At 44.3% G+C, this 125,424-nt stretch overlaps 2 protein-coding genes across 6 annotated transcripts in view; one reads left to right on the top strand and one right to left on the bottom strand.

Annotated features, from left to right (window-relative positions):
* Positions 1-24,648: 24,648 nt before the first annotated feature.
* On the bottom strand, positions 24,649-91,187 carry MIGA2 (mitoguardin 2). Its single transcript, XM_082263111.1, has 16 exons — positions 91,018-91,187; positions 82,510-82,736; positions 73,448-73,658; positions 54,587-54,696; positions 52,797-52,914; positions 49,932-50,065; positions 46,286-46,391; positions 42,256-42,356; positions 41,946-42,061; positions 38,031-38,103; positions 36,181-36,267; positions 31,097-31,195; positions 29,132-29,266; positions 28,131-28,184; positions 26,971-27,087; positions 24,649-24,854 (listed from the first exon to the last, which is right to left on the bottom strand). The coding sequence occupies exons 2-16, from the start codon at positions 82,603-82,605 to the stop codon at positions 24,654-24,656; spliced, it is 1,758 nt and encodes a 585-aa protein (XP_082119237.1). The 5' UTR covers positions 82,606-82,736; positions 91,018-91,187; the 3' UTR covers positions 24,649-24,653.
* A 24,499-nt stretch (positions 91,188-115,686) lies between these two features.
* Positions 115,687-125,424, top strand: part of SH3GLB2 (SH3 domain containing GRB2 like, endophilin B2) — a 143,431-nt gene continuing 133,693 nt past the window's right edge. For all 5 annotated transcript variants that reach the window (XM_082263088.1, XM_082263087.1, XM_082263086.1 and 2 more), the window contains exon 1: positions 115,687-115,844. In XM_082263088.1, the coding sequence (XP_082119214.1) occupies positions 115,782-115,844 (63 nt within the window). In that variant the 5' untranslated portion in view covers positions 115,687-115,781. The remainder of the gene's footprint in view (positions 115,845-125,424) is intronic.

Here is a 125,424-nt window from a genome sequence, read left to right as displayed (position 1 = left end):
GAACGATCGTTACGACCGCATGTTCGGTGGCCATTTTGGCGGAGCCTTCCATGCAATCCTATGGGGCAGCCATTTTTCCTGGGTCATGCAGCCTATATGTTCAGCCTACTCTAGCAGCAAGGACATCGGTGGCAACACTCTGCGGGGCTCTGCAGGTTATTGCTCTCAATATTTTTTTCTGTATTGTCATTTCTTGCTCAGTTTTGTCTTCTCCTGTTTGGGGGGTCTTTGTCACTGTAGCTGTAGCGGTGGGCTGCGCACTCCGCAGCGATCTTAAAGGGGAAGTACAAACCTTTTTTTTTGCACTGTTTGTCATTTGAGCGATGGATTCTCAGGACAGAAAATCCCCCCCCACCTCTGGTGGGGGGTTCCCAGTTCTCCTGTGGCCCCTCTGAGATCTGATTTGGCCACTGTAGTGGCGTCCTTGGTGTCAATCATGGAAATGCTGATGGCTGAACATGCTGCTAAAAAAGAGGCTCAGATTGTCTCTCTCCTCTGATTCAGATGGTGATATGGCTGCTGCGAGCATGCCCTTTTCAGGTTCTCGCTCATCCTTGGACCCGCTGGGGTCTGAGGGGGAGGCAGAGGTGGAAGGGGTTGATACCTCTTCCCCGGGGTCGCCTGAAGAGCGGGCGACCATGGATGAAATAATTGTTTTCTTTTAAGGAAACACTGCATTTGGAGGATGAGCCCAGTCCTCCGGGCGTTGTGTCCTCATTTGGGATGCACAGGACCCGCAAGTCGGCGCAGGTTTTTCCCTGCCCCGCTGAGTTTCATCACGCGGTTAATGAAATATGGCGCACGTTAAAACGTCCATTCCTGGTGCCTAGTCGGTTCAAATTGCTTTATCCCTTTGCTCCGGCTACGGAATCACGATGGTGTGTGCCTCCACAGGTAGATCACACTGTGGCCGTGTTCAACAAGGCTACATTGGTTCCTTCTGCGGATACCCCGGTTTTCCGGGATCCCACAGACCGGCGGTTGGAGTCTCTAGCCCGCCATTCCTATACGGGGGCGGGCTCGTTGCTCAGACCCATTTTCGTGTCCGTTTTGGTGGCTCAGGCAGTGGCTGAATGGACTAGGGTGCTTAGGAGCAACCTCGTGTCTGATGATGTTCCGCCTGCCCGGCTGGAAATGGTGGATCATATTCACCAAGGAATCATGTATTTGTGTGATGCGCCCTTAAATGAGGCCCCTTTAGTGGCACGGCTCTCTAGTGTCTCGGTGCTTAACCGGTGACTGATATGGCGGAAGAGCTGGTCGGCTGACCAGTCCTCGCGGGAAACAGTTGCTGATTTTCCCTATGCTGGCTCTCGCCTTTTTGGCGAGGCAATGGCTACCCTGGTGAAAGGCGTCACAGGGGGCAAGAGCACTTTGCTGCCCCAGAACCCGAAGAACAAGTCCTTTCGAGGCAAGCGGGGTTCTGCGTCTAGATCCACTCAGGGGTCCTTTCGTGCCTTTCGGAACCAATCCAAGGGCAAGCGCTTCAAGGCTCAGGGCAGTCAGAAGAAGCCCTGGGCGGGTAAGCAGAAGTCAGGCAATGCCGGCTCGGCGGGCCAGTCCGCCTCTGTCTGAAGGGGCGCCCTCACCCATTTATGGGGTGGGGGGACATTTGCGCGGTTTCCTCCGACCTTGGCTGCTCCGGATATCAGACAGGTGGGTTCTGGAAATCGTTCGATCGGGTTACAGGATCGAACTCCTTTCTCAGCCGGCGAACGGATTCTTTCCCTCAAATCTTAATTTGCCTCTGGGGCGTCTGCAGGACCTGCACCAAGCGGTGCAGGACCTTACTTGCTCAGGGGGTGATTGTCCCGGTGCCTCATCGGGACAGGTTTCGGGGGTTTTTTCTTCATATCTGTTCGCTGTGCCCAGAAAGGGGGGCAAAGTGTGTCCTATTCTGGACCTGAAAGTACTGAACCGCTTCATGCGTGTTCGAAAGTTCCGTATGGAGTCTCTCCATTCGGTGGTGGCCTCCTTGAGTCCAGGAGCATTCCTGGCCTCGATAGATCTGAAAGATGCGTACCTGCACATCCCCATATTCGAGGGTCATAAGCGGTACCTTCGATTTGCTATCGCAGAGGACCACTACCAGTTTGGGGCGTTACCTTTCGGTCTCGCTTCGGCACCAAGGGTTTTTACCAAAGTGTTGGTGCCGGTTCTGAGCCTGCTGAGGGCACAGGGCATTGCGGTCTTGGGTTTCCTGGACGATCTACTTCTGGGATCACGTGCCAGCCAGGACCTAGTGCGCCTTCTGTCCACCACGGTACAGACGCTCCAGGAGTTCGGATGGACCATCAACGTTCAGAAATCGACGTTGTCTCCATCGGTTCGTCTTCCCTATCTGGGAATGATTCTGGACTCTGCTCAGGCAAAGGTGTTCTTGCCGGAGGACAAGCAGGACGAGCTCAGGTCCCTCAGGGACAACCCGTCCTCGTCACTCAGGACTTGTATGCGGGGCCTGGGGTTGATGGTGTCGGCCTTCGAGGCGATACCCTTTGCTCAGTTTCACACATGGGCTCTCCAAGCGGAGATCCTGGACAGGTGGGACAGACTGCCTCAGTCCCTGGATCTGAGTGTCTCCTTGAGGAGTCAGACCAGATTGGTTCTTCTGTGGTGGCTCCAGTCCCTGTCGGTGGCGGAAGGCAAGTCCTTCCGTCCGTAGGTGTGGACGGTGATTACCACCGATGCCAGCCTGTCGGGCTGGGGTGGAGTCCTGGGCAACCTGTTTGCCCAGGGCACTTGGTCGGAGGAGGAGTCCTCCCTCCCGATAAATGTGCTGGAATTGCGAGCGATAAAACTCTGTCTCTTCCAGTGGTCGGACCGTTTTTGGGGCCGTCCTGTCCGGGTACAGATGGACAATGCTACCGCGGTGGCTTACATCAACCACCAAGGGGGCACCAGGAGTGCTCGGGCGGCCCGGGAGGTGACCGACATTTTGTCTTGGGCCGAGACTCATGTCCCGGCGGTCTCAGCAGTTCACTTCCAAATGCTGTGTGCGAAGTGGGGATCCCCGGACGTGGCTCTGTTCGCATCTCGGCTAAACCGACAGGTGGAAAGGTTCGTGGCATGAACGTGCGATCCGCTGGCGGACACCTCGGATGCGTTAGTGGCCCCTTGGCATCAGTATCGTCTGATGTATGCCTTTACTCCGATTCAGTTGCTATCCAGGTTCCTCCGCAGGTTAGCCTCGGAACCGCACCTGGTGATTCTGGTGGCGCCGGACTGGACACGCCGGTCCTGGTGCGCCGACGTTGTTCACCTGGCAGTGGCGCCTCCATGGCGACGACCTCTGCGGGAAGATCTCCTGTCTCAGGGTCCGATCTTCCATCCTGCTTTACAGTCGCTGGCTTTAACGGCCTGGCTGTTGAGACCCAGGTCCTGAGGGACAGGGGTCTCTCTTCTGAAGTCATTCCTACCTCCTCTGGTAAGATCTATTACCGTACTTGGAAGGCTTCTTTCGCCTGGTGTGAGTCCAGGGGGTTCTCCCCTCGCTCGTACGCGGTGTCTAGAGTGTTGGATTTCCTCCAGTCTGGGGTGGACCAGCGCCTGGCGCTGGCCACGATCAAGGGCCAGGTGTTCGCACTGGCTATTCTTTTCCAACGCCCTGTGGCATCTCATTCTCTGGTTCGCACCTTCATTCAAGGTGTGCGACATTTGGCTCCTCCCAGGAAGGAGCCCTTACCTCCGTGGGACTTGAACTTGGTTCTGTCCGTGTTACAGCGTGTTCCCTTTGAAAACATTTGGGATATATCGTTGTCTCTGCTGTCTAAGAAGGTTGCCTTTTTGGTGGCAATCACTTCGGCTCGCAGGGTGTCGGAACTGGCAGCGTTATCTTGCCGTTCTCCATACTTGGTGATTCACCGGGATAAGGTGGTCTTGCGTCCGCATCCCTCCTTTCTTCCTAAGGTGGTCTCTGAGTTCCACATTAATGAGGACATTGCCCCGTCTTCGCTTTGTACAAAGCCTAAGCATCCTAAGGAGGTTGCTCTGCACTTCTTGGATGTTGTCAGGGCGATAAGGGTTTACCTGTCATCTACGGAATCCTTTCGGAAGACAGATTCCCTCTTTGTCCTTCCTGAGGGACCTCGGAAGGGCATGGCTACATCTGCAGCGACTATTGCCAAATGGATCAGACAGACCATTGCACAGCCTTACGCCTTGAAGGAACAGGTTCCTCCCTTCCCTGTTAAGGCGCACTCTACCAGATCTGTGAGTGCGTCCTGGACCTATTGGCATCGGGCCTTGGTGGCCCAGGTGTGCAAGACTGCGACTTGGTCGTCGGTGCACACTTTTTTCCAAGTTCTACAAAGTAGATGTTCTGGCATCAGCTGATGCTTCCTTTGGCCCCAAGGTTCTCAGTGCGACTGTGCCATGAAGGACCCTTATTTTTTTGTGGGTCCCTGGCTGTTGGTATTTGCTTTCCTGGGCTGTTGCTCCTATTGAGCATTGTTTTTCTGTTGCCCAGCAGGTTCTCTTACTGTTATGTAAGGTTCCTTTCTCTGATGTGGGTACTGCGTTGCCTTTTTCTATGGTTGCGTCTCCCTCCCCTCATGTCTATACTGCTTTGGGACATCCCAACAGTGATGACTTAGAGGCGGCGGCGACTGTCGGAGGACGTAAGAGAAAACTGAATTTTTGTAAAATCTTACCTGTAAAATTCCTTTCTCTGAGTCCTCCGACAGTCGCCACCCGCACCCCTCTTTTGGGGTTCTTATTACCTACTGCTATGCTACCAAACTGAGTTGGGAGTGGTCACTGCAGGGGGGTATTGACTAGATGGGACAGCCCCCATGGGTGTGTATATGCAAATGCCTTTGTTCTTTTGACTAAGTCTTTATGCCTAGCTACTCCTGCGGAGCGGAAGTCAATACCCAACAGTGATGACTTAGAGGCGGCGGCGACTGTCGGAGGACTCAGAGAAAGGAATTTTACAGGTAAGATTTTACAAAAATTCATTTTTTTTTCATCTTTCCAGTATGTGCTTTTTGTTTACAACTTACATTAAATAAAATCATGTTAAAGTCACTGCCACCCAGATGTTCTGTATGAACAATAGTAATAAACTGCCTGGTTTGATAATATAAGGTCAAGCAGAGCATCATTTCTAGTCAGCGCTTCTCATCACTTCTTCACCCAGAGTCAGAGGGGGGAACGGCTGCAGCTGCCATCAGTATTGCAGCCATCTAGCTGAGTATGATTTTTTTTTTCTCTAATCGTCTTCCATGGCAGCATCTGAAAGATAGGCTCCTCCCACCTAAAAAAGAAAACACTATAGTCCACCATTATAAAAATGTCAGTCATAGCTGCATGCCTCAGTTTGATTGTGTTTCCTCTGGATCCACAGGAGCTGCAGACGTTTATTTTTTCTAGTCTCTGTGCTATTTGCAGGGGACTCCCTGGCCAGCCTCCCATCCAGCTCAGCAGGCTTTCGGTAGTGCAGGTCAGGTGCAGCAATTCAGAGCAAGCTGCCCCCTACCTGAGGTTTCAGCCCTACTGAGGGGTATGCAACCATCCCCCCAGCTGCACAGAATATTGATGGCATTCCCCCCAAAAGACCTCTGCACCTGGAGTCAAGCCAGCTGTTCAGTCATCCCATCTTCATGGCACCAGCTGACCTCGAGCTGCCCCTCTGGCCTACACCCTGCCCACACAGAACAGCTGATCCACGCTGCTGGGGGAGCAAGAAGGCGGTGGTTGGCGACAGTACTGGAGCCCAGCGGCACTTCTGGTGACGCATTTCCAATCTGCAGCCAGCTTGGTGAAGGCGGAACCCTCAGAGATGGACGACAGGGATGCACTTCCGCTGATGTCACTTCCCGGTGGCGGAACGATTTTTAAAAAAGAAAACAAAAGCAAAAGAGAAAGACAAACAGGGAAAAAGGCACAGATGGACTCTCTTCCGTAAAGAAACAGCAGGCTGAAAGGATACCAGGAGAGCAGATGGCAGTGCAGGTATGTCCGCCAATTTGCATGAGGTCAGCTGGGGGCAGGGCTGGAGCTGTAGCAGGAAGCTTCCCCACCCTGCCCTGTAGATCCTGCTGGTCAGGACAGCTCCAAGGTAACCAGAGTGTTTCCTCTGTCTTTGCCTCACTACAAACTGTTACTTATGTTTGTGTATGGCAACTGCCTGTCTTCCTGGGTTCTTTGTGCTTATTTACAAAGAACCCAGAAGAGAAAAGGGCAAAGACCAGCGGCAAGGCATGCGCCTCTTGCAGTCACAGGTTTCCTCCGGAATGGAAAAAAAACATTATGCCAAAAATGTATCAACAAAATGGTGGCCAAAGAATTACAGGTGTTTCTTAACCACTTACCGCAAACTGACGTATATATACGTCAGCAGACTTTGCGGGGTTATACCGGGATGATGCCTCTAGCAGAGGCATCATCCCGGTACCTTGGTTTACAGCCAACAGTCGGCTTTCCGTCCGTAACGACCGATGTGGCTCCGAAGCCGTTCGATCGTTACCCGGGTGAGCGGGAGGGGACGTCCCCTCCCCTCCCGCCACCTTTCGTGACTTCGCTCGGGCCTCCCGTCCCATCGGGAGACCTGAGCACCCAGCTGGCACGTCTACCGGCTGAATGGGGTCCCGATCAAAGCTGGAAGCGGCTTTGATCGGGTCTCAGATGATGTCACTTCCGGGTTACTGTGCTGCAAAAGGCGGCAAATTTAAAAAACGGCTGTATGCAAAAGCACTGTTTTTGGCGTTTTGCATACATGGAAGTGTAGTGGAGGGGTCTTTTAGACCCTCGATCCCTCCATAAAGAGTACCTGTCACTGCATATTGGTGTCACAAGGGATGTTTACATTGCTTGCGACAGCAATAAAAGTGATCAGATTTTTATTTTTTTTTTAAAAAACCTGTAATAAAGTTAAAAAAAATAACTCGCGCACAAGAAAAAACGTATACGGAAGTCAAGCCGCAAATGAAATCGCTGTTCAAACCACACATGTGAGGTATCGCCGCGATCGCCAGAGCGTGAGCAATAATTAAAAAAAAAGAGCTACACTCTAACTCTAAACTAGTAACCGTTAAAAACATTTAAAGAGTCGCCTATTGAGATTTCTATTGACCGTAGTTTGTCGCCATTCCACGGGTGCGCGCAATTTTAAACCACAACATGTTGGGTATCTATTTACTCACCGTGATATCATATTTCACAATATACAAAAAAAATGGGCTAACTTTACTGTTTAGTATTTTTTAAATGCAGTGAAATGTGATTTTTCGTAATTTTTCCAAAAAAATTGTGTTTTAAAGACCGCTGCGCAAATACCGCGTGACAAAAAATATTGCAATGACCGCCATTTGATTCTCCAGAGTCTTTGCTAAAATAATATATATAATGTTTGGGGGTTCTAAGTAGTTTTCTAGGAAAAAATACTGATTTTAACTTGTGAACAAAAAGTGTCCGAAATAGGGCTGGGGCTTAAGTGGTTAAAGACATTCTCAACACTTTTAAAAAGGAAATAAAAAGGCCGATTGGCCAACTACGTTTGGCTATAGAAAAGCTGGAGCTTCCAGCAAGTTCCAGCCAGACCAGTACCCCATCTACCAGTAAGCCATCCATTCCCCAATGTAGCGGGAAGAGGTGGACCTAGCGAAGCTAGAAACCGAATCCAATGGCCCAGAATCAGAATCCAAAGACGGCCTATGCTTGGACTCAGATGATGATGACCCAGCGTCAGAAGGCACCCTTTTTCCTTGGGAAGGCAGAGGCACTTTGCTGAGAGCCATAGCAGATACATTTGGCATCAAAGAGCAAAAAGTCACAGAGCTTTCCTTACACAATAAGATGTACAAAGGCTTATAACCAAAAAAAACAAGAACATTCCCGGTACATGAGACCATGGAAGAGCTGCGATTAAGTGCAGATATCCTTTCACAGAGGAGGATATGAAATCCTGGACAAAATGCCCTAAAGTAGATGCCTCCCTCGTCAGAGTCTCAAACAAGTCCGACATAGCCTTTGATGATTCCAGGACCCTCCGTGATCCCATGGATATAAAGATGGAGGCATTGCTAAAGAGAGCTTGGGAAGCTGGAGCAGCAAATCTAAATCCAGCCATAGCTTCCACCTGGACGGCTAGGACCTTGCTAATTTGGCTGACTCAGCTGCAAGAGCTGCTAGGAGATACCCCAAGAGAAGAGTTAGTAAGTACCATACCCACACTAAACGAAGCAGCAGTATTCCTCGCAGATGCTTCGGCTGAAGCTGTGAGGGTATCGGCCAGGACCACTGGCCTAAAATAATTCAGCCACGGTAGCCCTGTGGCTGAAGTGGTGGGGAGAGGACATTGCTTCCAAAAATTGTGTGGAATCCCCTTCACAGGCGATTTACTGTTTGGACCGGACTTGGAAATGGTTCTGTACAGTATATGCAAGGTGCGTCCAGTCCTGGACCTGAAGGCACTAAATTGCTTAGTGCGAGTTCAAAAATTCAAGATGGAATCTGTTAGGAGTATGGGTGGATTCTGAACCTTCAGAAGTTGCCCCTGGTCCCTTCCATGAGACTGGACTATATGGGCCTGACTTTGGACTCGTCCTCAGCCAGGGTGTTTCTTCCTCCGGCAAAACTCCAGACTGCGATTCACCTGTTGCTGTCCAGCAAATGGTCCTCCCTTCGGACCTGTATGAGAGTTCTGGGACTGATGGTGTTGTCCTTCGAGGTGTTCCCCTTCGCTCAATTCCACACGAGAATCCTCCAGAAGGAAATCCTTCTCAAATGGAACAAGAATCCAAATTCCCTGGACAATCAGATCCAGGTGACCAGGGAGTCCCTTATATGGTGGCTTCGGTCCTCGGCGCTCAAACAAGGAAAATCCTTCCTTCCTATATATTGGACAATTGTCACTACGGATGCCAGTCTGTCCAGGAGGGGAGGGGTTCTCGGCAGGTTTTCTGCTTGATGAGTCTGGTCCCTGGAAGAATCCAGGTTACCGATAAATGTACTGGAGCTGAGAGAGATCAGGCTTTGCCTAGTCCACTGGACCAAGTACCTTCAGGGTTGTCCAGTGCGTATTCAATCAGACAATGCCAAGGCCGTGGCTTATGTCAATCACCAAGGGGGCACCAAAAGTGTTCTTGCGGCCTTGGAAGTGGCCGGCGTTCTCCGATGGGCGGAACGCTTTGTTCCAGCTCTCCCAGGGGAATGGTCTCTCCATCCGGAGGTGTTCCAGCAGTTGTGCCTTCATTGGGGCACTCCAGATGTAGATCTGTTGGCGTCTCAGATCAACAGAAAAGTGAAAAGGTTTGTGGCCCGCTCCCGGGACCCTCTGGCAGATGATACGGACGCGCTGGTGGCCCCTTGGGGTCAGTATCAGCTGATATATGCCTTTCCTCTTCTCAAGTTGCTGCAAAGACTTCTTCGCAGGATCGAAGCGGAAGGGATTCCAGTCATTCTTGTGGCTCCGGACTGGACTGGCTTTGTTGAGCTTGGTACACCGACCTGGTCAGGCTAGTTGCAGACACTCCTTTGAGACATCCTCTCAGGGAGGATCTACTGTCTCAAGGGCCAATCTTCCATCCTTCTTTACAGTCGCTGGCTTTGACATATTGGCTGTTGAAAGCCAGGTGCTGAAGGACAGGGGGTTGTCTGCTTCAGGGATTCCTACTGTTCTTAAAGCGAGTAAAGTGACTTCTAGGCAGATCTATCATCGTACATGGAAGTCGTATATTGCGTGGTGTGGGTCTCTTGGGGTTCCCCCTCGCTCTTACTCAGTGGCTCGGATCTTGGCTTTCCCTCAACGGGGAGTTGATCAAAAGTTAGCCTTAAATACTAACAAGGGTCTGGTTTCGGCCTTGGCAATTTTCTTCCGAAGGCCAGTAGCCACCCTTTCCCTGGTGCGTAACTTTATCCAGGGGGTGCGACACTTGGCACCTCCGGTTCGTCCTCCGTTGCCACCTTGGGACCTTAATTTGGTGCTGTTGGTTCTCCAGAAACCTTCTTTTGAAAGTATTCGGGAGATTACTCTGCTTACCTTATCCCAGAAGGTGGCCTTCTTGGTGGCTATTACTTCTGCGCGCACGGTGTCGGAACTGGCGGCGTTAGCCTGTCGTTCTCCCTATCTGGTGGCTCATAGGGATAAAGTGGTACTTCGTCCGGATCCGTCCTTCCTTCCTAAGGCGGTTTCCAGTTTTCACTTAAATGAGGACATCGTGTTACCCTCTCTGTCTGAAGCCTAAACATCCTAAGGAAATTGCATTACATACTTTTGGATGTGGTTCGGGCAATCAGGGTGTACTTGGCTACTACCGAGTCTTTTCAGAAGTCAGATTCGCTGCCTATGTCTGTTGCGACTATTTCCAGATGGATCAGACAGACAGTGGTGCAGGCTTATTCTATTAAGGGCCAGGTTCCACCTTTCCCTGTTTGGGCGCATTCTACTGTGGCACTTACTGCTTCCTGGGCTTTTCGCCATCAGGCATCTGTGCTTCCTGTTTGCAAGGCGGCTACCTGGTAGTCTGTTCACACTTTCACAAAGTTTTACAAGGTGGATGTGCTTGCCTCTGCAGATGCTTCTTTTGGCCGAAAAGTTTTGCAGACTGCCGTTTAAGGGTGTTTTAGTCTCCCTTGAGGGTGTTTTATGTTTTTCAGTTGGGTCTCATCTTGTTGTTCTGATGAGTCCTATGTTGCCTGGTTGGCTATGGTTTAGCCTTGGGAAATTATTTTTCTGCTGTTCCCACCCCCTCATTTTTATGGCACTGCTTTGGGACGTCCCTACTGATATAAAGATCATGGGTGGGTACTGCGTCCATCAATGAACGATAGAGAAAATTGGATTTTCATCTTACCGTAAAATCCTTTTCTCTGATGTTCATTGACAGACGCAGTACCCACCCCTCTATTTGAGTTGGGTTGGTATTATTTCTCTGACCCTGCTACAAAACTGACATCCTATAGCAGGAAGAGAGGGTATACCCCCTTGGACTGCCCAGAACTTTTTTCTGCCTAGTGTCCTAGTCCTGTAGGGGGCAGTATAACCCTGCTGATATGAAGATCAGAGACTGCGTCCGTCAATGAACATCAGAGAAAAGTATTTTATGGTAAGACAAAAATCCAATTTTTCCACTCGTCCCCCAACCAAGTACTTGGTGATGACACTCCCGAAAGGTGCAGAGGCCTTTTTATCCGCACTAGAAAACCTACTAAAACAAAAAGGGATTTGTCACATACCGCCATAAGAAGAAAAAACAAGAGTTTATTCGCACATATTTGCGAAGAAAAGCCATCAGGCAAGCTAAGGCTCATACTGCACCTCAAACCACTCAACAAAAAGGTACAAGAGATTCAGGATGGAGCACATCGACTGTCAGGAATATCCTTCCGGCGGGAGTATTCCTGGCTACAGTAGATCTGCAAGATGCATATTTACATGTACCAATAAAAATGAGCCATCAAATATCCTTAAGATTTGCGGTCCAAGGCCTGGCTACCACTCTACATTTTCAGTACACAGCTCTACCTTTCAGAATCACCTCTGTACCCAGGATTTTCTCAAAAATAGCAGCAGAAGCCCTGAAAAAACCTAAGCCAGCAAGGCATAGGCATGGTGCCATATGTAGACGATCTACTGTTCTTTTTTGAATCAGTAGACAGCCTGGGAGGCAATCTGCACAAAAGCATCTCTTACTTACAAAGCCTGGGATGGATTGTGAATGAAGAAAAATCTCAATTAAACTCAAGCCAGAGAGTACTTGGGCTACATACTAGATGGCAAAATAACCAAGAACGAAGGAAAAGGTCGAGAAAATCATAGAGGTGATCGTATCTCTAATAGGGGCCAAATTCATAGCCATCAAACGGGGCATGGCAGTGTTGGGACTAATGACGTCCTCAATTCCAGCCATCACCTGGGCACAGCTCCATATGAGGCCTCTGCAAAAACACATCCTGGCCCGATGGGATGGTAACCCATCATCCGTAGAGACGAATATTTTGGTTCCTCGTTCAATCAAAAGAATGCTCCAGTGGTGGCTCTACCCACTTATTTACTTCAATGGATGCAGACCGATCTAGTGTGAATCACTGCGGACGCCAGCACTCTGGGTTGGGAAACTCACATGGTGGATCGCTGCATAGAAGGAAAATGGAACCCTTATTGAATGCCGAGCATCTTCAAACATGAGTAAATTAAAAGCTGTAGAGGAGGAGCCAAGAGCATTCCAACCGGGCCATTCAGGACAAAGATTGTCGGATTCAGTCAGACAACACCACAACTGTGGCATACCTCAACAGACAGGGGGGAATAAAATCGACTCGTCTAATGAGTCTGACAGAAACTACACTGCCATTGGCCAAGAGAAACATCAGATCCATCTCCGCCATCTATCTGAAGGGAACAGGCAACACGCTGGCAGACTTAAGTCGAAAAACCATAAAACAGACAGAGTGGTCCCTAAATAGAGCTTGTGGATCACCCAAAACTGGGGGTACCCGAGGTGGATCTGTTCACGTCAAAAATAAATCCGAAACTTCCAAAATTCTTCTCCCTGAACCCCACAGATTGAAACATCGGTGTAGACGCATTGAACCAAAATTGGGCATACCAGCTGTGTTATGCATTTTCTCCAACTGCCCTAATACCAAAGGTAGTACAAAAGATCGGGGAAGAAAGGGCAATAGTGATACTTATTGCACTCCATTGGCCCCAGAGACACTAGAAAAACCTCAGTGTTCAACCACATCTAACGCTTCCAGACATGCCAGACCTCCTAGCGCAGGTGCCAGTAAACCACCTGAACCACAAGGTCATGAAGCTCTCAGCCTGGTTCCTGAAAGGGTGAGGCTACAGAGAAAGGGTCTTGTCGAACAAGGTGATAGAAACCATTTTAGCCAGGAGAAAACCAGTAACCAGAGCCATCTACAAGCGAGGAAAAAGTTTGTTTTCTGGTACAGGAGCAAAAGAGACCCCGACAAGAGAACTATTCCAGCAATCTTAGATTTCTTACAGGGAGTAGCGGATAAGAGCATTTTCCATAACACTTTGAAGGTCCAAGTGGCGACCCTGTCTTCCTGCCTAGATATCAGGCTGGCAGAAGACCCCCCTCATAAGAAGATTCCTTCTCTCATTAAAAAACACCAGACCCACGAAGTTCAGCAAAACCCCGACATGGGACCTCGCCACGGTACTTAAAGGATTCCTCTCTGTACCCTTTGAACCATTGGAAGAATGCTCAGATAAATACCTTACATTAAAAACAGTTCTCCTAGTAGCGCTTGTGTCAGCGAGGAGAGTCAGCGAAATACAGGCTCTATCTGTGATAGAACCCTATTGTCTGATTTAGACAGATAATAAAATCCGCACCCCAGACCCAGCTTTTCTACAAAAAGTTTCCTATGTGGTTATCCTCTCCCTTCCAGGTTCGATGGATAGGAAGAAAAGAGATACATACAACAAGCTAGATGTAAGGAAAATTCTAATAGCTTACCTTGAGAGGACTAAAGATTGGCAAAAAACGACGACACTATTCATCCTCCATGTAGGAGACAACAAGGGGAAGCAGGCCTCAAAAAGTACAATAGCCAGGTGGATAAAGCTTGCTATTCAGACAGCTTACCAAGCACAAAACCTTCCCCCACCAAGCAGAATCAAAGCCCAATCGACCAGAGCTTGGGCATCCTCAAGCGCAGAAAGGGCTGGGGCAACACTGGAGCAGATCTGCAGGGCAGTGACATGGTCGAGCTTCAATACCTTCGCAAGGTATTTCTGCATCGACCAGCTGTCCAGTCAGAACCAGACATTTGGTTGCAAGGTGCTCCAGACTTTATCCCCTCCCTAGTAAGTATTACTTGATACATCTTCTCAGATGCTGCCCTAGAAGCCGATTAGAGAAAACAGAGTTAGGTACCTGGTAACTCTTTTTCTAAGAAGTCTTCCAGGGCAGCACTTGTTCCCGCCTTAAACAACAATACAAAAGGGGTTTGCAGATTCATAAGCTTACTGAGGGTACCTTCGGGGCTTTACTATTACTTAAGCATGCAGGTATGACTGACATTTTTTATAATAGTGGACTATTGTGTTTCCTGTTTCAGGTGGGAGGAGCCTATCTCTCAGATGCTTCCCTGGAAGACTTGTTAGAAAAAGAGTTACCAGGTACCTGTTTTTTTTTTCTATTGCTAAACTTCTCAATGCAGCAGTATCATAGACGACCATCTACTCAGCTGAAAGCTGTATGAATCACAAGAAATACTATTGGGGCCCATTTACACTGATACACTGCAAATGCATGCACGTCGGTGTGAAGCGTTGCCATTCAATTTTAACAGAACATGATTGCACTTGCCCTGCATACTTGCGTTGCAGTGCAACTACACAATACCGTGTATTGTGTTGTGTTGCTGAAAATGCTGCATGCATTGTTTTTGGTCCGCCGTGGTGCAAGAAAGCGAAATTTAAAGAAATGAGCTGCCTTAAGGCACTGCAGCAGACCAGGCTCGTGTGAATAGGCCCCTAGTCCAGTGAAACATGTAAATATAAGTAATATCTGTAAGATAGAAGCATTGTGCCGCTGGATATGTTCTTCAGGTGAGAGAAGGTGGGTGGCAGGATAGAAGGAAAATTTGGAGTTCCTGGGAAACTTTAAATTAAACCTGTTGTGAGATTTCCATTGCAATGGCACCTGCCCTACGGTTGTCATTGCTGACCTCTGCTGTGGCATTCGTAAACTGCATACTTGTTCTGATTCCGAGTCAGAGATTCAGACACTACTGAAGCTAAAGGATCAGAATAATACTCGGGTAACTAGCATTTCCATAAGGTGGTTAGAAATGGCAGCCTCTATATGGGCAACCCCTTTGGAACAATTAATGACAGCTTGTGACCATCTAATTTCACTAAAATCTGATAATTAGCACAAGGAGAAAGTCCATGTATGGAACAATTAATGACAGCTTGTGACCATCTAATTTCATTTAAAATGGCACACTAGACATACTTGAGGGGCTAACTATCTTAGCTAGGCTAAGGCACTTTGGTACCTCGACTGGAGCTACATGCAGGAGATGTGCATCACAATAGTCTCCTAATGCCTCTAAAGTTATTGTCTTAAGATGAGAAAAACAGGAACCGGCCATGCTTTGGTTTTGGTCAATTATGCTATATCACTATATAAGGGGACATATGAAAACAGAGGCTGCTCACCAAATGTCTGCAAAATTTGGACAACCTGGTTACATTTGTTTTAGAGTTGCCCTGCCATCATATCCCTTTATTTCACTGATGGTTGCAGGACTTTGATTATGTGGACAACACATGGCCAACTTGCTATAGGTTTGTGGGATTACATCTCCCTTCTTTGTTATATTGTGAAGGTGTCCGAGAGATGCACGCACCTACCTTTAATTTGACTTCCCCTCCATTTGACAAGACACCTAGGATAGGAGTTCTGCAACTTCCCCAGTTTATTTGGGTGAAGACCTCCTCCTTTTACATTAACGTATTCTGCATAGAACCTTATTTTTCTTTTGATGTGAGATTTAAACTGTATATTTGGTTATAGATTGTGCACCGATTTGTTGGATTTAAACTCTGTTTAAACTTTTGAAACTTCAATAAAAAAAAAAGTGACACCCCTATACAGTTTTCAGAACACCTCTCCTTTTATTTGCAGATTCAGACTTGGACCTATCTCCCTTTTTGTCCTTTCACTGTGAAGGACAGCCACATCAACCAGTATGTAGGTGGAAGAAGGAACATACCAGCAATCAACTTTATCATGAGATGTCAGATTTTGCGCCCTCTGTGTCATTATTGATGTCATATAGATGTTTCAGGTAAGGTGCCTTTTAAGATCTACAAGTGTTTCATGTCTCCAGTTAAGTGGTTTATGTATTATTGTCAGCTGTACTATATATTACTGACTAAGAAATACAGATTGTGCTTCCCTAGAAATATACTAACTGCCATAATTTATTAGGTACAACATCAGTTTACTATAAGGAGAATGCTTTAAATTGATCAAAGCTATGGAAATGAGCTTGATGTGTGGGTGAAAGGTTATAGGGAAAAAAAAGCAGGTGTGAAGTGTGCCAAAGATATGTGTTAGTAAGCCTATGATGCACATGTGGCAGACAATAAGAAGAAATGCAGAGCACCAGAAAGTTTCATCTGAGGGCCCACAGCCTGGGGGAAGTACAGTTGTAATCATACAAAAAAAAAAAAAAAAACAATCTTCTGCAGAAATAAAGTGAAACTACCTAGAATTAGAACTTCTGTCAAGCTTCATATGCTGGTAATGTGACTGTAATCAGACATTCGGGGACCATATGAGGTATGCAGCAAAAACAACTGGTTAGACTTTTTGGAACCTTCCTAACTATATTAATACCAGGGATTTTAACTAGCCTGAAAATTCCATATCTTTGTGTACAGAACATGACACAAGCATAGTATTCAAAGACACTGGGTTATAGGCTGATACCTTCAAATGATTGGACACTGGCAAAGCTTTCACTTAAACCCCCCAGACCTCCCTCAGAAAGGGTGTCCTGTACTGTAATCAAAGATATAACCTTTTTACAGGCAAGTCAAAATTCTTCTCATCTTAATCCTACAGCATAGGACACAGGCACGATATTCATAGATCCTAGGATGTCCCCAACCAACGAATGAGAAAGGTGGGCAGCAACAGGCAAAACAGTATTGTTCCAACAGACCCATCCCACACAAGGGCCAACAACCCTATCAGTGTGCCGCTGCAAGAGTTTTTCCACCAAAAGCTGCATCTGCAAAGGGTTGGAGATATGTGGGTGGGAGTAGGGGGGAATGCTTTGGTGAACCATCAGGAGTCTAATTAGTCCCCTTATGTCTATTTTTGAGACCGAAAGGAACGGAGGACATATAATCCTCATTCCCTTGCTCTGCAGCGATGAATGAACTCACAGAAGCGATCAGTAATCCCCTACCCTGCTCTCTATTCCAACACCAATTTTCCACCCAAACAGCAGCTGCAGATGGCGGAAAGGGAAGAAGGGGAAGCCAGCCAGCAATATGCAGAGGGGGGGAGGCAGGGGATCATTGAGGGGACAGTCTGTTTGCAGAGTTAAATCCCCCTGTGGCTCCCCTTCAGCATCCAAAGCCAGTGGGAGGGGAGAGGAAGAGAAGATGGAAGTGGCAGGGGAGCCACAGGGGAATGGTTGGATTATTCCTGGTGCACAGTGTGTGACAGGGCACAGTGAGCCCCTCCTTTTGCTGGTAAGCATGTGAGGTGTATTTTGCCGACCATGATTTGAGACAAAAAATTCTATGCATGTGACAGAAAATTCTATGCAGGTGAATGGAAATCAGTCATTCTAGGAATTTGTGCTATGACTCATTCTAGTGCATTCACAAAATGGAGCCGCGCAGGGGACAATTGCTGCTCCTTTGAAAGTAGGGTCCTGGAAAACAGGACAGTAGGACATAGAGTTGGGCAATGGTTTTTGGAGGAGTGAAAAATCCTTCCCCTCTTATTTGTTCCTGAATGGAGAGTGTGGACTTGACAAGTCTCTTAGGACCCAGAGGGGTATACGCGTTGGAAAAGGATCAAATGTGACAATGATAAGGCCTTCACACACCGGAGAAGTGATCCAACCAATATTGGCAAGCATACTGTGTCAGTGCCCATGCAGGATCAAGTGTCCAAAACAATTTAAAGGACTGTCCCCACAAAGTAAGGTCCAGCTCCAAAGGTTTTACCGATGTTGCATTGATAAACATGCACTGCTTCTACAGTATTGTTGTATTAGAAGACCATAAACTAGTTGACTGAGGAAGAACGAATAATTAATAAACGAGTTAAGCAAAGAGTGATCTCTCTGTATTAGACAATAGGTCCATCACCACAGAACACTAGCAAAAACTGAGGACTCATTAAGTGTGGCAAAATTAGAGGGAAGGTGCCCTGGGGACTTTGCCAGTGTCCTATCATCTGAAGGTACAAGCATATAAGCCAGGGGTGTCAAACTCAATTTCATTGCAGGCCGCATCAGCATTATGGTTGCCCCCAAGGGCCGGTTATATCTGTAGGATTAGATGTCCAGAGCACCCCACCACACCCCCTTACATGAGATGTCAAGAGCCCCCCTACCATCAGAAGTCAAGAGTCACCCACCCTTCCTTACATCACAATGCACACCCTTACCTTGTGCTTCTGCCAGGAAGAAGATGCGGTTGATCTGGGAAGAAGTACAGGGTCTGGAGGAGAACCAGAGGAGGGCTGGAGTCAGCTTCCAGATTCTGCTGAATGCTGAGACAAGGGGAGGCCGAGGCAAGGTGGTGTTGTGGCTGCACAGAGAGGTGCAGGATCTGTAGGAGGATATCTGCCCTCCTCTCTGCTGCAGACTGCTGAGAAAAAAAGGGGGGGTGGGCAAAGACGAGCCTTTCTGCAGCTGCACAGAAGAGTGCAGGATCTGGCAAAGAAGTTCTGTCCTCTCTTCTGCTGGCTACAGAGACAAGGTGGGGGCAGAGACAAGGGGGGTGCCGCAGCTGCAGGAGAGGTGCGAGGGCCACATGAAATGGCCTGGGGGGCCACATTCGGCCCGCGGGCCTTGTGTTTGACACCTGTGATATAAGCCATGGTCTATGAATACTATGCCTGTTTCTAGTGCTGTACGTTTTAGATAAAGTGTTTTTGTTGTTGTCCCTGTCCACGTTGAAGAGAATTTCCTCTTACCGGAGCTGGCCAGATGCTATTCAGCCAGCGGGCTGAACAGGAGAAAAAAAAGGTATGCAATCTTCTAACTACAAAAGAAGGTGGATGGAGGAATCCCCCTCCCTCTACCGATACATTGTATTCTGACAATGGCATACGTCGGTATAAGAATATGCTGCTCATTTGCCAAGGACATTTACAATTTCTGTATACTTTGTTCTTCTTGGCCCGGTGGGTGTTATCAGAATCACCAGACTGCCTCCACCTTGTCCAGCGCAACAGGCGAGGAAGGAGCTGTGGTGATGCTTAGGCATAAATCAGGGAAAGCTAATCGCAAAGTGTCACCAGGGTATCTACCGCAAGATCCTTGGTGTGGGACACGAGTCTAGAGAGTTTGTTGTTGAATCTGGTCACTAAAAAGGTCTACATCCATCACCCCCTATGGCAGACAAATCTTTGCAAACACTCCCGGTTCAAGAACCCAATCTACTACACTCAGCTGCTGCCAGCTAAGAAAATCCACCTGCCAATTTTTCACATACGTGAGCTCTGCTTTTTGCTTAAAGGTGCAGCAAAGTCATTCTACTCCACTATTTCACACACCCATAGCACCCTGAACTGATTTAGCAAACATTGATTTTTTAAAAGTCAGAAGACAGGCATGTCTCTATTCTGTCTCCCACAATGCAATGTCTATGAAAAACCTACGGAGACACCAAGGCATTGCCACCAAGGATGCAAGGGCGGCCTGCTTACACTCTAACCGTGTTGGTATTTGCACAGGAATATCAGGCGGACACCCAGTGTGAGTCTGAGCTGCATTTTGAGAAACCAGCAGCACACGTTGATAACTGCTATAAGAATTATTTATTACGTTTTTACAGTTTTACTTTAGAATAAATATAACAATAATTATTCAAAATCTGTGCTCACTAGAAATATACTTTAGTCAGTTTATTTCTTTTGAAATGTTGTAGTTTCAGTCTTCACTCCACTTACAGTCTTTTTGTTCTAGTAGCCATTTCAATAATGGACCTACAATTTTTTTTATCCCAATGGCTACAGTACAGACTACAACATATTGTATGACAAGAAAGACAAGGCAAATAGAACAAGACTTATTCTGTGCTTCATGATACCTCTATACCTACTTTTAGAAAAGGAAAAGGATTAAAGCTGAACTCAATGCAGATATTAAAAACATAATTTAATTCAACAGTGTATTCAATATAAAACATTAAAATGTATTTTTAAAAGCAGTTAGTTGAAATAACTGAATTAAACTCTGTTTTAACCTCTTATAATCAAGAGCTTTGATTGGGAAAGGGGAAGGCCAGCACTAATAGCCTAGCCAATCGGGTGTACTGCTGTGCTCATGTTCTGACAACAAACATGTTGACAGAGTAAGTGAGAGGAATGAGGAGTTCAGCCTACTGCTACTCAATGTCCAATCACAGTCTGGGGGCAAGGGAAATGACCTAGCTGAACTGTAGTAGAGAAAACTGGTCACCAACCTGGCTGTACAGGCTGGGTAATGGATGAACAGAAATAAAAATGCTTTGGCAGTCAAAAAAAAAATTCCTACACATGCAATCCAGCCTTGTATTTAGTTGTAATCATCTAAAAAGCTATAGCTGGATTTGTAACCAAATTCATAGAAACCTATGAGCTCATGCGCCTAAAATACACAGAGGACAATTGCACTGTGCTAAGAGGTCTTTCAGTCCAGCTTCAAAATTAAACAAAAATGCTTGGACCGACAGATGGCATGGCTATGGAGCGGAAAGGAAAGGAAAGGAGGCATGTACAGTTAAAGTGGTAGAAAAGTTGAAGTTGTACCTACAGGTAAGCCTATATTAAGGCCTACCTGTAGGTGCAGTGAATAACTCCTAAGCTTGCGGTGTTTAGGAGATATTCACACTGGATGCAGCCGGTTACGTCACCGGCACTTGGGCACTGACGGTCCGACATACTGTGCGGGGAGAGTGACGTCATTGCAGCCCCAGCCACTCATACAGCCGATGCCCACAAACCCGGAAAGAAGACCTGTCAGTAATGACAGCGCGCTGCTGGAGGGCTTTGTTCTAAGGGAAGTATTACATAATACGCTAGTATGTGATGCATACTAGCACATTATGCCAGTGCCCTACATTGGATTTTTTTTTTTATGCTGCGGTTTACTACTGCTTTAACCTGGCCCCAGCTTATTTTGAGAGAGAATAATAGTAATGAAAATGTTTTCTAATCCAACTGCTAGTGATGCACCGAAATTTCATGCACCGAAAATAGGGTTTTTAGCCTTGTGCCGAAAGCAAAAATGGTGCTGTAAATCGCTGCAGAAAATGCTTGCTTATGATGCGTTTTTCATAGGTCATGTGACTCAAATGCATCAAAAACACAATATGGATGTATTTTTGATGTGTTCTTGCTTAGTTTTCAATGGGGAGGTGCTGACCAAATATGCACCAAAAGTGCAGCAAGCAGGATTTTTTAACACCGCTTCAAAAGGTGCCGATAATGGCCGCAATAAACTCCTATTCATTTAAACCCATGATATTAATTAAAAAGTCGAATATAAAACAATTTATAAAAATATTTAATTTTTAAAAACCGTCAATTTCGTTTGCATCCTGAATTTTCGGTACCGGAATTTTAATTTCGGTGCACCACTACCAATTGCTATATGCCCAGAGCATTATCCGCCGACAGTTTCTGCTTGTACCCATATACGAAGGTTTTGTCCGATCCACCCTAACTGCCGGTTCACACTGATCCGACTTGTCAGGCGACTTGGTCGCCTGACAAGTAGCTTCCAATGCTGTGCAATGGAACCGTTCTAATCAGAGCGACTCAAGTCGCTCCGACTTAGAAAAAGGTTCCTGCACTATTTTTTTGCAAAGTCGGAGCGACTTGCATTGACTTCTATTATGAGAAGTCGTTGCAAGCCGCACTGAAGTCGCCCTGCACGGGCGACTTCATTAGTCGCCCGAAGTCGTGCCGACTTCGAGTCGGATCAGTGTGAACTGACTCTTAATCTTCTAGACAATCCCCTTTTGCCTACAGCCAGCAATAAAGTGCCCATAGACATAGGAGGGCAGCCAGCCATACAGACATGAATAAACTAGCTTTTGGCACTTATGACAACTGGCTTTACCAAAAAATGTGAACTCTTGGCTCTGCTGAGCATTCACACATTTATTACTAAGGAGAGGGGAAAGAAGAAAAATAAGACAAGCATCTCTGCCTTTACAGAAAGGGAACTGCTACCACAATAGATTTGTAACTCTGATGGATATTCCTCCCCATTTTCACCAACAGCGTTTGGTTGGCGAATGTCTAACTTACCTTTTAAAACATGATACATATACCTGATTCAGCAAAATGTAACACCTCTAACTATAGGCAGCTTTGTGGAGAAATAAACAAATTGACTGGTTGCCTTGGGCAACAATCCTATAAAAATTTCCTTCATTGTCCTGACTGCACGGTAATAACAGTTACTCTTGCGTAAAAATATTACACATTTACATATAAATATTATAGTTGATATGATCAAACAAAAAGGACGGCTTACACATTAAGATACATTAGATAACAGTGCAATGTCTTATTTAAAGGACCAGTAAACCTAAACCATTCAAGTTGCTGAAGAAGTTACTCATAACAATCACAAAAATCTATGTAATTATCCTCTTAACAATGAAAATAAGATCTTTGTCATTCATGCATGTTTTCTGTCATTCTATGTCATATACCATTTTGGTACAAACAAGATTTAAACCCCCCCCCCCCCCCAAAAAAAAAAAAAAAAACAGATGTCTGTATTCATAAGTCTACAGGACAGGAAGCCAGCTGAGTGTATAAGCTGAAAAGTTGGCAACTCCTCCTCTTGATAAAAGTACCTTGTTGATCAAGGGTACAGTGTGCAAGTTACAGTAATTAGGTAACGTGTTTCAGTAAAAAAAAAAAAAATTCATAGCCATGGCTACAAGGTTTTTTGTACCAAAACGCGTAAAGCTGCTGTAACTTGCACATTGTAACCTTTATCAACAGGACTTTTATCTGGAGGACGAGTTGCTGGCTCTTCACTTTATACTCTCATGCAGTTTTAAGTGCCGGGAAGACACCGTGAGCTTTGGAGCACCTTTGGTGTACCTCCTGGGGTAATTAAGCTGGGCATATTTCTTTGTTTGAGGAAGCCAGCTGGACCTTAGAAATTTTAACTTCACATGGAAGCGTATCTCCTGGCAGTTGTTAAATCCTAAAAACTGCATCCCCCTCCCTACAGCTAATAAAGGATTTAATTCTAGTTTTGTCAAAGTATTAATCTAGCAGTGTAAAACGTACTTTACTGCTTGGTCCCATGGCAGCTGGTGCTCCTTCTCCCCTGCCCTGAAATAAGGGCGAGCACTGCTACGTCATCACATACAGTGCAGGACCAGAGGTGAATGCTGGTTCTGCTCTGAACGCGAGTAGGTCGATGAGAAGGGTGGTGACAAGACTGGTCAAAGAACAGCAAGAAGAGAAGACTTTGGGGGACCAGTCATCCCAACCAGAACAGACATGTAGAACCATGGAAATAGAGTTTTATTCTGTAATAAATCATCACCTTGACAAAACAAGCAACAAACCCTTCTTTAGCTGGGGAGCACAATTTTTAGGACTTAACAACTGCCCTGATTTGAGCTTTAAGGGTCCTTTCACACCTGTCCGTTCCACCGCCGGACTCCATTCTGCTCAGCAGGGGATCGATACGCCGATCCCCGCTTAGCAGGCGGCTGACAGCTCTGTCTCCGCTCTGTGTGCGGAGATTGCGCTGTCAGATCTTCCGCTCTCCTCTATGTGGGAATCGGATGAGAACGGACTGCCTGTCCGTTCTCATCCGATCCGATCCACCAGACGGATGGAAAATAGGGTTTCCATCCGTCCGGATTTGACGGACAGGATCTGATCAGATGGCAGCTGGTTTCAGCGGAGATGTCTCCACTGACATCTGCTGCCCCATAGGGATGCATTGGGCATCCGATCAAATATGCCTGAAAAACTGGCAGGCGGATCTGATCGGGACCGTATGTGTAAAAGGGGCCTAAATCTTGAATTCTTGATAAAAAAAATATCCGACTTGAATGTTTACATATTTTTTCATGAATGTTATTCAAAATTCTTTTCATGCAACAAAACTTGTAGCTTATATTTAATGGCCCTTTAACATTATCTATTCAGTCCATTCACATTTAGGTGCATTTGCAACCAAAAAGAAAAAAAAAAGGATATACTGTGCACAAGACAAGCACATGTTAGTAAACAAAAATGATAAAATCAAAAATGAATGTTTTTTGCTTCCATTTTCTTGTTTAAAACTGTTAAAGAAACAGAGGGTTTAAAATACAGATAGAAGATATCCATCAATGTCCAAAAAGTGTCCAAAGTTGATGATTAATGATAGTGCAAGGCGTCGCATTAAAGTGATACTTTACCCAGTCAAAAAAAAAAAAGAAGTAGTAAATTCCAAATGACTAGTTACTACCATTTCCACGAAAACTCCCACGACAACACTTCATACTTCCTCATAGTCTCCACCCACCCAGCTAGGACAAGGGTTGGGGATTACCACATCTTTTTTAGTGTTCCAAGGTTTGTAAATTTTCCTCTGGCATCCTGATAAAGGCTTGGCACTAGATCGATCCCCTGGTTAGTCATGTCACATAGTTGCCATAATAGTGCTCTGTGAACGGGCCTTAAAAGAGGTTGCCCTAGATGTAAGCTGCATGGAAATATCATGATGTGGCATTTTCATTCTGCCCAACCCAACGAAGCAGATGCCAGTTTCCATGGCATGAAATAATGAAACTATAGAGTGCTGGCAACTGGGTTGCGTATTCCTGAGTTACAGTGATTTGCCAGAGATGTCAGCAACTAGCCAAAGTGATGCAGGCTCCTGGTTTTCTGTAAAGTGTCCTTAAAAAATATGAGGGAAATAGGAACTGATGTCTACATTCTGGTAGCCAGTAGTTTCTGTCATCAGAGGTGAAGCTCTGATGGTCCGTTTGGTGCTGGCAGGTCTCCATTCATTGCCCGTAGGTTGTCTACACCAAGATATCCCAGCAGGATCTCACTCCGTCTGCGGGAAAGGTGCAAGATGTCCTCTGCCAGTGATTGGATTGTAGTGTACCTCACTTTATCCAAGTCAAACATGTCCTTTAAATACTGCACAATTTGATGCTGTTTTGTGAAACAAAGACAGATATGTTATCATTGCTGGCAAATTCAATGCAAGTAAAAGTAAGAAAAGCCTCAATTTGGGACTGGGGGATACAGATCAGTCCCAGTCCTCCCCCCTGATATAGGAAACCCCTTCTGAATGCAATATAAAGGCTGAGCTTCTTCTGATAATGTCTGGCTGTCATACTGATTCTTTGGTTCCAATACTTTAGGAGTCACTGCAGAGACAGCACACTTGTGATCTGCATAACTGTTTTAGGTCAGGGACCCAGAATTTATTGAGACTATTTATCAGGGGAGAGATATAGACAAAATTGAGAGAAAGGTAAACAAAGCTGGCTTTACATCAGCTAAATACTTTCATAAGCTCCTAGTGGAGTACTGAAATTTTCATCATTGTCCTCGCCAGGCCTTAAAGTGGTTCTAAAGGCTGAAGGGATTTTTACCTTTATGCATTATGTTTCTGTGTGCAGCGGCCCTCCCAATCCTTACCTAAGCTCACTCCGATCCAGCAATGTTCATGATAGCCACGGCTGTATGGAGACTCTATCTTCTCATTGGCTGAGACAGCAGAGGGAACCCAGTGGCTCCCACTGCTGTCAATCACAGCCAGTGAGGAGAGAGTGGGGAGGGCCAACCTAAGGCTCTGCATGTCTTATGGATGCATAGAGCAGCGGCTCGGGAGAGAGCACGCAGCAATGCCCCCAAGGCAAGCAGCTTTCTCTAGGGGCACTGCTCGGGAGGGGGGAGGCCAGGAGCAGCGACAGGGGACCCAAAAAGAAGAGGATCGGAGAAGCTCTGTGATCCTGTCAGCCCTCTCCTGCCCAGGCAGGAATTTCTGGGTGAACAGCGGCTGCAGACAAATTTATTTTTGTTAGGTCCGCAGGCATGATCAGCAGTATGCACTATTAAAGCATTTCTTAAGGCAATTTTTTTAAAACTGAAATCGCAAACATCTTATACTGATCTGCTCTGTGCAATGGTTTTGCACAGAGTGGCTCTGAATCTTCTTTTCTGGGGTCCCTGGCTGGCACTTTCTGCTTCTCTTTTTGTGTGTCTGCCCTTATAGCAAACTGCTTGATATGCGGGCAGATGTGTGGGCTCCATCCCGAGCCAGGATGTGTGCGGACATAGATACACACAGCGTTGCTCAGCCCTGTTCCCACCTCAGTGTTTGATTGACAACAGCCAATGGCTCCCGCTGTTGCCTTAGTCCCTGTGAGTAGAGGGAGAGGGGAGAGAAGAGATACAGCCAGGGCTGCTGTTAGAAATCACGGGGCTCTATACAACCTTCCTGACAGGGCCCCCTTCCCCCGGCTGAAAGTGACTGAGGACATTGATAAATGTCACCTCAGCTGCAGAAATGAATGAATAGGAAGTGCTCCGAGGCTTCCTGCTCATTCACAAACTGAATGCTTCAGTGATGAATGGACACAGAATTGACTGGTACCAATCGCTTACTGTGTTCATTCAAGAATGTAGGGGACCAGTAAATGACATTTACTGGCCCCACCCCCCACTCTCCATCCTGAAAGATCTCCCCTATGTGCCTGCAGCAGCTGCCAGCAGGAGAGGAGGGAAGCCGGAAGCTGCACACAGGGGGCACCGGAGAGCAGATGGAAGGGGTGCATGTGCTAGAACCAATCCCATCCCCCTGCAGTGTGGAGAAAGAAGAGGGGAGGCTGGCAGGGCTACAAAGGGAAGGGCAGAAGAGGATTGGTGTCTACAATAAGACCGTACAGCCAGTCCCCCTGCTCAGCAGGTGATTGGGCCCCCCTTTTGAACTGATGGGGTCCAGGCCCAGTACTGGAGGGTCGGCTGTACAGCCTTATAAGCAGCCCTGGGCACAGCACTGGATTGTTTAAGGACTCAGGTAAGTATTTAGGTGGGGAGCATAGCAAGTTGTAAAACATTTTTTCCTTAATGCAGGGAATGCATTAAGGTAAAAACAAAATGTTTTAGCTTTAGAACCACCTTAATGTGTACCTGAAATCTATAATTAGTACAGTAAGCTATTGTGTTCTCTAAATTAATTTAGTTTGAATTCTCCAGAATACTGAATATGTACATTTGTCCATGTATATCATAGAAGAAGGAAATACAGGTAATAAATTACCTTAAAGAAAGTACATATTTCTGTTAAATTCTCTTTTGGACCAAGAAATCCATATGCCAATATGGGGCTGACATGCTCCGATACGGAGTAGAAGTGAGATATGAAGCCATCTGGAACCTTAAAAAAAAAAAAAAAAAAAAAAACATAATCAACATGTTATACACTACCATTAAAAATCTGGGGGTCACTTAGAAACGTCCTTATTTTTTAAAGAAAAGCACTTTTTTTTTTCAATGAAGAGAACATTAAATTAATCAGAAATATAGTCTAGACATTGTTAATGTGGTAACTGACTATTCTAGCTGGAAACGGCTGATTTGTAATGGAATATCTACATAGGTGTACAGAGGCCCATTTCCAGCAATCATCACTCCTGTGTTCTAATGGTACACTTCAATCTGCACTTCAATCTTGCACATGTAGCCCATCATCATACTCTCTGTTCTCTTCTTCTCCTGCATATACTGTCTGCCATCATACCCTCTGTTCTCTTCTTCTCCTGCATATACTGTCTGCCATCATGTCCTCTGTACTCCCCTCTTGCACATACTGCCCGCCATCATGTCCTCTGTACTCCCCTCTTGCACATACTGCCCGCCATCATGTCCTCTGCACTCCCCTCTTGCACATACTCCCCACCATACTATCCTCTGCACTCCCCACCATCATATCCTCTGAACTCCCATCTCGCACATACTGCCCACCATCATATCCTCTGCACTACCATTGTGCACATACTGCCCACCATTATGTCCTCTGCACTCCTCACCATCATATCCTCTGCACTCCCATTGTGCACATACTGCCCACCATCATGTCCTCTGCATTACTCACAAATCATATCCTCTGCACTCCCATTGTGCATATACTGCCCACCATCATATCCTCTGCACTACTCACAAATCATATCCTCTGCACTCCCATTGTGCATATACTGCCCACCATCATATCCTCTGCACTACTCACAAATCATATCCTCTGCACTCCCATCTCGCACATACTGCCCACCATCAAATCCTCTGCAATTCTATCCTGCATATTCAGTCAGCAAAATCAGTTATTCAAGGTAGTCTGAAAAATTCCCAACCTCGCCTGTTCTGAAACAGGTAAATTTTTGCTAGTCAATAGGATTTTGATTTTCAATGGAGGACAACATTTACCATGAGAAGTCTTCGTTTAGCTTTTAAAACTGACCAGCATGCAGTTGCCAAGGCCTGTAACATTGAAAGAGTTTTTGAATTAGGAACATAAACATTTAGACAAAACAAGATAGAGGCTTAATACCCAATATAAAGCTAGGCTGAAAACTGGCAGCCTAAAATAGTTGAAATACATAAATATTACATTTTCTAGCAGTTTTTAAATAGACCTGTAATGAGAAAAATATGGAGGCCGCCATTGCCGACTTTCTTCTGGAAATACTAGTTGCCTGGCTGTCTTTCTCCTATAATCAAGTCACTGATTTGGGAAAAGCATGCAGATCTGGTAAGCTAAAGAGAAGTCAGAACTCCTGGTCTGTATACACGTTTCTATTGATGATTTAGAAAGCACTAAAGCTTCTAGAACATCTACTACTCTACCATCATCATCATGATCTACTAGATAAATCAGTCGGGGTTCCCACATTACTGACAAAGGGGGGGGGGGGTACTGGTACTTACAGCCACGCCTGAAAAAAAAAAAAAATGAAGCTTTAAAACGATAAGCAGATGTTTCTCTCTATATTTTTCAAACTTTTGAATGTAATTTTTATTTTTTTGCCATCCCAACATTTGGGGAAACTTCCCTTAATTTACTGTCCTTCAGACAGAGCAGGAAAAGAGTCAACACTGGAACTATTGTTCCCCACTGGAAGAGCTACACTCTATTCCTGTTCTGGTGACTAATCAAAGTGTTGTTTTTTTTTTCCCCTAATTTTAATTTCAGTGACAATAGTCAGCAAGACAAATAGAGAATAAAAAAAATGGACAGCAATACAAACTAGCAGGTCTAATCCTTTAACAACCAAAAAAAAAAATAGAAAAATGTAAAATTGTGGCTGTAGATGCGCATTTATATCGGACACAGATAACTGTGATAGGGGTGTATGTTTTCCAATACACAAACTCAGCTAAATTGTTTATCCAATGTAAGCAACAGAAGAGCATGCATATTTACTCACAGTTTCCTTGAAGCTATCAGACAGCCAGCGGTTCCGTAAAACGGCAATTACTGAGGTCGGTGGATTTTCCAAGTCCTCAAAGGCATCCATTAATATAAAATCCAGTGCTATGTCAAAGAAATTCATGCAGACCACCTAAAAAATAAAAAAATAATTTCATACAGGGAAAAGAAACAAGGCGAAATGGAGTATTACCGTTGGGAGGAGGGGACAAAGTAACTGGCATTAAGGAAAAGAAACAAAGCGACCGAACATATAAAACCTGGGGTATCGGAGAACGGAGATCTGGCGCTGTACAGATTATCACCCCTCTAAAGGGATTACATGGATTTATGCACTCGTAAAACCTCAGTGATACGATTAGTTGTAATCCTATTTTCTAAAGTCTGTCCCCAGGTCACCTGTAACTTTGGCAACATTGTTCCTACATATTTATCATGCTTGCCTTTCAGCACTGGATTCTTGAGTTCAGTTTCCAGCTAAGACATAGGCAGCATGGAGTTTTTAGGTGTCGGTTTCTTCCCACAACCGAAAACATCATAGCAGCCTAATGCCAGACTTTCATCCAGACTTTCCCTTTTCTGAGTTGTGGCAGATATAATATTTGTCATCTGTTTGCTATAAGGGACTATTGGGAACAGGTAGTGCATGCAGACCATAAGGGTCCTTTCACATGAAGCGCTGTCCGGCGCGGTCCGTTCTCTGCTCAGCGGGGGATCGATTCGCCGATCCCCGCTGAGCAGGCGGATGACAGCTCCGTCTCCGCTCTGTGTGCAGAGATGGAGCTGTCAGATCCTCGCTGCTCTCTATGGGGAAATCGGATGAGGATGGACCGCCTGTCTGCTCTCATCCAATCCCATTCAATCTGATCTGCTGGATGGATGGAAAATAGGGTTTCCATCTGTCCGGATTTCACGGACACTATTGGAAACGGATAGCAGCATTGAGCATCCGATCAGGTCCACCTGAAAAACTGACAGGTGGATCTGATCGGATCGTTCGTGTGAAAGGGCCATACACACTATAAGATTTTCTGAAGACTTTTTCCTTCAGACTTACCAAAACCATATAATATGAGGTCAAACCTAAACACTTTCAATTTGTATGCAATCTGGCAGGCCCTTGCACTACATAGAAAAGGTAAATCTGAAGGAAAAAGTCTTCAGAAAATCTTATAGTGTGTATGGCCCTTTAGTCTTGCACTGATCAAACTCAGAATATCCACACAGCTAGAATGCTAAACACGTAGCAATTTTTCTCCCCAATAGTCACATTAAAGCAGAGCTCCAGTCTCCTTGTCAGTATTTACACAATATAAACAGGATACTGGTATAAGTGTATTTCTTCTTCCTACTTACAATTATGATGTTTATCACAGGATCCTGGCAGACAGGCAGCGGTCATTATAAGTATGGGCATCTGAAGCCCACTTGCTTCCGGGACTCCGTGCAGCTGGCTACCCAGCATGCATGTTTCGCACTCGTGCCTGCGCAGTTAGGATACAGCACGGCGCACAGTGTTTACAGGTTGCCATAACAATGGCGGCGGAGGCGGAAGTTCCCGCCCTGTTGTTATGACAACCTGTCAATCAAGACAAACCTGGAAGGAAGTCAAGTGCCGTTCAAAGACTCCAGGGATAGATGACGCAGACATCCTAGGAGTCCTAGCAAATCTAATGACGAAACTGCCTAGGTGGCCGGGGCAGAAAGTGCAGATTACATAAAGAAAAATATTTATAAATAAATAAATAATTGACATTACAGACTGGTCTATGGGTGGGCATTGTGTTTTAAGGAACTTGAATAAATGGGTGGAACTCTGCTTTAACCCGCATCAGATTCTGCTCAGTAGAGCGAGAATATACAATATACATGTGACAATTATATGTAGAATTAGACCCAACAGAGCCTATTGTGTCATAAGAATTTAATACATGAACCCCTTTACAGCAAATCTTCTCCTTACCCCGCGTCCTTCTAGTTCTCTCTCAGTAGTGGGCCATGTATCTTCCTTCAGTGAATACTGCACCATTTCTTCGTAGTTCTCTATGAAACCCTTAGGATTCTGAAACGATTATATATAGCAGAAATAAAAATGAGGTCAGTCAATACAAGAGTCTCAGATGACCCCTATTATCCCATCTAACAGTGCCTATGCAGACAGGCGGTTGTAAGCTCTTATTTGCTCCCTCTGTGCTGACACAGCTCTCTAGCAATCTTTAGATAGCAGCTGTGAAACTCTGTGTGAAACTGACTCTTATAGCATAGCACAGGGAGATGTCAGCCAATAGAAAAAAAAAAAAGTATAATTTCACAATCTAGGAAAGTAGTGATAGACTTCTTATAGCTAAACTACACAGCTTCTGAGCACCACAAACCAAAAATGCTATACAATACATTTATAATATGTAATGCAAAATTCACCAACCCATCCAGGTCCCTGTATTTTGCTGGGAAATTACTTTGAAAAACATTTCCCCCCACTTATGCATTTCTGGATGTGGTCATCTTGAGTAAGAACAGATGATTCATGTAGCGTTTACTGCCTGGAATCCATCTGCCTTTAGCTCAGGCAGGCATGCAGGCAGGAGGGTGTGCGTAGCTGAATAAAAACCTCTTTCCCCTCCAGAAGATGGGGTGTATGACAATTTGCCTAGAGAGAATGTGACTGGTACAACATAGAGCTGCACGATTAATTGTTAAAAAATCGCAATCTCGATTCATCCCCCCTCACGATCTTAATTCGGCATTTCCTCTATTCATGCAGTGCAGAGCTGTTCTCTGTGCACTCACAGCTGTCAAAAAAAAAAATAAAAATAGAGCCTCTGGCAAATGTTGATTAACATTGCTAAGCGCTGGGAGATCACTATAAAAACATTTTACAATGTATCATTTCATTCCTTTAGATCAAACGAATGAACTTTCGTCTGTAAATAAAGGCAGTTTAACCACTTAAAGTGATTGTAAAGTCTATTTTTTTTATTTTTTTAAATAAACCTGTTATACTTTCCTCCTCTGTAAGTTGGTTTTACAAAAGGGCAGCCTGGATCCTCATTACTGCTCCTAGCCCCCCCCCCTCCTATCCAGTGCCCCCCACAGCAAACAGCTTTCGTAAGGGGCACCCGAGCCGAGCCCCAGCTCCATGTCTCCATTCAGACACGGAGCTGCCGTTCGGTCCCGCCCCCTCTCTCTCCTGATTGGCAGCCGCGGGAGCCAATGGCGCTGCGGCTGGGTTTCAGCCAATCTGGAGGGAAAGTCCCAGATGGCCGCGGGACTCGTGGACATTGCTGGACAGAGATGGGGCACAGGTGCTGGCGAGGCTGCTGCACACAGGTTTTTTTATCCTAATGCATAGAATGCATTAAGATACAAAAAACTTTCTGCCTTTTACAACTCCTTTAACCACTTCTGGACGAGCCCATTTCTGACGCTTATTGTTTACAAGTTATAATCTGTATTTTTAGCTAGAAAATTACTTAGAACCCCCCCACACACATATATATATATATATATATATATATATATATATATATATATATATATATATATATATATTAGCAAAGACTCTGGAAAATAAAATGACGGTCGTTGTAATATTTTTTGTCACGCGGAATTTGCGCAGCGGTCTTTCAAACACCATTTTTTTTTTTTTTTTTTCAAAAAATACATGTCACTGCATTTAAAAAAAAAAGCTATAAACAGTAAAGTTAGCCCATTATTTTGTATATTGCGAAAGATGATGTCACGCCAAGTATATAGATACCCAACATGTTACAGTTTAAAATTGCACACACCTGTGGAATGGTGACAAATTACGGTACATAAAAATCTCCATAGGAGACGCTTTAACATTTTTTAAAGGTTACCAGTTTAGAGTTACAGAGTACTGTATTTTCTGGCGTATAAGACTACTTTTGAACCTCAAAAAAATCTCCCAAAAATGGGGGGTCGTCTTATACGCCGAGTATAATATCTCCAAGGTAACCTAAGTATAAGTATTACCAGTAGATGAAAATTAGGGGGGTCGTCTTATACGCCCAGTCGTCTTATACGCCGGAAAATACGGTAGCTCTTTTTTTACAATTATTACTCCCGCTCTGGCGATCACGTGATACCTCACATGTGTGGTTTGAACACTGCTTTCATTTGCGGGCACAACTTGCGTATGAGTTTTCTTTCGTGCACAAGCTCTTGGCGATGGGGGCGCTTTAATTTTTTATTTTTTTTCATATTTATTTGATTTAATTTTAGCACAGTTTAAAAAAATAAATAAAAATCTGATCACTTATATTGCTGTCACAAGCAATGTAAACATCCCTTGTGACAGTAATAGGCAGTGACAGGTACTCTTTATGGAAGGATCTGGGGTCTAAAAGACCCCACACCACTCCACTGCACTTTAATTTATTCAAAATGCCAAAATTGGCATTTTTGAATATTGACAATTTTTTTTAATTCATCATGTCGCTTACTACATCGGAGACCCGATCAAAGCCGAATTCGGCTTTGATCGGGACTCCAACCAGCCGGCGGACATGCCGGCTGGTTGTTCGGGAGACCCGGGCAGAGACGTGGAAGGTGGGGGCCATCGGGGGGCATCCCCTCCCGAGCCGCATCGGCTGTTATCACCTGAAAGTCGACTACCGTCTCTAAAAAACAGTACCGGGATGATGCCTCTAGCTGCACCCATCATCCCGGTACAACTACTTCTCTGAGCCGACGTAGGGCTACGTCGATTTGCGGGAAGTGGTTAAAGACTAAGCCTTTTCTGACATATGTTGCTTACAAGTTAAAATCAGTATTTTTTTGCTAGAAAGTTACTTAGAACCCCCAAACATTATATATCATTCAAACGCAATTAATTGGAAAAAAAAATACACTTTGAAGTAATTTAAAAAGTTAGCCCAATTTTATTGTTTATTGTGAAAGATGATGTTATGCCGAGAATCGTGATCTTTATACTAAGCAAAAAAAATTGTGATTCTCACTTTATCCAGAATCATGCAGCTTTAGCACAACACAAAGCTTGTAACAGCCTCTATGCACAGGAACAGTCAAGATCAACTACTGTTACATGAACAAATCTCAAGACAGGGCAAGGGTCAAATTAAGCACCAATGTATTAAGCGGGGTACACACTAGTAGAAAATCTGCCGGAAATTCCCGTCCGAGGTAAAATCGTACGATTTTCGGCTAGTGTATACACAACTTTCAGCAGCCGATGCCAACATTTTCAATGGAAAAAAAAAAAACGGAGGGACAAACACCAACAGGGCCGGACTGGCCATAGGGCAGACCGGGCATATGCCCGGTGGGCCGAGGCCTCCCCTCTCAGTCAGTCAGACAGTGTCACTGTCTGTGTCCCGATGCCGGCGGTTGCCGGCCGCTGCTGGCCTCTCCGCGGCCGATTCCGTGGAGACTGAGGGCCGCCCGCTGCTGTCCCCGACTCTCCGTCAGTGGCCGCCACTCACTCCGAGTCCTAGCACTGCCTGGGCTCAGCTGGCAGCCGACTGATGCTGAGCCCAGCGCCGCTCACTGCGGCCGCCGGCCGGTGTCACGTCGGATTGCAGCGACATCCAGCGTAGGCGCTCAGGAGGGGTGGACCGGCGTCAGGTGACTGAAGGCGAAGGGGTGGAGCTAGAGGCCGGGGACCGTCACCCCCTGCTTGATTCAGGAAGAAGCGGGAATGAAGTCGCTGGCGCCGCACCGCAGACAGCTGAGCCAGAGTGAGAGACAGAACAGAAGTTGAACACCAGGATGACGAGTCAAGGCCTGGCTGCTGCAACAAGGTAAGAAAGGGCAGCCGCAGGCAGCACAAAAACAGACACAACAGCTGGGATTTGTGGTTCTGGGCTGGCCTCCACCGTCAGAGCAGTGTTCTGGTCAGATTGGTCTGGAACTGTCACTGCTAGAAAACATGTGCCATCATGCCAGCTTGCTTGTTACATGTGATGTGACAGCCAGGTGCACATTTTCAACTTGAAAATGTGCATCTGGCTGTCACATCACATGTATCAAGCAAACTGGCATGGCACAGGTTTTCTAGAAGTGACAGTGTGTAGCTGTTTTCTGTTTTTTATGCCTGCGGCCTGCCTGCCTGCCGCTAAGCCAGAAGTGAACAATGCTCAGCCGGAGGCCAGAACCACAAATCCCAGCAGTGTTGTGTTTGTTTTTGTGCCCTGGTGCAGGAGTTGGGGTGATCCGAGGTGTGAAGGTGCAGGAATTGGGGTGATCTGAGGTGTGTTGCAGGAATTGGGGTGATCTGATTTTTGAAGGTGCAAAGCTCACTTGATTTCTTACTATTATTCAAGCGGTTTACAGCAGTTACTTTATATGAAGCTGACAGTTGTTTTTTATGTATCTGGCACTCCCAATTTCTTTGAAAACATTTTTCGGCACACTGTGCCCAAAAAGGTTATCTACCCCTTGATTAGAGTAACCCTCATCTTGTGCTGCTTCATAATATTTTTAGGACTCAACCATCAATACAGGATTTAAAGTAAGACAAAAAACAGCATCACATGGCAGCTCTGATCTATATTGGACCCAGTCTGTCAGATTAAACTAAAAAAGGTACCGTAATCGAATCCAAACATCCTGGAACATTAAATCTTGTCATCAACCATCCCGACGAACGTCACGCCCCCTCCTGGGCTGCTCAGTCCAAAATGCCCAGGCCTATTTTTTGTCCCAGTCCGGGCCTGAACACCAAACATTTTTATCGTCCGTCCCCAGACGACCAATTTTCGTTTAATGTGTATGCAGTACGTCCGTGAAAAATCGAATACGAAAGACCGCGCATGATCTGAAGTTGCTGACGACCCGGAAGTCTAGGAACAAATGTCCCAAAAAAAATAAAAAAATTGGACGAGAAATTTTGTGAATATTATGCACGGTCAACTAAAAACGGTTATGACCGCTGAGCATCAGAGAGAAAAATCAGAGGATATTTCGTCCGATTTTCGTCAAGTGTGTACTTCTCTTTCGGAATAAATGATAAAACATTGCAGCTGGGAAACTTTCTAGAACCACCGTATCTTTATACAATACCTTATCAGCTCTAACAATCAGTCCCGTCACCATTTGTTTCCCAACTTCACCAAAGAACAACTGGTTGCCTTCATCCTGAAGTAATTGCTGCAATCAGAGAAAAAAAACAAAAAGTATTTTTTTGCTGCTAAATCTGACCAAAATGGGATATGTATCCAAAATCTGAATGCTCTCAAGCATCTGTGCTGACCAGCACTTTCCTCCACACACAATCACTCATTTACATTTAAAGCCAAGGTCTGGGCTTGGCACCACCTCACCTTCCATACAGGTCACCCAAGCTGTATTTAATGCAATTTTGTGTATACTTATCTATTCTGATGTCTTAAAGTATAACTAAAGGCAAAACTTATTTTTGTTTTGGATAGAATGGAAAGGGATTAGAAAACCTAGGTTTTTATTTCGGGCTGTGCCCCTGTTAGCTAGAGGCACCCTCTTTATTTGTCCTGTTTACCATTATTATCAAACGTGAAAGTAAAAGAAAATCTCAAATTTTGGGCTGTGCCAAGAAAAGTGATAGAGGACAAATCGTCCAATGGGGACACAAGTTCTGCTGACCTGGGGGGGGGGGGGGGGGGGCGCCCAATGGATTCCCTTAATTTGTAGGGATATCCTCTCACTTACTGGTTTTGGCTATACAAGAGGATGTGAAGGTAAATCTCTCCAAAGGGTGTGTCCCTTTTGGAGAGATTTAGCTTCACAACCTGTTGCATAGCCAAAACTGTAAGTGAGAGAATATTCCTACAAATAAAGAGAATCCATGTGATGAATAAAGAGAATCTGTGTGATGCCAAAAAACTGACAACCGTCCCTTACTCTATCCAAAACAAAAAAAAAAAAAAAAAGAAGTTTTGCCTAAAGTTCTATTTTAAGGTTGGTCATGTGATACCACAGGGTCCTCCTCTTCACCTGGGTTGTTCTCAGTTACTCAGGGAGCACCATGCATTTACAGTATTGTCCTTAGTCTGCTGGGCTGAATGACGCTGGGCACCATTCAACCAAAAGACAGAGTACATTTTGTGACAAAGAAAGTACTGTGGGGGACCTCTCGTGAGCTGCCTACCTACCTACAGTAGCCTATTTGCCTTATCTGTGCACAATCAATGCATTATTACAGGAAATACAAGCAGAAAGGACTGTGGGGGACAGCTCCATATTGAAGCGGGGTATTGCAACCCAAGCATTTTTTTATACAGTTTGAGGCCCCAGTTTAAAGTAAAATAGCTCAGAGTTGGGCTTTAAGCCTATGGAGCGGGGCAGGAAAGACAAGCTACAGACACCTTCTGTACTGGGTTATTGGGAGGAAGAATAGCATTATATTATTACTTTGTCACCAAATTCAGCAAATACAGCTGAATCGAAAGACAGAACGGCAATGCCTATGGGCACCTATTAAGTATACAGGCCTGTAAAATAAAGAATGTCTAGAATCTAGACTACACTCTAGATCAGCCTTTCTTTAACATTTCAACACAACATTTGAAATAAAATTTCTGGTCTCGGGGAACCTCTGCTAAAAATTTAAAATCTTCAACTCATGACACATCAGTGTGACAGTCAGTGGGAAGAATGCTCCTTACTCTTATCATCATTGGGAAGAATTACCCCCTTACAGATAGCTAAAAGGAACAATGGTGTCATTGGGAACTTATCTGAGAGGCAGAAATTGCTCATTGCTCAAGGAACCCCTAGCAACCTCAGGAGGAACCCTGGTTGAGAAACCCTGCTCTAGATCCTTAAAAATTGTAAATCTTCATTTAAAGAGTCATACAGTATCGGCATTGTTTCATTCTGCACTACAACACTGTGATCTTGAAAGAATAAACAAGAAAACATTTTGTTTCAGTTACCTGAAAAGCCTGACGGATACAGTGTAATTTTGCCAAAAAGTCCTGGTCATTATAACACCCCAGCAGCTCCGTTCTTTAAGGAATAAAAACAAACATACATGAAGGCTTTAAATACTGAAACATCTCAGTACCATTTTTAAATCAGGCTTGATATGTGGGAAAGGCAGCAAGAAGGGTGTTTCTGCATCACCAGCAAGTGTGTACAAACATCTCCAGATTACTAACAAAAGAACGCTGCAACGACAAACTACGGGATGAAAAGCTGAAATGCTCTGCAGGTAAATTCTGCATTCTGGATGCAACTGAAGGTTTATTTTGACTAGAGTGTACCTTTAAAGTGTTCAGGCCGTTACTGATGGGTATACTTCAGGGAGGGCAGGGTCTATTCCTGATTTGCCACTATTTATTGTAAGCCAACCCAACACAGACCCAGCTCCCCCATGCTGCTCTGGCAGATGTTGCTCACCCTACTGTCAACATACACAATAATACCAATAGTATTGGGACGCCTGCCTTTACACGCACATTAACTTTTTTTTTTTAAAATCAGATCATTTTTATTGACAACATTAATGAATGATACAATAAGTGTAGACACCAGACATACAATGGTCAATGGCGTATCCATCATGCATAATACAACTTTTGTAACTATATAGGTTTGTCATTCTCCATTTCGATCTAGATCAACTGTGATAGTATGCATGTACAAGTCATATACGATCCAGAAGTAAATAGAAAGCTATATCATTTATTCTAGGACATTACTTATTGCGTCTCTACATTTATTTAGCTCAACCTATATTTTCTATCTCTTGTCTTTGCTTTTTCTCTACCGCTTCGTACTATTGCTAGCTTATCCAAAAGGTATATATCAGAAGTGGTAAGATTCCGGTTTTAAGTTAAGGAGAGTCACCTTATTTTAGATGTGATAACAAATAATCTTCATTTTTTCTTTGAAAAAACAAAACAAACTACAATCGCCTTCGCCTCTGCTTTTTGAGCCACCTCATGTACGTACTATATCCCTTGTGCTCATTGGGGTGAGTCAGTAGCATTAGTCTATATTTATTAATCAATCCAAAAACTTTGATTTTGAAACTCTTCCATTATCTAGGTGGAAGAAGTTTTCCTTCCAAGAATTCTATTCGGAACCAACTGTACCGGGGCTAATCCAGGAACATCTAACTAGCTGTCCCCGGAACACTCAAACTTCTTAGGGCTTCCCCTATGTTTATAAGTGAGATTCTCCCTTAGAAGAGCCTTGTTCACTTCCTTAACCCATTCTGAGTGTGTAGGAGGCGTACGAGAGAGCCATTTCCATGCTATAAGTTTTCTGGCAATAAACAACACCCTAAGAACAGCAACATGTGTATGTGGTGCATAAAGTTCGTCATCCAAACATCCTAGTAAACACAGTTTAGGTTCTAAATGGAGAGTGATGTTCTAAATTGTATTCATTGAGGTTAGTATTGTTGTCCAATACCGTGTTAACTTTGGACATTTCCATAACATGTGTAGAAGTGTTCCATTATTTATTTTACAGCTTGGGCACAGTGGGGAGTCTCTCCTACGCCATTTATGTAATTTGTATGGGGGTATGATAAGTGCAATGTATGATGAACAACATGGGAAAGTCTTTGTGTTAATGAGAGTCACACTTTAAGGACATTATCCAACGCACTAGACCAGTCTTCATTCAATATTTGACCTATATCTTCCGCCCAACCATTTCTTCAGGTAAATAGCATAGCTTTAGAAATTTGAGTCATAAAGGAGTGGTATAAAGAGGAGATAATTTTTTACTGTTGATGTAAGGAGTCTTGTTAGTATTACCAAATCAGTTATTTCTCACTGAGAAATCTTAGATTGAGCAGAAATGGCACGTCTCAATTGTAAGTATTGGAAAAAGATGTTATTTGGTAAGCCATATTCTTCTCTAAGCCAATGGTCCTCAACTCCGGTCCTCGGGGCCCACTAACAGGCCAGGTTTGCAAGATAACCAAATTACATCACAGGTGATCTCATTTGCTGTTCAGTGATTGCAGTATTCTAGGATGCATCTCCCCAAGGTAATACTTAAAATCTGGCCTGTTAGTGGGCCCGAGGACCGGAGTTGAGGACCACTGCTCTAAGCGATTGGAAATCTTTTAACAGATTACCCATTTAGAAGTGTGATATATAAATCAGCCCATATCTATCCGGATGAGACAACTGATGGACAACAAATGAGACAACGAATGAAACACAAATGGACAACGAATGAAACACAAATGGACAACGGATGAAACACAAATGGACAACGGATGAAACACAAATGGACAACGGATGAAACACAAATGGACAACGGATGAAACACAAATGGACAACGGATGAAACACAAATGGACAACGAATGAAACACAAATGGACAACGAATGCAACACAAATGGACAACGAATGAAACACAAATGGACAACGAATGAAACACAAATGGACAACGAATGAAACACAAATGGACAACGAAAGAAACACAAATGGAAAACGAAAGAAACACAAATGGACAAACGGATGAAACACAAATGGACAACGGATGAAACACAAATGGACAACGGATGAAACACAAATGGACAACGGATGAAACACAAATGGACAACGGATGAAACACAAATGGACAACGGATGAAACACAAATGGACAACGGATGAAACACAAATGGACAACAGATGAAACACAAATGGACAACAGATGAAACACAAATGGACAACAGATGAAACACAAATGGACAACGAAAGAAACACAAAAATGGACAACGAATGAAACACAAATGGACAACGAATGAAACAGAAATGGACAACGGATGAAACACAAGTGGACAACAAATGAAACCCAAATGGACAACGGATGAAACACAAATGGACAACGGATGAAACACAAATGGACAACGGATGAAACACAAGTGGACAACGGATGAAACACAAATGGACAACGGATGAAACACAAATGGACAACGGATGAAACACAAATGGACAACGGATGAAACACAAATGGACAACGGATGAAACACAAATGGACAACGGATGAAACACAAATGGACAACGGATGAAACACAAATGGACAACGGATGAAACACAAATGGACAACGAATGAAACACAAATGGACAACGAATGAAACAGAAATGGACAACGGATGAAACACAAATGGACAACGGATGAAACACAAATGGACAACGAATTAAACACAAATGGACAACGGATGAAACACGGATGTGAAACTGATGTTGACTGAAAAAATGGATGACAAAAAAAAACGTGACTGAAGTGACGACCTCTTTCACACATACATCAGTTCAGTCACATTTTTTTTGTCTTCGGTTTTTTTTTCAGTCAACATCAGTTTCACATCCGTTGCCATCAGTTTCACATCCGTTGCCATCAGGTGTTTGTACGATCCGTTTTTTTTAACAGATTAAAAAAAGAGCTTTCATCCGTTCTTAAAAAACGAATTTTGACAGAAGTGGATGAAACGGATGTAAATGATCATCCATAGGAATGCATTAATGTCAGTTTTTCATCTGTCAACAGATGGATGAAAAAACGGACGTACAGTCCGCATGTGTGAAAGGGGCCTTTCTATTACATCAAGAACGGAGACACATTAAGACAGAAGATGCGTTACTGACTGGATTGCAAGGTTAAAATAAAGGGGATAAAATAAAGGGGAAAAATACAACTAAGGAATAAAATGAATGCAGCCACCACATTTAAGGTTTTGTAAGCTGCAATATAGAATATGTTTGTTATTGGGTTTAATACCACATTACAGCATGTTCCAATTTACTCATGAAAATCCAGATTAGACATAACAGAACTGGTGGCTCTGTAACATCTGTATTATGGTCAATTAGTATTTGCAGCTGGCAGAGAAATGTCCTTACCTACTTGTCCTGCAAGCCACTTCTCCTGCATGCACCAACTTCAAGGCCTCTTCATATGCTGCAGCAGGCTTTTGAGGAATAAAGGGGCCCTCATTCAGTTGTAAAGCGTCAAACAGCTGAAAGACAAATCACATGCATGAATACCAGCTCAAGGAGCTAAAGAGAGTTGCAAGGTTGAGGTTTTGGATTAAGGACGTGGGTTTTTGTCCAGCACAGTTCATGTGGAAAACTAGACAGAACTTTCTAAAGGCCAGCAGGTTTAGGCAGCAGAGTATTCTTCATGGTCAATATTACTGAACAATGGTCTCACCTCAGCAGCTGAGAAAAAGGACTCGTCGGATATGGTGCTGATCTCATCATCCCTCTTCAACAGTTTCTTGCCTTCCAGATGAGGAAACATCAATGCTCCTTCTATACAAAGAAATGGAAGGATGTAAAGTAATGTAAAGTGCATCAGGTGACCTAAGGGGAATAATTCATCTTTGAGGCTTGCTCAACACCAATGCAATGCGATTTTGACATGATTTTCAGGGCCATTATGTAGTGCAACGTTCATGCAACTTGGTTATGATTTTGCATATTCTATGGGAACAAGTCGCATTAAAGTAACACAGGAACCTTTTCCAAAATCTCACCATACCAAGTCGTATTGATATAAACAGGCACCACTGATAAAAATGTGACTTCCCTTGTCATGCAATTCTGTGTGACTCAAGTAACATCAGAAAACGCATTAGTGTTCTTATGTTCCTTCCTAAAGAGGAAGCTGTACCCGAGGACCTGCAGTGCAAGGATATCCGTGCTTTTGCTTCATTAACCCATCAGTCATCACATCCAACTTTCATTAAGGGGGCATCTCTGAGTTGAAGGAGCAAAACCCTGCTTCTCTACAAAGTTGGCCACCCCACCCCACACACACAGTCTAGATCCTCATTTAATTATGTACTATTTCCCGATTTACTACCAGAAAGTACAGGTGCCCAGTGTAGCATGCAGTTGCCCTGAGTGCAAAATTTAGAAGGGTGCAGACAGGGCTGACGCCACCATAAGGTGTCGCCACCATAACTTGGCAGCATGGGGGGGGGGTGCAACATTTAGAAGGGTGCAGACAGGGCTGATGCCACCATAAGGTGACGCCACCATAACTTGGCAGCATGGCGGGGGGTGCAACATTTAGAAGGGTGCAGACAGGGCTGACGCCACCATAACTTGGCAGCATGGGGGGGGGGGGGGGTGCAACATTTAGAAGGGTGCAGACAGGGCTGACGCCACCATAACTTGGCAGCATAGTGGGGGCAAAATCCAAATCCTGGACCACTTGCTGGGGATTTGTATTTTTTAAATACTTGTCTTCCCAACAGGCAAACTTAAACCTAAACCCCCACTGGAAATCCTGCTGCAGATATTCTCCTGCCTGCGGGGGACAGCTAATCCTGTCACTGATGCTGAAGGACTAGTGAGATATGGGAGGAGTGTGTGTGTGTGTGTGTGTGTGTGTGTGTGTGTGTGTGTGTGTGTGTGTGTATCTAAAAGTACACAGGTTGGGCTATGCCACTGCAGGTGCCACAACTATATACGGCAAGTTGACATAAACATAGTTTTTATAAAGAAAAAAAAAGAATTTTCCAAATTTTATTTTTCTTTCTTTTTACTTTTTGAAAGAAAGCCCTAAATTCTCAATCTCACTCCTCTGACTCACTCAGCTGTTTGTCTTACCAGCTTTTAAGATCTATAGATACTTTTTTTCAGCGAAGCAGGTATCATTAGCCTGGTGACCATGTAGGTCAAAGCCTAAAACTTCACTTACTTAAAATAATTTGAATATAGTCATATAGTGTGTGTGTGTATATATATATATATATATATATATATATATATATATATATATATATATATATACACACACACACACACACACACACACACACACACACACACACACACACACACACACACACACACACACACTAGATATAAAAAGTCTACACAACCCTGTTAAAATGTCAGGTTAACGTGATGTAAAAAAAAATGAGACAAAGATAAATAATTTCAGAACTTTTTCCACCAGTTTGTTGAACAACAAACTGAAACCTTTTAGGTGGAGGGAAGTAAAAATATAAACCTAAAAGAATATAATATAAGTATGCACACCCTTAAACTAATACTTTGTTGAAGCACCATTTGATTTTATTACAGAACTCAGTCTTTTTGGGTATGAGTCTATCAGCATGGGGCACATTTTAACTTGGCAATAATTGCCCACTCTTCTTTGCAAAAACACCCAAAATCTATCGGATTACGAGGGTATCTCCTGTGCACAGCCCTCTTCAGATCAACCCACAGATTTTCAATCGGATTCAGGTCTGGGCTCTGGCTAAGCCATTCCAAAACTTTAATCTTCTTCTGGTGAAGCCATTTCTTTGTTGATTTGGATGAATGCTTTGGGTTGTTGTCATGCTGAAAGAATGAATTTTCGCTCCTTTCCTTCACGTTCATCTTTCTAGCAGAAGCCTGAAGGTTTTGTGCCAATATTGAAAAGTATTTGGAACTGTTCATAATTCCCTTTACCTTGACTAAGGCCCCTTTTCCAGCTGAAGAAAAAACACCACCATGCTTCACTGTGGGTATGCTGTGTGCTTTTGGTGATGTGCAGTGTTGTTTTTGCGCCACATATCTTTTGGAATTATGGCCAGAAAGTTCAACCTGGGTTTCATCAGATCAAAACACATTTTCCCACATGCTTTTGGGAGACTTCAGATGTGTTTTTGCAAAATTTAGCCGGGCTTGGATGGACCCCATAGACCAGACATATAAAGAATACGGGAGAGCGTTGTCACATGTACCACACAGCCAGTACTTGCCAGACATTCCTGCAGCTCCTTTAATGTTGCTGTAGGCCTCTTGGCAGCCTCCCTGACCAGTTTTCTTCTTGTCTTTTCATTAATTTTAGGGTGACTTCCAGTTCTTGGTCATGTCACTGTCGTAGTGTGTCGCTCCAGGGAGGACGCGTTGCTAGGGTCTTTGCTGTTGCTAAGGTGAGCGCGGCCTAGTTTCCTTCTGCAGCCCGGTCTCACCTCCGCTGTCATGTTCAAGAGCGGGCACTAACTTGTTAACCATAACTGGTGGAGAGTTTACAGGCTGATTATGATCTCTGTCGTGGGGGTCATATCATTATAGTAAGAGGCCAATTTATCTAGTGGTGGCGGTTCTCTTCACACATGGTGATCTGAGTTTGAAGTAACCATAGGAGCACCCTGTCCTTTCCTGCTTGGATTCTACAGTACACAGATTTGGATTGTCTGTTGTTTACATGGACTATGTGGTTCTTCACTTCATTTTTAGCGCTACACCTGCTTTGCTTTTAACTGTTTTTAAAGATCTATATTTCTGATTTATGGATCAATGTGTTGGCAGCTCATTCATTTATTTATGTGATTTGTGATTTATCCCCAAAAAATTTTATATATGCGCAGCATATTCCTTACAATATGTCACTGTTGTGCCATATTCTCACCACTTGAGGACTGTCTTCCTTGTGTTCCATGGTATATCTAATGCCTTCAAAATTCTTTAGTTCCCCTCTGTTGACTGATACCTTTTCAATGAGATCCCTCTGATGCTTTGAAAGCTCTCTGCGGACCATGGCTTTTGCTGTAGGAGGTGACTAAGAAAATATCAGGAAAGACCGACTAGAACAGTGGAACATTATTTGGGGTTAATCAGAGGCAATTTAAATAATGGCAGGCGTGTACTGACTCCTACTTTAACATGAGTTTGAATGTGATTGCTTAATTCTGAACACAGCTGCATCCCCAGTATAAGAGGGTGTGCACTCTTATGCAACCACATTATTTTATAGTTTTTTATTTTTACTTCCCCTCCCCCCCAAAAGATTTCAGTTTGTTATTCAACTATATATACACACACACACACATGTATATGTATATGTGTGTATATATATATATATCTCCGGTTAATTTATTTATTTATTTTTTTCAGTCCTGAATATAATAAATGTGGATGCGCCATACATTCCTGTTGGAGCCCTGTGAATTATTCAGAAAATCCAGGTAAGACCTTCTCTCCTTCTTCCCATGATGCAGTGCACGGAGCCCAAGTGGCAAAATGTTTAGGCCCAAGCTTTGTCACCTTCAACCTGGCAGGTTGAAGGTAATTAACCCTGCATAAGCCATGACACAGACCAGTACTGATATTACACACAGTAAAGCATCAGCAGGTGAAAAGGGCATTGCAGCAGAATTTTAAATCTTTAATTGCTGAGAAAACAACACTGATGGTTTGAAGAGGGACATAACACATTCAGATCACTCATTAGTTACCCAGATCCATCAACATGGTATCTTGGGGCATGCTGGGGCCAAACTCTTCCTGAAGATTATAAGCACGGCTCAACAAGGCTTCTAATCTGCCGGACAACTCTTTGCTCTGCGAAACATAAAACAAGAACATTAAAATATCCTTATAATAACATTTAAGATGATAATGTTTATTGAAACGAATATTGCGATCAGCTGTGTATGCTGTGCTGCCGGTTTTATAACTAGAGAGCCAAAACTTATCAGACAATGGGATACTACTATGTTCCTTGCAAGCGGTGTAGTTGTTTGTGAGATTACAGCCTACGTTTTTAGCTTTGACTTTTGACTTTCGGGTCCAATGAGTTTGAGTCGCAAAATTATGGGCAGAATTCTCAGAGTTGTAACTTGCTCATTGTGACATAGTTTGCTCACGTCTTTTTATGTGTTACTTCTAAGCTAACCTCTTCATACTGACCATGCTCTTCATCTGCCACAATTCTTGAAATATTATAATAGTAATAAATATTTTAAACATATATTGAGGTTGACGAGGAGGAGGGGAGGAGGCTGCGGTCTCATATCGCTGTGTCACGACACCTTCGATGGGCTGTTGGAGGAGGAGTGACGGGGACATGGGCAGAAGGGACTGGGAGCCGGGCTAGCAATGAGCGGCAGTGCTTTAAATTGGAGGAGGAGATAGGACGAGGCCAGTTAAGTGTCCTAGCAGTGTGTGTCAGCGCCTGCTGTGTGCCCGGCAAACATTGAGCTACAGTGACTACTAGAGAAAAGGGCAGGAGGGGAGTAAGCCTATCTAGAGGATTCCACTAACGTTTTGTTTATCAGCCCTTGTGCCCAACCATGTGTGTGTATGGGGGGGCATAAATATTTGGTAAATGTCCATCTGATGGGAGTGGAAGTGAATGTCACACAGCGGTGGTGGTTTGCGGTGACTTATGTTGTTAGCTTTCATTTACGGGACTCATATCTACTTTTGGACGCTTTGAATCAACAATATTCCTTTTAAATATAGTTTTTGGACTGTGCACTGATCACGATTAATGTTTGGACTTATATATATACTTTTTTGGATTATGGTAGAGTACTCCTAATTTAACATATACAAAGAAATCCTGGCGCTGGAAACTGAAAGATCAGAGAACCCAAAATCTGTGGTGTCAAGCTAAATGGGATGGACGACCAGATGTAGAGTGCCTAATTTAAGATTACCCTCTTCACACTTTATTAAATATTCATTAATTATTTATTCGCTATCAATTCATTGTTTGCGCTGCTGGTGTTTTTCACTTTATTAGGTGTTAGTTTCACTGTATATTTATATATTGAGAGAATATTATGTTCTGTAGCACACCTACATATTGGAACAACAAGCCTCCATCCCTATTTGTATATACAAAATCCGTTTCATAGGTTTGCGGGACTTTAAATGAGACAAATTGATCCTTGATTATATGAAATAAACATTTTAATATTTTAATAAAAATAGACCATTATTGGCCATCCATTGTAAAAACAGTAGATTATAAACCAGTAGAAAAGGTCTACTTCAATTCATAATAAATATACAAAAAAATAGAAAATAATAATGATTATACATTACAAGGAATACAATATAATTTAAGTAGGTCAAATTACAATTAAAACAATTGACCTACTTAAATTATGTTGTGTTCCTTGTAATGTATAATCATTATTATTTTCAATTTTTTTGTATATTTCTTATGAATTGAAGTAGACCTTTTCTACTGGTTTATAATCTACTGTTGTTACAATGGATGGCCAATAATAAGGCTCTGTTCACATCTAGGCGTTTTTGGGGAGTTTTTCTGCTCTAGGATCAGCTCTCAAAACGCCCAACAAGACAAATCCTATTCATTTCAATGGCCCCTGTTCACATCTGAGCGTTTTGACGCTGTTTACAAAACGCCCAACGCTCAAGTACATGAGCTTCTTTTTGGGCAGATTACAGGCGTTTTCCATTGGTATCTATTCAATCAAAAAACACCTGCACAAAAAAACGCCTGTAAATCGCGGTAAAAATCGCGGTAGAATTGCGGTAAAAAACGCTATGCTCAGGTGTGAATGTAGCCTAAGTCTATTTTTATTAAAATGTTTATTTCAAATAATCAAGGATCAATTTGCCTCATTTAAAGTCCCGCAAATCTATGAAAAATATTTTTGTATTTATATATTGATGTTGATTTACTAAAAGGTAAATAGTCTGTGCACTTCAAGTGCAGTTGCTCTAGATCACTTGCAGTACACTTCTAGTGCACAGCAAATTTGCCTTTTGTAAATCAACCTCAATGTTCTTAAGTCACTGACCCTATAACTTTTTATTTTTCTGGACTTGGAATTAGCTCATGGTCATTAGTCAAGATTTCTTAATTCACATTTTTTTTTTTTCAAATATCTGCATTGCCAAAGTTACCACCACCTTATAAGAGAAGTATGGGGTTTCCTTATTTATATTGACCTAGGTGGATGCAGCATCGGTACCGGTGCCTCTACCATGAGAATCGATAGCTCGGTTCTGACAGCTCCCTGAGCAGAGAGCTGCTGACTGTCAGTCACAGCTCTCTGCTCTGCCCTCTCCTCGCTCATTGGAGCGCTGAGCTGTGGAGGGGGCGGGGGAGCGGCCAGCTCAGACTCTCAGCGGCTCGCTGAGAGGCTATGCCGGGTGTCGGTCCCGCTTCCGTAGTCGTGATGACGCGGTGCCTGGACCGACATCTGTGACATCAGCAGAGAGTGGACTACAGCCGCTCTCTGCTTAAAACAGGTCACGGGAGTGCAGAACGAACTGTACTCCTGTGATCCATAGGAGACGTACAGCCAAACAAGCTTTGGCTGTACATCTCCTTTGACTGGTTTGCATATATCCAATAGGTACAGTGTTATATACTCACACTGTAAGGTGGGCTAAAAGGAATTTTACTGCTCAAGGAGACCGAGTTCAGAGAAGCCATTGTTTCTCTACAATGTATGGATCCTGGCCGAAAAAAGCTGCATGCAGTACAGAGTATATAGTTCTAAAATATTAGGCTGTATCTATGCACATACCAGTGGTTATGGCTACACAACGCAAAGAGGCAAAAAAAAAAAAAGTTTTGCCTTTAGTTATACTTTAGGAATAAAGTTCTAGTGTGCTTCAACCTATTAGATAAATCGTTTGGGTATCCCAACCACCATCACCCAAAAGGGGGAGCTCCAAAATACATTTGCGGTCAATAGCATCTTAGTGAATATGAATCTAGTGGCAGTATCTCTATATGGCCAGCACCCTTCATCTTCTCCTGTGACTGACTCAACGTGTTTAGAACAGTTCCCTATGATGCTGGCCTAGATAGGGTGGAATGATGTCCATCTGTTGTTGGTGACACCATGATATGAACCAGTGCAAAACAAAGTCATTTAAGCCACGTACAGGGAAAAATATGGGGCTGCAGTTGCAGTCTCCTAAAAGACAACTACCATTTTTCAAAGCTTTATTATTACCGTACCCCTCCCCCATTTATTTGTGGACAGTTGTCAAGATAGTGAAATTTAGTGTAGATAGACAATTGGCCCACATATGTCCAGCCTTCAACAAAAATGGTTACACTTGATGTGAATTCATTTTAGCAAAGCGTATTATCTTCTGGGAACTCACCTCCTGCAAGCTCTCCGAGATGCTGCCTCCATGGGGCTCAGTGCATTGAGCTGTAGGGGTACTGGAGCTGCATCGCTGGCCTATGTTCAGAGCCTGCTCCCACTTATGTAGAGCCTCTTCGAATAGCTCCATTCCTAGCCACCAACACAACAAACAGGAACATCCATTTATAAATATATAAATGAGTCACTATAAACCTCAGAATATTATACAAACAAAAGGATAATAAAGGGCAAGTAAACTTTCACACAAAACATACCCACCGGCCTTGGCGGTCGGAGCAGAAGTGTAAGCGGTACCTGCTCTTAGCCCTCCCCTAGAAGCAGGGGAGGCCGCCCTAAAGTGTAAAATCCCCTTTTGGGTGAAACTTCGCTTTAACAAACCCACTTGCCACCGTCGCAGATGCATGCTTACCGGTTTACTGGAGCATCATTATGTTTACCTTCTGCCAGCCTAAATATTCTTCCTGCTGTCCACATCTGTGCAGTCAATCCCAAAGATATTTATAGGACATTTTCTTCAAAAGCAGGAGACCCTTGGATAATGGAAATAAGATTCAAACCCAGCAGGAGGTAAAACTGCACTGGGCCGCAGCAGTAAGAACCTGGTAAGTATGCAGCTCTGGTGGCAGAGGGCAAGTTGGAGGGTGTGGAGGAATATTCCCCTAGGGCAGGAAAAACTAAACCAGGAACCAAAACCTGGCTGGAAGAAGCTGATTCAGGTTCTGTACTTGGAGATGCTTAAGGTCCCTTTCTTAGTCAGTCATTCTGATCAGGTCTGCCTGTCAATTTTTCAGCCGGACCTGATCGGAAGGTCCATGCAGCCGTATGGACAGGTGGATGTAAATGGACTTTTTTTTTTTTTTTGCCTTCTTCTGGATCAGCTGTAATAGAAGGACTGTGTACTTGGAGGTTTTCTATTTGTTCATTATTTTTTTGTTTCTACTGGTTGAATTAGATGGACTTAGTTTTTCAACCTATGTAACTATTTCATGGGCAACAGAATCACTTTAGTTCCCTAATCTGACATTATATGGGAGTAATTTTTTTTTATTTTTTTCAAATAGATTTTTATTAATGGTTTTAAACATACAATGAAGATCCTAGTAAATGGGAATATAACATATAAGAAATAAGTTATAAAAGTGCGCTACTAGGTGTACAAATTAACAAAGGTGTGACAATAAACATAAATGAAATGACAAATGCAAAACTGTGCATAAAATTATTATGATGCGAGAGTCTCTTTCATCTGAAAAAGGTGACCATAGCCCAAAATGATGCGTGAAACCGCTGAAATGACACTAATGTGTATAAACCGGCTGGATTGGCCTCTTACCAAATGGCAATCCTGAAAACGTGATGTTAAAACAAAAGTGCAATAGTGATGGTGACATCCGGTGATGTGAGTGGACTCTTACCACAGGTGAGGGAGACTGAAGCCGACTCTTCAGTGGAAACGCGTCGGGGGGAGCCAGCCGTTCTGCTATATGTCACGGATCGCACTGCAGGCGACCGTGATTATTATTTGAGTACTTGCGGTTTACACCACGGATGTTTGTAAGTCCCCGTTCACACTAAGGCGACCTGTGAGGCGACCTGTTCGCCTCACAGGTCGCCGTAGGTTGCCTTCCATAGGGAAGCTGCGGACCCGTTCTAATAGGAGCGACACAAGTCGCTCCGACTTAGAAAAAGGGTCCGGAGCTTCTTTGGGGCGACCCGGAGGCGACCGCCATAGACTTCAATGTTATGAAGTCCGTGGCGGCCGCTTCGAGGTCGCGGCGCGCTGCTCGCACCGCGACCTCGGAGGTCGCCCCCCCAAGTCGGATCACCCCTGTGTGAACGGGGCCTAAGTGTTCACCTTTTTTTATGATTCAATAAATTGTGGGTAACGCACTATCAGTCCCTTCCTTCTTTCTCTGGTGGTTTTTCCTGTTAGAACTTTCACTTCTGGAAGTTTCCGGACCCGTGCAGTTAAGAAGTGGCTCTGGTCCATCCATCCCACTGGACATCTCACCATCTCTGGCTGATCCAAACATTGGATTCCTTGGCACCACAGCATATGCTCATTTCTCCCTCACCTGTGGTAAGAGTCCACTCACATCACCGGGTGTCACCATCACTATTGCACTTTTGTTTTAACATCACGTTTTCAGGATTGCCATTTGGTAAGAGGCCAATCCAGCCGGTTTATACACATTAGTGTAATTTCAGCGGTTGGACTTTGTTCACGCATCATTTTGGGCTATGGTCACCTTTTTCAGATGAAAGAGGCTCTCGCATCATAATAATTTTATGCACAGTTTTGCATTTGTCATTTCATTTATGTTTATTGTCACATCGGATGTTACACCTTTGTTAATTTGTACACCTAGTAGAGCACTTTTATAACTTATTTCTTATATGTTATATTCCCATTTACTTCCTATTTATCACAGTGCTGCTTCTACACTTAATCACGTTGGTTCGCGCACCTTTTTCATTTCAACAATGAAGATCAAAAGGACATCATCAAACAATGAGAGGATAAAGGGAAGTCCTAAAATGAGAAGGCAAATTTACACAGTGCGCATTATTGATGTAGAAGTACTATGAAATGCATGAAATTAGAACCGGGAATAGAACCATGGTATCGGGAGTAGACCCGGCGAACCGCCTCGACCAAGGCACCCCGTCCGGGAACAACCTGTGCCAGGGGGGAGAGGCGAGCCAGTCCATCGTCCCATTAGGTTCAACAGAACTGGTTAACAAGATTGTATTGCAAGAAGAAGATACATTTTGAGATCAACCTTCAAGGCATATTAAAATATGGGAGTCATTTTAAATACCCCAAAAACACAGCAGACAAAAAAAAAAAAAAAAATACCTTGAGCATACAGGTTTTCTGCATTAGAGTCATCCACGGGTAAATGTTCATCCATCTCTCGGGACTCCCATGGTTCCAGGGATGGCGCATTTGCACTGGAGGAGTTGACTGCTACTACCTACCAGAGAAAACAAGAAAAAAAATACAAATAAGAAAAAGAAACAAAATACACAGATGAAATATATTTTTCAGAACAATTTTACCTGCCAAAGGATTTTTATCCCTGTCCAACCAGTCCTGAGAATTACACAGCTCTGACAACCAAAACAGCCAGTTCTGAAAAGAGCCTGGTCATCTCCCTGCCCCAACCTGGACAGTGAATGAACAGCAGAGCAATGATAAGTTATTACCTCTGCTTTCACCTCCTGTTAGATAGATCCTTGTTATCACATGCACTGCAGCACATGACTGGCCCCAGGTACTGCCCCTCCCTCTCCCAGCGCGAGTTCTGTTGTAACTGTTGTATCTAGGGGAAAACAGGAGGCTTATATCAAGATAAATTTAGGCACTAACACTGTTGTAAGTAAAAAATGTTTTTTTTGTTTAGTTTTATATCTGCTTGGAGTTCACCTTAAAACTATCCCTGTCCCTGGAGCAGAAGACAGAATTACAAAGGGTAAAACTCTGATTAATCATCATAAAGAGACCCTGCCACCAACTTTAAGGCTAGTTGGGCCCCTTTCACACCTGTACGTTCCGTTTTCTGCTCAGAGGGGGATCGATCCGCCGATCCCCCACTAAGCAGGCGGATGGCAACTCTGTCTCTGCTCTGTGTGCGGAGACGAAGGTGTCAGATCCCCGCTGTCCTTTATGGGGAATCCGGATGAGAACGGACCGCCTGTCCATTCTCATCCAATCGGATCTGCCAGACGGATGGAAAATAGGGTTTCCATCCGTCCGGATTTGACGGACAGGATCGGATTGGATGTCAGCGGACATGTAGGGGGTTTTAGGAGGGTGGTAATGGAACCTCATGGAAATGGAACAACCTCATCTTTTATACGTTAACAAAAAAATGGGTAATTCTGTTTGTGGGACATAAAATTTAGTGCATCTTTTACTGTAATTCTGTGTTTCCTAAACCGTTACACCAATAGCTTGTGACATAAAAAAAATTCAGCTATTTTACTCTCTAGGGTGCCTGCTTTCAAAAAATATATAATGTTTTTCAGGTTTTTTAGGCCTCTTGCACACTGCAGCTTGAAAAAGCTCAGTATAGCTTTTTTTTTTTTTTTTTTTACGGAGCTAAAATACAGCCCATTCATTGTAATGTCCATATGCACACGGGTGTGTAAACAAGCGCCGTGCATTCTTCAGTAAAAAAAAAAAAAGAAGAAAAATCTGCTTTTTTTGATCAGCAATTACGTCTCAAGTACGCAAATGTGCGCAAATGCCCATTTACATATTGTGCAGAACAAAAACGCGAGAATAAGTCTTTGCGCGAACGCATATACGTGAAAATGCGCGTAAATACATTAAAAAAAAATGGCTGAAAAAGTAGATGCTCAAACTGGAGTATTATGTGCCAGAGGCCATATAATCTTCAGGCCTAAAATATTTTTTTTAAGATACATAAACCTAGGCCAGTGATGGGGAACCTTGGCACCCCAGATGTTTTGGAACTACATTTCCCATGATGCTCAACTACACTGCAGAGTGCATGAGCATCATGGGAAATGTAGTTCCAAAACATCTGGCGCTAAGGTTCGCCATCACTGATCTAGGCCAACATGAAAATGGGAATAAATATATATATATATATCCTGCTAGAATACATCAACAGGACTTACCGATCCCAGGCTATGAGTGGAACTTGAGTGCTTGCTTGGATCTATAGAGGAAATACCACTGAGAGTGTCATTACTTTTGCTGCTTGGACTCGGCACTCTTCGGGAGTATCCTGAAAGGTCGGAGAATAGACAGCAAGAGATATAAGGGCTGTAAAGGAAAGACCCTCAGAATTTTACAGCTAATATACTGTTAAGCATTATTTCAATCAAATCACAGCAAGTAAATACCTTCTACAATGATAATCAGAAATGTCCTTTATTAGGTAGAAGTTGGTCTGTCCAATCTAAAAAGCATTACCTGTGGATTGTGCATCAAGTCTCATGCCTTGCAAATAATCCAGTTTGAGAGAAATGCCCACTGTAAATTTAGGCCACGAGGTAAACAATGTAATGGTCTGACTTGTGTTCACGGAATTTCTCATGCCAAAGGGAATAACTGTAATTTTAAGAGCCCATTCAGACTAGCGCGACCTGTCAGCCTGACAAGTCGCGGTCGGTCGCACTCCATTCAGTAATACAGGACCCGTCTAATAGGAGCGACACAAGTCGCTCCGACTTAGAAAAAGGGTCCTGTACTACTTTGGGGCGACCTGGGAGTGACTTGCATTGACTTCCATTATGTGAAGTCTCTGCAAGTCGCGCCGAAGTCGCGGTGCACGCGACTTCACGGGTCGCCCCCCAAAGTCGTGTCGCGCTAGTCTGAATGGGCTCTAATACCTTTTTAGATATACACGTGAATATGATCAGCTAAATAGACAATGTATCAAACGCGCTTTTTTTTTACTCAAAGAAAACAAAAAAATAATAATATTTCTGGGCACAGAAGGGTCAGACTTAGGGCTCATTCACACTATCGTGTTGACGTAATGCACAAATTACTGCAATGCCTGTCGGTGCACTGTGTAAAGCTGGATACACACTATATAACTTTTTGTTGGTAGATTTCCTTTAGATTTACCTTCAACTTTGTAGTGCAGGGGCCGGCCTGATTGCATACAAATTGAAAGTGTTTAGGTGTGACCTCCTATTATATGGTTTTGGTAAATCTAAAGGAAAAAATTTAAAGAAAATTGTATAGTGTGTATCCAGCTTTAGTGTGTTGTGGTGCCATTCATTTTTTTTTTCTTAAATAGGGTTTATTACATTTTCTCAAAAAGAAACATACAGAGAAAAGAAAGACATACAGGTAGTAGCCGAACACAGGCAACGGTCAGGAGTTGACAGACAAAAAAAAAAAAAAACACGGTGTACTAGAGCAGGGGTGTCAAACTCAATTTCATTGTGGGCCGCATCAGAATTATGGTTGCCCTCAAAGGGCCGGTTGTATCTGTAATGTCCAGAGCCCCCCCCCCCCCCTTACATCAGAAGTCAAGGCCCCCCCCCCCACTCTCCCCTATATAGCACAGTGCACCCCCGTCTTCCAGGAAGGAGCTGGGAAGCATAAAGTGCAGGGACTAGAGGAGGGCAGGAGTCAGCTGCCAGAGTCTGCTGAATGCTGAGATCAGGGGAGGCAGAGAGGGGTACCTCTGCTCCAAAGAGCGGCGCAAAATTTGTAGGAGGAGTTTTGTCCTTTCAGCTGCTGACTGCTGAGACGGGGGGGGGCAGACAAGTCTCTCGGCAGCTGCACAGAGAAGCGCAGGATCTGGCGGAGGAGTTTTGTTTGACACATGTGTACTAGAGTATTGCAGATCAATTATATCACAAAAACATCGGTAATATAGAAACAAACCTATTAAGAAAGCTCTTAAAAAATAGTAAAGGGGAAGCTTCTGTTCCTTTTATAGTGTTGAATCTATTCCAAGCTGGGCGTGGTGTAATCCTTTGTATGTATAGAAGCGTGGATGAAAGCAGCAGTATAAGTAATAATAGAAGAAACATGTCAAGCCTATGATAGATGGAGGATGTCCTGAATTCAAGAAGCATAAAGAGCATAATATAACTGAGTAATAGGGCGTGCTCTTACTGGGATAGAGGGAGACCCAACATCTAATCATCAGCAGGAATAGCATGCATACCTAAAGAATTATTTGGGGGAGTCTTGAGGTACTGGTCTGTGAATTTTAAGGGCTGCATAAGCAGAGTGATTTCAGAAGGTGTGAGAGTTATCTCTATAAATCGTCTCCACCCTGTAAAACACTTGACTGATCCAAATTTTTGAGTACTGGTGTCCAGCTTTTCAAGGTATAGAAGTTTCTTTTTAATAGCTGTGATTGTGGGGGCAGAGGAGGAAGTCCAGGCTTAACATGGTCTGCCGGGCCGTGAGTAGGCAAAGATGTATCCATTGTGGAATGCCGAACAAATATTCTTTCAAAGATCAGAAATTTAGTATGATTTCGTTTTTTGATGATGCCACCATTGACTCTGAAATTCGACCAACCAAGCTTTTAATTTCTACTGTTGCTACAGAAAAAAAGTTAAGTGGCCGGGAATCTTTTCTTTCCAGGTCACAGCTCAATCACTTTACTTCAATTACAGGCGGTCCCCGGGTTACAAACAAGATAGGGACTCTAGGTTTGTTCTTAAGTCGAATTTGTTTGTAAGTCCATTTTTTAAGTGTAACTCCAGCAAAAATAATAATTTTTATGTTTTTTTGGATAGCATAGGGAAGGGTTAACATCCCTGTAACATTTATTTTGCTGTCTCTACCCCTGTTCAGAAGATTTCACCTCACTTTCTGTCCCTATAACAACTGGATTTTGAAAATTTTGGATTGTTGTGGAAACAAGGATTAATGATAAAGCTTCAGGTGAGGAACTCTTATGCCTCGTACACACGCAACGATTATCGGCCGACCGATCGGCCGTCTTTTGTCCAGTGTTGTGTTGGTTGGAATGTGCTCTAGACTGCACATAAGTTTTCTCGGCCAACAAAAATCAACTTCAGAAGTGATGTCATGTGATGGTTTACTTTCCGTGTGTTTTTTCTTCTCTGAGCATGCCCAGTCTTGCTCATCAGATTTTTTTTTGTCTGCCGAAATCTGTACTGACTGACGGAAAATCGGCCGTTCTGTTGACGGCCAACAAAAATTTTATAGCATGCACACCAGATTTTTTTCGGCCGAAAAGTCGGAGTCAGTTGTCGAAAGCATCATACTAACAAGCCGATAATCGGCCGATCAGACGTTGGCCGAAAATTCACGGCCAACTATCGATGCATGTGTACGAGGCTTTACAGGAGTGAATTTCCCTTCCTAGGTGTAGATTTCTCCTCACTTTCTATTGTCTCCCTCCGTTTGTAAGTCAGAGGTTTGTAACCCGGGGACCGCCTGTATGTTGCTACAGAAAAGAAGTTTAGTGGCCGGGAATCTTTTCTTTCCAGGTCACAGCTCATTCACATTTCTTTACACACAATTCTCCCATCATGGATTAGAAATTATTTCTAACGTGACCGATCACTCAAATTCAATTGCCGCATGAAAACCGGCCGTTGTTGCGGCCCACTAATGTTGCGAAATTCAAACGAAAAATCTTAGTTAGGATTTTCAAAAGAAACATTTTGGAATTCGACCCATGTATGGCCAGCTTATGTCAAGCTGGACCTCACTTTAAGGGTCCTCCTCACACCACCCGCCTTCCGATGAGCTCTGTTCTCTGCTCAGCGGGGATTGATCTGCCGATCCCCGCTGAGCAGGCGGATGACAGCTCCGTCTCCGCACTGTGTGCAGAGAGGGAGGAGTCAGAGCCCCGCTGCTCTCTATGGGGAGATTGGATGAGAACGGACCGCCTGTCCGTTCTCATCCGATCCGCTGGACGGATGGAAAATAGGGTTTCCATCCGTCCGGATTTCACGGACAGGATTGGATGCGGATGTCAGCAGGTCCATAGGGATGCATGGAGCATCCGATCAGGTCCGCTAAAAAACTGACAGACGGATCAGATCGGATCGTTCGTGTGAAAGGACCCTAAGGCCTCATCCACACTGGACATTTTTATAGTGGCTGTTATTGGGGTCAGATTTTTTTTTTCTGCAGCCAGTAAACTCCCCGGCATGTTATCCTGTGTCCATGCACACATAAGCTGTTATCAGACGTTTTTGGCAGGGAAAAACCCCCCCAGAACTAGTGGGTTTTAAGAGGCTTTTTCCAGCTGTAAAAAGGCTCCAACGCTGATAAAAGCCAAAATTGCTGAAAAACGCTAAAAAACATGGCTATTCTGCATTAATTCGCGTTTTTGAGCCATGTGGAAGGATAGTTTTGCTAAAAAAAAAAAAAAGCTAAAAAATGCTACAGCTGAAAAACACTGTTAGGGCTCTTTCACACGGGCGATCTGATCGGATCCGCCTGTCAGTTTTTTAGGCGGATCTGATCGGATCCTCCATGCAGCTCTATGGGGCAGCGGGTGTCAGCGGAGACACCTCCACTGACACCCGCTGCCATCCGCATCCGATCCTGTGCATGAAATCTGGACGGATGGAAACCCTATTTTTCCATCCGTTCAGTAATCGGATCGGATCTGATGAGAGCGGACAAGCGGTCCGCTCTCATCCGATCCCCCATAGAGGGCAGCGGGTGCTGAGACACCTCCCTCTCCGCTCTGCAAGCGGAGACGGAGCTGTCATCCGCCGGCTCAGCGGGGATCGCGGATCGATCCCCGCTGAGCAACACGGATCCGCCTACGAAGGCGGACCGTGTGAAAGAGCCCTAAAACACAACTGCAAAAAAAACAGAAAAACTTTCTACAGCTTTCTACTGGCACTTTGATAAAGTCCAGTGTGCATGAGGCCTAACCATGGCTTATCTTGAGACAGCTCAATGTAACTCAACATCGTACAGCTAAACTGAGCTCAACTGTCCCTGAAATGAATAGCTTTACACAATATTATTCTTACATTTTTTTGCCAAAAAAAGAGGATAGCTATAATCTCACTGATTCCTGCAGGTAATGTCTTCCTTTTACAAAGCAATTCTTTATAGATTAGGTCCCATTTTATAACTGGGTGCAAATACCAGCTACAAGAATCTACTAGCTGTGATCTGTCAAACCCATACACTGCAATGACAGGCTGTCGGCAGCCACAGCTATTTGCGGTTGTTCTCATAGCCAGCTGTGATTGCAGCTGGATGCCACTATCTGCTCACAGCTATGAAACCCAGGAGAAGGAATCAATAGATCTCTGCCACCGGGATTTGCATTGTGGCTTGTGGCTAAACACCCACGTGAATGCAGCCTAAGTGCTGTCACAAAGTGGAAGAGGTTCTCTCTAATCCATTGGATATTCTCCACCATGTAACTTATGTTCAACTCTCAGCAGCTGTCACTTGGGGGGGGGGGGGGGGGGGGAAACAAAACACACACACCAAAAAACACAATGTATGTGGGCTGTTCTCTTACTAGGGGTATAAAGAAGTGGCAGGTGAGCTGATCATTTACCAGCTATATAAAGGAGAGCCGAGATGTGAGCAAAGAGGAGTACTGGTCTGAACAAAGCACACTTTTGGTTTGCATCCTTAAAACAAGTAGGATAGGAATGTTACAGCATCCTACAAAATTACTAAGGGGAGGGGGAATTAGTTGAGCTGGACACAGATGGTTTTGATTTACCTTAACCACTTCCATACAGAGCAGTTTGACACCCTTCCTGCCCAGACCAATTTTCAGCTTTCAGCACTCTCACACTTTGAATGACAATTGCTCAGTCATGCTACACTGTAACCAAACAAAATTTTTATCATTTTTTTCACACAAATAGAGCTTTCTTTTGGTGGTATTTGATCACAACTGGGGTTTTTTTTTTTCGTGATATATGCAAAAAAAGAGCAAAAATTTTGAAAAAAAAACACTTTTTTTTAGTTTCAATTATAAAATTTTGCAAAAAATAATTTTTTCTTCATACATTTGGGCCAAAATGTATACTGCTACATGTCTCTGGTAAAATGAACCCAAATTAGTGTATATTATTTAGTCTGTGTGAAAGTTATTGAGTCTAGAAGCTATGGTACCAATTACTGAAAATTGATCACACCAGATGTACTGACTGCCTATCTCCTTTCTTGAGGCCCTGAAATGTCAGGACAGTACAAATACCACCCAAATGACCCCTTTTTGTAAAGTAGACAGTCCAAGGTATTTAGTAAGAGGCATGGTGGGTTTTTTGAAGTTGTAATTTTTTCCCACAATTCTTGGGAAAATGAAGAAAAAAAATTTTTTTTCTTTTTTTTCCCACAAAGGTGTCAATTTATAAGCTATTTCTAACACATAGCATGTACACAGCAAAAATTACACCCAAAAATACATTCTGCTACTCCTTCCGAGTATGGCGATACCACATGTGTGAGACTTTTACACAGCCTGGCCACAAAAAGAGACTCCACGTCCAAGAAGCGCCTTCAGGCGTTCTAGGAGCATAAATACACATAAAACTTTCTTACTACCTATCACACTTTTCCAGGCCCTAGAGCACCAATACAATGGAAACACCCACAAAATGACCCCATTTTGGAAAGAAAACACTCCAACGTATATTCTATGAGGCATTATGGGTCGTTTGAACATGTCATTTTTTTCCACAAGTTTTTGGAAAATGTGGGAAACAAATGAAAACCTTTTTTTTTTTACACAAAGTTGTCAATTTATAGGATATTTCTAACACATAGCATGTAAATAGCAAAAATTACACCCCAAAATACATTCTGCTACTCCTCCTGAGTATGGCGATACCACATGTGTGAGACTTTTACACAGCCTGGCCACATAAAGAGACTCCACATTCAACTAGCACCTTCAGGCGTTCTAGGAGCATAAATTACACACATCATTTTCGGACTACCTATCACACTTCTGAAGGCCCTAGAGCACCAAGACAATGGAAACACCCACAAAATGACCCCATTTTGGAAAGCAAACACTCCAACGTATATTCTATGAGGCATTATGGGTCTTTTGAACGCGTCATTTTTTTCCAAAAGTTTTTGGAAAATGTGGGAAAAAAATTAAAACCTTTTTTTTTTACACAAAGTTGTCAATTTATAGGATATTTCTAACACATAGCATGTAAATAGCAAAAATTACACCCCAAAATACATTCTGCTACTCCTCCTGAGTATGGCGATACCACATGTGTGAGACTTTTACACAGCCTGGCCACATAAAGAGACTCCACATTCAAGAAGCAGCTTCAGGCGTTCTAGGAGCATAAATTACACACAACATTTTCGGACTACCTATCACACTTCTAAAGGCCCTAGAGCACCAAGACAATGGAAACACCCACAAAATGACCCCATTTTGGAAAGCAAACACTCCAACGTATATTTTATGAGGCATTATGGGTCTTTTGAACGTGTCATTTTTTTCCACACGTTTTTGGAAAATGTGGGAAAAAAATTAAAACCTTTCTTTTTTTACACAAAGTTGTCGATTTATTGAATATTCCTAACACATAGCATGTATACAGCAAAAATGACACCCCAAAATACATTCTGCCACTCCTCCTGAGTATGGCGATACCACATGTGTGAGACTTTTTCACAGCCTAGCCATATAGAGGGACCCAACATCCAAGGAGCCCCATCATGCATCCTAGCCACTTGCCTAGGCCTATTTTTGACATTTGGTGTTTACAAGCTAAAATCAGTTGTTTTTACTAGAAAACTACTTAGAACCCCCAAACATTATATATTTTTTTTTAGCAGAGACCCTAGAGAATAAAATAGAGATTATTGCAATATTTTTTATCACACCGTATTTGCGCAGCGGTCTTCCAAACGCAATTTTTTTTAAAAAAAATCACTTTTTTTAATTAAAAAATAAGAAACCAGTAAAAATAGCCCAATTTTTTTCCATAATGTGAAAGATAATGTTATGCCGAGTAAATAGATACCCAACATGTCATGCTTCAAAATTGCGCACGCTCACGGAATGGCGACAAACTTTGGTACTTAAATATCCCCATAGGCGACATTTTAAAAATTTCTACAGGTTGCCATCTTTGAGTTACAGAGGAGGTCTAGGGCTCAAATTATTGCTCTTGCTCTAACGATCGCGGCGATACCTCACATGTGTGGTTTGAACACCGTTTACATATGTGGGCGGGGTTTCCGTATGCTTTCGCTTCTGCGCGCGAGCTAACGGGGACAGGGTGCTTTAATTTTTTTTTTTTTTTTTTTTTTACTATTTATTTTATTTATTATTTTTTATTTTTACACCGTTTAAAAAAAAAAAAAAAAAATTGATCATTTTTATTTCTATTACAAGGAATGTAAACATTTCTTGTAATAGAAATAGGCATGACAGGACCTCTTTTTTGTAAGATCTGGGGTCAAAAAGTCCTCAGATCTCACAAGTACACTAAAAGATAGGAAAAAAAAAAAAAAAAAAAAAAAAAAAAATAAAATAAAATGAAAAAAAAAAAAAAAGGGACCTTTAAGCTGGTTGCTAGGCAACAACATTTGCCGTAGCTCCGGTCCTCCAAGACCATAGAGTTGAGTGAGGGCAAGCTTGCCCTCACTCAACATCCTGTCCATGAGGATCCGGGACCGGATCGTTTTCCCCGCTGCCGGTGGGTCCGGTAAGCGGGGAAAAGGACCGGGACGCGGCGGGAGGGGGGGGGGTCACCTCTTCCGCCATCCCGGAAGGGTGATCCCACGGCGAATCCGCCGCTGGGACCACCCTTATCGGAAAGCCAACTGTCCACCGTTTAAAAAAATACCAGGGTTATGGCAGCTATCTGCTGCCATAACACCGGTTTTTAGGTTTAAACCGAGAACGTATATATACATTGGCCGGTTGGCAAGTGGCTAGGGACATAAATCACACACATAAATTCCTGACAACCTATCACATTGTTGAAGGCCCCTAACACATAGCATAATACATACAAAATACATTCTGCTGAGCAAAGGATAAACAAAAAAATACCTGTGGTTTTAGCAGTGCAGTGGTTCAGGCAGCAGGCAGGAACGTAGACAGCGACAGTGAAAGGATTGTCCAGGCAGCAGGCAGGAATAGTGTCCATAGTCAGTACAGGCAGCAGGCACAGATATTGTCAGCACAGCCAAAGCATTGGTCCAGGTAGCAGGCAGGTCAGCAGCAGAAAAAGGATTGTCCATGCAGCAGGCAGGAATACTGTCCATAATTAGTACAGGCAGCAGGCAGAGATATGGTCAGTACAGCCCAATTATTGGTCCAGGTAACAGGCACATGTTCCATAAAAAGTCCTGGGTCAGTGCAGGCAGGGATATGATCAGCACAGCCAAAGTATTGGTCCAGGCAGCAGGCAGGACCATGAAGCTTAGGGCCTCGGTCGGGAAAGAATGGGGACAGGGGTAGAGGCTTCTCCCACCCAAATCGCTTTGAAGCCTCCGGACTCCAGACCCTGTTCTGAGTTTACAAACCCAGAGAAATCCAAAAACTGGTTTTCTCATATCAGAACACTATATTCTGAAGCCCCTCACAAAAGTGAGACCCCTGTGTCATTTTGAATCCCACTACTACAGTAGCAGGGCGAAGGATCAGTTTAAGTGGCAGGCAAAAAACATGGTCGTAACAGGCCGAGGTCAGTGCAGGTAAAAGGCAGAAATAGACGGTAGGCTAAGGCAAAATCCATAAACAATCCAGGGTCAGTTCACTTGAAAGGCAGAAACATGGCGGATAAACAATGCAGACGGCAGGCAGAGGCATTGTCGATAAACAGTCCAGGGTCAGTTCACTTGAAAGGCAGAAACATGGCGGATAAACAATGCAGACGGCAGGCAGAGACATAGTCGATATACAGGCCAGGGTCGGTTCACAAGGAAGGCAGTAATATGGTTGGTTGAGGCAGCAGGAAAATATTCAGCAGTGAAATATGGGCTAAAAGTTTAGGGCAGTGTGATATATTTTGAAGCATTCTCCAATGCAAAGGCCAGGTTGGGAGGGACAATCGGGACAATGGAAACTGGTGTCTTTCCTAATTCCTCTTTTGCCACACACCCGACACCTTTTTTGGCGTCTTCTTCCGGTTTGTGATGGTGGGATACGGAAAGGGAAATGGCGCTCATGAAGTCTGCTGACACAATCCGAACGAATGATTTCTGGGGGGGATCCTTGCTGGTAAATCAGGGCAGTGGCAATGTCTTCAATAAACTGGAGGAAGGGGATTGGTCTTGTTGTGGACTTTTTATAGGTGACAAAGGCATTGTACATGGCCAAATGGAAAAAGTACATTGCAAGCTTTTTGTACCAAAAGACGGTCTTTCGTGTCGGGAGATAGGGCTGCAGCATTTGATCGTTTAAATCCACCCCCCCCCCCCATGTACTTATTGTACTCGTGGATGCAAGCAGGCTTTTGAACGGAACCGCGTCGTCTTCGAATTTCCACTGAGCTGTCATCGTGGATGGTGGACATGAGGTAAACGTCCTTACTGTCCCTCCACTTCAAAGCCATTACCTCCTCGTTCCTAAGGCTTGCGGATTCCCCAATTCGTAATTGAGTGGTGATAAGACTCTGCGGGAAGCCCTTCCGATTTTTTCTTACTGTACCGCATGCCAGGGTTTTCTTCAGGTACAGGTGGCGGAAAAGGGGCAAACTGGTGTAATAGTTGTCCATATAAATATGGTACCCCTTTTGCAGCAATGGGAAGGCTAGGTCCCAGACAATCTTCCCACTTACTCCCATGTACGTTGGGCACTCAGGGGGCTGGAGCTCAGAGTCTCTGCCTTCGTACACGCGAAAGGCGTACACATATCCCGTTTTACTTTCGCAGAGCTTGTTTAGTTTTAAGCCGTACCTAGCCCTCTTGCTGGGAATATACTGCTTAAATGCCAGCCGGCCTGTGAAGTGGACCAGTGATTCGTCCACAGCGATCTTTTGGTCAGGGACATAGACTTCGGGGAACCGTCTAGAAAAGTAATCAATTAGGGGGCGAATTTTGTAGAGTTTATCGTAATTGGGATCATCTCGGGGAGGGCACTGGGAATTATCGTTGAAATGCAGGAAGCGCATTATAGCATCATAGCGGGACCTGGGCATGACTGAAGAATAAATTGGCATGTGGTGGATGGGTTGGGTGGACCAATAAGAGTGCAGCTCATTTTTTTTTGTAACCCCCATATTGATTGTAAGGCCCAAAAACACTTTGAACTCTTCCGTTGTTAGGGGTCTCCATTCAAAAGGACGGGAATGATATGAGGTGGGGTTGTTCAAGATAAACTGTTGGGCAAAAAGATTGGTTTGGTCCACGATGTTTTGAAGGAACTCCAAAGGGAAAAATAAATTAAAAAAATCAATCAGAATAAAATTTTCGGTGTTGACCTGCAAACCTGGCTGTGCTGTGAAGGGGGGGATTGTAGCTGACCCAGAGCTAGAAGGCAGCCACAATGGGTTTGCCAAGGCATCCGGAAGCTGCATTTGGGCTCTTCTTCTTTGGGGCTGGTGTGAAATCCCAGTACTTGTACTGGGCATTTCCTCCTGGGGTCCAGCGCCGTTGGCGTTTGCCGATTGGCCATTGGCGCTGCTGGTGTCTGCCTGATTTTCAGTGCGGCGTCTTTTAGGCCGAACTTCTTCCTCCTCCGATTCAGTGCCGGATGTAAAGCCTTCAAAGGGCTCAAATTCTGAACCGGATTCAGAAATTGTTTCAGCGTCGGAAGGTGAGAGCTCCCCGCTGCCGTCACTCATCATGGATATCATTTCACAGGCCTCTTCGGCAGAGAAAACCCTTTTGGACTGTGACATGGTGGCTGTATGAAGGGTGACAGGTAATCGGGTACTTTGCTGGGCAGGTGACAGGCAGGTGATAGGTACTGATGGGTACTGATGAGTAGTACTGATTCTGATAGGTGTTACTGATGGGTACTGATCAGTACTGATACTGATAGGTACTGATGAGTACTGATGGGTACTGATAGGTACTGATGGGTACTGATGAGCAGGCGGCAAGTAATCAGGTACTTCAGGCGTCAGGTACTCTGATGAGCAGTTGGAAGGTACTCGGGTACTCTGATGAGCAGTTGGAAGGTACTCGGGTACTCTGATGGGTAGGTGGAAGGTACTCGGGTATGCTGATGGGTAGGTGACAGGTACTCGGGTACCCTGATGGGTAGGTGACAGGTACTCGGGTACCCTGATGGGCAGGGAAAAGGTACTCGGGTACGCTGATGGGCAGTTGACAGGTACTCAGATGGGCAGGTGACAGGTACTCAGATGGGCAGGTGACAGGTACTCAGATGGGCAGGTGACAGGTCCTCTTTATTTGATGGGGGCAATCAGGGCACAGTAATGGTACAGTACTCTCACTGGTAACTCACTGTTAGCTGATCTCCTCACACTGGATCGGTGTGTGAGGAGAAGAGCCTGGTAACAGTGCGTTACCCTCATCTTTGTTGACATTTGTGACCGGCTGTGATTGGACACAGCCGGTCACGTGGTAAAGAGCCAATTTCATTGGCTCTTTACCAAGATCGGGGATTGGCTCTGTCCAAGGGACGAGCCTCGTCCCCGATCGCTGCTCTGCGCGCCTCCGGGGGCGCGCATTGCAGAGAGAACGAGCGGCTCGTGCTTGAGCCGCTCATGTGATCGGCTGTGATTGACACAGCCGATCACGTGGTAAACAGCCAATTTCTATTGGCTGTTTACCTCGATCAGGGATGGGCTATGTCCGAGGGACGAGCCTCATCCCTGATCGCGCCGCTGCGCGCCGCCGGGAGCGCGCACTGGAGGCTAGAACGGGCCGACGTCATATGACGGCGGCCCGGATCTAGACAACCACTTTGCCGACGTCATTTAACATGACGCGGTATGGAAGTGGTTAAAGAGTCACTAAATCCACATCATAAAAAACCATCAATAAATGGTGGATTACATGCTGTTCATACTCAGTCACCTCGAGATTTGTTTTCTGTATTCTGCAAAAAACCTGGTTGATCCTGCTGCTCTTTATCTGCACCTTCTGTTCATCTCCCCAATTTAGCTACAGATTTTGCAGCTGTGGTGGCAACTCTGCACATGCTCAGTTTTTTGTGAGTTAATATGCTGAGCATTTCTTCCCGATCACATCTGAGCAGCCCATGTGACTATAAAGTCACATGTGGGCGTATATGCAGTGGTAAAGGACAGCCCACTCCCTCCCTCCCTCCTCCTGCATGCAGAATAATGGAGGCTTCACCTCCCTCTTATTCTAAGACACAGACTGGAGGGGCGTGACACAGCTTGTGACTGGCATAAATCTGCCCACACCATGTTATTGCCAAAAAAGAATAAAGATTTGGATTTCAAATCTGTATTTGTATGATGATTTAAAACAGTTTGAGATTATTTATTGAATTTTACTCTGTATTCCAAAGACTGTTTTTTATGTATTTTTTTTTAACATGTGACCAGCAGGGGAGGACTAGAAGCTCATCCTGCTTACATTTCCTGCAGACAGGTTGGAAAGGACTGGGTTATGTGATAGCCGTATTTGGATTAAGAAAAAAGGAATTGGATGTTTTTTAATAAAATAATAAGCGACATCATCCACATAGAGAAACAAAAGGAACAATGTAGATTAAAGTGGAGCTTCACCCAAAAAGGGAAGCTCCGCTTGTTTGCTCCCTCCCCCCTCCGCTGCCACATTTGGCTTTTTTTTTTTTGGCTGGTTTTAACAGGTACCCCGCTCCCACTTCCACTCGGATCTCCTAGGCAATCTGAGCAGAAGTTCTCGCAGCGAGGTCACCTGGTAGTTCAAGCCCCCCCCCGCAAGGCTTCACTGCCAGTTTCCCTTACAAGAAATGGTGGTGGCAGCACCCGAGAGCTGATTGGAAAATCGGCTGGGGTGAAGACACTGCTGGGATTCCAAGACAAGTAAGTGTCCTAATTAGTGATGGACCGATATCGTTTTTTCGTTGCCGATACCGATATTTTGGCCAATGCATATCGGTATCGGCCGATATTTTCATACATTTAAAAACATTTTTTGTTTTTTTCTTGGCAGGTACTCTTGTGGAGGGACCTGGGGGTCTAAAAGACCCCAAACCCCTCCTCTGCACTTAAAAGCATTCAAAACGCCAAGTTTGGCTGTTTTAAATGCTGTAATTTTTTTTAATCTGGTGCCGAGTACCCGGAAGTGATGTCATGACATCACTTCCGGGTTTTTGCATGGAGACCCGATCAGAGCCGAATGCGGCTTTGATCGGGTCTTCAGCGGCCGTGCAGGATGGTTGCCCCTCCCGCTCCTTGTAATGACAGCCAAGTGGCTTCTCAGCCACATCGGTTGTCATTACAAGACACCCTACCCTTGGCTATGGACGCCGGTACCGGGATGATACCTCTAGCTGCAGGCATCACTCCGGTACAAAAACTTTCCCGAAATATCGGTAACCTCTGGGGCCGATTGTGATATACCGGGGAAAGTGCATATCGGCCCTCGTTATATCGGCTTTGCCGATAATCGGTCGATCCCTAGTCCTAATTTTAAAACTCAGCAGCTACAGCATTTGTAGCTGCTCACTTAATTTTTTCTGAAGGAACCTGAAGCTCCTCTTTAAACAGTGTGTGTTTAGTATCACTTTAATGCATTAAATACTTTAACGCGCAGGGGTCTTCAAACTATGGCCCTCCAGTTGTTCAGGGACTACAATTCCCATCATGCCTAGTCATGTCTGTGAATGTCAGAGTTTTACAATGCCTCATGGAATGTGTAGTTCCACAACACCTGGAGGGCCATAGTTTGAGGATCCCTGCTTCAGTGTAAAGAACCGTCTGCCTTTAAAACTACTTTAAGACATGTTTCTGTAAGTGTTAGAACAGTAACTGCTGTCAGGACCACTGATGGTGTTGGCTTACGCTGTAGATTTCAGTTTTCCCAGTGGTTTGCCATTTAGGATCCTGGCCAAGCTCCAGCACAAGAGTGAGCCCGACTTTGGACTGAGCTCAGGATCAGATGACTAGAAGGTCTCCAGAGGTGGAAAATGGTGTTGGAAGGAGACTGCTTGCACACACAGACAATCTAATCAATATCTTTGTTGTTAGATGAGAGGTTTTCATTTTCATGCTTTTCAGAGAATTTCAGTTTCTACAAAAAGCATTTGGAATGAAGTATTATGGTCCCGGTTTGTGTATTGCTAAAGTGACCCTGTGTTCAAACATAATTACAAAAAGCTGATTACTCACTGCTGGTACATGTAAAATAGGTCTAATCTGTAACATAAAGCAGATCTTCACTGCATCTCAGCACCACAAACACTATTTAATTCATCTCTAATACTCAAAGAAAACAAACCCACCGATCCATTTCTAAATGCTTTATTTTGTTGAGGAATCAATTTGAAAAATACCCCTCTAGCATTTCTGGCAGTGGCCATCATCCTAAATAGGGGTAAATGATTCATGTAGCATTTACTTCCCGGAATCCATCTGCCCTTAGCTCAAGCATGCATGGAGGAGAGTGTGCTTAACTGAGAAAACCCCTCCTTCTCACCTGCTGGGATGTATTGCATCATTTGCCTAGTCAAGAAACCAGGAAGTACAGTGCCTTGCGAAAGTATTTGGCCCCCTTGAACTTTTCGACCTTTTGCCACATTTCAGGCTTCAAACATAAAGATATAAAACTGTAATTTTTTGTAAAGAATCAACAACAAGTGGGACACAATCATGAAGTGGAATGAAATTTATTGGATATTTCAAACTTTTTTAACAAATAAAAAACTGAAAAATTGGGCGTGCAAAATTATTCAGCCCCCTTAAGTTAATATTTTGTAGCGCCACCTTTTGCTGTGATTACATCTGTAAGTCGCTTGGGGTATGTCTCTATCAGTCGAGAGACTGAAATTTTTGCCCATTCCTCCTTGCAAAACAGCTCGAGCTCAGTGAGGTTGGATGGAGAGCGTTTGTGAACAGCAGTTTTCAGTTCTTTCCACAGATTCTCGATTTGGATTCAGGTCTGGACTTTGACTTGGCCATTCTAACACCTGGATATGTTTATTTGTGAACCATTCCATTGTAGATTTTGCTTTATGTTTTGGATCATTGTCTTGTTGGAAGACAAATCTCCGTCCCAGTCTCAGGTCTTTTGCAGACTCCATCAGGTTTTCTTCCAGAATGGTCCTGTATTTGGCTCCATCCATCTTCCCATCAATTTTAACCATCTTCCCTGTCCCTGCTGAAGAAAAGCAGGCCCAAACCATGATGCTGCCACCGCCATGTTTGACAGTGGGGATGGTGTGTTCAGGGTGATGAGCTGTGTTGCTTTTACGCCAAACATAACTTTTTGCATTGTTGCCAAAAAGTTAGATTTTGGTTTCATCTGACCAGAGCACCTTCTTCCACATGTTTGGTGTCTCCCAGGTGGCTTGTGGCAAACTTTAAACAACACTTTTTATGGATATCTTTAAGAAATGGTTTTCTTCTTGCCACTCTTCCATAAAGGCCAGATTTGTGCAGTATACGACTGATTGTTGTCCTATGGACAGAGTCTCCCACCTCAGCTGTAGATCTCTGCAGTTCACCCAGAGTGATCATGGGCCTCTTGGCTGCATCTCTGATCGGTCTTCTCCTTGTATGAGCTGAAAGTTTAGAGGGACGGCCAGGTCTTCGTAGATTTGCAGTGGTCTGATACTCCTTCCATTTCAATATTATCACTTGCACAGTGCTCCTTGGGATGTTTAAAGCTTGGGAAATCTTTTTGTATCCAAATTAGGCTTTAAACTTCTCCACAACAGTATCTCGGACCTGCCTGGTGTGTTCCTTGTTCTTCATGATGCTCTCTGCGCTTTAAACGGACCTCTGAGACTATCACAGTGCAGGTGCATTTATACGGAGACTTGATTACACACAGGTGGATTCTATTTATCATCATTAGTCATTTAGGTCAACATTGGATCATTCAGAGATCCTCACTGAACTTCTGGAGAGAGTTTGCTGCACTGAAAGTAAAGGGGCTGAATAATTTTGCACACCCAATTTTTCAGTTTTTTTATTTGTTAACAAAGTTTGAAATATCCAATAAATTTCGTTCCACTTCATGATTGTGTCCCACTTGTTGATTCTTCACAAAAAAATTACAGTTTTATATCTTTATGTTTGAAGCCTGAAATGTGCCAAACGGTCGAAAACTTCAAGGGGGCCGAATACTTTCGCAAGGCACTGTAATTGAAGAAATGTAAATAAAAAAATAAAAATAAAGTTTAAAACAAGTAAACATGATATACATTCTTATTTAACTAATTTTATCAGCATAAGGATTAGAAATAATCAATGTTGATTGGGAGAGTGAAGTTCCACTTTAACATTTTTTTTTTATATTAACAAAATGAATATTATGCATCCGATGGCGCTGTAGCCGCTGACTTTTAATAAAATGAAACTTAAGCTGGCCATACACTAGCCGAAATATCGGGCAAACTCATTTTCGAAAAAAAAAATAAAAATTGGCCGTGAGAGCAGACGATCGTGCCATCATGTAATGACCGAATTTCAAACGATAAATCTTTCAATGGACATAAAGAATTAGTTTTTCCTTCAGTTTGTCACATATCCCTAGTGCAAACAGGTTGGCCGAGAAATACATTAACTTTTCAATTTATCGTTCGGTGGATTTTTCATTGTTCCTTCGATTTTTCGGCTCTGAAAAGTTAAAAACTATTTTCTATTTGTGCCCATTAACTGGATGAAAACTTCTGCTCGGATAGCCAAGGCGATCTGAGATTAAGTAGGAGCAGGTACCTATCAAAACTAGGTACCCACTCCCAAATTACATTTTATTGTGCCAAATGTGGTGGTGGAACATAAAGCAGAAGTTCCCCTTTAGGGTGTAGAGCAACGATCCCCTTTAACCACTTGCCGACCGCCGCACGACTATCTACGTCGGCGGTCAGCCCCTCACAGGCAAACTAACGTAGGGCTACGTTGCTTGCTTGTGAGGGTCTAGGGAGCGAGCGCGCGCCCCCCGGGGCGCGCTCCCGCTCCCGCGTGGTCACGGACCCCCCCGCGCGTGTGACCAGCGGACCCGATGTCCGCCGGTCACTCGGCGATCGGCGGGGGAGAGGGAGAATGTCAGGCAGCTTGTGTAAACAAACTGCCTGTCATTCTCCTCGCTGCAAAGACACTGATAAACGGATCTGGTATGTAGATCCGTTGATCAGTGTCCTTACAGCTAGAGCCACAGCCAATCACAGTAGAAACCACGCCCCTAGGGACACACACAGCCCCTCCCTTCCAAATAAAGTTAACCCCTTCACTACCAGTGTATTTTTACAGTAACAGTGCATATGTATAGCACTGATTACTGTAGAAATGTCACTGGTAACCCCAAAAGTGTCAAAAATGTCAGTCAAGGGTCCGATCTGTCCGCCGCAATGTCGCAGTACCGCAAAAAAAAAAATCGCAGATCGCCGCCATTACGCGTTAAAAAAAAAAACAACAAAAATGACAAAAATCTTTCCCTTTGTTAGTAAACGCGATAACTTTTGCGCAAACCAATCAAAATACGCTTTTTGCGATTTTTTTTACCAAACATAGGTAGCATAAAATAAATTGGCCGAAAATTTTTAAAAATTTTGATTTTTACATTTTTTTTTGGGGGAATTTCATATAAAAAAATGTGAAAAATATTGCTATTTTTGCAAAATTGACGCTCTTTTTTTGTTTATAGCGCGTGATCAAAAAAAATCGCACAGGTGATCAAATACCACCAAAAGAAAGCTCTGTTTGTGGGAAAAAAAGGACGTCAAATTCGTTTAGGTACAGCGTCGCACGACCGCGCAATTGTGCGTTAAATTCACGCAGTGCCGAATCGCAAAATACCCCCTGGTCGGAATGGGGGTAAAATCTTCCGGGGCTTAAGTGGTTAAACCACGGAACAAGCAAAATGACAACACACATTTAGCTGACCCTTTATCTTAGAAATAGCACAGAGAGTAGTAGCACAAAAACAACCCATATATTCTTCAATAAAAAGGTGCAGAGACTTGCCTTTCTTTACAGAAGAGGTGCGTCTGACAGGTAAGACAGCTGTAGGTACCCCGCCTGGTTTCAGGCCTCCGCTCTCCGCTGTTATCTGCTTCTTCTTATGTTTTCGTCTTTTCAGCTGGTGGGCTGCCAGAGCCAGAGCTACTGTGCCGAGAGCAGTTGCAAACAGGACTTTCCGGAGGCCGGGGGAAAGCTTTAACTGTGAGAATGTGGTCTGTAAAGGCAAAATGCACTCAATATAAGCAAATACTGCAGTGTACACACACACACACGTCTATGCTTTTTAGCATTGTTAGTGATAATTGTGTTGCGCAGGGGGTGCAAAGTAAACAATGTTTTAGGATGCTTTGTAGAGACCCTGCACAATACTGGAATATCACTGTAAGTGCCGGTTCACACATGTGCGTCTGCGGCGATCGCATGTAATGTCGGAGCGCACTGCTCCTTCATTACATGCGATCGGCTGTGCGGTGCGAGTTTAGCCATACACTTTGTATGGCTAAATTCGCACCGCACCCAAGACGCACAGGGACCCTTTTTTGCAGCCGCATCAGGATCGGATCGCACAGTGGTTCACACTTGTGCGATCCGATCCTGTGCGAACTGTAAGATCGCACTGCGATATGCGATCAAACTGGGGGTGTCGTTAAGATTACATTGACACCCCCAGCGTATCGCATATGGCAGTGTGAACTGCCAGGGGTGCGTTTGCGATGCGGGAACAGGCTGCATATTCGCAGCCTTCCCGCATCGCATAAGTGTGAACCGGGGCCAATGGTAATCTAAAAAAAAAAAAAAAAGGGTCTTTATGCATTAACAATTAGTAAAATGTTCTAACATGTCAGGCGAAAGATTTGCTAAATTTAAAACTGGCCACATACATCCTAAAACAGCCCTAAAGTGTATGTCCTGACCAACCTCTCCCTCATTAAAGCATGCCCCAGCAGTATTTTTTTATTTCGATCTGTCGATTAAAAAAAAAAAAAATATTCTAATAGTTTTACATAATGCAGCAACATCCATAAATTGAACACCCAACGTTAGAGGTGATTTGTTCTTCCAAAGCAAATACACTTGCACACTGGTACTGACTAGTATTCCAAAGTTTCTCGTCTCCTTCAATTGCTCTCCATTAGTCAGCTAATGTCACCTCAGTGCTGAGGGAGAGGGGCACAGGAGGGTCAAACAAGGATGCTGTGGACGTGACAGACATCCTCCTTATCAACTGATGACATCATTGGTTGTTAGGATGCCGGTGTCTAGAACATTTTTAAATTAATTTTTAAGCATTTTGCTAAGGCACCCCTGAAGAAGTCTCAAGGCACCCTGGTTGAAAAAGGCTTGTTTAGAGGTATAACTAAAACAAGGGGAAGTGTACATATATTACAGAGATGAATTTATTTATTTTTTTCTCTAACAATCTTTAAATTTAAAAAAAGCATAATGCAAGGTATTTTCATTTTGTATGTGCCATTTACGCAATTTAAATCCCTACCTTTTCAATTAGCTAAAAACATTATGGTAAGCATCAGATAAATTTAGTGCATACACGATTTTCTAAAGCCCCGTACACACACGCAGATCGTCGTCATACAAATGTTCGTCTTTTCTCCCCGGGATGTCGGTGTCTGTTGAAAAGTGCAAAGACAGCACAAGGACAGCACAAGAATTTTGTCCGCAGACTTCAGCTGACTGCAGAAGTGATGTCATGTAATGGTTAACTTTCCCTGTGTTTTTTATTTTCTGAGCATGCCCAGTCTTGCAAATCTGCGGTCTGTCGGCTGATTTCTGTACTGACAGGCAAACAATTGTCCGTTCTGGTGTCTGCAGACAAAAATTTTCATGTTTGCAAGAAAGACTCTTGTCCGCAGATTGTGTGCAGACATCTGTCGGAGGCACCATACTAACACGCATACAATCGGCAGATCTTTCGTCCGCCGACGTTTGTATGACGACGATCTGCGTGTGTGTACGGGCCTTTAGTTTTGAGGTATTTGGACTGTAAGTGTCGGTTGACACATAAGTGATGCGAGACATCGGATGGGATTCGCACCGCACTGATATGCAAATCACATGTGATGCAAATTCAGCCATACAGATTGCATGGCTGAATTTGCAACGCATTTGGACCGCAGTCGCACAGGACCCTTTTTTTGGTCCACGGCAGAATCGGTTTGCACATTGGGTGTTCACACAATATCGATTCCTGTGCGAACTGATCTGGGGGTGTCGTTAACTTTGTATTGACACTCCCAGTAATTTGCATATGGCAGCGTGAACTGCCTGTGAGTCGGGTGCAATGTTGTTTGAGGGGGGTTAACTGTTTTATATAGGTTTCTATTAAAGACATTTGATATATAGTTCAGGTTTAATAAGTGGTAAAGAATTTCAAGAGCAATGTGGGTTATCTAAAACACAGGAGACTTCCTGGTTTGAGGCACAATTTTTCCACTGAAGCTTGAGTTCACACTGATGCAGTGCGGGACACTGCACGTATTTCGGACAGGAATCACATATTTTTTCGGACAGGAATCACATATTTCGGACAGGAATCACAGCATCATTCCTGTGCAAATGACATGCGGTGTCTGGGGTGCAATTTGAGCCATTGATTTGTATGGCTCAAATCGCACTGCATTCGCACCAAACTTGTGCATGCCCCTTTCTTTGTCCGCACCAGAGTCGGATCGCATGGGTGTTCACACCCATGTGATTGAATTCTGCAAATCGCACTGCGTTTTGCAAACCGGTTTCGGAGTGTCATTAACTTAACATACACTCCGCAATCAGTTCCCATCAAAGGGTTGCAATTTTGATGCGGTGTGGAATCTGCAGCGAACTCGCACTGCATCTAGTGTGAACGGAGGCTTAAACTTCAGACTGAGACCTTTGATAAAGGAGGAGGGTATGACCCATTAAGCTGGGAAAGCCACTTAGTCAAATAAGCAAACAAAATAATTTTTCCCGAACAACAAAAATGCTACAGCTGAAATCAGGCCAGTTCGGTTTGCATATTGCAGTGTGCTAACACATTATTGTGCACATTAAGGTGTGTTCTGATTAGGCAGCCCTTTCATTTTAAGGAGGCTATCAACACATGGCAAATGACTAGAAAATGTGCATGACCCATTGTTCAAAGCAGCGCACTGGCATTGTGGTGCCCTGTAGTGTGAGTGCATTGCCCACTACTGTTTTAGTGCCTTGGGGTGCCAAACAAGAGAGAAAGCGAGGCCTGATACTAGTGAAATCCAGTGTGAAACGCACGCTCTATGCTCACTGCACCCAGGAGGAAAAGGAGATCGAGAGAAGAAGAAAAGCCCAGGATGGCCGCTCCTACTCATAAGGCTGCAACATATTATGTAGACGCCATGCTCCAGCACCAGGAGCATCCAAAATCAGGGGGGTTTACCCCCAACAAGAGGACCTTCCACCGTGGGACCACCAGCATGAGCACAAGAAAAAAAAATCAGGAATGTCTGGAGCGAGGACAAAATAAGAATTCCTCCACCAGATACTGCCTGCCTTTTATGCTGTATTCAGGGATGTCCTATGGGGGTCAAGGAGGCGGGGGTTGACCCGTAGTCTTGATGGCATGATGCAGAGCCAGGAAAATAAGGTACGGGTCACCTTGATATAGATATTAAAAAAAAAAAAATGTCACCTTGATTCATTAAGGTCAAAAAACAAGGAGGTTAATAAAGCCGAATTTGGCCCCTTTCACACGGGCGATCCGATCTGCCTGTCAGTTTTTCAGGCGGACCGGATCGGATGCTCCATGCATCCCTATGGGGCAGCAGATGTCAGTCTCCGCCGATTACAATCCTGTCTGTGAAATCCGGACAGATGGAAACCCTATTTTCCATCCGTCTGGCAGATCGGATTGGATGATCATCCGATCTCCCCATAGAGGACAGCGGGGATCTGACAGCTCTGTCTCTGCACACAGAGCGGAGACGGAGCGGTCATCCGCCTGCTCAGCGGGGATCGATCCCCCGCTGAGCAGAACAAACTCCGTTCCGTGTGAAAGGACCCTTTCAGCCTGGGGAAAAAACTAATTAAAAGTCAGCAGCTACAAATACTGTAGCTGCTGACTTTTAATAAAAAGGAGGCTTACCTGTCCAGAGAGCCCACAATGTCGGCACCTCAAGCCGATCTGTTCATCAGCTTTGGGTGCAGGAGCCGGCATTGCAAGTAAGGGAAACCGGCAGGGAAGCCTTCAGGCTTCACAGCTGTTTTTGTGCTGCACATGCGCGGGTTGCGCGGCACTTTCTGAATCGTCCTGTCATCTTCTGGGACACACACAGGTCCTAGAATGCAGCGGCAGGAAGGAGGAGGGCCAGATGCAACTGCGGAAGTGACGTATCTCACAACGGCGAAATAGGACGGAAGTCCTGCCCCCCCCCCCCTCCTTCTCCAAGCTAACAGACTGACTGGAGACTGCACTGTCAGTTTTTATTGCTGTCTGCACCCCCATTAGGGAGATTCACCCCCTCTATTTGTCCTACCATTATCATTGAAAGTGAAAGTAACAGAAAATCCCCAATTTTGGGTTGTCCCCAGAAAAGTAAAGAAGAGGAAAAATCTTCCAATGGGGACACTTGATTTTCAGGGATTTCCTTTCCTTTTCTGTTTGGCTATGGGACAGGAAGTGAAGGGAAATCTCTCCAATGGGCCAAGGCGTTATAACCGATATAAGGTGTTAAAATAAAAATAAAAAAAAAGGTTTTGCCTATAGTTCTACTTTAACGGTTTCCTATGAGGACCGGATATTCAGGGAAGCAGCTTTGATAAAGCAGAAGCCAGAACCATTGAACGTTGTAAACTGCAGGGGTTGGGTAAGAATCTTAAATAGTTTACTAGGGAATGTTTATTTTATTGTGCTCAATAGGTTAAACTAATTTAAAAAAAAAAGCTACGTTTTTAATACGGACTATAAAATAAAAATATGTACAAAACCAACTACTAATCATTCTTTTAACAGCAAACTTTAAGCATTGGTACTTACATAGATATAATAAAAGTAGGCCATACTCATGTTTTGATATTTCCAATGTTGTAAGTCGGTTGTCATTGAATAGCTGGTGCTGTTATATGTTTCCATACACCATCCATCCATGATTTTTTCTATTTAAAGCTGTCCTCGTATGCTAGATTATTCTAAGCTGTAATGATCTGATGAAACTCAGTGTTGTGAAAGAGATGTCTTTGTAATTGCACACCTTGCAGATCATAAGGATGGTAAGCTTCTGCTAATTAACATGTTTATAACCGCAAGCGCAGACATATGCTATAAGTATATTTACACGTGGCAACTTGTTGGATCAGATGCATTAATTAATGAGCTAGATCAGGGCTTGACAAATTCGCTTAGAATCTAGGAGCCAGCTAAAAAAAGTTAGGAGCCTGTTTTTTTTTTAAATTCGCTATCCAGCACCCAGAACTGCATGTCTGGGGCTTCAGGGATAAAGAATTGCTCAGACCTGGTGTCAAGTGATGAAAAACAATGAAAATTGGGAATAAAAAAAAGAAAAAAAAGAAAAAGAAGAAGAAGAGGTGGCATTGACGAGGCTGCGCTGATGGGCAATGACGAGGTGGCACTGGCAGGTGACACGGATAACCTGCACTGATAGGCGACGCTGATGAGATTGCGCTGATGGGCACTGATGAGGCTGCGCTGATGGGTGGCACTGACATGCAGCACTAATAGGCCCTGATTAGGCTGCACTGATGGGCACTGATAGGTGGCACCAATGAGCACTGATAGGTGGCACTGAGAAGCTGCACTAACAGGTGGCACTGATAAATGGCTCCCCATCCACTCAGATGCTGTAAGGTAAGGGCGCCTAATCAAACCCAGCTGTCAACCTGGGAAGATGATGTTGGAGGTGGACAGGCAGTGAGAACAAATTGCGCTCATCACAGCACCGTCCACCAGAGGGCGCCAGTTTGCACATAGGAGCATTTATCCAGCTCAAGCAGGCCTCAATTACCAGCCAGCCTGACACTAGTTTGCGCACCTGCGGGTGGGCCACATGGGAGGATCCCGACCACTGCTGCGGTGTAACCCAGGTGCAAGAACGCGATTTCCAGTCACCATTGCACCTGGGTTTTGTCGAGCCCTGGGATAGAGGCATTGGAACTGTCCAGTTAACCGGATAATACAGTCTTTTGAAACAATCAATAAAATTAAAAAAATAAAATAAAGATCTCTGCATTCCAAGATTAAAAAGAGATAAGGGAAAAGTGCACTTATCCTTTTAACAGCCCCCCCCCCCCCCCAAGTAAGCACACATGCCCCCTTCAATGGGGCTGTTTGATGCCTCTATAACACTCTATAGGAGGTTTCTGCGCAGGAAAGCCAAGGCACAGGAGCAATGACAGAACAGTGTAAACATAGTAGATTAACTAAGGTCAAAGAACAGAGGCAATGAATATACATCTGGGAAAAGAGAGGGTGTGGTAGTGAAGCTCAGGAGAGTTGAAGTGCAGTCATCTTTTACAGAAAATATACATGTTTAAATCTTGCAGGTATTTGTTAATGGGCTAATAAATCCCGAAACAAAAATGTATTATATAGCATCTTTAAATTTGTAGATGTGGCAGCTGCATTCTTTTCCCTTTAATTTCACCTGTTGATCCAGCCAGTAAATCTGTTATTTTCCAGCTTCCTTTAACAGACCAAGCTGTCCAGCAAAAGTGGCAGCACAAACCAGTTAAAGTGGTTGTAAAGGTTCTTTACCTTAATGCCAACGCCATTGGCTCTTGCTGCTATCAATCAAATCCAGTAACGAGGGAGCGAGGGGCAGGGCTGAGCCAACATGTGTGTGTCAATTGAGATCGGGCCCACACGAGTGTCCCCATAGCAAGTATACACCTGTACGAGGGCCATGTTTGCCTACACAGGATGCAGAGGTGTGCCATGCATCAGACCACCATGGAACAGACATTCCCAATCACATTTACTGGGACGCACTGACTGCACTTACACAGCCGCTGCTCCCACTCTGACATCTGTGCTGATACAGATGTGTGTTTTGGGAGCGTGTCCCCGAATTCAAATTGTCCCCCAATGTTAAATTGGGAGCAGTGGCTGCAGCTACTGTGTCCCAGTAAGTGTGACTGGGAATGTCTGCACTCGGATGCATGGAACACTTCTGCAACCTGTGTGGGCAACCATAGCCCCTTGCATGGGTGAACACTTAAGTACTCCCGTGTGAGCGAGGCTTTAGGGTTCTTTCACAAAAGGTATCATTAGTTTACACACGTCTTTTGCTAAGAAACTGAAAAATACTGATTCATGTTGCATCAGCTTACATCAGCGTGCACATCTGTCTTAAAGAGCAGATCCAGCCTCCTTCAGGAAAATATTAAAAGTCTGCAGCTACAAATACTGTAGCTGCGGACTGTAGCTGCTGACCTTTAATATTAGGACACTTACCTTGTTCAGGGATCCCGCAATGTCAACACCTTTTTACATCGGCTCTTGCCTGCTACCGCCGCTATTGCTTATAAGGTAAACCGGCAGTGAAGCCTTGCGGCTGCACAGCTGGTTACATAAATAGTATGTAATCATACATAGTCAGGTTGAACATCTAGTTCAACCAAATAAAAAATAAATAGATACAATCCCTTATACATAATCCTATACCCACTGTTGATCCAGAGGAAGGTGAAAAACCCCCAGCAAAGCATGATCCAATTTGCTCCAGCAGGGGAAATAAAAATTCCTTCCTGATCCCCCGAGAGGCAATCGGAAATGCCCTCGATCATTTATTTACCTATAAATGTTAGTATCCAGTTATGGTAAATGTACAGTTATGTACATTTGGGAAAGAATCCAGGCCTTGTTTAAAGCAATCTGCTGAGCTGACCAGAACCACCTTCGGACGGAGTCTACTCCACATTTTCACAGCTCTTACTGTGAAGAAACTTTTCCTTATTTGGAGATGAAATCCAAAAATCTCCAAATCTTCTCTTCTGTGCATGCGGAAAGTACGCTGCGCTTTCTGAATAGTCTGGCAGCGGGGGAAGGAGGAGGGGGGCCGAACTTCTGAGTGATCTTGCCGCGGTGAGGTCTCCCGGAGGTGGGGATGGGTAAAAGTCAAAAACAGGAACTTGCTCCCCCCCAAAGGTGCCAAATGTGGCACCAGAAGGGGTGGGGGCAGATAAAACCTGCTTTAAGTTTCGTTTACATAGGTGACAAAAGTATAAAAAAATAGTTTCTTGCCTAAGGCCCCTTTCACATGCGATGGACTTTAGATGGTGGTGTTTAGATCAGCAGGGGATCCCCTGAGCAGAGTGGGAGGATGACAGGTCCATGCCTGATCAGTTTATGCAGAGTGGACACAGCCCGCTCTGCTCTATGGGCAGCTAGGTGTAAATGGACTCCGCTTTCCGTTTACAACAGGCTGTCCTCTGACCCGATCCACATACACAGAGGAGAATAGATCCCCTTCCCTTTGTTTTTAGTGGACTGGATCATTGGTCCATAGGAGGTGAACGAATCATCCAAACAGGTGGTCCTGAAAAACCGAAAGGCTGACCTGATTGGAACGGTCTAGTCAAAGGGGCCTAAAAACGCACATAAACGAAACTGACATAAACAGACAGCATTAGTTTACATTTGTTCAGATCCTTCTAAACAGAAAAGAACAGAGACTTGTTCTGTTTAAAAAAAATAAAATGGACGTGGATGTAGGCAGATGTAAACCTATGGATGCCGGTACCGGGGTGATGCCTCAAGCTGCAGGCATCACTCCGGTACAAGCACTTTCCCGAAAAAAAAAAAAAAAAAAAAAAAAAAAAAAAAAAAAAAATCGGCAATATCGGTAATCTCCGAGGCCAATTCTGATATATCGGGGAAAGTGCAGATCGGCCCTCGATATATCGGCTCGAACCCTAATGCAGACTTGTACAGCTAATGATTTTGTTCACTTTAATGTTCCTACAGACATGAGACACTGTGAACTTTACTGGGCAGGGAGGAAGGCCGAGGTTATACAAACGCCACTTTATCTCCAAACAAAACAAACAGTAAAACCTAATAGAAACAAAGAGGCATTTACCTGTCCAAAGGTTGTGTACAGGAACACCGGGATCTCTGCCACGGTCATAGCCAAGGCTTGGATAATGGACATTCCCTCTGCTCTCTGGAATGCCATATTGGTCAGTTAGGCAGTATGTGGACACAAGGATAATATTTAATCGAGTTCAGACATTGATTCCCCTATTTCTTGGTCAGACTGTTGGCACGGATTAAGTGCATTTAAAGATCCCATTTTCCGAACAAATCCTAAAAGAAAGAAAAAAATATTAGAATAAACGTAAACCCTAACTGAACCACAAGATTGCAAGCTGCTTGATGGCAGGGACTGATGTGTATGTACAATATGTAAACTGTTGCTGCTATGTCTGTAATAAATAAATCAAGCTTATTTAGTTTGCGAAAGCACTGAGTATCAGTAACTGACTGTCATTAAAAAAAAAAAAAAAACAATTTTATTTCTTCAAATTCTGTTGCATCTCAGTGCTGCTGATCTCCTGTAGACACACCGCAGTCACTTCGTGCACTCCAGCAATGGCTGCATGACATTTCTCAGGGTATGTTCCCTGATGGGGGACAACAATTTACTACGCTTGCCTAATATGAACTGAAACGGGCACTTGCAGTCTTCATCATTGCCCGGTGAGAACACATTGAGAGGCAGAGATAGAGTGCTGCCAACCTGTAACAGGAAGTGCCTAACAAGGATATTCATGGCAGGATTCCAAGTATTATTTTTAACCACTTGCCTACCGGGCACCAAAAGTGGAACCTCCACTCATTTGCTTCCTCCCCCCCTCTGGTGCCACATTTGGCACCTTTCAGGGGGGAACGGGTACCTGTTTCTTGACAGGTACCCTTCCCCACTTCCAGGAGAAGGCACCGTCCCTCAGAAGTTTGCCCCCCTCCTTCTTCCTTCGCTGCCGAGCCAATCCGAATGCGCAGAGCGCTTCGCACATGCGCAGTAGGGACCTGCCCGTGAAGCCACAAGGCTTCACTGTCAGGTTCCCTGACCAGCAATGGCGGCGGCAGCACCCAACGAAAACATCGGCTGCGGTGCCAACATCGCTGGACTCCAGGACCGGAAAGTGTCCTAATATTAAAAGTCAGCAGCTACAGTATGTTTACAGTGTGTGTGGCTGTTTATTTATTTTTTTTTGGTGGGGGGGGGGGGGGGGCGGAACTCCGCTTTAAACCCCCTTCCTGCCCAAGCCAATTCTCAGCTTTCAGCGCTGTCACACTATGAATGACGGTTGCACGGTCATGCAACACTGTACCCAAATGAAGTTTTTATAATTTTTTGCAAACAAATAGAGCTTTATTTTGGTGGTATTTAATCATCTCTGGGTTTTTTTTTTTTGCTGAACAAAAAAAAAAAGCCCGAAAATTTTGAAAAAACAAAACAGTTTTTATAATTTGTTATAAAATTTTGCAAACAGGTAATTTTACTCCTTCATTGAGGTTTGTTGATGAGGCGGCACTGATAATCCCTGATAGGCTGCACTGATAAGGCGGCACTGGTGGGCACTTATGGATGGCACTGATAGGCAGCACTGGTGATGGAGTACTGATAGGTGGTACTCATGGGCAATGATAGGCACTAATAGGTGGCACTTATGGATGGCACTGATGGGCAATGATAGGCACTGGTAGGTGGCACTGATCTGCACTGGTAGGTGGCCCTGGTGGGCACAGTTGCTCTTCCTCTTTCGGGAAATGTCCCTCTGACAGCAGCCGGCGATCAGCTTTTTTTTCTCCTCACGCTGACAGAGTGAGGAGAAAAAAAAAGCTGATCCTCGATTGCTGTTTACATTACGTGATCAGCTGTCATTGGCTGACAGCTGATCACGTGGTAAGGGGTCGGGACCTATCTGTGATCAGCTTAGTCTCATGAACTCGCTGATCACAGAGCGAGCTGGCAGCTCATGCGCGGGAGGACATACATGGATGGCTATAGCGCCGGCGGGAAGAAGTTAATTAAAGCTGCAAATTTAAAGATACTTAAAATAACTTTTGATCTTACAGTAACAAGTTAAAGCTTAAAAAGGGTTTAAATGTCCAATATTCCGAAAAATACATTGAAAGCTGGAAGGCGATGGCAGTTACATTTTCAGTGTATACTAATAGGGGGGAAATACATTAATGAAGAACACAGGAGTCTTGTGCTTGATAGATAACACAAGTGTAGGATCCATAAAACATGACACCAGCAGGATTTTACATTTTGTTTGTGATTTAAAAATATATGAATTAATTTGAATAGGTAGTCAATGTGCTCCAATGAATCCATACAGCACATTTTTGTGCTGAAAGTTTGGTCCCAAGTGCACTGTACAGAGCCTTGAAAAAGTATTCACACCCCTTGAAAATTTCCACATTTTGTCATGTTATAACCAGAAATTTAAATGTATTTAATTGGGATTTTATGGGATAGACCAACACAAAGTGGCACATAAATTGTGAAGTGGAAGGAAAATAAAAAATGGTTATCAAACTTTTTTTTAAATAAATATCTAAAAAGTGTGGCGTGCATTTGTATTTAACCCCCTTTACTCTGATACCCCTAACTAAACTCAAGTGGAACCCATTGCCTTCAGAAGTCACCTAATTAGTAAATAGAGTCCACCTTTGTGTAATTTAACCTGAGTATAAATACATCTGTTTTGTGAAGCCCTCAGAGGTTTGTTAGAGAACCTTAGTGAACAAACAGCATCATGAAGGCCAAGGAACACACCAGACAGGTTAGGGATAAAGTTGTGGAGAAGTTTAAAGCAGGGCTAGGTTATAAAAAATATCCCAAGCTCTGAACATCTCACGGAGCGCTTTTCAATCCATTTACTGATTATCAGTGCAGCCCCATCAGTGCCGAAGAAACGAAGAAAAAGGTTGTTTTTTTTTCCACAATTTTCTGTCTTTTTTCCTTTGTTTAGCAAAAAAAATTAAAAACCCAGCGGTGATTAAATACCACCAAAAGAAAACTGTATCCGTCTCAAAAAACTGATAAAAATTTCATACAAGTATAGTTTTGCATAACCACGCAATTGTCTTTCAAAATGCAACTGTGCTGAAAGCTGAAAATTGGCCTGGGCAGGAAGGGGGGGGGGGGTAAAAGTGTCCAGTACTGAGGTAGTTAAATTGGCATACAAACATATATTTGAAATCAAATCTTTATTATTTTTTGGCAATAACATGGTGTGGGAGGATTTCTGCCAGTCACAGGCTGCGTCATGCTCCTCCAGCCTGTGTCTTGGAGTAAGGTTCCATTCACACCTGAGTATATCGTTTTCAGGTGTTTTTTTGGGGCGTTTGGCATCTAACAAAAATGCTTGTAATCTGCCAAAAAAGAAGCGCATTTACTTTTTTGAGCTTCAGGCGACAAAACGCTCATATGTGAAGAGGGGCCATTGAAGTGAATGGGATTTTGCTTGTTGGGCTTTTTGAGACTTTAGAGATGAGCGTTTTACGAGCTGAAAAACGCTCAGGTGTGAACAGGGCCTTAGAGGAAGGTGAAGCCTCCATTAATCTACATGTAATATCCCACCCCTATTGTGTTTAGCTGGTTAGTGGGCATGGGAGGAGGCTGTCATTTATCACTGTGTATATGCCCACCTGTGTGACTCTATAGTCACATGTGATAAGGAGAAAATTCTCAGCATAGAAATTCAGTGAAAAATGAGCAGAACTGACAACACTGCTCTGCAAAATCCCTAGCAGTATTGGGGACACGTATCTCCTTTTTCACATGGATATTTCTATGGACCATTTACATCTATGTAATTCCCATTTATCAGTCGATTTCCATGTATTAGCGCCTTACTATTTATGTTTAAAGCGGAGTTCCACCCAAAAGTGTAACTTCCGCTCTTTTGCTTCCTCCCCCTCTCCAGTGCCACATTTGGCACCTTTCAGGGGGGAGGGGGGGGGGCCTGTTTTTGACAGCGGTGCCGTCCCACGGAAGTTTGGCCCCCTCCTCGTTTCCCCGCCGACAAGCCAATATGAATGCACAGCGCGCTTTGCATAATAAGCAGTAGGGACCCGCCCGTGAAGCCGCAAGGCTTCACTGCCGGGATCCCTTACCGGCAATGGCGGCGATAGCACCCGACAGCCAATGGAAACATCGGCTGCGGTGCCGACGTCGCTGGACTCCAGGACAGGTAAGTGTCCTAATATTAAAAGTCAGCAGCTACAGTATGTGTACAGTGCGTGTAACTGCTGACTTAATTTTTGGAGGGGGCGGAGGGGAAGGCGGAACTCCGCATTAAGTATTGGGGACATGGAGAGAAGGGAGGAGATAGAGAACAGCAGGATCAACCAGGTTTTGTGCAGAATACAGAAAATGAATGACATAGTGACTGAGTGAGTGTGAACAGCATTGTAATACACCGTTTTTTTATTTTTATGATGTGGATTTAGTGACACTTTAAATACTACGGGATGCCACCAGCATATTTTGTAAATGCTGGTTGAGTGACAGTTAAAGTGGAACTAAACCCATCGATTTAACAATTTGAAAAAACAGTTATATTCCTGGCATTCCGGGAATGCTAACTGTCACATTTGCTTCCCCCCCCAGGCTAGAAAACACTGATAAGTGCTGATTGAATGCTGGTTTTCCAGCAAAACCGGCTTCTGTTGAACAGACAGCGGTACACATGGGACAGAATGTTGTCTGATTCCTGATGATCCAGCTGACTGTTGCTACATGTGTACCGGGCTTTAGTTTCCCCTGTGTACCGGAAACAATTGCCAGAGTGACAACACAGGAGAACAATGAGGAAAGCATTGTCCAGACACTACCTGTTATAGGGTGACAAGGACCTTCACGGCAGTATCACCCAATGATACTTTAACCACTTGGCTTACGGAAGATTTACCCCCCCCCTTCATGACCAGGTCATTTTTTTGCGATAAGGCACATACGTTATTTTAACTGACAATTGCACAATCGTGCGACGCCGTACCCAAATATAATTGATGTCCTTTTATCCTACAAATAGAGCTTTCTTTTGGTGGCATTTCATCACCTCTGCGGTTATTTTTTGTGCTATAAACAAAAAAAGACTGAGTGCCGTTTCACATATATGTGACGACAGACATCACATGTGATTCGGAGTGCACTGCTCTGCAAATCACATGCGATGTCTGTGCCATGCAAATTCAGCCATACATGGCTGAATTTGCATCACATTCGGGCACAACTCACACAGGACCCTTTTTTGGGTACGCACCAGAATCGGATCACATGGGTGTTCACACCTATGCATTCCGATTCATGTCCGAACTGACAGTTGGCACTGCGATATGCGAACTGATCTGGAGGTGTCGTTAGCTTTGTATTGACACCCCCAGCGATTCGCATATGGCAGTGTGAACTGCCTGTGTGTTGAATGTGATGCGGGAACCCACAGTGGATTTGCAGGGTTCCCGTATCGTATGCGTGTGAACCGGGACTGACAGTTTTGAAAAAAAAAAAAAACATATGCAATAAAAAAAATAAATAAAAAAATTAAATTTCTTCATAACTTTCAGCCAACATGTATTCTGCTACATATTTTTGGTAAACATACATCCCAATAAGCATATAATAATTGGTTTGTGCAAAAGTTATAGCATCTACAAACTATTGGATATTTTTATTTATTTGAGTTTTTATACCAGTAAAAGCAGCAATCAGCGACTTACAGCAGGACTGCGATATTGTGTTGGATATTCGGACACTAAAGGCCCGTACACACGTACCGACGTCGGCATACAAACGTCGGTGGACGAAGGATCTGCCGATTGTACGCGTGTTAGTATGGTGCCTCCGACAGATGTCTGCGCACAATCCGCGGACAAAAGTCTTTCTTGCAAACATGAAAATTTTTGTCTGCGAACACCAGAACGGACGATTGTTCGCCTGTCAGTACAGAATTCGGCCGACAGACCGCAGATTTGCAAGACTGGGCATGCTCAGAAAATTAAAAACACAGGGAAAGTTAACCATTACATGACATCACTTCTGCAGTCAGCTGAAGTCTGCAGACAAAATTCTTGTGCTGTCCTTGTGCGGTCTTTGCACTTTTCAACAGACACCGACATCCCGGGGAGAAAAGAGGAACATTTGTATGCCGACGATCGGTACGTGTGTACGGGGCTTTACTGACACTTTTTGGAGATCAGAGACACTAATACAGTGATCAGTACTGAATAATATGCATTGTAACTGTACTAATGACATTCCCTAGGAAGAGGGGGGGTAAACCTTCCGGGGCTGAAGCGAGGGGAGGGTAAACCTTCCGGGCTGAAGCAAAAGGGGGGGGGGTAAACCTTCCGGGGCTGAAGCACAAGGGGGGGGGTAAACCTTCCGGGGCTGAAGCACAAGGGGGGGGGGTAAACCTTCCGGGGCTGAAGAGAGGGGGGTAAACCTTCCGGGGCTGAAGCAAAAGGGGGGTAAACCTTCCGGGGCTGAAGCGAGGGGAGGGTAAACCTTCCGGGGCTGAAGCGAGGGCAGGGTAAACCTTCCGGGGCTGAAGCGAGGGCAGGGTAAACCTTCCGGGGCTGAAGCGAGGGCAGGGTAAACCTTCCGGGGCTGAAGCGAGGGCAGGGTAAACCTTCCGGGGCTGAAGCGAGGGCAGGGTAAACCTTCCGGGGCTGAAGCGAGGGCAGGGTAAACCTTCCGGGGCTGAAGCGAGGGCAGGGTAAACCTTCCGGGGCTGAAGCGAGGGCAGGGTAAACCTTCCGGGGCTGAAGCGAGGGCAGGGTAAACCTTCCGGGGCTGAAGCGAGGGCAGGGTAAACCTTCCGGGGCTGAAGCGAGGGCAGGGTAAACCTTCCGGGGCTGAAGCGAGGGCAGGGTAAACCTTCCGGGGCTGAAGCGAGGGCAGGGTAAACCTTCCGGGGCTGAAGCGAGGGCAGGGTAAACCTTCCGGGGCTGAAGCGAGGGCAGGGTAAGCCTTCCGGGGCTGAAGCGAGGGGAGGGTAAGCCTTCCGGGGCTGAAGCGAGGGGAGGGTAAACCTTCCGGGGCTGAAGCGAGGGGAGGGTAAACCTTCCGGGGCTGAAGCGAGGGGAGGGTAAACCTTCCGGGGCTGAAGCGAGGGGAGGGTAAACCTTCCGGGGCTGAAGAGAGGGGAGGGTAAACCTTCCGGGGCTGAAGAGAGGGGAGGGTAAACCTTCCGGGGCTGAAGAGAGGGGGGGTAAACCTTCCGGGGCTGAAGCGAGGGCAGGGTAAACCTTCCGGGGCTGAAGCGAGGGCAGGGTAAACCTTCCGGGGCTGAAGCGAGGGGAGGGTAAACCTTCCGGGGCTGAAGCAAGGGGGGAGTAAACCTTCCGGGGCTGAAGTGGGGGGGTAAACACTAAACCAAAAACATAATATATTGCAGCTTACCAAGCATTAGGTGTGGTGGCTGCATTCGATTTTCTTTTCTGTGGCTTCCCCCCCCCCTGATAATCTGGCCAGTAACACACCTCCCGTATTAGAGTGCCCCCCCCACTTTGGATGAAGGAGCACAAGAGGCACAGCAGCATTGCCAGTAGGGAGGGAGGGGGGTTGTGTTGAATGTACTAGCAGATTTAAATACACTAGCAAACTGAAGCCCAACTCCAGCAGTTTGCTTTCCTTATGGGATAAAGGTTTTACATGGATATATAAAAGCTGATCATTGAAAGCACCCTGGTTAGTGGTAAATGGTTTGTCCCATCTCTGTATAACTCATACATTCTGCTGGAGAGCTTCTGCTGTGAGAAACAACAGACTGGCTGGATCACCAGATGGAGATATTAGATGGAAAGTGCAATGCAATGTGGGAATCCTGCAAATCTACTGCGGGTTCCCGCATTGCACCTGAATTCGCAGGCAGGTCACACTGCCATATGTGAATCGCTGGGAGTGTCAATACAAAGTTAACGATGTCCCCAGATTAGTTCGCATATCGCAGTGTGAACTGTCAGTTCAGACATGAATCTGATCGCATAGGTGTGAACCCCCAATGCGATCAGATTCTGGTGCGGAACAAAAAAAGGGTCCTGTGGGACTTGTGCTCGAATGCGATGCAAATTCAGCCGTACAATCTGTATGGCTGAATTCGCAATGCACAGACATCGCATGTGATTTGCAGAGCAGTGTGCTTCGAATCACATGCAATGTCTGTCATCGCATATATGCGAACTGAGAAACAACAGACTGGCTAGCTGGATCACCAGATGGAGATAAAAGATGGAAAAAAGAAAAGTAATGCAGCCATGACATCTAGGAATTGGTAATCTTCAATATAATAAATGTTTGTGTTTGGCTCTATTATTGCTTTCAGTACATAAAGAAAGCAGAAGATACAATGTAGCGTTGCTCACAGACTATTATTCCCATATATGTAGATGTGTGTGTATGGGAACACAATGTGCACAGGAAATGTACTCAGCATGCATACCACTGGAGACAACATGGATGAGGATTCCTGATTCTCAGGACTGGGAGTCACGCTGCTCCACATCCCGAGGATAACCCTGACAGTCCACCTTCCCGTCCCTAAAGCATCCCCCGCTCCGCACTCACCGCTTCTCCCCTCCAGAAGGGCAGCGTCTCCTCCAACCTAGCGCAGCCGAACACTGAGACCTGAACGACACCGGTCTCCACCAATAGCTAGCGAGGGTTTCACATTCCACTATCGCAACAGCCAATCCGCGCATCCGATTCGGCCTCACGTGTGCGGTTGCATTGACGCTTCCTGGTCGGTGGGCTCCCTGATTGGCGGATAGGATGTGAGTGGACCGGGGAGGCGTGGTATGTTTAAAGAGACAGCATGTGAGAAGATCGATGGTTGCTGAGGTCTGTGGTGGAGCTGTGAATGATATCCAGTTCTGAGGCATGGAGGCGTTTCACTGTTTCTGTTAATGATTATAGAATGGGGTCATAGTTTCATGTGTGTGCCTTTACTTATATTCCACTTACAGTGATCCTAACTAGTGATTCACCGATATAGTTTTTTTTAATACCGATATTTTGGTCATCGGATATCGGTATAGGCCGATATTTTCGGACATGTAAAAAAATGTTATTTTTTTTTTTCACAGGTACTCCTTGTGGAGGGATCTGGGAGGACCCCAAACTCCTCCTCGGCACTGAAAAGCATTCAAAACGCCAATTTTGGCTGTTTTGAATTCTGTCAGTTTTTTTTATTTGGCGCCGAGTACCCAGAAGTGATGTCATGAGATCACTTCCGGGTTTTTTACATGGAGAACCCGATCAGAGCCGAATACGGCTTTGATCGGGTCTTCGGCGGCCATGCAAGTAGGATGCCCGGGTCTCCAGGTGGGACGGGAGACCCGGGCGAGCCACAGAAGTCAGAGGGAGGGGGGGGGGGTACGTCCCCTCCCGCTCCTTGTAATGACAGCCGAGCGGCTTCTCAACCGCATCGGTTGTCATTACAAGATAGCTGACCGTCGGCCATGGACGCCGTTACCAGGTTGATGCCTCTATTCACGGGCATTACTCCGGTACAAGCACTTTCCCGAAATTTCGGCCGATTCCGATATATATCGGGTAAAGTGCATATCGGCCCCTGATAATATCGGTGGTGCCGATAATCGATCGATCCCTAATCCTAACCGCTTGCCGACTGGCCGCCGTGTATATACTGCGGCCAAGTGGCGCTATTGCACGAAACAATGTACCTGTACATCATTTCGTTCAAAAGCAGTGCTTTAAGTGGCCCAAAAGAGGTGCTGATACTCTATTATAGCCTGTAAATTTTTGTTTCGCCCCCCCACCCCACATCAGGGTCCCCACAGAGCACCCCCCCTGGCCTGGGCTGGGACTCCGGAGCAGGGGGACTCACTGGTGGTGACTGGTCTGGCTCTGGAGTGGGAAATATCCTTGGGGGGGGGGGGCAATTGAGGGCGCAGATGTCCAAAATGAGCGTACTGGTATGCTACGGCGCACGGAGAGGTGGCGGTATGCTCAAGAGCCATATTTTGAAGTGCATACCGGCCCACTTAAAGCACTGTTCAAAAGCCAGATGGGCGCAATTGCGCCACCATGCAGTGATTGGCTATCAACGGGTCTGGCGGATCAGATGTCTGCAGGCCACCTGCGATCATCTCAAGGAGAGGCAGAACTGGGTAGCATCTAGGATGAACGCCACTTGGTCAGGATGGAGTAAGAAATCTTGTAGAAGGAAATGTGTGGCTTGCAAACCAATATCATGGGGTATCGATGTATACAACAAACTAATGTCTAGAGATAGCCAGAGGTAACTATCCTCCCACGGATTAGGAGTTAACATCTCAAGCAGATGGGTGGAGTCTCGTTTGTATGATTGGAGGTTCTGAGCAAGTGGTTGTAGGAAGACGTCAATATATTGCGAGAAGCCACTCGTGACACTATTCATAGTTGCGACAATAGGTCCGCCAGGAGGGTGTAAAAGATCTTTATGAACTTTAGGTAGATGGTAAAAATAGGGGGTGTTATAGTAGTCTTTCCACAAAAAGGAAGCTTCTTCCTTGTTAATCATTTTGTTTTGTAAAGCTGTCTGAATCAATTTATCGGCCTCTACTTTAAATTTGGGCAATGGATCCTGTGGGAGTTTGGTATAGGTATGACTATCAGACAGTAGACGAGTGGCTTCAAAGATGTAGTCAGTTTTATCTTGGAGGACAATGCCTCCCCCATTGTCAGCGTGTTCTTTGTAATCAGATCTAGATCTAGGTTGTCAGTAAACCGTTTCAGGGCTATTGATTCACAGATATTTAAATTGTGGTTGTAATGGAACAGCAACCTACACTGTACTTGTGGACTTCCATCAATGTATGGCTTCCTCCCAGTCGTGAACATAGATATCAGATTTTCAGCCACCCCCATACAAAGCTAGCCGACAACCTAGCTTGTACTGGAATCTTCTCCTTTACTGAAAAGTTTCACACTCAATGTATACACACATGAGCGCATCCCCCTCCTGATCAAATTACCCCATCAGGTCAGGGGTTGCCTGATTACATTATCATAAGCAGATGAAATTGTATACAGAAATAGAATTAACATATCTAAAGAACAACCAACACAAACAGTATACTATTTCCACTCAGCAACTAACAGAGGACAATGATTCAATCAACCTGAACAAATTAACTAGCAGACGGCTGTCCTCAAGCTCCTGAAATACAATACACAAACAATAGGGAGAGAGCCTGTCTCTGACATTGAAGTTCAATACACATTAGCATAAGTGTAAACACAGACCCAATTTGAAGCAATTCAAACCATTAAGTATCTGTCTTTCACTCCCAGTGACGGTGAGTACCGTCACAGTGGTGTAGATATTTTCCTTGTTTAGCTGAATCTTAGCATAATTTCTTAAAGTCATAAAACACAGTTCTATAAAATGCCTTAAGATACGGGCCTTTTGAGCGGGTAGGGTAAAAGATAGATTTAGGGCGTAAAGAGTGATGGATGGTGAAGTAGGAAAATGTTGTGAAAAAGATAAGCGTCCAAATCAAGATCTCCCTCTGCACAAGAATCGTATATGTGCTAAAAGGGCTATCAGGAGGGGTGCCACCAGGTGAATTGGATAGATCAGAAACTATGGACGTCGTATCACAGCTAGAAGGAATGGGTTTATTCTGATGGGACTTTATGTTATAAAAACGTTTAAGTGTAAGGTTTCTGATGAATTTATGAAGATCTATAATCAAAAGGAAGGAATTGGGCAACGTGGTGGGGGCAAAACTAAGGCCTCTGCTCAATAAAGAGATGTCTTCAGGGGTCAAGCTATATGAAGATAGATTAAACAGCTTTATAGTTTTCGCTGTTTGACATTTGTTCTTGGATTTTCTACTACTTCCCCCACATGCTCGTCTGTGTATTTTCTTTTTAGTCTGTGTTTTGGGAGGCGGGGCTGATCTCTATCTCTAAAAAAGACGTGAAGGAGGAGGTAGGACAGTAGGTGACTACTGTCAATGTCTCCAATAGTGATGGCAAAAATAGTGTCAATAATTGGTCCAAGAGACCCGTGATGGTCTCCAGTGACACTAGTAGACGCAGCATTATTTGCAAAAAAGGGTGGATTAAGAGGAACACGGGGAGCAGGTGGCGATGTGGTATTAGATGCTACTGACACAGATGGCTCCTCTGTAATGGTGGAGCTGAGATGTTTATTCTTTGGGTTTGTCGTAGCGTACTATTTTGGGTAGATCCACCCTAGAACTTTATTCATTGTTGCTATTATGTTTTATAGTTTTTATAGCTATATTTAGGTTTCTGAATACAGTTGTATGTGGATTGTCGTATAATGGTAGAGCCATAAGCTTGTTTATGACCTGACCTGGAAGATGATGTTTGAGATTTGGTATGGCCAAGTGGAGGGCCTATAGATCTGGATGAGGTCATCAGGCAATTAATTTGATGGGATCAAAGAGACATTAATGGAGGTATAGAGTTATTGCGTTTCCAAGAAAAGATTTTATTACTACGATAATCCTCTAGATCATGTTTAAATTTGCCTAATTTGGATTGAATTAAGAGGTCCTCTTTTCTCTTTTTTTCCTTTTTAATGTATCCAACCAAGGCATAGGGATCCGAATGTGACTGAAAATCAAGACTTCTTGGACTAAAATCGAAATACTATGTACTAGAGAGTCAAATTTAATGTGTCGCTGCAGAATGAGGACCTCTAACCACTTGGAGTTACAGAATTCAGCCATATTCTACCATTCTCTCAAGTGGGTAGGGTCCAAAAAGGAGCAAGTTTTAGTGATCCTAAGTCCTCTGGGAGAATTTTTTTCTGATCAATATTTTTTGAGAAAAACTTTGGGTATTGGCTAAATGTATTAATCTTTCTAATTTGTATTTTTATTGTGCCATGTATGTTCCATAATAACCTTTAATATGGTTTTCAGTATTATAGTTGTATGTATTTGCCCTTGCCCATACACTGCCTGTATATTATCTGTTGGCCTGGGTTTCTTCTTTCTTGTTCTCCCTGCCCACTGACCAATTTACATTTTTTTCCTGTGTGTGCGACCCTTTACATCTCTATGGCGTCATACATTGGAAATAACTGCCACAGACTGGGTGGGAAAATAGCTAATACAAACTGGATGGGCCACAACAATTTTCATATTTTTTAGAAGCAGCAGAAACTTTAGTCACATACAACAGAAGCAAGTACAGCCAAATCTTTGCTGTGTTAAACCAGGAGTGTGTTTGGTGATGACCAGAACATGGAAGTTGTGGTGTGAACAAGCCCTGAGCCAGAATGTTAGACCTGCGATCACTCAATGACTCCAAACTAGCCTGTTCAAAGCCAATGATCCTTGGGAACAGGAGCAACGGTGGTTTGTGAGATGCCAAAGGTGCAATTGAGGTGTTGACCACTACTACTGATCACCACTACCTGAGTACTGTAAAATCTTGGGATGAACTTTGACACCCTGACATTCTGGGGAGATACAAATAAGCTGTACCCAGTTCTCTACTGGCATGCTGAACATTTAAGGTAGCAAGGGCCCCTCACTGTTGTCCAAGGATGTATCAGCCAAGGTGTACTCTAGTCCAATACATACACATTTGGCTCCAATTGGACTGTGCCAAATTCAGTCACTTTGTGGGACCACCACCACATGCTGGCTTTCATGGGGTGAGTAACCTATGATGTTTCAAGGATCTGCTGGACCACTATTGGAGAGACCCCTGTTAAAAGGATTGAACATGCCATTGAGCCTTTTTGATCATAGTGATTGTAGCATAGAATGTTCCATTGGTTTTGAGGCACTGTGTCACAAAGAGAGCATGAGCTAAGAGGGATTCCTGCATCTTTGAGTACCAATAGCTATTCTTTTGGAAGATAAATTGTTGCATATGTACTGGGACAGGCTTCTTTTTGACCCATTGTTGTGGAATATATAGGCAGATAAGGATTCTTTTAGAACTGGTCAGCTCAAATCAGCTGTGGCCCTGACGTACTGTCTTCAGGAGAGTAATAATCAAGTTCTTACTGTACAGGGCTGGATAGACTCATTCACATGACGCTGTTCTCTTTTCCTGTGTTGTATTCCTCTTTGCTCTCATGGAGATAGGAAACTGCAACTGCAATCCACACCAGAATTTTCAGAATACTTTGCCTGGTCTGTATGCTTTCACTTCTCTCGAGTGTTCTGGAGGTATCTGCCAAGACTGGAATCTTCACTGCTGGAGAAGCTGCCAGTCCTAGGGTATACTGTATGCCCTAAATTCCGGTCGGTCGCCTTTAAAATAGCTTTGTTTCGTTTATCACCAAAAATTGACTGACCTTCATATGGTATTCTGCACCATACTTGCTTGGGTGAAGGTTTAGCCCCCCAGGGGCTAAGACACAGAACCCTCTGCACCGTCACTGCGTGTAACATGGATCTAACAGAGGACTGACAGAGGACAGAGGCTGATGTAGTCAATGGAGAGCTTCAATTCCCCTCAGAGTTGATGTTATGTTCTCCTTGTTTTGGTCAACTCGCATAATGTCTTCAACACTCCCCACCCATATATTGCGGGACTTCACCACTGCTGTCAGAGCTATTGCTGAATGGCTGGATCTTCTTTAAGCGCTTGCCGACTGCTCACAGTATATTTACTGCGGCAATCAGCCCCGGCCAGGCAGAGTGACGTAGGTCTACGTCGCTCGCCTGTCACTCCTTCTAGAGCCAATAGCGGGCGAGCGCCTCGGCTCGTTCACGGAGGAGTGCGGGAGTGTGATTGGCGTACCCGATGTCCGCCGGTCACACTACGATCGCAGGTACAGCGGGAGAAAGACAGAGCGGCTTATGTAAACAAGCCGCCTGTCAGTTCTCCCTGTGTAAAAATGAAGATCAGACGGTTCTACTATGTAGAACCGTTGATCTTTGTTTTTACACCAGTAGCCACGTCCCACTACAGTTAGAAGCACGCCCCTAGGACACACTTAAACCCTCCCTGTCCAATACTGTTAACCCCTTCCCTGCCAGTGTCATTTTTGCAGTAACAGTGCATATATATAGCACTGATTACTGCAGTAATGTCACTGGTACCCTCAAAAATGTCAGTCAAGGGTCCGATCTGTCCGCCGCAATGTCGCAGATCGCCGCCATTACTCGTTAAAAAAAAAACACCAAAAATGACAAAAATCTTTCCCTTTGTTAGTAAACGCGATAACTTTTGCGCAAACCAATCAAAATACGCTTTTTGCGATTTTTTTTTTACCAAACATAGGTAGCGTAAAACAAATTGGCCGAAAATGTTAAAATTTTGATTTTTACATTTTTTTGGGGGGGGGGAATTTCATATAAAAAAAAGGGAAAAATATTGTTATTTTTGCAAAAATTACGCTTTTTTTTGTTTATAGCGCGTGATCAAAAAATCGCACAGGTGATCAAATACCACCAAAAGAAAGCTCTGTTTGTGGGAAAAAAAGGACGTGAAATTCGTTTAGGTACAGTGTCGCACGACCGCGCAATTGTCCGTTAAAGTCACGCAGTAAAAAATCGCAAAAAACCCCCTGGTCAGGAAGGGGGTAAAATCTTCCGGGGCTTAAGTGGTTAAATCCATGTCAGTGTTTTTATCCAGCATATCTCTGAGTGACACACTGCACCATCATGTCTAACAAGTTAAATAAGCAAGACGTTGACCAGTGGAACAGAACCAAGCTTCACTACAGACTCTTTGAGAGGGTAAAAAATGCAGAGACTATTGTGAAGGATTGCTTCCACCTTGCTTCCACCTTGCTCCACTCTTTCCTCACCAGATCTTTCAAATTGTCTAAGAATGGAATAACCTCCTACTTGAGGTGCTTTTAAAACCTACTTCTGGATGAAGTTTCAACTGTTTTTTTTTTACACTGGAGGTCTGTCTTACAGCTATGACATAAGGTCGCATGTAGCTAAAAGCAAAGCTGCCCATAACTTCTTCCTCAGACTCCCCCCGGACAAACTGACTGACCAATCTTTTTCTTCTTTCACTGGTTAAACTGGTATTATAGCCACCTGCAAGGTTGCTGGCTCAATTGCAGGAGGCCTCTCTGAGGGTGCTGGTGTGGAGAGCTCCTTAAAAGCCTCTCTCATAACTTATCTAATTAGAGACTATCTCTCTGTTGCCTGCCTCCTTTTTGCTTAAACTTCCATAAGCTATGATCCCCACAGGGATTTGCCTTGCAATATGGCATTAGGGTAGGCCCAGAAGCGTCCTTATGCAGGCCATCTATGTGAAGCTGGATTGTATGTAGATAGAAAGTGTGATCTTCTGTCAGACTTGAACAATGGGCAAGCAGATCACTTGTCTAGGGTGTTTATGGACAGTGAGTGGTCTCTTCTGCCCAAAATATTTGAAAGGGTGATAAGCTGGGCCTTCTTTCTGAAGATAGGTCTCTCTGTATCCCCAGCAAAGGCAAAGCTGACAAAGTTCTGTTCTAGATTCTCATGCCCACAGACGTTGGAGTCAGATGCACTGAAAATGGAACGGCACTTCCATTTGGTGTACGCTTTTCCCCTGATTCCCATGATCCTCAATTTCCTGAAAAAACTACTGGAGGAGGAGGTGCTGGTTCTAGCTTTATTTCCTGATTGGCTTGGGCGGTCATGGTATCCGCTTCTACTACAGCGGAGTGGCAAGAGTCCTCTAGTCTTCCCAACCCCTCGGAATCTCCTGAACTAAGGTCCCATTTGTCATCCTGTTCCAGAGAAACTCCACCTAAAGGCCTGAATATTGAAAGGCAAAGGTTGCTTGGCTTAGGCTGCTTTGTGAAGATGATGGACAAACTTCTAAAATCTAGGAAAATAACTGTTTTAAGAAGACTTTTAACAAAGTGTAGCAGCAATTTCAACTGTTTGTGGCTGCTCAACGTGTTTCATCAATAGATACCTCAAGTGTACAACGTGCTAGAGTACCTTCCAAAAAGGCCTTGAGATGGGTCTCAGTCTTAGCACTTTAAATAGACATGTTTCAGCTATCTAAGGAACCCGATGGTCATTGAATGTATTGGTTGTTCAATTCTTCAAAGCAGTAATGAGAATAAACTGCCAAGGTAGCTTCTCTTCCCAAAGGGAGATCTTCCACTAGTCACTAGTACCTAGTGTGACATTTTTAACTGAAAACTGCCTTTTTAGCTGCAGTTACTTTGGCAAGAAGGGTATCAGAGTTAGCTGTGTTAGGGGCCAAAGAACCCTTCACCACCTTCTTTGTTGACAGTGTGGTTCTAATTCCAGCGTTAGCATTTATACCCAAGGTGACCTCGGACTTTCACTTAAAGCAGGACATGGTCGCCCCTACCCTTGTCTAATCAGATCTGCATCAAGTAAGCAGTTTAGACATAGACAAATCCTTCAGGGCATACCTAGAGGCAATCACTTTCTTCAGAGCGTCTGACCATCTATTCGTGTTGGGGAAAAGTTCCAGTTGGGTAATCACCTTTTGACTGGTCAAGACAATTTCAATGGCCTACAGCTTTAAAGGTGTGGCAGTGATGGATGGGGTTACAGCTCATTCCATTTGTGATTTCCATTTCCATTTGTGACATGACAGCTCTCTGGGCAGCAGCATCATTTGTCTCCAGAAATTATTTGTAGGGCGACTTCTTGGTCTTTGCTTCCATACCTTTGTGACCTAATATTGTGTTGACCAAGCCTCTATTAAAACTTTTGTTTTTGTCAGGGATTACTTTCTTCTGCCACATCTGTCAATTAACATTTTCAGCAATCCCATCCTGTGTCGATATTTCCCACATGTATATTGCTATGGAGTCATCAGGGAAAACTGGAAAATTGTTTTCATGCTTACTGTAATTTTCCTGTCCTGATGAGCTCTATGGCAACATAGTATCCCCACCTCATTAGAGTAGGCAGGTTATGTAACACTGTGACTGGGGAGGGGTACAAACTTATGGATAGACGGTCTGGTGGGTGTAGAAAGCTAGGAGACCCATGTGTATGCTGCCATGAAGCTCTTCAGGAAATAGAATTAAGCTAAGTATGAAAAATGTTTACTGTTTTTAATACCTCATAGTGATTACAGGTAAATTTACTGGCAAAAATCCTAAATGCAAACTCATAAACATTTTGTATTTTTTTTTAATAATATTCCAATAAATAAGTTTGTTTACAGAACACAGTATTTTTTTTCACACTTTTTGATAAAGTGGGGATCAGTGTTAATTTCGTCAACGAAAATGTTTTCGTCACCGATTTTCGTCACCGGCATTTTTCAACTGACAAAAACGAGATGCAAAGTAGAACACATTTTCGTCAAATGACAACTTTGACGAAAATCAAATCCATTTTCGTTAACAAACGAAAACTAAACGAGAATGTGAGGCAGGGACGTTTACCCAACTTCCGGTTTCACGGAGCTCCGCCTGTGTGGCGTCTGGCATGGCGTGCCCCGTGACGTCCGACGTGAGGACAACTACAAGAGAGTCGACTCGAAACTATGAAACCAACCACCTGACCTCACCAGAGCACTGCAGCCAGAGCCAGGCCCGACTCATCACACGGCAGATGACCAGGTAGTGGCACCCACCACCACATGCAGAACAGAGCACCCACCGTGTGTCACTCCCCTGAAGACGTAATTTGCGTATGACGAAATGCGTTGGGCCGCTCCCGATTGGACGCCTGGACGTGCATGCGCAGTAGAGGACAAACGCGGCCATCTTGTCGGTTGGATCCGGAACCACGCCGTTCGGCAGTTTTTTTAGAAGTTCCTATGACAGAGTTATGCAGTTTGCCATGATATAATTTGAATGCCTGTTTATCATTTCGATCTGGTAAGCGTATTTTGGCACTCTATTTGGTGGCGGATCTCCTTCACTTGTTGTTCAGTGCTGGTTGCTGTGCTTTTGCTCACCGGGATATCTGGAAATTCCTCCATATGGACTATCTTTAGACTTTTTAATATTATGGTTTAGTGCTACATACTATAATTTTCATTTCACCCACTGTGTGAGTTGCAACAGCCAGGCCAGCCATTACTGCCTCCCCTGAGTCCCCTCAGACCACTGGCATCCGCCATCCAGGACTGTGTGTGCGTGCATAGGCCACCGAGGCCCGCCCGGCCCATCCTGTTCAACTTCAGTTCAGAGTCAGACCAGAGACCACCCTTAAACCTGAGACCCCCATCCAGCACTCTGAGCAGCACTGTGCTGTGTGCACTGACTTCAAGCAGCAGCATTACAGGCCTCCTCTCTGACCTGACCATGACCGCAGGCATCCGGCCATCCCTTAGATCTGAGACCACCATCCAGCACTACAGCAGCATTTCAGGCTTCCTCTGACCTGACCACCATAGGCATCCAGGGCATTACAGGCCATCCCTTAGACTGAGACCACCATCCAGCACTGTGTGCATTACAGGCCATCCCTTAGACCTGAGACCACCATCCAGGCTCCAGCACTGTCCAGCAGCATTTGAGCAAAATTAGTTTTAGTCGACTAAAATGTACTGGAGTTTTAGTCGACTAAAATGTACTGGAGTTTTAGTCTACTAAATACGACTAAAACTAAAACACTTGCAGAAGACTAAGTAATAGATTTTATCTAAATGAGGCAGATCAGATTCACATTTGATACTTTTGTTGCTTTTGCTGAAGGTGCAACATTATTAGCAAATCTTTTTTTCACTTGGGAAATATATAAATTGCCTGACCCCAGCCTTATGTATAACAAATAAATGAATCTGTTTGCTTATTCTGTAGTGGCAACCCTTAGTGTAGGACCCACTGATAATGGGGTACTTTGACGTAGTGGTGGGTTAGAGCACTATATGGCCATATGGTGGGACCAAATCCCCATTTTTATTTATGGATTGTCTTCAAATTTGGTAGTAATTTCTTTTGCATGTGTGCGCTATTCTTTTTTAATATACATGTCTTTTGGTTCATAGCTGCACCAGGTTTAGAAATACATGGGTATGCTCCCCCAAATTTTTTGCTTGTTTACAATGTGCTAGTATGCATACCATACTAGCACATTATGCGAGACCTCCCTCAAAACGAATCCCTCCAGTACTGCGCTGTCACCGCTTATAGGTGCTTCCATCTTCACCCAGTCTTCCCTCCTGGTCTGCGTCCTCAGGCTGTCTGATTGGCCACGCCATGATGACTTCACTCCTGCACTTGTGTGAGAGTCATGGAGGCAGGGAGCTCTGAAGGGACGCCACAGGTATGCTTTCCCTTCGGAGAGCATGTGCCGGTGATGTCACCAGCTGCATGCAGTGTGACTATCCCCTTAAAAAAGGTTTAGGAGATATTCACTGTACCTACAGGTAAGGCTTATTATAGGCTTACCTGAAGGTAAAAATGCCAAAAAAGGCTTTTCTACCACTTTAATACATTAAATGTTTTAAATGGAGAGCACTAGATGTGTTTTGTTCTGTTCCCATTTTATACATATGACCACAAATTTGGAGGCTAACATTGCGCTATGGGAGATACTGAAGTTGGAACATCAGACCCTCATCCCTATTTCCCTTAAAGGGAACCACAGCGAGTTATTACCCTACTGGTAATGCAGGGGTCATAACATTAAGGTGAGCGGCTGGAGTGCACAGGTGTTGGACGACACAAATTTTTTTGTATTACATGGTGGTGGAATACGTACCATTTCCTGGATATTTTTTACCATAATAATCAACAAGAAGGCGGATCACATGATTGAATATGGACACTTATATACTATCCTGATTGATTTTTAGATGTTTATGTTTTTGTGCTCATATTTAGGACTTTGTTGGGTGGCACTATATTGTTTAATTATTCATGATTACATGTAGAATTGCGCTGCACTATATGTTGGAGATATATGATTTGCATTTAAGTGTGGTGAAATCGCTTTCTTGGTGGGAGCAGCAATTCGTTTTGTTAAGAGATTGTTAGTTTGGCTGCTCTAATTACATTTTATTTGACTTGGGTTTAACCCTAATATCTTCCCTTGATCCAAGTCTGAAAGACAGCTTGGTTAGGTGTGAGTACCTTATCAAAATGCAGTGCAATAATGAAATAATTATTCCTCATTGTTGCCACTAGATGTCACTAGCTTCCTAATTATTATTCTCTCTCTTCTTTTCCAGTAAAGTAGTACAAAGGACAGTAATAAAAAGAGCAGTAAACCCTATCAGCCAATCAGAATCATCATTAAACTGAAAAAAACATAGCATATACAGTGCAACAGTCAGGACTAATGTAAAGCATATACATAGCAGAGGTCACGTCTATTTAATGTACAACAAATCCTGTATTATAAAATATATATCTGGACACACGTATGTCAAGCAGGATATCTCTGCGCTTATTGGAGGAGTCAGCTGGTTAACTGCTAAAAAACAAACTGCTGCTACATCACCAAATATCGTATAAATTGGAAAAACATGAATAGAAAGAATAGTAGCGCAAAAAGTCACTCTGATATGACTCATAAATTGCATAAAATACAACCATAAATAAAGGGTGTTTGTAAACACTCAAATAAGGGTAAAAAGTCCTTTAAAGTCCATAGACCGTCCAGGATAGAGTGATGTTGCTAATGGATCACCTTTTTCAACCACCACCAAGTGTCACACCGAGGGGTCAGTAGAAGTGGTAACTCACCAGATATAGTGGCTCAGGTGTTCTCACACAAGAACACAGAAAGCGGGAATCAAAGATATTGATGATGGGTGTCAGCAAACAGCCTTGATATATCCTCGCTGTATATACTAGATCAGACCTCCTTTCCACAGACTCCACTCAGTATAATGGTCACATGTAAGGTAAAATGACTGGTTGCGGCTGCAGCAGGATGATGGCGAGAACCGCAGCCGGAGGAATAATATTCGACTGCGGGGCTTGCCTGAATCCGTAAAGGGCCCTTTGATTCCCGCTTTCTGTGCTCTTGTGTGAGAACACCTGAGCCACTATATCTGGTGAGTTACCACTTCTACTGACCCCTCGGTGGGACACTTGGTGGTGGTTGAAAAAGGTGATCCATTAGCAACATCACTCTATCCTGGACGGTCTATGGACTTTAAGGACTTTTTACCCTTATTTGAGTGTTTACAAACACCCTTTATTTATGGTTGTATTTTATGCAATTTATGAGTCATATCAGAGTGACTTTTTGCGCTACTATTCTTTCTATTCAAATCCTGTATAATGTATGCATCATGTCATTGGTCATTGGGGGAAAATGTCCCAGGCACTTGTATAAATGGCATCAAACACAGCCCTGTCCTTGATGTGAGTGGAAACAATGGTTGGCTGTCAGTGTATTGGTGGAAGGATGTCCCTGTGTCAGTGGAGAGCCCCAAGGTGGTCAGTAGGGTGCAAATCCTGACCCCCCCCCCCCCCCCCAGAGCTGGTTGCTTGTGAGAAAGAAGCCTCCCAATGTTGGTGGTCAGTGCACCCCCTTTCCAGCATAGGTGGTCATTGGGGTATAAATCCCACAAGCGTTGGCAGGCTGTGGAGTGCAAATGCCTTATTGGTTGGTGCATTGGCATTTATATTGGCATTGGTTGAATGTCTCTTCTCCCTCAGCATTGCTGGTCAGTTGGTTTCACTTACATTAAGGCCTCATTCACACAGTAACCCCATGGAAAGGGCTGTATTCTCCCATACAGGATGCATAGGTGTTCCATGCATTCCATGCAGGCAATCCCATTCATGTCTATTAAGACACAGCTGGTGCCAATTTTATAGATGTGTGGTTGTGTGTTTCTCAGTCTTTTTTCAGTCAAAGCGCCCTTTAAATTTATGGACAGTCATGAGGCGCCCCCATTGTAAAATGTAAGAACTATTCTGATAGTTTTACATTCTGCAGCAACATCAATACATGTAGGACACCCAGCCTTAGAGGTGATTTATTCTCCCAAAGCAAATACACTTTTGCAAACTGGCACTGACTAGTATTCCAATGTTTCTCTTCTCCCTCAGTTTTAAGACCCCAAAGCTGGTGTAGAGGGGAAAGGGAGGGTCCAACAAGGATGTTATGCAGGCAACTGCCATCCTCCTTATCAACTGATGATGTCATTGGTCGCTAGGATGCTGGCAGCTAGAAGGTTGTAAGGGGTTGTACCGGGGTGATGCCTGCAGCTAGAGGCATCATCCCGGTACTGTTGTTTAGAGCCGACAGTCGGCTTTTTTGTAATGACAACCGATGCGGCTAAGAAGGCGATTGGCTGTCATTTCAAGGAGCGGCGGGGGGGGGCAACCCCTACTCCTGCTGCCTTTCGTGTCTCCTGTCCCGCTGGCTGGTTGGAGTCCCAAGCAAAGCCGAATTCGGCTCTGATCTGGTCCCTGATGTAAATAAAAACCTGGAAGCGACGTCATGACATCATTTGCGGGTACTAAAGCCTTAAAGGTGCCAGATTAAAAAAAAAAATGAAAGCATTCAAAACAGCCAAACTTGGCGTTTTGAATGCTTTTAAGTGTTCTTTACTGATTGTGTTCTGTGCACATATTTAAGACTTGGTTGGGTTGCACTATATTGTTCATTTATTAATGATTATATGTAGAATTGCGCTACACTATATGTTGGATTTATAACATATTAGGGTTGCCACTACAGAATAAGCTAACAGATTCATTTATTTGTTATACATCAGGCTGGGTCAGGCAATTTATATATTTCCCAAGTAAAAAAAAAGATTTGCTAATACTGTTGCACCTTCAGCAAAAGCAACAAAAGTATCAAATGTGAATCTGATCTGCCTCATTTTAGATTTAAGTGTCTTTTTGACCCCAGGTCCTTCCATAAAGAGCACCTGTCACTAGGGATGTTTACATTCTTTGTGACAGCAATAAAAGTGATTAAAAATTTTTTTTTTTCAAAAAGAATAGTGTAAAAAAATAAAAAAATAATGAAGAAAAATAAAAATAAATTTAAAGCGCCTCGTCCCTCTGTGCTTGCGCGCAGAAGCGAACGCATACGCAAGTCATCCCCTCATATGAAAACGGTGTTCAAACCACTCATGTGAGGTATCACCACAATCATCAGAGTGAGACCAATAACTCTAGCACAAGACCTCCTCTGAGATTTTTTAATACCGAAGTTTGTGGCCCTTCCTCAAGTGTGCGCATTTGTAAAGTATGGCATGTTAGGTATCTATTAACTCGATGTAACATCATCTTTCATAATCTACAAAAAAAATTGGGCTAACTTTGCTGTTTTGTTTTCTTTTAATTCATGAAAGTGTATTTCTTCCCAAAAAAAATTGCATTTGAAAGACCGCTGCACAAATACCGTGTGACAAAAAATATTGCAACAATCGTCATTTTATTCTCTATATATAATATAAAAGGTAGATCATTTTGGGGTATCGTTGCAGATACCAATACCGATATTTTGGCCATCGCATATTGGTATCGGCCAATATGGGCCAATATTTTGTACATTTAAAGTTTTGAAAAATAAAAGACAATTTTTGACACATCTGGTACTGAACATGTTAATTTTTGTGGTGGGTGGCTGGCTGTCTGGCACCCTGTGGTGGGTGGCTGGCTATCTGGCACCCTGTGGTGGGTGGGTGGCTGTCTGGCACCCTGTGGTGGATGGCTGGCTATCTGGCACCCTGTGGTGGGTGGGTGGCTGTCTGGCACCCTGTGGTGGATGGCTGGCTAGCTGGCACCCTGTGGTGGATGACTGGGTAGCTGGCACCCTGTGGTGGGTGGCTGGCTGGCACCCTGTGGTGGGTGGCTGGCTGGCTGACACCCTGTGGTGGGTGGGTGGCTGGCTGTCTGCCATGCTGTGGTGGGTGGCTGGCTCTCTGGCACCCTGTGGTGGGTGGCTAGCTGTCTGGCACCCTATGGTGGGTGGCTGGATATCTGGCACCCTGTGGTGGGTGGCTGGCTGTCTGGCACCCTGTGGTGGGTGGCTGGCTGTCTGGCACCCTGTGGTGGGTGGCTAGCTGTCTGGCACCCTGTGGTGGGTGGCTGGCTGTCTGGCACCCTGTGGTGGTGGGTGGCTGGCTGTCTGGCACCCTGTGGTGGTGGGTGGCTGGCTGTCTGGAACCCTGTGGTGGGTTGCTGGCTTGCTGACACCCTGTGGTGGGTGGGTGGCTGGCTGGTACAGAGCCTGTGGGTGGCTGGCTGGTACAGTGCCTGTGGGTGGCTGGCTGGCTGGCACCCTGTGGTGGGTGGCTGGCTGGCACCCTGTGGTGGGTGGCTGGCTGGTACAGGGCCTGTGGGTGTGGGTGGCTGGCTGGCACCGGGCTGCACTAGAGACTAGTCCCGACTCAAGACGAGGCTGTCCAAGGCGAGGGAGGCGGCCTAAGAAGGCAGAATGATGTCACGAAAATATCGGCAATATCGGTAACTTCCGGGGCCGATTCCGATATATCGGGGAAAGTGCATTTCGTCCCCCGATATATCGACCTTGCCGATAATCGGTCGATCCGTAGTTCTAAGTAATTTTCTAGCATAAAATACTGATTTTAACTTGTAACAAATGTCAGAAAAAGACAGGCTCAAAGGGGTTACTGTCTCTGCACCCACATAGCAGTCAGATTGGGACCAGCAGCTGTGTCAGTGCAGCCTCTGCATCTCAGTAGACATGAATAGGACTGCCTGTATGCAGATGTGTATCCTTTGCAGGTGAAGGCAGCCCCTCGCACAGGTAAACGCATAGGTACGCCGTGTGATTGAGGCCTAAGAGCTTCACATCACAGCCTGCAGTATAACTGTTTTCACGTGATTTGGCACGCAGGGGCCATTTTCAGACTACATTGCGCTTCACCAGAACAAAGATTGTTGGGTGACAGATCAGGTAAGTAATAATTCTTTCATTTATAGACCAGCCTTTTTCTTCATATTTGTATGTTTTTGTCACAGACAGGTGATTTGATACAGTTGTATATGAATACCATTCTTGTTATAGTGTACACATATGCAGCGTGGCACATTTTCTTCATTCTTGAAGTGCACATGCGTGGATCATTGAAAATCGATAGCTAGACATGTCCATCCATATTTGACAACACAGGCATTTTTTAAATTAAAATATTCAAACAAGACCTAAATCTGCATTGAGTTCTATTGATAGCTGTACACTGCTAGATTTTTAATGCAAATCCTAAAGAATGTTAATCGGGGTATTACATCATTGACTCAACAAATTCCTATGAAAAAATGTGTTTGATTTCCATGCCAAACGATTGCAAAGAAGAATTATACATACAGTCCAAGTACATAAGTCTGAGGTTATAGTGGATATACAGAATACATTTCAATAAACAAGAACAGTGATGGTGAACCTTGGCACTCCAGATGTTTTGAAACTACATTTCCCATGATGCTCATGTACTCTGCAGTGTAGTTGAGCATCATGGGAAATATAGTTCCAAAAAATCTGGGGTGCCAAGGTTCACCATCACTGTACTAGAATCTACTTATAAATCTAATTCAGCACATAATCTATACTTCTAAATTGACCACAACTTCATAGTTGCCAACATTTGAAAAAAATTTCCAGGGACACATTGCTGCACAGCTATCAATTACTTACCACACCCACTTCCCTGAAGCTCCACCCAGTCCCCATAATTAATAAGCCTACTTATCAGATTATAGGGTCTACTCAATATAGAGAGAATTACAGGAAATTAAAATTGACACTTAAAATAATGTTTGAAAAAAAAAAAAAAGAATTAGGGCTCTTTCACACGGGCGATCGGATCAGATCCGCCTGTCAGTTTTTTAGGCAGATCTGATCGGATCCTCCATGCAGCTCTATGGGGCAGCGGATGTCAGCGGAGACATCTCCGCTGATACCCGCTGCCATCCGTATCCGATCCTGTCCGTGAAATCCGGACGGATGGAAACCCTATTTTTCCATCCGTTCAGGGATCGGATGAGAGCAGACAGGCGGTCCGCTCTCATCCGATCCCCCATAGAGAGCAGCGGGAGCTGTGACACCTCCCTCTCCGCACTGCAAGCGGAGACGGAGCTGTCATCCGCCGGCTCAGCGGGGATCGGCTGACCGTGTGAAAGAGCCCTAAAAGAAAAAACAAAATGCAATGTGCTGAACACAACACGAGCCTGAGCAGTAAAATGCTGCGTTGTGTGAACCCTGCCTTACTAACAGAATTTATTTTGTTCAGTTAACAAATGAAAAACATTTTCCATTCTTCTCCTTTAATTTTATTGGCTCACTATGACTATGGTTAAAAAAAGATCATTAATGAACACATTCCTCACATGATCTCAGAATTGTATAAACTGCTGACCCTAACGTCCTTTATAGTTAAATCTGCCTTTATCCAGGATTGGTAATGCGGTCTGTATTGTGAGTTCTCGGAGGACCAGCTGGCTCGAATATATAGACTGACCCACTCTAGTGCCATAGACTCAGCCTGATACACACTATACAACATTTGTTGTAGATTTACCTTCAACTATGTAGTGCAAGAGCCTGCCTGATTGCATATAAATTGACAGTGTTTAGGTCTGACCTCATATTATATGGTTTTGGTAAATCTAAAGGAAAAATCTAAAGAAAATTGTATAGTGTGTATCCAGCTTTAGTGTCGGTTCACATATATGCGATGCGGGAACCCTGCAAATCCACTGCAGATTCCCACATCGCATTCAAATTGCAGGCAGTTCACACTGCCATTTGCGAATCGCTGGGGGTGTCAATACAAAATTATTGACACCCCCAGATCAGTTCGCTATCGCAGTGCGAACTGACAGTTCGAACAATGAATTGGATCAAATTGGTGTGAACCACCATGCGATCCGATTCTGGTGCGGACCCAAAAAAGGGTCCTGTGTGTGTTCTGGCCGAATCCAATGCGAATTCAGCTATACAATCTGTATCGCACAGAGCAGTGCGCTCTGAATTACATGCGATGTCTGTCATCGCTATAGTGTGAACCGGGACTGATCTGGGGGTGTCGTTAACTTTGTATTGACACCCCCAGCGATATGGCAGTTTGAACTGCCTGCGATTTGAATGCAATGCGGGAACCCGCAGTGGATTCGCAGGGTTCCTGCATTGCATATATGTGAATCGGCACTAAGATTTAGGAAAATAATTTTAAGACCTTGACACGTTGGTAGCGTGTACCAGTTGTCCTGGCAGGTATATATTCCTCAGTCTCATCTCTGTTGGCGGGGTTGTGGTCAGTGCGGTACGCTATTACATATATGGTGGGACTGCCCAAGATCCAGGTTTTCTGGAAGTTTATTAACCACTTCAGCCCCTTAATGGCCAGGCCATTTTGTGCGATACGACACTGTGTTACTTTAACAAACAATTGCGTGGTCGTGCGACGCTGTACCCAAATAAAATAGATTCCCCACAAATAGAGCTTTCATTTGGTTGTATGTGATCACCTCTGCAGTATTATTTTGTTGCTCTATAAATAAAAAAAGATTTTGGAAAAAAAACAACATTTTTTACATTCTGCTATAAAACATTCCCAATAAAAAATTGTAAAAATCCAATTTCTTGATCAGTTTAGGCCACTTTGCATTCTGCTACATATTTTTGGTAAAAAAAAATCCCAAAAAGCGTATATTAATTGGTTTGCTTAAAAAATGTTACCGTTCACAAATTATGGGATAGATTTATGGACTTTTTTTTTTTTTTAATGTTTTTATTAGTAATGGCAGCGATCGGCGATTTTTAGCGGGACTGTGACATTGCGATGCCCAAATCTGACACATAAGTGACACTTTTTGGGGACCAGTGACATCAATACAGTGATCAGTGCAAAATAATATGCACTGTTACTGTATAAATGACACTGGCTGGGAAGGGGTTAACATCAGGGGCAATCAAGGGGTTAAGTGTGCTCTTAGATAGTGCTTTCTAACTGTGTGAGGGGGAATGGACTGACTGCAGGAAGAGAGGGATCTGTGTTCCTGATTAGTAGGTAGGAACACACAATTTCTCTCTTACTGTCTGACAGAACAGCCGTCTGCCTTGTTTACATAGGCAGACCGCCATTCTTTCATTCTCCTGAACGATCGTGGGTGGCCAACGGCTCTCGCGGTTGCCAGAGCTGCTGATTGGTGTCTAATCACAGCGGGAGCGCGCCCCCTAGAGTCCTTCAACAAAATCACATACAGATACGTGATTTTTAGCTTAAGGGCCGCCCTGCCATAGTAAATGTGCATGGGGCGAACCTTAAGTGGTTAAGGCACAGGTAGCGGGAATCCTAGGCATAGTCATTCCTCTCTCTTTGGTCCACTTCCTCCTCCATGTGCCCACAGTTCTGCTCAGCCACTACAAACGAAGCGCCTTACCACATTTCCAAATGCTGCCAAACACCCAATACCAGTATCCCTCAGGTTCCGGGCTGTGAGGAATGGACCAGGAAGCTGAATGAAATTTGGAGGCTGAGGAATGGATTTCTACCTGTAAAGGTACAATGGATTCTACCTGTAAAGGTACAATGGATTCTACCTGTAAAGGTACAATGGATTCTACCTGTAAAGGTACAGTGGATTCTACCTGTAAAGGTACAATGGATTCTACCTGTAAAGGTACAGTGGATTCTACCTGTAAAGGTACAGTGGATTCTACCTGTAAAGGTACAGTGGATTCTACCTGTAAAGGTACAGTGGATTTCTACCTGTAAAGGTACAGTGGATTCTACCTGTAAAGGTACAATGGATTCTACCTGTAAAGGTACAGTGGATTCTACCTGTAAAGGTACAATGGAACACACTGCGGCTGCAGACTTGGACTTATCCAGCCTTGATGTGGCCTTATTAAAACTAGCAGACCCCATCTTTGGGTTGCCTACCTGATTTAGTACTAATCTTCTGTTTGTCCAACGACATATGCTGGTGTGAGTTGTCTCGTGGAATTCAAGGTACATAATGCGTATGCTAACCCCCCTCCCCCCCATCCATTTTTCTCACCAACCCATCTTACCTTATTCCTCTCTTACTTTTGTTTGTTCTTCCCCACCCCCTACCCTCCTTTTTTTACATATTTTCTGGCGTATAAGACAACTGGGCTTAAAAGATGACCACCCTAATTTTCAAGTTACCGCCCATTCAGACAGGGGCGACACGACTTGCTGGGGTGACCTGTGAAGTTGCGGTGCACGGCGTGCACCGCGACCTCGGCGCGACATGCACGGACTTCATATAATTGAAGTCAATGCAAGTCGCCTCCAGGTCGCCCCAAATTAGTACAGGACCCTTTTTCTAAGTCTTGTGTCGCTCCTATTAGAACGGGTCCTGTGCTAATCAATGGCAGGCGACCGGCTGCGACTTGTCGCGCTAGTGTGAATGGACCCTTAAAACATAGGTTTTGGGCTATACTCGCCGTATATAACTACCCCCCTTCCAAAGCAAGGCAACACCATTGAAAAACATCAGATTTCTCAGATCTCTCATATATCTCCAAGGTACTGTAAGAAAGTATTAGATGTAATCTCTCAAAGCGCTGGTGCAAGGTGGTGTTCGCGCTATGTGGCCCATTAATTATCTCCCAGATCTTGTAGGGTTCGGCTTGGCCTCCTTCCTCTGTGGGGGGCATCCAAACCATATGGTTACCCTAGATATTTAGGTTCGGAGCTCCCCTAGAGTTACATAGTTAGTCAGGTTGAAAAAAGACGCAAGTTCAACCAAAAAAAAAAAAAGAGTGGGTTCTGCAATGTCCTAGGCCTAGGGTAAAGCTGAGGGTAAAGGTGATGGACTGGTCAAGCATTTCTCCAGATCTGAACCCCATTGAGCATCTGTGGGGCATTCTCAAATGGAAGGTGGAGGAGCGCAAGGTCTCTAACATCCACCAGCTCCATGATGTTGCCATGGAGGAGTGGAAGAGGTCTCCGGTGGCAACCTGTGAAGCTCTGGTGAGCTCCATGCCCTGTTAAGGCAGTGCTGGAAAATAATGGTGGCCACACAAAATATTGACACTTTGTGCCCAATTTGGACATTTTCACTTAGTGCCGAGTCACACTGAAGCGGCACGACTTCGGCGCGACTTGCACGGACTTCATATAATGAATGTCTATGCAAGTCGCTCCAGGTCGCCCCGAAGTAGTACAGGAACCTTTTTCTAAGTCGGAGCGACTTGCGTCGCCTGACAAGTCGCGGTAGTGTGAATGGACACTTAGGGGTGTACTCACTTTTGTTGCCAGTGGTTTAGACATTAATGGCTGTGTGTTGAGTTATATTGAGGGGACAGCAAATTTACACTGTTATACAAGCTGTACACTCACTACTTTACATTGTAGCAAAGTGTCATTTCTTCAGTGTTGTCACATGAAAAGATAGAATAAAATATTTACAAAAATTTGAGGGGTGTACTCAGTTTTTGTAAGATACTGTTTTTATTTTCGGTGCTTCCCTAGAGTTACATAGTTAGTCAGGTTGAAAAAAGACGCAAGTCCATCTAGTTAAAAAAAAAAAAAAGAGGGGTTTCTGCCATGTTCTAGACTAGGGTAAATGAGCCTTGACCATTCTCCTTACGTTATGTCCTGTTATGCTTGTTTGTATTATATACTCTCAGGTATGTCAAACTGTTGTCTGTTGTTGCGTGTATTGTAAACATGCTTTGATTTAGTCTCCGTTCACACTAAGGCGACCTGTGAGGCGACCTGGTCGCCTCACAGGTCGCCGTAGGTCGCCTTCCATAGGGAAGCTGCGGACCTGTTCTAATAGGAGCGACACAAGTCGCTCCGACTTAGAAAAAGGGTCCGGAGCTTCTTTGGGGCGACCAGGAGGCGACCACCATAGACTTCAATGTTATGAAGTCCGTGGCGGCCGCTCCGAGGTCGCGGCGCGCTGCTCGCACTGCGATCTCGGAGGTCGCCCCTGGAAGTAGCGTCGCTCGTATGTGAACCGGCACTTATGGGGCATGATGTTTATGCCTGTTATGCTGCTGGAATGCAGAGCTAGCAGAAAATCCTGGGTTAAATACCCGCCTCAAGTTTTTGCGCTTAGTTGCGTTTAGGCGTGGACAATTCTTCTTTCATTCTAATGAATGACTACACATGTACACTTTTATCTGCCTTTATGCCTGCAGACACAGCGGTGTGTATGGGCTCATTGGCTACGATCGTGCTGCATTTAGATGCACACATAACTATACGCTGTGCGCATCTAAGTGTAGCGTTTTTTTTTCTACCCGTGTGAATGAGCTCTTAGAAAATTGAACAAACATATGGAAGATGTGTTCCCAACCACCCGCCGCCTATTTACTGCGGCAAGGTGGCTCTCCTGCGCAATCCAACGTAGGTCTATGTCGGTCGCGCGCAGGGGGCAAGCGGGGTAAGCGGGGAAGCCGATGCACGGGCCAGGTGGCTCCGATTGCCATCTGACACCCGCGATCTCTCCTCGCTGAGAGAGTAGGACGGTCTGCTGTTGTAAACACATCTGACCGTTCTTCTCCCTGGAATGATCACAGAGCTCCTGTGATCCTTCTATATAGGAACACATGTCTTTATGATCATTTCACAAGCCACGCCCCCCACTGTTAGAATCACTCCCCTAGGCTCACATTTAACCCCTTGATCACCCACAGTATTAACCCCTTCCCTGCCAGTGTCATTATTACAGTAACCGTACATATTTTTAACACTGATTACTGTAGTAATGTCACCGGTCCCCCCCAAAAGTGTCAAAAATGTCAGTTAGGTGTCCGATCTGTCTGCTGCAATGTCGCAGTCCCGCTAAAAATCGCAGATCACCGCCATTATTAGTAAAAAAAAAAACAATAAAAATGACAAATCTTTCCCGTAGTTTGTAGACACGATAACTTTTGCGCAAACCAATCAAAATAGGTTTATTGCGATTTTTGTTTTACCAAAAATATGTATCACAAAACAAAGTGGCCTAAAATGTTAAAAAAAATTGATTTTTATTTATTTATTTTTTTTGGGGAATGTTATATAGCAGAATGTGAAAAATATTCCTTTTTTTTTTTCAGAATTGTCGCTCTTTTTTTGTTTATAGCGCAAAAAAAAAAAAAAATCGCACAGGTGATGAAATACCACCAAAAGAAAGCTCTATTTGTGGGAAAAAAAGGACATTAATTTTTTTTTTAAGTACAGCGTCGCACGAACCGGGCAATTGTCCGTTAAGTAACGCAGAGCCGAATTGCAAAATATTGCCTGGTCATTAAGGGGGAAAATCCTTCCGGGTCCAGAAGTGGCTAAAAATGAAAATCTAACGCTGTATGTATTCATTCACTTTTTGCTTTTCTAAACTAAACAGAAAATTGACTCTTCTCCTTTAACAGGTTAGGCAGTAGATGGTGGATGAGGTGGATGGAGTAAACTGGATGATGTGCGGGATGGATTGAGCTTCCCTGGCCAGTAGCAGTGGGTGGGAAGATCTGGGAGTAGAGGCAGCTGATGCATAACACACAGGACATTGGCAAGCTGCAGCTGACACCATGGATTTCAATGTGAAGAAGCTAGCCTCTGATGCCGGGATATTCTTCACCAGGGCAGTTCAGGTAAGAGCCAGGCACAAGGATGCAGGGATGGGGGGGAGGAATGATGATTAGAAGAGGGTTCTGAGATCTGCCCCCCCACACCCCTCCCTTCTGCAGCATCCTCTGACAGCTGATGCTTCTTATCCCTCCATCTTTGCTGCACTGTGTGCTTCTCCCATTATACAGCCCACCACCTGCTGCCATGAGCCAGGTTCTCCCCTGCCATCTGTAGACATAGACAGGGCTGGCCACCGCACACTCCACTATTCTCATCTGCTGCTGCTGCTGCAGAACATCTTTGCTGCATCAGCAGGCTTATTCACTAGGGCAGCGATGATGTGCAAAGTGCCCTAAACCACAGAAACCAAACCGATATCAGTTTACTGTAATCTGATCCCTTAAAGAGGAATTCTAATAGACTGCTATGGGGCTCTGAACATTGAATAAGCCCAATGGATTAATAAGATAACTGGAGGAGGGACATCAAAGTGACAGTTGTGTTTTAGTGATTACGTACATAGTAGTTCTGAAACAGATGCACTCCTTCTTATGTGTACCTATCACCGGTTATCGCTGCTAGTGAACATTTTATATGGGCTAAACCACACTTCATGGGTGCGGGCGATCTGTTCTGTGTGTTTATTTTTTTATAGTTTCCTGCTACAGCAATGTTTAATAAACAGTTGAAACTGTTCAAGATAAACTACAAAGTATATTAATCAATGTGTCTTTTAGGCTCGGTTCACACATATGCTATGTGGGAACCCTGCGACACATCGGTTCCCACATCGCATTCAAATCGCAGGCATTTCACACTGCCATATGCGAATCACTGGGGGTGTCAATACAAAGTTAACGACACCCCCAGATCAGTTCTAGTTCACACTATAATGATAACAGACATCGCATGTGATTCAGAGCGCACTGCTCTGCAAATCGCATGCGATGTCTGTGCGATGCGAATTTAGTCATACAGATTGTATGGCTGAATTTGCATCGGATTCCTGCGGGTTCCTGCATCGCATTCAAATCGCAGGCAGGTCACACTGCCATATGCGAATCGCTGGGGGTGTCAATACAAAGTTAACGACACCCCCAGATCAGTCCGCATACGGAGTGTGAACTGACAGTTCCGACATGAATCGGATTGCATTGGTGTGAACCACCATGCGATCCGATTCTGCTGTGGACCCAAAAAAGGGTCCTGTGTGTGTTCAGTCCGAATCGGATGCAAATTCAGCCATACAATCTGTATGGCTGAATTTGCATCGCACAGACATCACATGTGATTTTCAGAGCAGTGTACTCCGAGTCACATGCGATGTCTGGCGTCGCTGTAGTGTGAACCGGGGCTCAAACTGTCATTGTATTGTTTGACTGAAAATAATTTATGATGGGGTTATCATATGTTTATGCGATGTTCCAAATCCTGTTTACTGCATAGATATCAATGTTCCCTTCCTTCTAAAAATGCTTGTTACCTGGCTGTCTCTGGTTCCAAGCTAAATCCCAGCTAAGGCCATGTGACACGGTCCAGCTTGGATCAATGTAAGTATGTATGTGCTATACCTGTGGGATCCCCATGGTAGCTGGAAATCCACAGTAGTAGGCACTGCTACTACAGTGATGGCCACCAACTCCTGGGTTCTGTTCTGCGCAGCTGCACTGCAGCTTAACAAAGGAGGTCGCCCGTTCAGCACAGGTGCCATTCAGAGAAAACTTTTCATATTCTCAATGCGTGCAAAGTGTTCTGTGATTGGATGAGATAGAGATTGGGATGTCACCACCTCGTCCAATCAGGGAGTGCTTTGTATTAATTGAGAATGTAGATTATTCCTGAATGATGCCAGTGCCCAGCAAGTGACCTCCTGTGTTTGCAGGGCAGCTGCTTGGCACAGGACTCAGAAGCTAGTCACTTCATAGCAGTGCCTATTACAGTCATTTCCAGCTTCCACAGAAATCCCACAGGTATGATGCATACATGCACTGCTCCATCTTGGATCAATATAAGTAACTATGTAAAAATTGCTATACCTATACTACAACTTTCAATGCTTCCTGAGTGAGCAAACACACAGCAAATTAAATGGGAACACCTGACCTGCCTGCTTGTTCCAGGTGTCTGGTATGAAAGAGACCCCCATCACCAATTTGAACTCCAATGCAGATTATAGCACAGAAAAAAAAAAACACGTATTTTAAATACTTACTTGCAGCATTTTTCTTGCTTTAAACATTTTTTTATTAACCACTTAAGCCCCGGAAGATTTTACCCCCTTCCTGACCAGGGCCTATTTTGCTATTCGGCACTGCGTGACTTTAACGGACAATTGCGCGGTCGTGAGACGCTGTACCTAAACTAATTTGACGTCCTTTTTTTCCCACAAACAGAGCTTTCTTTTGGTGGTATTTGATCACCTGTGCGATTTTTCTTTTTTTTTTTTTTTTTTTGATCATGCGCTAGAAACAAAAAAGAGCGACAATTTTGCAAAAATAACAATATTTTTCACATTTTTTTTATATGAAATTCCCCAAAAAAAAATGTAAAAATCAAAATTTTTTAACATTTTCAGCCAATTTGTTTTCTGCTACATATGTTTGGTAAAAAAAATTGCAAAAAGCGTATTTTGATTGGTTTGCGCAAAAGTTATTGCGTTTACTAACAAAGGAAAAGATTTTTGTCATTTTTGGTGGTTTTTTTTTTTAACGAGTAATGGCGGCGATCTGCTTTTTTTTTTTTTTTGCGGGGACTGCGACATTGCGGCGGACAGATCGGACCCTTGACTGACATTTGTGACACTTTTGGGGGTACCAGTGACATTACTGCAGTAATCAGTGCTATATATATGCACTGTTACTGAAAAATGACACTGGCAGGGAAGGGGTTTACTGTATTGGAGAGGGAGGGGTTAAGTGTGTCCTAGGGGTGTGTTTCTAACTGTGATTGGATATGGCTACTACTGTAAAAACAGAGATCAACGGTTCTACATAGTAGAACCGTCTGATCTCCATTTTTACACAGGGGAGAATGACAGGCGGCTTGTTTACATTAGCCGCCTGCCTTTCTTCCTCTCTACCGACGATCGCCGAGTGACATCGGGTCCGCCGGTCACACGCACTGACTCCTTAGTGAACGAGCCGCGGCGGGCGCGCTCGCCCGCTATTGGCTCACAAGCCGGTGACAGGCTAGTGACGTGTATATATACGTCACTTTGCCTGGCCGGGGCTGACCGCCACAGTATATGTACTTGCGGCGGTCGGCAACCGGTTAAATACTTACTTGAAGCATTTTTCTTTCTTTAAACATTTCTTTATTAACTTGCACTGACCCTCTAAACTTTGCTAGGGACCCGATGCTCCAGAAAGTGTCGGTTACCTAGGACAGCCCCCTCTCTTTTACAAGTTATAGCACTCTTCTCTACTCTTAATTACTGTCTGCGCTGGCCCAGCTCCTCCACCTCTCCCCTTCCCACATCACCTTATATGAAGTAGCCAGGGAGGAGCTAAAAGAAATACTAGAGCAGCCTTTTTTGACCAGAGTGCCCAGGCACCCTCGGGTGCCTTGCAAAATGCCTAAAAATTGCCCCAAAATTGTATATAAGCCAGCGGATGGATGACGCCTGCCTTTAGTTACACAAAGCCACAGGTTTTCATTGTGCACCATTACAGCCTTCTAGCCGCTGGCGTCCTACTCCTGACAACAAATGACCCCTCCCCTGCCCCTCTTTGTCAGTGCTGGGGGTCACATTAGCTGAGTAGAAGAGAAACCTTGGAATACTAGTCGGTAGCAGTGTGCAAAAATGTATTGGATTTCGAAAAATAAATCCCCTCTAGCGTTGGGTGTCCTATGTGTGTGGATGTTGATGTATTATGTAAAACTATTAGAATATTTTTTTTTTTTTTCATTTTAGAATGTGGTGCCTTGAGATTTGCCGTAATTTTTAACCACTTGCCATCTGCTCATGTTGAGCCTACTGCTGCAAAGTGGCTCGTTATCGTCTGACGACGTAGACCTACGTCGTCAGACACTCCCCTTTCTTGGCGGCACGCGCGCGCGCCGCCGGAGGCTCGCTCCCAATGAATTCTGTCACAGCAGGAGTCGGGCCAGGGGAGGAGCAGCGGCGATTGCCGCTGCTCTTCCCCGATCGTCGGGGAATCGTGTGTGGCGATCCGCCCGCCTGTGTAAACACAAGCGGGCGGATCTCTGAAGTGACAGGCAGGGTTCAGCATAGTTGAACCCTTGATCTGTCCTTGTGTCACTCAGTCACCTCCCCCCACACACGTCAGTAAGCACCAGGCATACATTAACCCCTCCCTCTCCAATAAAATTAACCCCTTCCCTGCCAGTGTCATTATTAGAGTAACAGTGCATATGTATAGCACTGATTACTGTAGTAATGTCACTGGTACCCCCAAAAGTGTCAAAAATGTCAGTCAGGGGTCCAATCTGTCCGCCGCAATGTCGCAGTCCCGCAAAAAAATCGCAGATCGCCGCCATTACGCGTTAAAGCGGTTGTAAACCCTATAAAAAAAAAATAAAAAAATAAAAACCTGCAAGACAAAGGCATAATGAGCTAGTATGCATCGCATACTAGCCCATTATGTGTAACTTACCTTAAAACGAAGCCCCGACACGGACCCCCGGACATCGATGCGGGCGCTGCCATGATCCCTCGTCGTCTCTTCCGGGTTCGGTGGCTCCGGCGCGCTGATTGGCCGGAAGAGACGGCTCCGGCGCGCTGATTGGCCGGAGCCGCGATGACGTCACTCCCGCACATGCGCGCGGGAGTGATTTTTCGGCAAGCTCCCGGCAACTTAATTGAAGGTCCCCCCGGACCTTCAGAGCGCATGCGCCGCTCGCGCGAGCGGCTGCATGCACTGTAAACATCTCCTAAACCGTGCCGGTTTAGGAGATATTATTTGTACCTACAGGTAAGCCTTATTATAGGCTTACCTGTAGGTAAAAGTGAAAAAAGCGGGATACTACCGCTTTAAAAAAAAAACACCAAAAATGACAGAAATCTTTCCCTTAGTTAGTAAACGCAATAACTTTCGCACAAACCAATCAAAATACGCTTATTGTGATATGTATGATTTTCGTACAGTGTGTACACAACTTTCCACAGCTGATTCCGAATGTTTGTACCAAAATTATTGAAGGGACAAACTCCCCAATGTTTCTCAAACGGGGGGAAAAAAAGGAACGATTTTTGTTTACTGTGTACCGTTTTCGTACGACTTTTGTACAAGAAAAATCAGAAAAGAAAGACTGCGCATGATCAGAAACAATAAACAACAACAAAAAAAAAAAGCCTTTGTCGTACGAGAATCTTCGTATGGATTTTCGTTCATCAGTTCCGACTTGCTGAGAAACAATGAGGAACATTGGACGATCGTTCACCCGATTTTCTTATAGCGTGTACCCCGCTTTAGATGCGAGAACCCGCACAGAATCACGCTGGTTCCCACATTGCATATGACAGTGTGGGAACCCAGCCTTAGGTTGAAGTGCAGTTAAAGGTTATTGGTAGTATTCATACAGTAGCTAATATTATGATATCCCACAATGTAATCACCCTGAAAATATTGTAAACATAAATTATTTTATTATTATTATTATTATTTTGACTAGATAGGGCAGTATATAGTTGAAATATTTTTAGTTGGATATCAGTACCTTTTTGCTAATTGAAGTTGTTACACACGGGGGTTAAATTACTAAAACTGGAGAGTGCAAAATCAGGTGCAGCTGTGCATAGTAACCAATCAGCTTCTAACTCCAGCTTGTGCAAATAATGCCTCATACACAAAATCCGATAATCGGACGACTTATCTTTCACAGTTTCTTCAATCCCACAATGCGTACTAAACGTATGATTTATTTATTTATTTATTTATTTTTTTACAATTCTGGAAAATCTTCCTGGTTTCGTAGCGACGTATCAGCGCAAAACAAAAACAATGGCAGCCAGGCTTTTTCCTTGTTACTTTCGTGTTTCTGATCATACGTGGTCTTTGCCTATCCATTTTTAGGGGACGCATACTGTACTGATTAACCACTTAAGCCCCGGAAGATTTTACCCCCTTCCTGACCAGGGGGTATTTTGCGATTCGGCACTGCGTGACTTTAACGGACAATTGCGTGGTCATGCGACGCTGTACCCAAATGAATTTGACGTCCTTTTTTTCCCACAAACAGAGCTTTCTTTTAGTGGTATTTGATCACCTGTGCGATTTTTTTTTTTTTTGATCCTGCGCTATAAACAAAAAAAGAGCGTAAATTTTGCAAAAATAACAAATATTTTTCACATTTTTTTATATGAAATTCCCCAACAAAAAAAAATGTAAAAATCAAAATTTTTTAACATTTTCGGCCAATTTGTTTTCTGCTACATATGTTTGGTAAAAAAAATCGCAAAAAGCGTATTTTGATTGGTTCGCGCAAAAGTTATTGCGTTTACTAACTAAGGGAAAGATTTCTGTCATTTTTGTTGTGTTTTTTTTTTTTACATGTAATGGCGGCAATCTGAGATTTTTTTTTTTTTTTTTTTTTTTTGCGGGATTGCGGCGGACAGATCGGACCCTTGACTGACATTTTTTACACTTTTGGGGGTACCAGTGACATTACTGCAGTAATCAGTGCTATACATATGCACTGTTACTGTAAAAATGACACTGGCAGGGAAGCGGTTAACTTTATTGGAGAAGGAGGGGTTAAGTGTGTCCCTAGGGGTGTGTTTCTAACTGTAAAGGGGTGTGGCTTTTCATGTAACAGCAGAGATCTACGGTCTTGCATAGCAGGTTCGTATGGTCTCTGCTGTTACACAGGGGAGAATGACAGGTGGCTTTGTTTACATCAGCCGCCTGCCTTTCTCCCTTCACAGCGGACGATCACGAGTGACCGGCGGACATCGGGTCCGCCGGTCACACGAGCGGGGACGGGAGCGCGCCTCCGGCGGCGTGCGCTCGCCCCCTAGAGCCTCACAGGCTAGCAACGTAGTACCTGTGAGGGGCTGACTGCCGTGTAAATATACTGTGGGCGGTCGGCAAGCGGTTAAACGATTGTTTTTCGCTAGGCTATCATATGACAATAGTTTTTGTGTTTGTCCCTTGTCGAAAGCTGTGTACAAATGATCAGATTATCATGCGATCAACTCGAAAGCGATTCCTTTTTTTTTTTTTTTTTTTTTTTTTTTTTCATGCGACTATCTGATCGTGTGTACAAGGCATTTGGCTTTCACAAAAAAAAACCCTGTAAGCTGATTTGGTTTCTATGCACAGCTGCATCTGATTTTGCACACTCCTGTTTGAGAAAATAAGCCCTGGTGAAGGGGTCCTCTAAGGCAGTGGTCCTCAACCCTGGCCTACAGGGCCCACTAACAGGCCAGATTTGTAAGATAACTGAAATACATCACAGGTGATATAATTTGCTGCTCAGTGATTGCAGTACTCTAGTCTGCATCTCCCCAAGGTAATACTTAAAATCTGGCCTGTTAGTGGGCCCTGAGGACCACTGCTCTAGGGTTGAGGACCACTGGACTAGAGTACTGCAATCACTGAGCAGCAAATGAGATCACCTGCGATGTATTTCAGTTTTCTTGCAAAACTGGCCTGTTAGTGGGCCCTGAGGACCAGAGTTGGGAAAGCCTGCTCTAGATATACAAAAAAAAGGGGGGGGGGATGGTATAGGTGATATAGTTGGGTGTGATATCCCTGGTGACACCACAAGTACAGCCCTTCCCCCGTCTCTAGGACGTGGGCAGAAAAAAAAGCTATACTGGAAGGGACCAGTAGACATAAAGAGAGCCTTTTGAGGATGGATAATGAAACCACAGGGTCTCGGGATAGGTCAAATAGAATGTGTTTTATTGGTGTAAATAATAATACACAGTTTTAGACTATGGTTCAAGCAGAGGAGTACAGAGGTGTGGATAGTGCAAATAAGGGTGTATATAGAATAACACTTGTGGTTGTAACCAACGTAGTGAGAGGTGGTAAAAATGATCAAGTCATGTGATTAACAATAAGTTTACATATAGATTGCAATGAATCAAACAGTACAGTACAATAAGATGTATAAGGCTGGCCATACATGTTCAACTTTTGTTGTACAATTTTCGGTTAGATCCACCACAAACCACATAATGTGAGGTCAAAGCTAAACAACACTTTCACTTGTATCCAATTGGGCAGGCCTTCGTACTATATACTTGAAGGTAAATTTCAAGAAAATTGTACAGAAAATTGTATCCTATATGGCCAACCTAAGTTACATATAGATTGCAGGTTGGCCATACAAGATAAAATTTTCTTACAATTTTCTGTACAATTTTCTTGAAAAGTCTGCCTAAGATACAAGTCAGATTTCTGGCATCACCTGCAACAAAAATGTAATTTTTGGTGAGATACTCCCAATAGGAACACGTCTAAAGGGATGCAGGCCCAGCAGAGCCCTGCAGCTGCCACAGCTGACAGATAATTATGAAGCCACTCCCATTTGACCTACTCAGCACAAAGGCACTGAGGAACAAACAATGGTTTCTTCAGAATAACAAAAGGTAGGAATCTGCAACAAAGTTTGTTAACCACTTGCTGACCAGTCACTGGGACTGTACTGCTGCAAAGTAGCACGATTCCGTCTAGCGACGTACACCTACGTCGCTGGACTCCTCCCCCTGTAGGCGGCGCTCGCGCACCGCCAGAGGTGCTCTCCCGCTGTTTTCAGTCACAGCACGAGTCGGGCCAGGGGAGGAGCGGCGGCGATTGTCGCTGCTCTTCCCCGATCGTCAGGGAATCTAGTTTGGAGATCCGCCCTCTTGTGTAAACAGAGTGGGCGGATCTCCTAAGTGACAAGGAGTGAGAGATTGCAGGGTTCAGCGTAGCTGAACCCTGGATCTGTCCCTGTGTCACTCAGTCCCCTCCCCCCACACACGTTAGTAAGCACCAGGCATACATTAACCCCTCCCTCTCCAATAAAATTAACCCCTTCCCTGCCAGTGTCATTTTTACAGTAACAGTGTATATATATATAGCACAGATTACTGTAGTAATGTCACTGGTAACCCCAAAAATGTCAGTCAAGGGTCCGATCTGTCCGCCGCAATGTCGCAGTCCCGCAAAAAAAAATCGCAGATCGCCGCCATTACGCGTTAAAAAAAAACCACCAAAAATGACAGAAATCTTTCCCTTAGTTAGTAAACGCAATAACTTTTGCGCACACCGATCAAAATACGCTTATTGTGATTTTATTTTTTTACCAAACATGGGTAGCAGAAAACAAATTGGCCAAAAATTTTAAAAAATTTTGATTTTTACATTTTTTTGGGGGGAATTTCATGTAAAAAAATGTGAAAAATATTGTTATTTTTTCAAAATTGTCGCTATTTTTTGTTTATAGCGCAAAAAGTAAAAATCACAGAGGTGATCAAATACCACCAAAAGAAAGCTCTGTTTGTGGGAAAAAAAGGACTTAAATTTTGTTTGGGTACAGCATCGCACGACCGCGCAATTGTCCGTTAAAGTCGCACAGTGCCGAATCGCATAAAGTGGCCTGGACGTAAGACAGCAAAATCCTCCGGTGGTAAAGTGGTTAAAGACATCT

This window comes from Pelophylax lessonae (genome assembly GCF_965119305.1).
Source record: "Pelophylax lessonae genome assembly, chromosome: 7".
In the NCBI taxonomy this organism is placed as follows: domain Eukaryota; kingdom Metazoa; phylum Chordata; class Amphibia; order Anura; family Ranidae; genus Pelophylax; species Pelophylax lessonae.
The sequence above is the reverse complement of the archived record's forward strand: the minus strand, read 5'-3'. Positions and strand labels throughout refer to the sequence as shown.

What these genes read in the sequence shown, in the direction of transcription:
- MIGA2 (XM_082263111.1), bottom strand. Translation starts at nt 82,605, where the DNA reads ATGGCATTCCAGAGAGCAGAGGGAATGTCCATTATCCAAGCCTTGGCT. An exon ending in AGAAAACCTGTATGCTCAAG is followed by an intron (nt 50,066 to 52,796) that starts GTATTTTTTTTT and finishes GTTGGTGGCTAG; the next exon opens with GAATGGAGCTATTCGAAGAG. An exon ending in TACCATGTTGATGGATCTGG is followed by an intron (nt 42,357 to 46,285) that starts GTAACTAATGAG and finishes TTCTTTGTATAG; the next exon opens with AAGGAGCATTGATGTTTCCT.